Consider the following 144,179-nt stretch of genomic DNA (forward strand, 5'->3'; position numbering starts at 1 on the left):
GAGAAACACATTTTTATTCGCTCTAGGGCCGCGAGCGTAAACGCTGACGTCCAGTAACCAAGGGAAATAGAACAAGCAACGAGAAAGTGATGGACGAATGCCTGATTCGTTACTAGTTACCGGCCTCTTGTGGATTGGTACGCCATGACACTCGAGGCGGAAACCAGCCAACCACCGGTACTGAGCAGATTATGCATGCACCGGTGGAAAACCACGTAATGTCGCGTGAAGGAGTTTACAAGCGTTAACAGCCCCCTGGCCACCGCTGAAATGCCTGCGGCATTTCTAGCAAATGCCTAACAAATTAAGCCTGCAGACTGTCGATAGTCTACGAATGGAGAAAGTCATAATTATATGAAATCCACTTGATTCATTTAAAACGACATGACATTTTTTATTGGTAATTAACTTTAGGGAACCCGTAATTATTGTGTACAAATTTGACAAAAATATTAATTTGTTTCATTTCTGCAAAAACAATTTATTTCTGCTGCTAATGATTTCCAACATAATTAATCACATTATGAACACAATTCTTACAAACTGGGTATCTTGATGCAGAAAATTACGATGAATTCAACACATAACATATTGGTGTTGAGACCAGTATAACGTAAATACTTTATTTACATGTTCTATTTTGTGTAATTCGTAAACAAATTTCATGACGATAAAACAAAAATATCTCAAAACCTATTCTAGAATTCCATGATGTTTTTAGTACATTGACAATTATAATCCTGGATACCAAGCGATTAGAACGATTAACCTAAATATGTAAATTAAGTATGGATCATACAAACTGTGCCAATATTAACATAATTTTGTTTAATTATGGGGACATTACAGGCAACATAAATAGCAAAGTTGTGTATGGTAAACCAATTTTTGAATACGCATGTAAGGCAGAAATTTGCAATCATGCTAATAAATTAGGGATATTGCTCATTGGTGTCAGATTGAATTATACAGATCCTGACTCTGGATAACATGCATATTTTGTATCAACAACAACAAAACATGTATATGTGGCATGCAAGGTGTAGAATAGCAATCTGACAAGACTAGTTCAAATGATGTATACCCCACCTATGCTACACAACAGCCCCATCAGCGACACATTTCTGAATCATTTGTTTTTGTATTGACACACATCCTCAAGTGTAAAGAATTTGACTATACAGTTTGTCACGCTGGCTGGATCACGTGTTTGGAAAATATCATCGACACATTTCAAAAAGGATTGTACCATGATAATATATATCGGCTATATTCGCGTTTCCATGTTCCAAACATTATTTATTTTATTTATTTATATGTAACTTTGTCCAATTTACATAATACATGTGGCTGAACTAGGAATTAAAAAGTAAAAATAATTAAATTTTATTCCAGCTTGCACTGTTCCTTATATTATCGTGTTTTACCATGTCATTCCATAATCTGCGTCAGGCGAAATACAGTCAGTGCTGGTTTACATCCATCAATCATTTATACTCTATCATGGCCATTATAAATAGCAAGTCATTTATGAGTGAGTGAAAAATATAATAAATCGACACAGTGGTGAATGAAATTTAACTCGCAGTATTAACTCATGTGTTCGAAACCAAAACATAGTATCTGAGTACATTGTTGTACGTAAGCATAGTTTCTTTTAACGTTCAACTTAAAGAAATAAAAAAGAGACCTGAACTTAATTATATTATACCAGTAAATTGATGTTGTTAACCCATTGATTTGTCCAAACACAAAATTTGCATATGCAATTAATGGTATATTTGCTGATAATGCACGGCTAAACCAAGTGGCCCGTGAATATGAATTGACTACAGGTTTAATACGGAAATACATAATACCGGTAGTATTTGATTTTTAGGGAAATATAGTGGTTGAATTTTGAAAAAAAATATTGAAAAAAATACCGAATTAAAAACATCTGAAAAATTATATAACCATAATATTGCTTTTTGTTAATGGTGGGATCCAAGTTTTCAGAGTCCGTCGTTGGGTGATTATCGTTCGCTACGCAAACCCAAACCACCGTCGCTCAACATCGTGAGGTGCCTAAACGAACGCCAAAACGCTGTGTTTTCCGTGCTGTGACTTTGAGAAAAAAAAACATAATCTTTATGTACTAGATGAGATTTAGGGATTGAAGGAAAAAAAAATGCAAAAAACTACGAGTCACAGGCAAAAATGTATGCCACCAATAACAACTGGTGTCCCGTAGCGGCGTTCGAATTCAAGCTGACAAAATCGCAGTGAAATTGCACCCGGGTAATTGCCATCCGTTTCAAAGAACATGGGACAACGAAGAATTCGTTGACGATATATGGTATCGTAATTCTTCACTATGGGTAAATAAATTACAGGAGATGATGAAGGTTATTTCGAAAGCTACAGATTTGTGCCGAGTGTACACCAACCACTGCATTAGAGCGACGACGTGCAAAGTCTTTCTTTCGGCCGGAGTTGAGACAAGGCATATAATGTACGTGTCACAAAACGATGCGAGAATCCGATCTTACACCATCAAACTTACCCCTGAACGACAACAAAACTTGTCAGTCAAACTGTCACACAATTTTGGTTATACCAAAGGTATCCAGGTCAGGTGTTGGGACAGAGATCGCCGTGCCGGTCGCCGTACATGATACACCGCGTCCCGCCGCGTCTCAAATTTCGGTCGAACCAAGTACCGCTAAACGTCAAATATCCACAGTTACAAGTAGTATGATGAGTCACCAAACCGGTTTATTTCACTACTTTACTTTCAAGGCTAAAATTACAATTCAAATTGTACAATAAACGGAATGAAAACGTGGAAAATCCGTTGTTTTAATGATCCAAACTGTACACGACCCTGTATTTCAATGGCATTGACGCAGTCAGTAAAAGGTAAAAAAGGTAATCTTTTGTTATGCTAGTTGTTGTGTTCATGCTGCTTTATTCACTGTGGATACGTTTCTTTTTCATACGGAATAAAAATTAGTTTGTATTCAATTTGAACTTTGTTGCCTATGCAATTTGTGCATGCATTCAGCGTACAACCACATACTATTCTTATAAATATTCATCTTCAAGGGCCATAATCACGATCTTATAGTAGATGCAAGTAACTCTTATTTCACTAGTTTTATCAAATTGTTAATATACTGGTATAATATAATAACAATAACCCCCGCCTGCGGCTCTTGAATATATGTCGTGAATTGTGCAATATCTCGTGGTATACCCGACTTTGGCGGGGGATTATTGCTTAAATATGTCAGAAAATATACCACAGCTGTCTCTTGTGATGTAGTTTATCCTTGCTGTATCGTCACTCACTTATTTCGTGAAAACATGGCCGTAAGATGTGCTACATTACTAATAAATATTACCTCTATACCCCATAAACAGCCAGGCAAGAGCAAGGCGCTCTGTCATATTGTGTTATCGATAATAAATATATGAACAAGGGTATTAAAACTGCTTATTTAGGTTAAACTACTTTTTATGACCGTTACACCCTCTGTAATAAAACGATCGCATGAGCTTACACGTTGCTAAAAGGTTACCATAGGTCACCTTCTGGGTGTTCAATGTATTGAAAATGTACTTTTGTGGAGAATGTGCCCATAATCATGAAAATGTGTGTCATCTATTCAATTCTGTTCTATGTATTTAACCCTTTTGTTCGGATTTTAACTTCCGAACGAGAGAAAAACATTCAATGTTAAAAATATATTCGTAAATATGTCAGGAATTTATTGGTCTCTTAATTACACTCACGCCCTCTAATCTACTATGCTGTGTTTACCTACACGGAAGTACGTACACAATACACCTGGTTGCGCATTACTTGTAAATACGTAGTCGGAAGACATCACCGATACATTTGCAAAGGTAAGAATTATAGTAAGTAAGTAAATATATCTTACATACATTCGCTTTCCATCGTATTAAGGTAGAGATGTAGTTTACCTGACAGGTATTTTAATTAGTTAATTAGGAAACCAAGATGACCTCCCTTGTCCACAAAACTATATATTTTCGGAAAGCTTATTGTATGAATTTTAATTTTTTTTTTTTTTGTATTTTTTTATGGACACTGTAGTTTGAAATATGCACAAAAATGTGTTTTTTTGGTCAAAAGTGATTTTAAAAAAATAGCTTCTAAACCATGCTTCTGTTCCTGTTAAAATTCGTTTATGGGTACATCTGTTTACTATGAAGAAAATGCCGTCTTGAAAACTGTCTACCAGTTGTCAATTTTGCAGGGCAGCAGCTCACATTTCACTACTTCAAGTTTATGCATAAATTAACACTCGGGATAGTTGTCTGTTGCTGTGACACTGTTCAACTAAAGACAATGCCCCGACGGCGTTAACACATTGTCAATCAATTGTGAAAATTTCAAAACAAAAGGTCAAAGTGTCTAGGACCTATTTTTTTTAAAGTTCTGGGATGTGCACTGAAAAAAAGCTGAGATAACTGCTAATTTGCATAACAATTCACTCAGTAAGAAGTTTGCTAATGCTCATAATTAAAATGGCTGTAACTGTTCTAAATTTAAATGTATTATCGTTTTGTTAAAAGTTAAATATAGTGCATAATATGGAGACCCCGTCATTTCTTTTTTTTCACAATGTTTCTTTTTTATTATTTATGTACAGCCTTGCTAAATCTTTTTAAGCATTCAAAAGAGTTAATCTTTGCACCTGTTATCTATATTTTTAAATCGCTTTTTGAGTATCTTCCACTATTTATAATTCTACAAAATGTTAACAGTCTATAGCCAAGACTGTTTGGATTATAAAAAGCAAAAACAAAAATGCTCACGAACCTGCATCTCTACCTTAACCTAGATATATTCATATGCTGAAGGTTATCAATACAAACATATAAATATATTCTTATTAAGGAATATCAATTCCATTGATTTATATTTTTGCTCGATTTATTCACATAACATAAGTGAACAAATAAGTGAGTAATATCATAACTATGTAGATATTGGTACTGGGATTGGTATTTATGTCAACTAAAAACTGTTATTAGTTTTGAAATTCTACCTACTGCGTCCTACTTAATGAGAACAATGGTAGCGTACACATTTGTTCGTTGCTAGCTTGTAAAGGTGTAGCAGTCAACTCCTTGGTGTTCAATGTGTGCATGGTTACACATACGATTCACTAATAAGGAACATTTGTGTACATTATTATGTTTAATTATAAGTGCTTGGATTATTTGAATTAATAAAAATTCAGTTTTATCGCATAATTTTGGTTCCTGTTCCTGCCCTCTAGTAATTCTGTCATCATCGCGTTTTAACATGTTATTCCACATATATTTTGCGTGTGACGACGACGGAGTTTGTGTTGGTAGCAATATCTTTACACTGTCATGAAAACTAAAATAATCATTCGTATAATTTTGTAAATGGCTTGGTCATATCCCATTTTGCGTTAAATTGATATGGTCATACGACATATCGGCGGGTCACCTTTTTGTCGTGTGAGGTATTTATTCAAAACATACACATCTCAACCGTTAAAGGATTTGCCATATACAGTATCAATTAGAATTCATGGTCCCTGTGTGGATAAATTACTGAACGTTACCAAACTCCTTTTATCCGTCTGGCAACGGCTATTTATATGACGCACAACAACTTTTGTATTTGTACAACTGTATTTGTACTTTTTTATCGATTGTAGAAATTATATTTTTTCAAACGTGGCTCGTGTTTGCTGTCCCAATTTTTGTTTTCCTCATGTACGTGTCAAAATTATAAACATTATTTTTGAGCATGCGCGATTTCTGTTGGTATTATTTTCCCAACAATCCTATATGTATCACGAGTACGAGTTTTAACCTGGGCGCGGCTTGCACTAAATACCGCCGGTGCCTCTTTCGATACCCTTCGATTAATGAAGACATGCCTCGAGAGGAAAGACATTGAACTCTTCGCTTGCGCATCAAAAACGCTGTAGTTTAGTCACGAGTGTTAACGTTTATACTAAAAATAATTTTAGATGAAAATTTCACAAATGTCTTCAAGTTAAAGTTGTTGGTATCTTGCAAATATTTGAGTTAACCATTGCGTAGATTGACCTCAAGTACTTCACCGGGGCATTTCCTCATGTATGTATATTAACTATAGGAGGTACCATATCTTCTGAGTAAGTGTTTAAGTTTAAACCCAGCCACCATAATTACTCTATCATGGAGATTATAAAAAGCAAGTCATTTGTGAGTTATTTGTTGCACACCCCGTTCTGTGTTTGAACAATATAATAATTCGACAAAGCGGTGAATGATGTTTAACTCGCAGCATTAACTGATGTGTTCGAAACGAAAACATAATATGTTGCTTATTCTGCGTAAATGGCTGTATGTAATAATAGTTTCCTTTAACGTTCGACTTACAGAAATAAAAAAAGAGTCATGAACTTAAATATGTCAGAAAAAATACCACAGCTGTCTCGTGATGCGGTTTATCCTTGCTGTATCGTCCATCACTTCTCTCGTGAAAACATGGCCGCAAGATGTGCCACATCAGTCGTAAAATTATCTCTATACCGTATAAAAACCGGGGCATAGGCAGGGCGATCTGTCATATTGTGTTATCGATAATAAATATATGAACAAGTGTATTAAAACTGCTTATTGAGGTTGAACTACTTTTTATGACCATTAGACTCTATAATAAAACGATCACATGAGCTTACACGTTCCTACGTTGCTAAAAGGTAACCATAGACCAGTCACCATCTGGGTGTGCAATGTATTAAAAATGTACTTTTTTTGAGAATGTGCACATAATCATAAAAATGTTTCTATTCTATTCTATTCTATTCTATTCTATTCTATTCTATTCTATTCTATTCTATTCTATTCTATTCTATTCTATTCTATTCTATTCTATTCTATTCTCATTGTGAGCCTCACGCCCTCTATTCTTAAACTTGTGTGCTGCGTTTACCTACAGGGAAGTACACAATACACTTGGTTGCGCATTACTTGTAAACACGAAGTCGGAAGACATCACCGATACATTTCCAAAGGTAAGAGTTGTAGTTAGTAAATATATCTTACTTAAATTCGCTTTCCATGTCTAAAGATATATATATTTACATGCTGAAGGTTATTAATACAAATATAAATATGTTTCTATTACGGAATATCAATTCCATTGATTTGTATTTTTGCTCGATTTATTTACATAACATATGTGAACAAATAAGTGAGTAATATCATAAATATGTAGATATTGGTACTGGGATTGGTATTTATGTCAACTAAAAACTGTCATTAGCTTTGAAATTCTACCTACTGGTCCTACTTAATGAGAACAATGGTAGCGTACACATTTGTTCGTTGCTAGCTTGTAAAAGTGTAGCAGTCAACTTCTGGGTGTTCAATGTGTGCAAAGTTACACATTCGATTCACTAATAAGGAACATTTGTATAAATTATCATGTCAGTCAAGTGTTTTGATTATTTGAATTAATAAAAAATCAGTTTTATTGAATAAATTTGGTTCCTGTCCTGCTCCCTAGTAATTCTGTCATCATCGCGTTATAACATGCCATTCCACATATATTTTACGTGAGACGACGACGGAGTTTGTGTTGGTAGGAATATCTTTACGCTATCATAAAAACTAAAATTATCACTCGTATAATTTTTTAAATGACTTAGTCATACCCCATTTTACGTTAGAATTGATATGGTCATACGAAATAGTGGATAATCACATTTTTGTCGTGTGAGGTATTTAATCAAAACATACACTGTCTCAACCGTTAAGGTAAAGTTGACAAATTACTCAACGTTATCAATCTCCTTTTATCCGTCTGACAATGTCTTGTATTTGTACTTTTTTATCTATCAGAGGCGGTGGCAGCTTTTTTTTCACTGTGGGCAAAGATTTTATGTGAATGTCAGCAAATCGAGCGCCGAAGGGTCCTGGGCCATGCTCCCCCGAGAAAATTTTGAAGTCTAGACCCTCTGAAACGCTACATTTTGGGGGGCAACAATTCGATGGTACACTTAGGTATATTTCTCTTACGTTGTACCGCACGGTGTGCATTTTTACCGACATTTGCGGTGGATTTTAATGGCAAATATAGATTAAACCTATTAGAGTGTTAAACCTTATTTTATCGTGGGGACGACCGCCCACGAACTATTTTCGTGGGGACCAGCGCCCCACTGTCCCACTGTGCCACCGCCACTGTCTATTGCAGCAGGTATATTTTATTTAAACGTGGCTCGTGTTTGATGTCCTAATTGTTGTTTTTGTTATGTACGTGTCAAAATTATAAAAATTATTTTTGAGCATGCGCGATTTCTGTTGGTAAACATTATTTTCTCCACAATCCAATGAATCCAATAAAATCACGAGTAAGAGTTTTGACCTGGGCGCGGCTTGCACTAAATACCACCGGTGACTCATTCGACACCCTTCAATTAATTAGGACACTACCTCGAGAGTAAAAAAATTGAACACTTCGTTTGCGCGTCAAAATCACTGTAGTTTGGTCATGAGTGTTAACGTTTATACTAAAAATAATTTTAGATGATAATTTCACAAATATCTTAAAGTTAAAGTTGTTGGTTTCTTGCAAAATATTTGAGTTAACCATTGCGAAGATTGACCTCAAGTACTTCGCCGGGACAATTCCTCGTTTATGTATTATTATATATAAACCGACTAGGTGGTACAGATCAACCACTGCGAGCGCACTGTTTTTTTTAGTACATATATCGAATGTGTACTTTTCTGCACACATAATCTCAAACTGAATTTTACTTACTACATTTAAATCGCAAGCAGATAAGTTGTGTATTTGTTTATTTTGTACAACATATATCTTTTTCTATTTCCTCAAAATAGCTTACAGTAGCTGCCCAACTCTCCCGGAAATGGAAATTATCTTACATATTATTGGTAAATACACATTTTATTATTTCTTTATTTTACCGCCGAGATCGTAGTAAATACTTAATGAATAATAGAATACAAGTGATCGTCACCAATCGGCGCCTCAAACCTGTTGTTCAATATTGTATAGTCAGAATTAGAAATTATAAGGTAATTAAATCTATAACAAGAACAAACAACTCATAATATTAATACTACTATTAATAATATTTATAATTTGTCAACAGTGTGTAGTGTCGTTTCTATGACCTACCTCAAAGTATCCGTACTCGGTAGGTTTTATTTATTTATTTATTTATTTATTTATTTATTTATTTATTTATTTATTTATTTATTTATTTATTTATTTATTTATTTATTTATTTATTTATTTATTTATTTATTTATTTATTTTAATTAAATCAGCGATTTTTTTCATTAAACTATGTTATGTTTAATGAAATTGTTATTTATTAATACACGATTAGTGGCATTAGCACCAAACTTTTGATTTAACAATGATTGTTTTCATCGTTTTGTTTAAAAGGTCAAAGCAATCTTCATGCGCCCTATTTCAAGAATGGACCATACGAAGAGAATATACCTGTAAATACGGCGATCGGTTCTCCAGTCGTAAAAGTTACCGCTACTGACGAAGATACTTTGGAAACCTCTGTTAGTATTATTGCGTGATTTTTAAATTGATATTTGGCAATAATATCGACATTACTTACGATGTATCCAAGACGTGTGCATGTAGAGAGCATTTAAATATTAATTATGTTGCATTAATTAATAGATGAAATGATACCATGAATGTTATTTTACTGTTTTTAGGATGTATGCAATTATGAAATTTCCTATAGTTTACAACCACATTTAGAAGATATCGCACTATTGTATTTCGAGACAACGGTGAAATAACAACGAAAAGAAACTTCATTCAAGAACCTGGGAGTTGGTCAAGCGTACGTTACGAGGTAATTCAGAGTCAATTTATATCATTGTTACCCTAATAAACGCTCATTGTGGCACAGAAGGATTGTAGTTTATTGTCCATATTTAGGGAGTTAGGGGGCACCGGTCATTAAGGCTAACCTAGGAGACGTAGGTCGTTCAATTAGGTGGAAACTAACAGTGTATTTCGCTTTGCGTGCGTCATCATTGACATTAACAGTATGTTGGGTGAAAAATACGTAACACTTGCAAAAGAATGTTCTTCTTGGAGACGAGGATGATTCAGTTGTAACATAACCCATAATATTTTACATTTTCAACAGTAGCGGTTCCATGAAAAGTCTATACACGAAAATATATACATACGTAAAGGTGTTTTATATACATTTGAATAACGACTCAGCGTTTTTAAATTCATAGCAATGGCAGTCATTGATATCTATAACCACCAGCCAACATGTATTCATATTGATAATTGACCTCACTAACTGTGGTTTATATGTTCATAGATGTATATGTTTTATACAGCAAGTAAATATCATCACGCTGTTCAAATGGGCTTGTTTATGATGCTGATAGTCGTATATTACACACGAAACGAGATTATTGACATGCACTGATACCGAACCATGTTTATTAGTCGCCTTGAAATAATACGTTCAACTCTCTCGAAGTATATAATTAGGTCAAGTAATTCGGTAGCTGTGTGGTTAAATTTCACTGTCGTTCATGGTAACTCAATGTTTTGACTGTCGTGCTGCCAGCTAAGAAGAGTTTTATCGTTGTTACAGCAAGTCTCAGAAGTATTGAGGCAGCCAATATGCAAACTCGCTAGCGTATTGGCTAACTGCTTTGGTTTATATTAAACGGTTGGCTTTCGAATCTCGCTGGCGCCGTCTTGTGGTCACGCCTACTTAAGGCGAATCTAGTTAACAGTAGGACCGATCCTCATACTTTAGGAGATAATCAGCGACGGTCTTACAGTTTGATGTCGATTTCGCTATCAAATATACCAGGGAAAGTGTTCTATGTTTTTCGTGTCCACACAAAAACGACGAATGATGTCGATTTTTTCAGAGGTTGGCTTAATGTTACCCTAACGGATCATTTGGATGAGAAAGCTTTTTATTTTCTCCTTGATTTGTAGGAAACTGTTTCTCAACTTGTCTATTTAGTTTCAAGCAGTGTTCAAGATGAACACTGTAGAATTGTAAATTACTCCAAATAAATAAATGTCCAATTCGGGAACAGGATAATTGTATATTTGGTTTTGATAAAATAGTAAGTCGCCACCAGCTTAGAAAGTGCGTCGTGTTTCTCTCATGAAGTTTGACGCTGATTCTGCACAAAAGAAGCCGCTCATCCCGTGTATGTGGGGTTTACAAAAGACGTGGAGATGATCCGTTGTACATCGTGACCACTAATAAAATGATTGGTTGTCCAACTGTGGGCGTGTCTTTTATTTCAGTGCTAAATGTGCAACACCAAAGTCCCGCCATTTATTTTTCATGGTTGTCCGACCATAGTCGTCTGCAACAGTATCGTGAGTTCTATATTTGGTTTACTATGTTGGTCGCTCGACACCATATTCACCGCCTCCCTTTCGGTACCAACGCCCAACTCTGCGTCCTGAGGAGGAAATCTACTCACCACGCCACGCCACCCCGATACCTTTCCTTCCCGGAAACCTGCTTCACAATACGAGACTGATTTCTCTATAAGTTCGGCCATTTGAAATCATATTCTGTACAAGAATTTTATCAATTAAATGGTCTGCGTCCATTGCTGCTTCAAATCATTCAGAAAATGGCAGCGCAAAAACCGCGCAAATTCATTTTACCGCCACTTTACAGCGGTTTTCACACAGACACCAGTTAATTCCGTCTCCCAATGGCTGAAGCAATTTCACATCGACCAGACACACCCCAAAACAAATTTGACAGGAACGGCCAATGCGCATGCGTATAAAACCGCTGACCCCAATGTTCTGTACTTGATAAGTCTAATTACTACAGCCGTGTTTGTGTTCGCCTGTACATGGTTCATTACAAAGCATCAACAGTTTGTTCTGGTATTTTTTTTCTACCTACTAAGTATTTTCTATTCGCGTCAAGCCAAATCGATCAAATTAATGTTATAATGCGCTGTATTTCGATACATTATCGTATTAGTATTAATATAGTACAGCGTTGTGTGCTTCATTTATAAAAACAGTTTAGCCACAATCCGTAATTGTGGCATATAGTCACGTATAGTCGATGGTGATATTATGAGAGATAAGCAATCTACACACTTAATTTGTTTGGAATTTCTGTTTAATATATTTAATTAAGTTGGTGAAATACAGTACACTTGTTTTTAAGCTTAATTGGATGTCAAAAGTAAAGTTGATAACACCACGATCATGCGAACTGTTAATACACACAATGAAAGACATATCTTAAAGATACTAATATCAATGAATTGGTCTCTCTAGTTTTTAGTGGTCATATCAGATGATGGTTGCCCAAGCAAACAGAACAGTAGCATTGTTACAGTGAATGTCTGGGACCAGCCTGTATTCAATGTTACAGAATACATGTACGTAATTGTTCATATTGTATTCAAGACAATTAATACATTTCATTATGCAATACGACTTGTGTGCATGCACTATAAATACTTTTAACACGGAACTTGACGATGAATTTATACGTGTCATTCTTGTAAATTTTTTGTATCTTCATGACTAGCATGCCAACCTCTCCGGTCGAAGGAGATCTACCGAAGTCTTGGTGTGAAGGCATTCCCCAGGCTGTATACGGAATGACAAATGAATCAATTGTGTATAGCATCACTAACGGCAATAAAAAAGGTACCAATGTTTAAATAACATATTTATTGTAACTTCAACTAAAATTATCTTAGTGTGATGTGATTTCTACATTAAATCCAACTTGTTATAATTGCAGGACATTTCATAATTGATCCGAAGACTGGGGATATATGCAATAATCACGTACTCGATAGAGAAGATATTGAACAATATAATCTCGTGGTTACTGCATCATTACAAACAGTATTACAAGGACAGTTATATGAATCCGGTTAGTAAAGTATTATGACATTTTCTGTTGTGGAATAATATAATATCAAGTGATATATGTAATGGAATACATTATACTTTTACACAAATATAGATTACCTCTTTTTTTTGCATATTTAGTAAGAGTAAGTCAAATTGTAATATATATGTCAGCCACGTATATTTCTCTATGTCATATGTGTCATGGGTAACACATTAATCATTGTCCTGTTTAATTTCATGTTGAGTTTTATACAAATAACTGTTTCCAAGTAATATGTATTATTTCAGATGCAGAATTTCCATCAAATGAGTTGAATTTTTGATAACTGTAGACGACGTCAATGATAATAATCCATATTTTGAATCATCAATGTACACTATAGCCATGTATCACGCTGTGCCATCTGGGTCGCAAGTGACAAGTGTCAAGGTATGTCACAACTATGAATATCCTCTGATATTGTTGCAAAGCAACTTCAATCAAGTAGACCTATTTCAAGTTATTCAATTAGAGAGCGTTTGTTCCGTTAGGAAGCGATGTTAGCGATCAGATGACCATGTCATGTCTCTGGAAACAAATTATAACAGCGGACGCTATTACCTACAGTCTTAGTTGGATTTGCTCGTTTGAAACCCGTTTTTGAAAAAAACCCCGACAACTTTGATCTACTTTTCTCCATATATACTCAGGCCATCAGTGGCGGAATAAGATTCGTTCAATGTGTCCTAATGAGTTGTTACCATGCATTACAAACATCATATAAGAGAAGCACATATTCATATAAAATTTGTTCTCAAGAATATGAATGGTTATCAATACAAAACACTTAACATATTTCTATAGTTTTTAATTAATTATTTCGCCATTAGATCTTTTCATACCTTTTAGAGACATGTCACGCTTGCTTTCGTCAATAGTCGAAATCATTGTTCGACATTTTGAAATTATGTAAATCCACGTATTATGTGTCCATATCATTACACTTAATTATTCCACAAATTATTTAATGAAATTTAATTTACGCACATTCCACATATAGTTTTCAACATCCAAATTATGTGATTCATTGTAGTAAATGCTAATTCCATTCCATACAGTTCTCGCCACTCCATTAGAGCAATTTTGTTCACAAATCACTAAGTAAATTTACAAAGAAAGTTAAATGTCGGTGAATATATCCCCTCACTACTGCTTGTGTCCAAAGCGGTGTTGGTTGGTTCAGTACTTTATGTTGATGGTTGTTTGGTTATAACTAGCAGAGTGTATACTGCAAAAGGCCTATTCACTTTCAAAACATTCATTGAAACTGAAATTCTGTTCATTCAATTTATCCTTCGATTAGTATGACAGTGGGTCTTCCGTGCTCTATATACACGATAAACAGACAAAGATGACTAAATTCAATTCCAAAATTATTAAGAAAAGCAAACTTCGTAAACGTTCAACTATATAATATGAGGTCAATACGAGGATATCGCAAAGTATGCAGGAAGAACGTACAACGTGACAGACGTGCAGCTGACGTCGATGCATACTTTGCGGTATCCTTGTAATAACCTTATATTATACATTCAAAGATAATTCATGGGAATGTCAAAATCCGAACAAATTTAGAACAGATTTAGCGAACGCCTTTGTGTGGGGTCCGGTCAAACTTTTCGCTGGGAGCTGCCATGTTTGTTGTTGTTGTTGTTGTTTGCTAGAGGACGCTTACGCGCGTAATCGTATCAAATTTGGAATTCGCATTTGCTAGCATGGTTGGACGCAAATACCCAGTGTAATACCGCAACATTACGGCATTGATTTCAATTCTAGAGAGCCTCAATCACAATAGAAAGAAATATTTATAGGGAACAGTATATTAGTGTAAATAATATATCGTCGATAGATTTTGTTGATGCTTGAACTAAAATTAAAATATACTGAAGGACTCGAACTGTGAACTTGTAGGTAAACACAAAAGTTATATATCCCATTGATCTGAATAGACTACGTAATTCAACGTATAATCAGATCATATGGCGAGTTAAATAATTGAAATTTTTAAAAAGATATCAATGCATTATACGACATATACTTTACAGCTCCCATGTCAAATAAAGTAAATACAGTCAAGAGCGACATGTCTCTAACATAATAAAAGGGCCGCATGTCGAATTGAAACTGTGAAATGTTCGAAACGTTGTGCAGTAATATATATTGAAAGTCACTCATATATCTCAGAACAAATATTACCTGAATATATGCTTCTCGGATAGTTACAAGGTTGAGGAAGGAAGGCTGAGTTGTCGCCTTTACGAAAACTGGATTTGAACGAACACGTCTTCTTAGGGCGGTCGGTAAAGCCGCTAAACCTCACGGCGTATGGCGTTATATTTTGTAACCAGTGATGGTCAGGTGATTACACACATACGCTGAGTTGATCACATGACATGGTCACTTGATCGCTAAGACTTCTCTCCTGGAATGTTTCAAGCTAGGATATTCTCACTACAATGGTAAACAAATATGTTTATTTTTAATTCTTCTATCTCACAGGCTTTAGATGCTGATTCTGGGAATAACAGCGCCATACATTATAATTTACAAGACAATTCTGGTTTATAAACAATTGAACAAACTACAGGAAAGATATTCACATCAAAAATATTGCCAGAAAGTACAAGTGAAACCTATATTTGCTACGTCGAGGCTACTGATAACTTTGGTACAGGATTGTCACCAACAAGTGAAGTTAAGGTAGACACATGAAACTATATATTTATGGGAGATTGTAGTTAAATCATGCACATTGCAAAAGAATAACGCCGAAACTGTGTCCAATATTGAAAACGACAAGAGCTTAATCATATAATGATGAAAGTCTACACAAATTACGTTTAATCGAGTGTATATTTGTTCACGTGTATAAAATATTTATAATTTGTTAAAATTGCCAATATGTAAACTACCAGATAAACATAATGTCATATAATAACCAAACATGTTGCTTATTATTTAGATATACCTTACTGGGTTCAACAATATCGTTTTGATGACATCTTCCTTCTCAGTAAGTCACGTTAAATCGAATGACGAGCAGTTATCACAGTGAGTGTAATTACAAATTACTAATTACTACCCTTTTTAACTTATTACTTATTAACCGTTTTGCCAACATGTAGCTATAAGCCTGACAATAATCTTCCTCTCTAAAGTTAAAATATATATTTTTGCATTGCAGGGACATAAGCGATGCAATACTCCTAGAATGTAACGTTTTACGTATTTGGCCAAGCAGTCAAGACGACAGTGGTCGAAATGCAGATATGTATGTTAAATAATATTCAACAAGTCGCAAACAAACAACAATGTATGATTCCTAACTACCTAAAACATGTGATTTGTTTGTAATGATCAATTTTATTTCTCTACAGTACCGAAATTTGGTTCTCATGTGTTTATCCACAAACGAAAGAAATTGTACCCGCAGTCATATTGACAGAGTGAGTATTATTTTGCCAGGCAATAGGGTCGCAACTCAGTAACTTTCCGCCAATGTATATTAAAATAATAAAAGAAAAATAAGCCATCTACTTATTTATTTATTTATTTATTTATTTATTTATTTATTTATTTATTTATTTATTTATTTATTTATTTATTTATTTATTTATTTATTTATTTATTTATTTGTACATAAATTAGTAGATGAAATATAAAGTACAGAATGATTGCTCGTAGAGTATAGCTACTCTGCGTAGTATGAACTGATGTTAAAAAATTGTGATACAAAGAGCGAGAAACTGACACTTTCTTGTAGATTTCTTTATAATGCTGAGATTACCGGTGGTGCTGTAAAATTATGAAATGAAATCTATAAACGTTAAATACATTACGAGAATCCAAATTTTCACAATCGAAATTCTCACTGCACTGATAAATGCTGAGGACTATCAGGTCAACATAAATTTGCGAATAAATTTATCTACATGGTAGAAATCAACAAATTGTTAGTAAGAACAACGAGAACATGAAGTCTTGCCATTCCCGGTGAGAATGATATCATTTGTAATATCATATAAATACCAAATACTAAGTAAAATGTGTGTTTATCTAAATTATCTCAATCTAAATCATTATTATCACATTTTAATCATTCTTACTAGAAAAATGAAAGACAGTGAAGACATGTTGGAATTATGGCGAATTGAGACCGATGATGTGATTGTTGGGACAGAAGATCGGTGGGGCAGTCCATCAATGGTGGATGACAACAATGGTTCGAGTGTTGGTCTAATTGTTACTATTATAATGATAGTGTTACTAATTGCTGGGATACTTGTACTATTATGGTTTTACATAAAAGGAATTCGAAGGTCACGTGGCAAAAAGACAGCCTTTATCGAGTGTTTCAGATGCGAGGACTATTTGGTAATGCCCATTATATATTCTTAGATATACATAGAATATGTCAATCACAATCATATAATTAAAAATTGTGTAAAACACATACATACATTCATCAGTTGTGTAAAGCAATTACATGCATTCATAGATTACAATTAATCACATACATATATTCGTAAAGCACTTACATACTTCCATAGTTTTGGGGGATCCGGAATTGTTATTGCATATTACAGCGCATGGCATGGCGGGAGTGTGTCAAAATCTTTGCAATCTGAGCAGTCGCCGGGTTGGTATTGCTTGTTAGCTGGAATATATATTTTGTAGCGTCACATATGCGTTGCCTTTGACCACTGTAATGACGCATACGTTGTGCAATACGGGAAAGGCGTCCGAAGCATGCACACTACGTACACATTATACTAATAACATTTAGCGAGGTTATGACGTAGACATATCTCATAAATATTATTTTAAAGTGCAATTATTAATAGAACGCATTGATTATGAAACGCCAAAATCACGTATATTCGGTCTTGATCCCTACTCTGTCTATTGTGATAACTTAGATAGAAGTCCAAATCAAAATACTTCATCATGAAGCGAAGAACTACATGTACATAGTAGAAAGTCATGTGACTTTAGAAATTATTTCAAAGCGTGCTCTTTGGTACAACTGATTCTGAGATCGTCTTATCAAATAAAACTAAGAACTATCATGCAATTACTCTGGGATTATTATGTGAACTGAACTTGTCACCATTTTAACTCCATTTTAGAATCTGTGATGAGTGACAAACCCATTTGACTTAGATGTTTTATGACAATAAAGATGATTTTCCATTGGCCAGTCACATTTGTTAAAATCACTTATTTCCAGACACCGAGTATGTTGACCCGTCATACAATGTCAACAAACATTATGAACGTGTATCTGAAATGTTACGTAAATCACACACATATATTCATAGAATATTTCAACTACAACCATATATTTATATATTAAGAAAAACACATACATATATTAACTACTTAGGTAAACCACATATATTCATAAACTATATTTACCACGTACTTAAATAGATACTCCTAAAACGTATGCTATAAATTATGTATATTTTCTTAATGAACCAGTTCCCATACGAGACTTATTCCCAAGAGCCGATGCAATTAGAAGAAAATATATTGAATTGGGTGATAAGCTAGGTGAAGGAAACTTTGGTGTTGTGAGGAAAGCGAAAATTTCAAATATCTTATTCCATGGTGTTCAACATGATCCGATAGTTGCTATCAAGACGGTCATTGCAAGACAACGTTAGAAGTTATAAACATAATAAACGCACTCCAAAATCAATTTAGTATTGCGCAATTTATAGCTGATACAAAGGATACATTCGAGCAAAATATGTCGACACAGCAACGTTTTTTCCGAACATGTAAACCTTTAAATTTAAAAACGCTGTCACTGTACTATACTACAATGTTAGAGATGTTCCCCCATACGATTGGTAATACAATTACATTGGCAAAATGAATCTAATTATTCGATTGTCTGAATTATTAATAAGAGTGAACGATATGACGCGAGACACAGGTTTGAATTTAACAGGCAAACTAGTCCAGCAAGTAATTGTGTATAATTTTGTAAAAATGTTTTTCTTCTCCCCTTTTGGATGTTGAGATTTGCCGCAAAAATAAAGTTGTTAGAATGCTTGAACATGGTCTTGAAAAAACAACGACAATCAAAATATCTGACAACTGTTTTGTACTGTTTGAAAACATAAAACTGTGGTCACCGAATTTGTTCGCATTTTTGTAATGGTAATTATATACAAACTGGCACGTCTTATGTTTTTTTTTTGGTTACTACAGATCGAACGCACGGCCGAGTTCTCCTCAACGACAATTCAATGGTATCACATTGGTATTAGAATTGACATAATGATATTATTAAACATTATCACATGAGTCATTTAATATTTTTTCAATTGTTTATGTTTCTGTTATTAACAGGTTCTGAAGACGAAGAGAGGAATTTTAAGAAAGAACTGGAAGTATTATGCCAAACTGGTCATCATGATAATATAGTTGCATTTCTTGGATACTGTGTGAAGAAAGGTAGAAAATGAGCACATTCTCTTTATAGAATCTTACAATGCTGAAATAGATTAAACAATGCATTCGTCTATCGTAAATATGTCAATAGGTACAGATGATTATCTTAATAAAGGTTTTACAAATATAATTTGATTTCATATTTAGAACCATACTACCTTGTATTTGAATACGCGACCCGTGGTGACCTTCGAAACTTTTGCAAGAATAACACTAATATAACAGAGGAAGATAAACTGAGATTTGCACGTGAAATTGCCACAGGCATGTTATTCTTATGTTCAAAAGGGGTGAGTGATCTTTGCAACTTCTCGAGTATCATTGACATCGCCCACTGAAAAGAACGACCATATATATTTACTGATAATAAATACTATCTAAATTAATCTTCATTGTTTGCTCATGAAATTAATTCTCAAGTTGATTTTAGATTATACATCGTGACCTTGCAGCACGAAACATTCTTCTAGGAGATGATAAGATATGTAAGATAACTGACTTTGGACTGTCTCGCATCGGGGAGACTTATGTAAAGTTATCAGCGGTAAGATAAAACAAGATTAGCATTTTTCGAAAAAGAATAGTTTTGAAAGAGAGAAACGAGCAATATAACAATTTAAGCATGTTTTTTCAGCGATTACATGCTGCGCTTTATATTGATGCAATATTCTTGGAATTGAAATTAATTTTGTGTCTCTGGTATCGTCTGGTCTACCAGATTCGATCAATTGTCATAACACAGTAAGCGTTTGTTTACAGACTAGAGTCCCAATCGCCTGGACAGCCTATGAATGTTTAACATCTAAAAAACCTGTGTATACGACAAAAAGTGACGTATGGTCATATGGTGTTGTTCTGTGGGAAATAATGACAAATGGTAAGATTTTATATAGAGAGTTAGTTTTCCGGTATATATAGGTAGTCGATTATTCCAGGTGAGAGTGCTCGATACTAAACGTTGAGTTTGTAGAGCAGATTTACATACGTGGACAGAGAAATTAAGACACGACTACATGAGTAAAGTTGACTCTACCGTACTGTTTCGTAAGGTACATGGAGTACCTCACTCATCAGGAGTTAAGACTTTATTAAATAAACCACCAAAACATATTATGTTATAAGCGTTACAGATTTGCATAACAATGGAGTGAGGTTACAATATTAAAACTAGTTGTTGCATAGCAACGATTTGGCACTGTGCCTACAGGAAGAAAAAAGCTAATTTCTTTTATTTAAACTACAGTAATATGGTTGGAAAATTATAATATATTTCTATCTAATGCATAAGTTGCAACGTTTGCTTGAAGTATTATATGATGCAGCACGCGATAACACTCTCATTTCATGTTTTAATTGATGTTATTGTCTTTTAATGACCAAGCGTATTTACTGAGGTCGGTTGCGTTTCTTAATGATTGGTAACGTAGCGATGCTGCGTGGTTTCTGTACCGGGTTTTATATTCATTTCCTGTTAGTCCCACATATGTTTCACACTTGTTGTTGTCTTGTCGTCTGATATTAGCTTGGTAAACCAAGGCCGATTGTAAACAATTTCCGTCTAAGGTTTCTTACGGCAGTTACCTAATCTGTTAATCTCGGTACTGGGTGTATTGGTGTTGGCCGCTGTAAGTTGTTTGTTTTGATTGTAGATTATTTGTTTTACGTTATTCATACAGCTGTAGCTCGATTTGATGGTGTTACGGGTGAAATATTTCCTGAGTTTGTTATATATATATTAGTTCTCCTCAAATGCATACGTCATATGTAATTAATAAATATTTATTATTAATTCAGGTAAACAACCTTATAAAGGTCTGAACATTAATAGAATTAAAGTAACTTTAGGGTATGGTCATGTTCTTCAAGAACCTCAAGACTGTCCAGCTGAGGTGTAAGTATTAATTAATGATAACACGTTTTGTTGGAATAAGTACACAGTCATATCCTTCATCATTCGAATCGCAAACTCTATGTAAGCATATACATCCATGCGATGTTAAACCGAGGAGGTCTATTTACATCGATTCAACTGGGAAACATGCGCAATATTAGAGTTGCTCTATAAAAAAAATGGTGGGATGTATAATTTCCAAGGGGTATGCACTCGGGAAAAATAATCGACCAAGGTAATGTTGCCGAATAAATACTTCTTGCGCGTTTCGTATTGAAATTCTAGATTTGCCATTTACAGCGATTATGACCTTTTGAAGGAAAGGACACATTTTGATGTGAATAATGTAAATACCACACAAAACACTTTGGTGTCATTATCTACACCAAATAATGTCTTCACTTGAAAACGAGGCTTATAGAAAGGCTATATTTCGATCACGAATTGTGATGAACTTTTTATTTGATTATTTCAATTGTATGATATATATATTTTAATATATAAATTATAATATGAATAGGTACGACATAATGAAGATGTGCTGGAACCTACAGCCGGATAAAAGACCGAATTTCTGTGACCTCATTGAAGCGTTTGAAAAGTTATTAATGGTAAAGTCCAAAATATTTGATTTGTTAGATGTGCCGTTATTAAGTGTTCTCTATCTTTATTTAATATTTGTGTTGAGAATAAAAAATATGAAAAACTGCGGACTCACATGTCAGCTATTTCAATATGTGAAAAGCCGTTTAATTAGAATGAACCCTGGTAACTCATTAACCTGTATGGTGTGTGAATGAGTAATGGTGAAGGAGGCCTTGGCTCGCCTCACCATATATTGCTACACTAAACTGAAGTAACTCAGCTACGAAATTCTTCTTCCACTCAACGATGTCAATTTATATGACCCTTGAACTTCAAACAGCGTTCAATCATAACCCCGTGTGTCCAAACGACAGTCAAAATTAGTAGACAGGTAAAAGTCATTTATTCTATGCTGTATACTTTGGCACGTGTTTCGATGCAGCCCACAGATTATGCTTGTCAACAAGACGTATTTATCTCTCTATACTGAATTGTCTATTCGCCCAGCATTTTTTCTGTGGCAAATATATCAATCCAAAGGTGAATTATTACGGTAAAATGGCCTTAACACAAAACTGCCTTATAGCGGACTGGCTGAAATCCAGTTTAGCCATATAGCCGTAACGTGTGCAGTGTTGAGGTGCATAATCAAGTGCTTATCATCATTGGGGGTGTTCAATTACAAATAACTCAAGGAATTTTGTTTTTTCTAGGGAATGGTGTATGATGACGTGGAAGTGCAGGTAACAGTTTAATATTTAGTGAACTTCATTTATATTATACCTCATGTTATGACATTCAATCAGATTTGCTCATTATAGGTAGACATAATCGAATGTGTAAGTGGCATTTTCAAATCATGTTTGTTTGTACTTCAACCGAGGTCCGATATGAATAATATAATTATGTAACATGTCTCACAACCCACATCATTATTATTATCAAACCTACCTATCGTAGTAGAATTGTGGATAATTAAGTGAGATTTTCTTTGTGTTGTTGTATAGGAAGCGACAGGCGACGTTCAGTTGTGTATATGATCCAGTCGAATATCGAGTAAGTTATTTTGTTATGTATTTAAAGTAAGAATTATTTTGACAACATTCTAAATCGGTTTTGAGGTGGACTGAATGCATCGTTAACGATGTTGCTCATAAATCTATCATCTAACTTGCTCACAATATTTTAAAGAGAGGTATCATGTTTATTTTCAGAAGTAGCTGGCCACGACTGGTACGATATTTGACAATACGTTAAATAGTAATCATTATGGATGTATATATTCCATTTTATTTTTTTCCAACCACAATAATGGACGATAATACGAACCCACTGATTGTAAGAATCTCCACTTCCGCAACACCGAGTGTAATCTTCAAAATGATATGTCGTGTCATGAAAATTATATCTTATCATGGCTGTGGTAATCTAATTGTTTTAGTATGATCGCTATATTAATATTAACATTACTGGAGTTATAAACAGTGCTTAACAAAATGTGTTAACAAGATGTCAGTGACTTTTTTAAATCAAACATAAAAGTTAGTCTGCATTTCATTTATCCTAAAAATGCTTCGTAAGAATTATTATCATTCATTGTTATTCAAGATGTTCATAATGATGTACATTTCATCTGCTTTTTCTTTGATTCTTGTTCTTACATTACTTTTATTCGTGTAACAATTATAGTTTAATCATTCCAAACGAAAACAACGTGAACTACAACTTGCAAGTAATAATATTGAAACGAAATGTTATCAATGCCCAGGGGGGGGGGGGTTATGCAATAACTTCACGAAGCGTATATAGAACATAAAGCTAAGTTTCGAATACATAGTTAACATTTCAATTAAATATTGAATAATATATAACAAACATTTAATGCAAAAATATGTAACTGTTTTTTTAGTTTGACACGATTATTGTAAATTTTGGATATTTTTTTTGCACTTCGTGTGATTTGTGTATTTCCAATAAAATACACCCACCAGTGATTGGAACGAATCTATAAAGTTAACATGACGTATGTAAGCAATGTCGTTTTACGATGTTAGGTAATCATTTCTCATTTAAAATATACCAAGTTTGTAAAAACAATACATTTTATTTATTGACGGACGGACGAACGAACATATATGACCAAACTATGAGTGATGTGAGCAGCATGTTTTACAACGATCTACGTCACAGACGCAATTCGTCGTTAGAGAACGCTACCTACAGCGTGTTGTGAACGATGTTTTCTGAACTAAAAATAATCTATTTTAACCCTTGTAACAAATTTGTCATAGATATAGTGGTGTAGGTAATTTGAAACGACCAATATCACAGTTGCTCATATGATAAAAATTAATTGTTCAAAGGCATTCCGCATTAAACATAATATTAATATCATTCATCAAGCTATTCTTGTATAATGTTCATGTTATCAAATATTATTATACATCTGTCACTGTGACGCGATAAGTTACACCGTGCCGTAATTTTGCGGTATTGCACTGGGTATTTTCATTCTATCATATTAGGAAACGCAAATTCCAATTAGGGAACGATTACGCGCGTAATAAAAAAAAGCTGTCCCAAGTGCACTACATCTGTTCTAAGCGTTTTGGTTTTCGGCATTCCCTCGATGTATATATTCCTCGGAGGAAAAGATGTATAATAATAAGGTTATTACGAGGATACTGCAAAGTAAGCCCTTAGACAATACGAGGTCGCTGCGCGTCGGTCAATGCTCCCGCTATACTCTCTACGTTCATGTTTTGCAGTATCCTCGTAATAACATCATATAATTATGATTTGAATTAATAATGTTCTGTGTATAGACAGCTATATTATTCCAAATTCTAGTGTGTCTATAGCATACTACTTTATTTAAAATGAGTTCCATAATTTTGGAATGGAAGGACTTCGTTTGCATTTGCACACTTGCTTTACACCGACTAAAAGTACATCAACATGCTACCATTGCCCTTCTGATAAGACACTATGACATGAAATAAGCAGAAAATTCAAACCAATTGCCTTCTAATTTAAATCCAAAATGTGTTCTACTAACTCTCTGCGGATTGGCATCTATACTATACATATATGTGGTGAACACATTTGAATACTGCACATTTGAATACTGCTGCAACATCAGTTTAATCGGCGAAGTTCAAATGTTGGATTCCTAACATACTGAAAAGTTGTACTCGAATTCTCTTGATATATAACACCTACACCATGTCGTATGCCGTTACCCTACACAAGCCCTAAGCGGGGGACTATAAGCACGAGCTATATAAAGACTTCGATGCAGAATAGCATCAATGGGACGAGTTGTTGACGAAGTCAGCCACTGTCGTCTGCTACAACATAGTATTAATATAACATGACTTAAAGCTTGTAATATGTGTATTAAATTGTTGAAACTTACGCAATATGGCATATAGTAGTAATAATATATTAATCTATATATGTATATATGTATTACATTTTTTGAGAGAATATAATTATCTCATGTACTACACGGAGTATAATAGCCTCATGGTTTTACGGACTTTATATTTGAAGATTATAGTTTATGCAGATATAAGAGCTGACAACACAAAAAGTATGGTCCCATTTGGCATAATTATTCATTGGGTAACTGTTCTATAATACAACTTACCAGTCGGATGGCAGAGAATGGGAGCGACCTATGCGCCCATTAAATTCACATTAATGTAGAACAGTTGCTTATGCTATTCTGGCGCGTGTTGGTATGTGTTCGTTCGTGTTACATTAAAAACGTGGGTAATTTTGAACTACTGAAGTGAGTTATGGCAACCAATTTAATAGCAGCGAGAAATAACAAAGAAACACTGCCAACAAAGCCTGACAAAATAACTTCTTGGTGCGTTACGCAATGTTACGCCAAAAAAGACTTCACATTCGCCTTGTCTGTGACAGTGTTTATAGTTACGTTATTTGCTTTAGTTCACCCTAAAAGGTTTTTGTTGATGTCCACTGAATTGAATAATATTTCTAGAAAGTTATTCAAACCTTCTCATTTACTTATTTCAAAAGGGTTCATATGTTAACCGAAAGGAAGTCATACTGTCTTTTAGGTGCCAGTTTATTGTATATTTCTCTGATTCTGATTTAATGTTTACGTATTTGCTTTCATGGATGTAATGTCAAATTGGAAATATTTTGGCAACGTTTTAAGGCTTTAAAATGGAATTAATGTGTTGATTGGACAGAGTCGTAAATATAATTACAACAAAAAAACGATCAAAATCTGTAATAATCTTTGAACAGAAATGTTTTATTTTGTCGATTTACCTTGAACCCTATTGTTAAAATGTTCACGCAATCATGAAATGTCAAGAACATTAAGTTAAAGCAATAAAATAAAAGTAATACAAATTTCCGTAAAATGACTATGGAACTACGCATAGATTAGTACTTGTATCGTATTCTCAGTATAGACGACATTCATTGCAGTATTGTGTCAGTTAAATGAAATAGATATGGGAACTTAGATGCTGAAACGGCGTTGTAAATGCATTAAACTATTCCAATAATAAATAGGTTACCACCTGCTAGTACGTCAACTCAAGTCTACAACAAATCAAAACCGTTTGTTTGTGCCCGATGTATTATACGCAAATCGTCATAATATGCTGGTCATCCGCATACCTGTCAATTGTGCTTGATAAAATCAATTGCAGGCATACTTTTTCTGTAACTGGCAATGCACTGGTGAAATATAGTAGTATATTGCAACGTTTAGAGATTTTTTGGTTCGGAACAGAACTTGAACATTTTATGAAAAGCTCGTCGTTTAAGCGCTGGACAATCTAGTTTCAGAAATCGACAAAATCTATCTGTTGGTCTATCTGTTGGTTTATCGCACTTTTTAGATATATATTCCTGTTTTATACGAAATGTTTGCAAATCATTATCAAAATCACCTTCATACTGTTTAATTCTGAGCCACAGTGTTCGATTGAAGTGCTCGTACAGCTTGAGATCGGCAGAATTCCAATCTGCTATTTGTGTCTTCACATTCTCTGTCATTTGAGATCGCGTTTCACGGGACATAACTTTGTTTGAATAGTATATGATGTCATCAAACTCCCAGCACATCATCTTTTTCAAAAGAACCAAAGATTCATCCATGTATTCCGCTATCATCACCAAGTCAAACTCTTTATCAAGCTCTCGTATCTTTTCATCGATTAAATTCTGATTTTCCGTGTAAGATGAAGCAAAGCCAAACATGTACATCTGACCATTTTTAAGTTGATTATTGGATATGCGGTTATTTGATAATTGTATCTTACTATATTCAGAAATATTCTCCACAAACATATGAAAAGGATTTTTTGTATCGCTTAACTTAAACTTTGCCTCCCAATTGTAGAAATAAAAAGCCGATTCAAATTGACTGTACGGTGAACGAACTGTTGTAAAAAACTTAGCATCCGGTATGAAGTCATTCAACACATGATAATCGTAACTGGGTATGTGACTAACTATGTAGTCATAGCCAATATTTGCCCCAGAACATGTGCTGTTATAGGTTATTACCCGCGAGTTTATTATCCTCAAATGACCTGCTTCGGGATTCTCGGCAAATACTGGCGTCAAGTGATGAGTAAGTCCGTATCGTAAACACACAGATCCGACAGTGCTACTTGCCGCTTTCACGTTTTTAACAAAGATAAACTTTTGATGTGGATTACATGGATGCGAGTCCGAAAGATATCCTGTTATGTGTAAGGTTTCCATTTGCTTATTAATGTCAGTTGTAACTGTCGTATTCCCAGACGTGAACATCCCAGTATGTTGGTAATCCTTGCCATTTGAACGTTTTATGCTGTAAGATATCAAATGCAACAACTTGTATTAGTGATAAAGTTGTTTTACAGTTGCTTGTTCAGAAATATTTTAATTAGCACACTCACAGACGTGAGTATACGTATATATCGTGTGTTTATGTACTTAAACATGTTAACATCTCGTGCTATACTATTTTCTGTGAATGGTCATTTCTGTGAATGGTCATACGAGTTCATTTTAAAGATAATTCTTAAATACAAAAATAACTTCAAAACACTAAAAACTATGTTCAAATGCGATATAGCACACACGTTCTATTTGCTACCGTGGTTAACGCATCCAGCGTTGGGGGTTTATTCGTAGATTATTGTAAGCGGCAACGTAATCTTCGAAAAATACTAGTAATAGAGACGCCGATTAGGACCGTACTTTCGATTGTGGTTCGAAGATTGACAAAACTACCGGGTTCAACGATCCACTGCAGACGACGTCAATTATTTTGTGTTTGCCTCCTTGGCGGAATTCTGAATTAAACTACACTGTGAACACATACATCCGTGAAATATCAGTCTGATATACCAGTCTGATATTTTAAACAGGCTTGCATTAATTAAATCTACCACACATCCAACCACAATTTTGCATTTACACGTGTGACAATCTGAAATATAATATAATATTATATATAATATTCCCATACGTTCTTTTTATTTTCCATTCTTACGTTCAGTCTATTCATAGTTATTTGTCAAAGAGCTGTAACATACATATAATAGTAACACATGTGTCATATGTTGTAAGCAATTGGCCTGACCTGCCGTACTGCGTCATTCATTGTCGCCCGATGGTACAGATTCACCATAGTTACATTAAATATATTCAATTGTATGTCGTATAAACACCAAAATCAGTGTTTAGCCAGTATGCATGAATGGATGCATGTCATTAATGTACGACTAATATTACTTTCAGAAAATATTTACTTTTGTTAAAAAAAATAGCCAATTGTGTACAATTTTAACCTAAGTCGTATATGGTGCAGGTGTTATAATGATACTACACGATAAAAAAGAAGCATCTCAATAATATACCGAAATAACTGACTATGCATACTTACGCAGTAGACGAATCAATTGACAGTATTTGTATTATGACTTTATATGTTGTGGCATATAAAACCCGTCGTTGTAAAAGAAATATAGCAGATAGTGTGGCTACTATGGTCGCACAAATAATCCTTGAACACAGCTTCATTCTTAAATCTGATTCTAGCTACATGTGATGAACACTGTCAAACATGTATGGCAGAGCTCAACAGGATGACATAAAGGTGCACCTGCCTGTATATACGGTTCAGTAGTTATTTCCTATTAAATATGTTTTGAATATAACACATGGTGTAGCTGGATTAACGCTAGTTTATGCAAGCACGGCTGCACTACATTATAATCAGGAATTCTAAATAACGCCATGGTTGTATATTCTTTGTAGATAGTGAATGTTCGCAAAATACAGTGCAATACATTTTAAATTCTAGTTAATTACCATTCATTCATTTCTCGCTAGTTATGAGTGGTGTATTTGTTTTACGATTACTACCGGTGCATTTTTATTCTCAATGAACGAAAAGAGGAATTCGTTTGTGTGTGCATCATTTGCGTACATTTGTATAAATCATTTCAACAACAAACTCAAGAGTGTTTACACGTTAAGCTATGCTAGTCATGTTTATCTTAAAAATAACATATCAGCGTGCTGTCGCATGTCACTCTTTTATGAATGTTTTTATGAATGTTCTGTTATGTAAAATGTAAGCGCCATCATCATGCTGAACTACACACTATAAGCGAAATGTATTTCAGCGCATTATTTCAATTGTTATGATACTACGTATAATGTATTCTAACTATAATTTGGTAGACACTGTATAACTGCACTCAAGTGAAACGACTGCAATAAATGATAGTTAATTCTGAGGCAGTGTATACCATTTACCAGCAGAAATCGGTACCTCCACAAGATGTATATGTTAGATAGATAACCGCACTCAAGTGAAACGTTTGCAATCAATGATAGTTCATAATTCTGAGGCATTGTATACCATTTACCAGCAGAAATCGGTACCTCCACAAGATGTGTATGTTAGATAGATGACCGCAGACATCTTATATTTCTTGTTATAAGTGTGATCAGCAGTTACTTTCTTTTATTTTCCATCAAAACAACTCAACTCCATGCAATTCATGTATTCCATTTCTTTTCTCACACATTTACATTGATATTAATACGAGCATTGGCATTTACTGCTAATATTTGTGAACAGGTTTAATATATTTTCTGCAGATAGAGGATGGTACTGCATATTATACTACATTGATTGGTTCTTACTGTCATATTATTTTAAATGGATTCATGTATGACTGCACTTATTGTTCTGACTTTATTCATTATTACAGACCAAATAATATAATAATCTTATTGTGAATGCACATAATGAATAATGTCAATCAAATCAATGAAAAAGACAAGGGGGATATATCGACGTCATGTGCAACCGCATAAATGCAGTTCAATGTATTTATTGATAGAGTTGAGTAGCTTGTACCCTGCACGCTGCACGTGTGCGGTGGCGTGTTTGGTCACATGGTATAATAACTTGAAATTTGATGTGGTAACCACTATGTTGAATTAACGTTTCATTGCGCCACTTACCGACAAGAGGGTGATGCCAGTGCTGTGTGCCGACTCAGAGGGCACTAGCTACCATAACCCATATACTCGTACAAATATATTTAAGTCCTCGGCCACCCTTGATCTGGTCTATAATAGTTCCCTAAAGCCGGTCGTTTGAAAATGTTCAATTTGAATTGAGAGTATACAACATTACATTGCGCAATCTACCGACTCGAAGATGTTGACAGCATACTTAACCATCGTAGAGGGCACTTATTCATAATTTATTGTCGCGTACTTTCATATCCCTGACTTCGGCTAATTATACCATCTTTGAAACATATGTAACTCGTAGATGCAATTAGTATAAGACATTTATCTTTTATACAATGCCCATTACATTATGACACTGACTGCAGCCCTCTACTGAAACGTTTGTTAACCGGACGAGCCGTCAGTAAAAAAAATCAATTTACGCTTATAATGATGTACATTATGTCACTGAATGTAAAACGCGTTTACAGTTGCGATTAATATCCTGTCATTTCTAGAACAATAATGACACCATTGATAATCTTGATCATATTGTGATTACGATTACAGCTTAAAACAGTGCACAGTGAAACATTACGTTACAATTTATTGTTTACGAGTTTCCATTGACGTTTCAGCTTGCACTTCAAATTGAGTAAATTGTCATTATCATCGCTGTATTTGTCCTCACAGTATTAGATCTGTTATAATATATATCATTTTGGTGGATCATACGCTATCAATGAGAATATTCTGTGTCCATGTAAAGGTACTATCAATGACATAAGTTAACGTAGAAATACAATTTTCCATCGCCATTTTTTTTCTATAAGTAGGCCCTCTAGCGATAAAGCTGTCACGTGTTTGAAGCAATGAATTGATGTTCACAGTACGCATCTGTACGCTTTGTTTCCGACACAGAAACCTTACTTCCTATCAGGTAAAATACAGACAAGTCCTGTCGTTGCAGAAAACATAAGAGGTCATCCCAAGCAAAGTCGTATATTGTTCGCATGCAGAAGAGACGGTAGATCGATCGACTGTATTTTTTGTCACATACAATTATTTGCTTATTCTTTTTACAATGGAAGATCGTGCGGGTAAAGTTCAGACAGATGAGCTTTTAATTTGACAGTTAAACTTTTTGCTGTTGACTCTGCTGATACATAATACAAACTTGTTATTAGATTATGGACAGAATACATGGAGGTGCATGTGACGTTATTTTATGTCTCCGTAATACCGTGCATATAGCCAGCAATATGCAACTAAATGTGCATAATATATATACTCTTGTTTACACACGTTATCAGTCAACAAGGGTCAAATTTAGGTGAAATATCGTATCAGTAAGCGACGGGTCAACAGTAATGGGTTTCGTCGTACTAAATAAATAATATAGTTCATCACATTTACCAAGAGGGCGCGTGCAATGATTGTCAAGCGTTGGGTATGTGTATGTCGTTTTACCCGGGGTGTAATTGACGCCATACTCCTAGTATAGTAAAATTTCCCTAGTATCTCCTTCTGCACCATACCCATGGATGCAGTTATGAGATTACATATTAAATATTTCACACGGCCATAGAATATTATGAGGTTATTACGAGGATACCTCAAAGTATACACGAAGACAGTACGCGCGTAACCATTCCATATTTGGAATTCGCATTTCCTAGTATGATAGGATGAAAATTCACCGTAAAATGCCGCAAAATTACGGCACGCTGTAACTTATGAAGTTAGCTGAGAGATGTATAATACATATTTTTTATTACAACCGTGTTTTTGTTTCAGTTTGTGGTCTCCTGGATCCTAACGATTTAGGCTTTACCTTGACACATGAACATCTAACGTTAGATTATACTCTGGGACATGTAGCACCTGACAGAATTGGTGAATCAAACGGGATGTCTGATGCCCCCATTACTTTACCAAATCTTGGATGGATAAGACAACACCCGTGAGTTTATCATATTATACATGACATAGATATAACACGTAGCTAGTTCCTTGGTTGTTTTGAATCAAATTTTAGTATATTATGTCTTTCTGGGTAATAAGTTTTTTTTAAGTATTACCTTGACAATTGCTGGTGTTTTGAGTGGCATTTGAGACATACAGCATACAAACTGCTTACAGTGGACCATAGAAATCATTGTAATACTAAAATGTTGAATCTGTTACAATGTACACACGTACGGAAAGGCTGTGACGGGTTTACCACACGAACATTGATTTTTAACTTCATCATATTCCCTTTCTTAGAATATATGGCGCTATTAATAACCACATAAACTAGCAAACACCAGCGTCCTATTAATGTATGTAACTAAGCATTCTCGAATGTTGTTCAAGACAAATTAGAGATTACATATCATGCCATCAGAATACTGAAAATAAAAAAATGGGGCACCGGACAATTTTTCGAGATACAAGAGTCCAAAATGTCATGACAAAGGATCATGATACGCCACGATGCAATGCAATAATCCAGTAACATACACTCACCCTCATCTTATTAGGTACAGTAACAAGCAAAACTTGTTGCTACAAAATGAAGATGACGCACTCATTGATGAGTTGGGATACTAAAAAAGAAATGGAGGTTGCAGTATTGTTGATAATACTACAATTGGTCTCCAACGTGATGTAAATAAATTAAAGCAATTTTCCGAGGCTACTGGAGTGAATATAATTTCGGGAACGGGTGAGTAATACACGGATTCAGAACTCTGACTTTTGCCGGCCTTTACGTAGGTCGAAATCGATGTTTTATCTGTATGCACTATTTTTCACAGCCAAAGGCGAAATATTCCTTATTGCGCATGACTCGCAAATCATTCCCAGGCCAGAGTTGGCCACCTCTCTCAAATTGGCATTTCTTGCATAACTTTATTTACTACGATGTATATTGGTAAATTGTAATATATATTTTGAAGAATAAGACTAGATATGCAAATTAGTCACGTGACCCTGTAATCATTTTGACAAACACGTTCTTATCTGACCAGATTTATATGACAAACTGTTTCAATATAGAGTGAATGTACAGAAACTCGTAATATCAGTAAAGTACAGAAAGTAAAGTAAAGAAATTCACATTATCATTGCAATACTTTTGTGTGTAAGACAATCATATTTATTCTTTTTATGCAGATATAATTTGGGATAACAATTATTATAACTACATGATACTACAACACAGAATAATCGGAAACCATAAACAATACATCTTACATTCAGTCATTTCTTAACACTTCTTACATTACATATTTTACAATAATCAAATGTTGTTTTTAATTCGCAGGCTTTTACTTTGGTAAATCTCATTCCCCTGAAATGAATACTATGACCATAGAAGAATTGACTGGACTGATGGAAGCGGAGATCATTAAAGGTGTTGGTGTTACTGGCATTAAATGTGGTGTGATTGGAGAAATAGGTTGTTCCTGGCCATTAGAAAGTATATACAACATATTTCTTATATCCCAATATATGCCAATTCGTTACTTTGATGGCAATATATATATATCAATCGAGTTCTACATATCCGTGTGTTATTTGATACACCTGTTTAATACAATGAGATATGTATTTGCTTTCAGCGAATGAGATAAAAGTGCTTCAAGCTACAGCTGCGGCGCAAATAGCAACCGGCGCCCCAGTAATCATTCATCCAGGTCGTAATACTGATGCACCAGCAGAAATAGTGAGAGTCCTCCAGGAAGCAGGTGGTGACGTCAGTAGAACTGTAATGTCACATTTCGACAGTGAGTATATTATATATCTGTCAACACTTTTCAAATACTGCAAAGTATTTGTAATGAAATGACTGTAACTGTATTCTTATATTTTCCGAGGAACGTTCGTTGACAACGAGTCTTTACTGGAGTATGCTAAACTGGGGAGCTACTGTGAATACGATTTCTTTGGTATCGAAACATCGCACTTTCAGTATAGGGATATAGATATGCCTAGTGATGCACAGAGAATTGCATATATTAAACTATTGATAGACGAAGGTTATGAAAATAAAGTTGTTATTGCCCATGACGTACACACCAAACATAGATTGGTAAGTTTATACTTTTATCTTGTATCGTAATACTTCTACGTTTTTCACAGCTATCATTCACATAACTATACGCTATTTTCAGCCCTATATGTGTGCTTGTGATTTCATGGGCCCCAAGAAGGCTACATGTGACGAGCGATACTGACCACTGTATTTTTTTGGAAACCGAGCGGGATGTGACTGTGATTGCTATTACTAGTATTGAATTAGGTTTACCGTACTAATTAAGTGTGTATTTTATTTAGCCCACAATTAATTTTGTCACGTAAATCGCGATACTACTGTTTTCAGTTTCCATTCACAGATTTTGTGAACACCAACATTTGTATTTGTTTGGACGATTTGCGATTCTTGTGCTTGACATTATCAACGAAAGGGTATGGTTATTTAGCAGTGCAGTACATACGTAAAACTGAGCAGTAATCCCATACAAATTATGTTCAGCGTTTGTGTAGCTAGCAACGTTATAAACATAAACCTGTGAGAAACAACCACCTATACACTGACAGAGGCGTACCATGATTCACATATGGGATACACTATATGCATAGCTCATTATTGCTATGTGGTATTTTTACATTAACAGATGAAATATGGTGGACATGGTTTCTCACATATACTCTTGAATATCATTCCTAAGATGCTGAAGAGAGGCATATCCCAAGAAGTGATTGACAAAATTACCATACACAATCCAAGAAATTGGTTAACGTTCCTGAAGTGAAAGACAGTAACATGAAATTAAAAAATAATACACAATTGGAGAAGATAGCATTGCAGATATAGATAGAGCAACGAGGAAATAAAACTATTGTGATGTTTACCTCAAGAAATTGAACAATATCCGATAATTATCATAAATTTATTGTAATTAAATTCACATTATGTGTCAATGTAATTTTCAAAATAATCGCATTACAATTTTTACGCAAATAGGAAAGGATTGTTATACTAATGTGACAGATTTGTTACTGATATATATGTTAATCGGCTGATAACTTACATAATTGTGGTATATCCAGTATAGGTGAAGCACAACTCCAATATATTTAAGTATATAGTTATAATAAACATTGTTTGGCTGCATTGTAATTAAGGTATTCAAGGTATGCAATCATCATTACATCATCACACTGGAGAATTATGCGTGTGAAGTTACTTCTAATTACACAGATCTCTAAAATTTTATCCAGAAATCACAGTTTCTATTTTTTAAAACTGTTACAATGTTTTCCTAAGCCATAGTGTATTACGTAACTTCAATGGGTTACCTGATCACTTGAATACTGCGATTAACATAGATGACAAATGAAATCTGTAAAGCACATTAAAATTTCAGAAGTTAATTACCATACGTTAATTCGTATATTTCATTGATTGTACGACGGACTACTTTCTGTAACACGGAGACAGACTACGGATTCGTAGATAAGCTAAATTTCCCCTTGTATTTTATTATATATTATACTGTTTGGACATTGATAATGAATACAGTCAGAACAATGTATTGATTAAAAAGCGCAGCCAAACATGAACCCATTTAAAAAAAATCAATCAAAATGACAGTAGCAACCACTCAATGAGATCCATTTAAATGTAGTACCAATCTGTATCAGCAGAAAATGCATGTAAAAATAACGATAGCAGTATAGGGCTCTGCTCATATAAATATCGTAGTAAATATGTATGACGTTGTTGAAAAGATTTGTACAAATGTGAGAAAACGTTTGATATTGATGATTCACCGCGTATCGTGCTGTAACTAGTAACTATCGACAAATAAGAAAGTACCAGGAATAATCGGCAACCAAATACACCACTCAGAACATTTAAAATGCATTCCACAGTATTTTGAAAACATTCACTATCTACAGATAATATAAAAGTTATACTTGTGGCGTTATTAATGTTTTCTGTCATACACTGATGTGATGTGGTGGAATAGGTTTACTCCAGATGCAGCATGTGTTCTATTCAAAACATATTTAATCTAATAGGGTATAACAACTGAACCGTATATTCAAGCAGTGCATTTTTATGTCATCCTGCTGAACTCTGCCATGCATGTTTGACCTAGTTGGTCGCACGTAGCTCGTATTGACCACAGTAGCCACACTATCTGCAATATTGTTTCTATAACGACAGGTTTTATATGCCACATCATATGAAGTCATGATATTACATATATTTTCAGTTGATTCGTCTAAGGCATATGTACGACTGGTTTGTATGTTATTCAGGTATATTATCTCGATGTATCTTTTTTATCACATACCATGGAAATAGTTAAATTAGTAATAATTTAAACATTTTCTGAATTATATCAGTAATATATAAATATATCAGAAATATATCAGTCATGACTCATCATTAAATTAATGACATGCATGCATTCATGAATATTGGCTTACCACTGATTGTGAGGTTTATACGACATGCATTTTAATACATGTAATCTACATTATGGTAAACTATGACACAGGTCACGTCGATAAAACTATATGTGTCGCTGTTATGCATTCTGCGGGTCCAGAATAAATTATTCTGAAAATATATTGATAGATAAATTGAACTCAGAACAATGAATACGTACAGTCAGACAGTACGCCGTCACATCGACCTCCGATGCGCGTCGGTCAATGTACTGTCTTCGTTCATACTTTTCGGCGTCCTCGTAGTAACCTCGTAGTGTTCATTATATAGATTTTTTTTCCTTCTTCTATTCAGAATCAGAGAGATATACAATACACGGACACGGAAAACACAATATGCGTCACTTTCGAAATAAGTAAACGAAATAACAGAAGTGTTATGCAATTACGTGGAAATCTACAGAAAGGTGTTTGGGTAAAGAACAACAATTTACGTAACTATAAACGATGCCACAGAGAACGCACGAAAGGAACGAACGTGAACTCGTATTTTCTACCCACGTAACAAGCCAAAATGTTGTTTTGTCAGGCTTTGGCAGGGTGTCTTCATTATTTAACGCTGTCATAGCTCGATTAAGTAGTTCACAGTTAGCTTCTTTGTTAACCTAACACAATTAAGCGACTAAACAAACAGCAACACGTGCCGGAATAGCGTAGACCACAGATCTAACCCAATTTATATTTAGTGCGGTGTCAGAGGTCATCCTCATATATGTTGGTCCATTTTATAATGTTTCCATACAACACATTTTGTACTGTTATTACGTATACTATGTTGTAGCAAACAGCAGCAATTGAACTCGCCATGAATTGATGGTATTCAGCCTCATATCATGCTTTGGCATTGCATTCTAACTTGAGTTCGTGAAATAGTGGGTATCGCTAGAGTAACTGTAACGGTTCATTGTAATTAGAAAACTCAACATTGTATCTTTGTGTGTCTTTCTATACAACATTCAGCGGTAATTGCATAATGCTGTATTGCTGTATTGCAGGATAAATGGCTTTGAAACATGGAATAAGTACATACACACACACACACACACACACATATATATATATATATATATATATCAGTTCTTTTTATTTAGATCATGGCAATTTTTTGGTCAGAGCGCCCTCTAGTATTGTGGAGAATCATGTTCATTTGGAATGCTCTGATTGGATGGAAGTTCAAGCCTAGCAAGGTGTGATAGAATTGGCCTGTTATGTTCAGATTCAAATAAGCATGAACCACTAATTTGACAGGGAAGTGATACTTATAATGCAGCAAGCTGTTCTAATTGCTGTTGTGGTAGAGTTTTTCTATTTTCCTGTCAAATGCATTTATTGGTCCACTGAAAAAAGAAAATAATGTTCCCTGTAACTTAGACTCTTATTGATCAAGGCATTTTAAAAATCATGGGTGTTAACTCCCCTCAAGTTATGACCCGTTGACCCCTACAGAATAATGGTTGCATCTAATATTAAAATAAAGATGGCGGAGTATAGCATTGATTCATCTCGTTCTACTCTGGATTACTTGGAGTCAATAAAGATCCTAGAAAGTTAGTATTTATATGCCTGTGTGTTTTTTTGTTTGTTTTTTCACTGTCTTTGACTTTCCCAGTATGTTTGTTGCTGTTGACAACAATTCAGTCCTCTGCCAGGCTTCAGTCAATGTTTTTCTTCACTACCTACCCAACTCCTCGTCGGGCACTATGTAGCTGGTGTGGTATATTTATCACAGACAGTAGGGCAATTGTCACATTTAGTGCTCCAAGAAAATATTCTCTGTCCATGTGTATTTATATAAATAGATGCAGTTTCTTTGGCTTGAATAACATTCACTGGCTTCGTACATACAGGTATACTGGTTTACCTGTTTCTAGTTGAAATATAGCCAATCTTATTAACCAAGACAGTTGGACATTTGCCACATGTCAAAACACTCATTTCCAAGTGCCATAGCTTGAAACAAGTAGTCAAATCTGATATTGGCTGGAGCTTTAGTTTATATGGACATGGTAAATGGCAAACTAGATGGTCAGAAAGTAATAAAAATAATCACAGCTTTACTCCACCCACCCCACTATGAAGTAAAAGGCTGTTTATAAGGCCATGTATGATGGTTTCATTTTTCTTATATATATATATATATATATATGTGTGGCATAACACAATTGCGCAAGTGCAAACGAGGTCCTTCCATTTCATAATTCATTTTATATAAAATTGCATGCTGTACTATAGAAACATAAGAATTTGGAATTATATCAATCAAATCATTAATTGTTGATATCATTAGACCAGAATATCTCGATGACAGAATCAAACTTAGATAAATGACATTGCTTAAGCTACATACGTTTCGTTTCGTCACTACTACTGGATGGATTTTGTTGGAAATATACAAATCACATAAATATGTATTGCTAAACAAATCTCCGGAATTGTGTCAAACTAAGGAAACCGTTACACATGTTTACTTTTACATATATTTCATCTTTGTTACATATAATTCCATATTTTGTTGAAATATTAACTATGTTTTTGAAACCTAGCTTTATGTTTCATATACGATTCGTTAAATAAAAACATGGTTCCCTCTGCATTCATACAATTTATTTTAAATATTATTACTTGCATTCAACGCATGTATTATCAAGTTGTAGTTCACGTTATTTTTATTTGGAATGATAAGATTAGTTGTTACATGAATAAAAGTAATATAAGTACAAGGACCAAAAAGAGACAAAATAATTTTACATCACTTAGATGACCATCAAAAAAATTGATACTTTCTAGAAGACTAACAAAAATGTCAATAATTCCAACTATGCGTTTTTGTAAAGACAATTTTGCATTTCAATGTATTTTAATTAAAAATATGGTAAACACTGTTTATAACTGCAATAATATTTATATATCGTTCGTTCGCTGAGGCAATTTTTCTAGCACAATCATGATATGATAGAATTTTTAGGACATGACGTATCATTTGTAAGATTACATTTGCTGTTGGGGAAGTTGAGATGCTGTCAATCATTGCAGATCCAATAATACGGTTGGCAAATCAGAATAAAATACATACACCCATAGCGATTACCATTTAACGTTATACCAAAATTACGAGTCATGGCCAGCTAATTCTGAGAATAAACATGATATTGCTCCTTAGATTGTTAGCATGTTAGATGATACACTTATGTGCCACATCATCAATGATGCATTCAGTCAAAATACTTTAAAATGTTGTCAAAGTTCTTCATACTTTAACTACATAACGTACTAACTTACTGGATATTCGACTATATCATATGCACCATTGATCGCTCCCTATACAACAACACAAAGAAAATCGCAGTTAATTAGCCACAATTCTACTACAATATGTCGGTTTGATAATAATAAAGATGTCAAGAAATTGAGGCAATGAATACACGCCTCATTAAATGATGTGGATTGTGTGGCATGCCGTATAATTCCATTATTGAGTGTGATCCTTGGATGAAGGTAGATATTGCAAAATGTCACTTACAGCGAATCTTATCGGAGGTATGAAATAGTTAATAAATTATCCAAGTTAATTAAACTGTTCAACACAAGGCGTAATAGTTTACCTGCACTTCCACGTCATCGTACATTTCAGTTGGCGCCGATGCAGCTTCTGATCCCTAGCAAAAAAAGTTATTATTCTTTGATAAGCCCAAATGTTGCTTACAGTATCAGGATTAATAATGCTTAATGGGTCATATATGTTCCACATTAAACTATTTAACACAATGCTAAGTAGCATACCTGCACTTCTACGTCATCATATAATTCAGTAGGTGCTGAGGCCGTTCGTGATCCCTAGACGGTCAAAAACAAACACAAAATTTTGCTTAGTTTATCAGTCCATGACCAGCTCCAAATCTATTTACGATCGCTGTATACAACTGACATGACAAGCAAAAACAATGATAGCCTACACGATTGTGCATATGGCTATATTGATTACAACCAGTCTGCTATACGACAGTCCTGTGTTGAGGCAAATTTAATACTGTAATAAAATTATAATTCGGGACCTCATTCTATCCCTTGGATTGACAAATTCGCCACATAAAAATTCTGTCAGAATATTTACTTCAGCATAAATCGATACAATTGTCTTGTTTAAACGCATTCTGTTTAGGGCCAAAAACAATCAAAGCAGAAACAAGTTCCTGAGTATTCTGCATAGGAAGGAAATTCGATCTGTCTACAAATTTCCATACCAATTTCTACCACACAATTATTGAATCACAAACCATACTGGGTAATGAGTTTTCGTGGTTCCTTCTAACTAAACGGTTTTATCACATAGCTGTCCTGCACTTCCACAGTATTTCGAATTTCTTTCACTAATCACAAGCATTCATTACTGATGAAGAACATCCACTGTCGACAAATCTAACAAATACAATATTTTAGAACTTACCATTGACAATTTTTCAAGCGTTGACACAAGGTCACTGAAATTCGGTCTTTCAACCGGCTTTAGATTCCAGCACATCGTCATTATGTCGTACCTATTCATATTATGATTTATATATTAAAATATGTGCCTATATCATACAACTCAAATAATAAAATAAAAAGTTCATCGCAATTTGTGATCCAATTATAACCTTTCTATAAGCTTCATTTTCTTAAACAATATAACAAACAACTCATTACAATCATTGTGATCGAAATACAACCTTTCCATTAATCGTGTTCTCTAGTGAAGACGCTCTGTGGTGAAGCTAATGACACGAGGGGCGCCATAAAAGCAAGCATGGAGTTTTGCGGTATTCAAAGCAGCCACATAAAAATGTGACTTTTCGCAATTTAGAATTACAATACGAAAATTTGTCAGACAAGGTGTATTTAATCGGCCACTATTCTTTGGCCGATTATATTTAACGTGTGAGCCCTCTTTGGCAATTCAACATCCCGCCATTTTACATTCATTGCATATGCGGAAGCAACTATAATAGTGCACATGTTTTATAATTGTATCAATGTAAATACCAGACCCCTCGGTTTAATATCTCACGAAGGTATATGCTTACATAGAGTTTGTGAACTGTGCGATTCGAATGATGAAAGATATGACTGTATGCTTATTTTAAAAACGGGTTATCATTAACCCGATACTTACACCTCTGCTGGACAGTTTTGGGGTTCTTGCAGGACATGGCCAAGTTGTAAATTGTGTTTAATTCGTTCAGTTCCTCCCTGAGCTTCATAAGGTGTATCACCTGTAATTGTAATAAATATTCATGCTTTACATATGATGTATTAATTTGCGGGGAACTAATCACATAATTATGTGATATACATTCAGTCATCAACAAATATCATCAATCATACCGGGAAACATCTTACCATTTGTCATTATTTCCCACAGAACAACACCATATGACCATACGTCACTTTTTGTAGTATACACAGGTTTGTTAGATGTTAAACATTCATAGGCTGTCCAGGCGATTGGGACTTTAGTCTGTAAACAAATGTTTACCCTATTATGTCAATTGTATATTCAATTGATACAAATTCCAGGAAGAAATCATCGATGTAAACCGCAGATATTCTAATTTGCCGTACATAATAAATAAATATTACTGATATAATATAGCAGCATGTAGTTAAATAAATAAAAGATACGATTCAGTTATATTGCTTGTGTTTTTCTTTCAAAGCTACTTACTTTAAAAAATACTAATCTTTTGTCTCACCTCTGATAACTTTACATAAATCTGCCCGATCCGAGACAGTCCAAAGTCTGTTATCTTGCACGTCTTATCATCTCCTAGAAGAATGTTTCGTGCTGCAAGGTCACGATGTATAATCTAAAAGCAACTTAAGAATTAACTTCATGAACAAACAATAAAGATTGATTTATTATAAGTAAATATATATGGTCGTTCTTTTCAGTGGGTGAGTTCAATGATACGCGAGAAGTTTGCGAAGCTGACTCACCTCTTTTGAAGACAAGAATGACATGCCACTGGCAATTTCGCGTGCAAATCTTAATTTTTCTTGCTCTGTTATACCCTCGGTCGCTCGAAGGTATTTATGAAGGTCTCCACGCGGTGCGTATTCAAATAAAAGGTAGTAGGGATCTAAATATGATTTGAAAATATATTTAATAAAAGCCTTTATTGAGAGAATCATCAGTACTTATTGACAGATCAAATCAATTAGGATAAACAAATGCATTTAATGTTATTGCAGTATTGTAAGCATATGTAAAGTAAATATGATTATTTACCTTCCTCCAAGCAGTATCCAAGAAATGCAACTATATTGTCATGGTGACCAGTTTTGCGCAATACGTCCAGTTCCTTTTTGAAATTCAGTTTTTCTTCTCGAGAACCTGTTAATAACAGAAATTGAAAAGTTGACAGTTGATATTATTTGGTAATACATGAAATATGAAAAAAGTTGTTTCGATTGTGTCACTGTTGAGCACTGGACTGTGCTTTGGATGAATAGTTCTGTAGCGAACAAAAAAAGAACGTACTAAAACGTATCAAGGTGTGTATATTTTACTATCGTCTCATTGCAGATATTCAGTCATTAACTACTCAACAATGAAAGGACTTGTAATTGTAATTATCCCACACAAATAAGTTTAATGTAGATGTCTTATGATTTGCAAAAAAATGTTGCGTTTGGTTCTTATGGAATCATTATTGTACAATTTACTGTTCTCCAACTCATTCGCCTTCCTCAAATAGCAGATGTACATTTGTATGATTTTGTACTACGATTAGAAGGCAATCACAGTTCTCCGGACGAACGTATTAAACATATGTGAATAAATTAGGTGACCTCATTTTAGGTTTTGATATATCCCACTAGTTGTCAGATATTTTAATTATCATTGTTCTTGAAAACCGACCTCCGCATTCAGACAATTTTTATTTTTATGACAAACCTACCCTCTAAATGAAAAGCAAGGGTACATGATTACGGTAACACTCCTTGCTGGATCAGTTCATCTGTTAAATTAAGTTCTATCTCGCGTGATATCGTTCACTCTCTTTCATTTCAAACGATCGCTTACTAAAAATTCAACCAATCGAACATCTAGGTTAATTTTGTTAATGCAATTGCAAGGCCAATTACGTAACTGAAGTTCTGAGGTACTATTTACATATTCTGTATACATTTGCTGTGTCAAAATATCTTATTCGAGTGGATCCTTTGAATTGAATTTAGAGTGTGTTCACTGTGATTATAATCTCTAAGCCCAGACTTGTATTCCCTTGTTTCGCGAACCCGCCGAATGAACAGGAGCGCTAGCCAAAAATGAAATAAAAATTAAATTTTATTTCAGCGTAATTTCTCGCGCCCGCCGACTTGTTAGCGCAAAAAAGTGCTTAAAAAATATAAATTTTTTCATCGTCCGCCGCATACCAAAACCAAGTTGCATTTTCGTGGGAGTATCATGATCAAAGTACCGAAGTCTCGCGCAGATGAGAAACAAGGTTATACATGGAATAAAATGTTATTTCATTTCTTCTCTCCGATCAATGATCTCACTTACAATTTTTTGAGAATCACACAAATCTATTGGAAAAAAAGAATATATTTTTTTTCCGCCCTCCTCAAAAAATTTGCCTTATAAAAACTCGAGAAACAAGGAATAAAAAATCTCTGGCCTAACCGTATTGTGCCTTGATCGACTTGATTGCAACTATCGCATCATGTTGATCACCATGGAATGAGATATTGGATATCTTCGCCTTCTTCACAACACCAAAGTGTCCTTCACCTAGCTCATTAAGCAGTTTAATATCTTCTCTCCTAATCTCGGCGGCTTCTGGGAATAACTCTTGTACGGTAACAGGTTCCTTTGAAAAAAATAATCATAATATATGACGTCAGGTTCAGGAGTATGTATTTGTTCTACATAATCTGAGAATGTATGTATTCCGTAAACATAATCTATGAATATATCTATTTGATTTACCTAATTCATAAATATGTAGATGGTTTATAATTATATAGATGTATTTTACATAAGTTGTGAATGTATGCATGATATTTACATAATCGTAATCTATGAATACATATACTTGGTTTACATAATCTCTAAATTTATATATATATATGGGATTATGTAATCTCTAAATCTTTGTATATGGTTTATGTAATCTCTAAATATATGTATATGGTTTATGTAATTTCTAAATCTATGTAAATGGCGTATGTAATCTCTAAATCTATATATATGGGATTACGTAATCTCTAAATTTTTGTATTTGGTTTATGTAATCTCTAAATCTATGTATATGGCGTATGTAATCTCTAAATCTATATATATGGGATTACGTATTCTCTAAATCTATGTATATGGGATTACGTATTCTCTAAATCTATATATATGGGATTACGTATTCTCTAAATCTATGTATATGGTTTATGTAATCTCTAAATCTATGTATATGGTTTATGTAATCTTTAAATCCATGTATATGGTTTATGTAATCTCTAAATCTATATATATGGTTTATGTAATCTCTAAATCTATATATATGGTTTATGTAATCTCTAAATCTATATATATGGGATTACGTAATCTCTAAATCTTTGTATTTGGTTTATGTAATTTCTAAATCCATGTATATGGCGTATGTAATCTCTAAATCTATATATATGGGATTACGTAATCTCTAAATCTATGTATTTGGTTTATGTAATCTCTAAATCTACGTATATGGTTTATGTAATCTCTAAATCTATATATATGCTTTATGTAATTTCTAAATCTATGATATAGATTACATGTATCAATATATAATGTGCATTACCAAATAGTCCTGGTTTGTGAAATACGCATTAGGGACTGACGGAGAACGCCTATTCATTTTATCAGGTGATCTTCTAGTTTCTTTTATGTACAGCCATAATAGTACCAGTATCCCCGCGATTAGTAACACTATCATTATAATAGTAACGATTAGACCAATGATCAAACCACTGTTGTCGTCTCTCATTGATGGACTGCCCCACCGATCTTCCGTCCCAACAATCACATCATCGGTCTCAATTCGCCATGATTCCAACATGTCTTCACTGTCTTTCATTTTCCTAGTAATAATGAAATAAGGATTTACATTGAGATAATGGATAAACAGACTATATTATTATTTAAAATACATTTATTTAAATGATATCCCTTATGTTATTCTTTCTTTACTTCTTTTTCTTATATTTTGTTGAATTACTTTTATATTGGCTATCTATATCATAAACATTTTAGTAGCTACGTGATTTTCTTGTACATTTACAATATTGATTTGAAATTTGGTATTTAGCATTTATGTATAAAAAGTATTAGTTTGCAAAAAACTTTATGATTGGTCTCGGGTTAGATTTATATAAACAAGTAATAGTTACGTTAGTAATAGCTACTAGTCACGTGATTTGGCCGCCATTTTTGAATTTCATAACAAATGGCAAAGCAATAGTTCTTCATGAGTGCTTTAACCGAATCGATTTGAAATTAAGCACATTGTAATAGTATTGCAAAAGCATATTACGTAACGCTCCCGTGTACAGAATATATGCAATCATTGTTGTTGTTTTTTTAAAAAAAATCCAACAGTCATTAAAAAAGCAGATGTTCAGAACCACTATATAGCAAATGAGATCAAAACCCGTTCAGAAGATTTTGAAATTTTGCTCACACAGGCTGAAATTATACAATATCCAAAACTAATCATGTGCACATAACCCCAATGAACCTATTTACTAAATTTGATCAAAATCCGCTAATAAGTTTTAAAGGATTTGCTTATACAACCTGGAATCAGATAATATGCAAATTAGCTATTTAATATGCAAGGACAAGTATCCAAAGTAACTTTGTCTGCGCATTATCTCAAAGTACATATGTATAAAATGTTCTGAATCTGCGGTTTTGCCTACAGAAACGGGCACACGTGACACACTGACACATGGGAGCCAATGAAATAATTTTGAACAGTGAAGTGGTTTGGCCACCATCTTAAATTCTCAGCAAACAATACAAATTGCTTTAACCAATCGATGCATAATTGCTCGTGTAATTTTTATGATCAAAGATTCTTACCAGAAATATATTACATTCGAGTGGTTTGATCGCTATCTTAGTTTAAGCATAAAAAATACTTCTCATTGCCCCTTTTTTCTTTCGGCAGTTCGTGACCACTGGTGAATGTCATATCGTAGACCTTGTTGTGCTTATTGACCCTGATTTGACATGATCCACCAAACTTTCAAAATTGTGATTGGTAATCTGTTTCGGCAGCCATATTGGATTGAGGTTAAATCGGAATTTATGAACCCTTCCTACGGAATAGGCATTCTGATATTTTTGTCGCTATTTCACAAATAATATTATTAATATATTGAACATAAAACTGTTGATTATCCACCTGACTTGATGTTATCCGATATGAATTAAGGCTTCATTGGATCAGCGATTTGACATATCTTGACATAAATAAATATTTTGTTTATATCTGGATTGTAAATTTGTTGCTGTAAATTGTTTTATTTCATTTTGATATTCTCTTTCAAGTACGTGTGAGATTTCCTTTAAATACTTTTTTTTCAATATCTTTCTCTGTAAATGTAACTAACAAAACAAAGTTATACTTATAGCTACCGTATTTTGTGTTTTTCAATGTTATCAGAAACATAATTTGATAATAGAAGTTACTGTGTTGCGACCCTATTTCCTGCCGCAAGAACTACTCACGCTGTCAATGTGCTTGCGGGTACAATTTCCTTCGTTTGTGGATAAACGCATGAGAACCAAATGTCGGTACTGTAGAAAAATAAAAATAATAATTACAAACAAATCACATTTTGTATGCAGAGTTAAGAAACAAACATTTATAAAATTACATATTTTCGACTTAGATATTATTTAACCTACACATCTGCATTTCGACCACTGTCGTCTTGACTGCTTGGCCAAATACGTAAAACGTTACATTCTAGGAGTAATGCATCGCTGATGTCCCTGCAATGTAAAATATAGTTTAGAGAAGATGATTATTAATTTTGCATGAGTGTATTGAGTTAATTTGAGTAATATCAAGCTTCACTTCGCGTTATATAATATTGGAGACGTTCCTTAACAGTCATCAAATGATTTGCAACTTCTTTTATATATAACAATATATCACATCCCACGAAATCAATTTACATAAATGCGATATTGAGAAGTTTTCACACATTTTCAATTATAGTAGTATAAAAGTATATATCACCATTTTTTTGATCAGGTGCATTCAAGAAATCTAATCTAACAAATAAGGAATAAGCAAGTTTATGTATACATGTAGTTATTTGTAATTACACTTACTGTGATAACTGCTCGGCATTTGATTGAACGTAACTTACTGATAAGGAAGATGTCATCAAAACAATATTGTCGAACCCAGTAAGGTATATCTAATTTCAGAGAAACATACGAGTAAACAGTTTTATAATAAGTAATATGTTAGGTATTAAATGACATTGCGTTGTTTGTGTGTTTTTACATTGTTGCTAATTTCATTAACAAATCATAAATATTAGCTTATGCCATTCATAAACATATACACTTGATTAAAAGTAATTTGTGACTTCTTTCATCATTTGTAATATTAAGCTCTTGACTTTTTTTCAATGTAGGACACTTTCAGGAAAATATGTGTTTGCAATGTGTATTCTCTAATTACGATTTTGATAAGACATTTATAGTTCCATGTTTCTACCTTAACTTCACTTGTTGATGACAATCCTGTACCAAAGTTATCAGTAGCCTTGACGTAGCAATTATACGTTTCACTTGTACTTTCTGGCAATATATTTGATGTGAATATCTTTCCTGTAGTTTGTTCAATTGTATATAAACCAGAATTGTCTTCTAAATCATAATGTATGGCGCTGTTATTCCCAGAATCAGCATCTGAAGCCTGAGTGATAAAATATAATCCGGTATTCATAGGAATCGATTTGTCCATTATTATAGAAATATTGACCCAGGCCAAGGTTGAAAGACTTGTTGACCCGAAGAGAGCATAATTGATCGAGGCGAAGCCTTCTCTTTCAACATTTATACCGAATAAAACAAACATTTTGTAAAAAGTTGTATCGCAACATTTCTCCTGTACACATCTCAATTAAAACATCCTGAATGTTCTCCATTCACAAGTAGCTGTTTCATCACACTTCCAATGGTTCGTACGCATTCATCTTCTATAATCGTATCCCTTCCTAAATTACTGTCACATTTATGTTTTTGGAAGTATCAACTTGAAGTATCGACTGTCTCACATTTCAGAAGACAGAATTTGTTACACATGACGCGCGCGCACACAAACAGCACACTTTACTAGGGAGTCAATCGAACCCTGTTCAGACCTAATGTAACAACTCTTTTCCGGTTGAGTGAACAATTCAATGAAACACACATGTATATACGTTGCACAACAAGTAAAACAATTACTTGGTGAAATAAATTGAAGCACTAAACTCAGGTATACGGCGTCAGAAATCCCGGAAAGCTGTGCGAAATTCAAATATACGGTGAGGCGACTACGGTCGAACGACCAATATAGTTGTTTTGATCGATGATTATCGCCTGGTTGTTTAAATCGACATAACTTGGCCCAAGTAATACAAGATTGCTTGGTGGGACGAACACTTAAAGTTGTTCAACCTGTTCATAAATTACACATGATTCCTCTAAAAAACGTTGCCGAACCTCAACGACGAATCATCGTTACGTCTGTGCAAGAGCAGAAGGCGAATATATTATACGTCTTTGACCGCTGTGTCAATATATTGGCCGCCAAATGCGCGAATCTGATTGACTGTTAGAACTATGAGGTATGATAATAAAAAATAATCATAGTTGTGACAAACCTTGACACTTATCACTCGCGACCCAGATGGCACAGCATGATACATGGCTATAGTGTACATTGATGATTCAAAATATGGATTATTATCATTGACGTCGCCTACAGTTATCAAAACATTCAACTCATTTGATGGAAATTCTGAATCTGCAATGATACATATTACTTGAAAACAGTTATTTGTATAAAACTCAACATGAAATCAAACAGATCAATGATTTATGTGTTACCCAGGACACAGATGTCATAGAGAAATATACGTGGCTTACATATATATTACTATTTGACTTACTCTTACTAAATATGCAAAAAAAGGGGTAATCTATATTTGTGTAAAAATATAATGTATTCCATTATATATATCACTTGTTATTATATTATTTCACAACAGAAAATATCACAATAATTTACTAACCCGATTCATATAACTGTCCTTGTGATACTGTTTGTAAGGATGCAGTAACCACGAGATTATATTGTTCAATATCTTCTCTATCGAGTACGTGATTATTGCATATAACCCCAGTCTTCGGATCAATTATGAAATGTCCTGCAATTATAACAAGTTGGATTTAAAGTGTTCTCTGTACTAATTTGAAATACAATATGTTATTCCACACTGATATAATAGAGATGTAAAAATCACATCACAACAAGTTAATTTTAGTTGAGGTTACAGTAAATATTTCATTTTAAACATTGGTACCTTTTTCATTGCCGTCAGTTATGCTATACACAATTGATTCATTTTCCATTCCGTATACAGCCTGGGGAATGCCTTCACACCAAGACTTCGGTGGATCTCCTTCGACCGGAGAGGTTGGCATGCTAGTCATGAAGATACATATAATTTACAAGAATGACACGTATAAATTTATCGTCAAAGCTAAAATTTCGTGTTTAAAGTATGCGTTGTAGTTCATGTGTACAGGGCGTATTGCACAATATGTGGAATTAATTGTCTTGAATACAATATGAATAATTACGTACATGTATTCTGTAACATTGAATACAGGCTGGTCCCAGACATTCACTGTAACAATGCTACTGTTCTGTTTGCTTGGGCAACAATCATCGGAAATGACCACTAAAAACTAGAGATAACAATTCTTTGATATTAGTGTCTTTAAGAATTGTCTACCATTGCGTGTATTAACAGCATAATCTAGGTGTTGACTTTAATTTGGGCATTCAATTAATATGGTCTAGCTTTTAGCATTTGTCATGTATGTTCTAAGTTAGAATGGCGAAATGTACGGCTGGACGAGTTGGTGAAGTCCCCACTAAAACGGGGATAACCAACCAATTTTGTCACCGATCAGATCAATCATGCCATGGCTATACCTAGGAATTAATTAATACGTTCAAAACAAACTAAGACGCGCATTCCATTTGTCACTACATTCAATCCTAGGAACTCTAATGATAAAAGGCACATAAATAACTCATATTTTAATATTCCCCCTAAATCATCAACTAGTGCCATTGTCGAACCGCCATCTTCGTTTTGACTCTGGTACATTCTCTTATCACCACTTGTCGTATGTGATTTCAGTCTGAAGTGTTTTCAAGGACGATTGGTGGCGCTCGACATACATAGCGCCCCGCAATATGTATGTAACTCACAGCAACACATTTATTCCCACACTCCATAAAGGACCATTTATTAGGCGTGTCATATATCACCAGGTTAGCTCATTTTTTTCCTGCCTTTCTGTAAATGCATTTTCTTCAGCGTCATTTTTTATCTTATTTTTTTAATTTCCATTCACATTACGAACCTACACAGGTATTGAGTATTTAACCGTACTTTATTGTATTGCGTTTTGTTTACAGTTCCTGGGGGAGCTTTACTATTTTGCATAATTTCAGGTATTAATAGCTGAGAATAAGCAATCTTATCTTTAGATTGTGTGATAATGAGCTTTGAGTCACACTAACATCTACCGCCCTTGACCTATGTTTGTAGGCGGGATTTTTTTACTGACATATTATGTGAGTAATATAAGAGAATATATTGCACCGCAATAGCAATATAACAGACAACGTATAGGCATGGTTCGGTTATAAGTGAATGTCAATAATCTTGTTTTGTGTGTAATATCTGTATCATAAACACGTCCCGCATTGAACAGTGTGATTTCATCTACTTGTTGTATATACGAGTCACATTTATGAATATGTAAATCACAGTCAGCGAATCAAATATCAACATGTATAAGTGTTTCGTTGGTGGCTACAGAGGTCAATACCTTCTACTACTATTCGAGTGTTGATTGGTTATAACATATTATAAACAAACCTCTACACATGTATACATTTGTTGTTATCGCTACTGTTGAAAAGTTATAAGTTATTACAACTAACTCCTCCTCGTCCCCGACACGCGAAAGTTATATCCGGCCTGTGAAAATGTATGTACATGTCTGTGTTTTTTTTTTCTCCTGTTATGTATACACAATTTGTGGCAATTCTTTTCCTGATGGGTGCAAACATTGATTTGGACCAACGAAACCACAGTTATTTCCATATAAATGCCATCGAAAAAATATTCTGTCCAAAGTTCAGTTTGTCCGGCGATTCAAATAGTGCGAGTCATATAATGAAAATAAGTATTTAAATTTATCAACAACCATACTTCTAATGTCGACGTCATGGTTGTATTAGTATTCGTTTCACCAATTAGAACTACATATGTTTCCTGTACGTAAACCCCCAAAATTTGTAAATATGGGCACTGAACTATAAATACAATCCTTCTGTACCACAATGGGCGTTTATTAGGGTAACAATGATATAAATTAACTCTGAATTACCTCGTAACGTACGCTTGACCAACGGCGAGGTTCTTGAATGAAGTTTCTTTTCGTTGTTATTTCACCGTTGGTGTTATCAATCTCGAAATACAATAGTGCGATATCCTCTAAATATGGTTGTAAACTATAGGAAATTTCATAATTGCATACACCCTAAAACAGTAAAATAACATTCATGGTATCATTTCATCTATAAAATAATTTTACAATTTATATGTAAACGGCCGGGATATATCAATTCATCGCAGGTTATATGTCGATATTATTTCCAAATTTCACAGTCAAACAATAATATTAACAGAGGTTACCGAAGTATCTTCGTCCGTGGCGGCAACTTTTACGACTGGAGAACCGATCGCCGTATATACAGGTATATTCTCTTCGTATGGTCCATTCGTGAAATAGGGCGTATGAAGATTGCTTTGACCTTTTAAACAAAACGATGAAATAATCTTTGTTAAATCAAAATATTTTTGTGCCAATGCCATAAAACGAATACGAAATATATTTCTGCCGATCATACTAAATCGGCAAGCACCATTAATCCTCAATATTAAAAATAAATTATGAAAAACAATACACCAATTACATGTCATATTAAAACATGGAATGCAACAATGAGTAAGAATAGATGTTATTCAAATTCCGTGAAGATATACATTAAAGATGTCTCTCAATTTAATGAAAAGACAGGTCAGTAGATACATTAGAAACTAATGAAACCAATATCAATAAACATCTTTTTGTCAATGTAATCATTCTCAGTGGGAAATTAGCCGATGACGTCTGAAAGGACAGCGCCCCCTTTTCTCATTGTTAATAAATAAATAAATAAATAAATAAATAAATAAATAAATAAATAAATAAATAAATAAATAAATAAATAAATAAATAAATAAATAAATAAATAAATAAATAAATAAATAAATAAATAAATAAATAAATAAATAAATAAATAAATAAATAAATAAATAAATAAATAAATAAATAAATAACACCTACCAAGTACAGACACTGGGAGGTAGGTCATCGAAATGACACTCCAGGCTGTGGAAACATTATTATCACACGATTTTATTAGTTGTACATTCAAGGTACGATTAAATTATCTTACAGATTTGTTTTCAAATTTTTACATTTTCTTCACAGTTCCAAAATTGCAATATTGAAGAATAAAATTGAAAACGGCGATCGATGACGATCACTTGTATTCATTATTAATTATTCATTAGTATTTACATGAGAGGTAGTATGGCTACGATAACAGCCTTGAGACCGAGAGATAACAGAAAGTGTATTTACCAAGAATATGTAAGATAGTTTCCATTAGTGGGAGAGTTGAACAGCTACTGTGAGCTATTTTACGGAAATAGAAAGTAAAAATAAAAATGAATAAATAAATAAACAACTTGCTTGCTTGCTTGCTTGCTTGCTTGCTTGTGATTTAAATCTAGTAAGTGAAAATTCATATTGTAATCAAGCGTGCATAGAAGTACACATTCAATGTTACATAAATATTCGCTGAAAACATGTGTATTGAAAAACAGTGCGCTCTCAGTGGTCGATCAGTGCCACCTAGTTATAACACAATGACGAGGAAGTATCCAGGCGAAGTGCTTGAAGTAAATGTACACAATAGCGAACACAATTGATTGCAAGAGAGAAACAAATCACCATTATCATCTAAAACCTTTTCAAGGATCGTGTTTACTTGAAAACGTCGACATGCATAACTAAACAGTGTTTTGACAATTCAAAGGATTCCAGTTCGAAAAAAAGAATATGCCCATGACTGTACCAGACTGTTTCGTCCAGTATTGTATCGTCCACATTACCGTCCTTTCCCTGCTATCAACCATTAATGGTCTGTGTGTCGTTCTATATTCCCTAAATCAAATTACGACAGTTTTTTTACAATATTGGAACGTACATAGTAAAAACAAACGACTGAGTCACCAGACAAACAAAACGAAATCACAGTTGAAATAGCAGCCATATTTGAGTGGAATATATACCTGCTGAAGTCGATAAATAAGTACTTTGGCACGGTCGTTGTCAGACGGATAAATGGAATTCGATAACATTGTGTAATTTGCCCACACCCACATAAGAGGGGGGGGCATGCATTCCAGTGGTTACTGTAATGGCTAATCCGTTAACGGTTGGTACGTGTATATTTATGGGTAAATACTTCAGATCACACACAAATAAAGTTACCCGCCGTGTAGTATGAGCACAAAACGACGTATAACCAAATCATTTACAAAATACGTATAATTATTTTAGTGACCATGATAGCATAAAGATATTGCTACCGACACAGAGAATATATGGAATAACATGTTAAAACGCGACGATGATGATGCTAATAATAATTGTTGAACGCTAGAACTGAAACCAATTTTAATAAATCGATTGTGTAGGCATGCAAGCATTGAAAACCCAGAAGGTGACTACACTTTTAACAGCTAGCAACGAAAGAATGTAAGCGTTACCATTTTTCTCATACGGCGGGTAGCACTAGGTGGAATTTCAAAGCTAATAATCAGTTTTTAGTTTGTATAAATACCGATTTCAGTACCCATATCGATTACGCAATCACGTGTTATGGCACATGTGTTATGAAAATAAATCGAGCAAAAATACAAATAAATGTAATTGATATTCTGTAATAGGAACATATTTGCATTCATTGCAAACGTCCGGCATATAATTAAGTCTTGCTTAAGACCATGGAAAGCGAATGTAGGTGAGATATATTCAACTCTTACCTTTGGAAATGCATCGGTGATATCTTTCGGCAACCTATTTAAGAACGCAGTGCACAACCAAGTGTGTTGTGTACTTCCTTGTAGGTAAATGCAGCATAGTAGATTAGAGGGCGTGAGCGTAACTAAGGAAGCAATGTTTGAAATTACCGGCCGCACGTGACCATCAAGTGAGCACTCTATGATATAGAAATGTTTTGAAGTGTGGGTGTGTGTTACCGATTATCCAATGACGTCCTGCAACTTAACTATGCGAATCTGACAACTAAAATAATTATGCGTGGATGGCGACGGTGGCACGGTGAGGTTTACTGTAGTTTCACGTTCTTTGTTAAATAAAGCATTGTATTTAGGGTAATATAACCACCAAGTAAGAAGACATAAGTTGACTTAAATATCGCCTGACAGATAGGAATACAAAAATAAGCTATCTAATAGGATATCTATGCATTTGAAATCGATCTCTAGTCGAAAGTAATTTACAAGTTATAGTAGCAAGGCAAGTTTGTTAGTGCCAGTACCAATCTCAAGTGCAGAAGGATCGAAAAGTTCACCGATTATCAAAATGTCCAGAAAACAAAAAAAACAAATACAAAACAAAAGACGTAAAACTCATCCAGAGAAAATGAGTCAGTAAGTCAATACACCGAGACATTTGAAACTCATTCCGAATTTCGAGATGAAATGATGAATGATGCTGATGATTATTATAACTGAAATTATCATTATAAAAGTATCAGCAATAAAGTTTCCTATCATAGATACGTGTTGAAATTAAATACATATACTGTAGTTGTTCCATGATTATAAATATAGCGTAATTTGGACCCAGTAATCGATCGTTATATTTGTGTACTGTATTTAATTTGAATAATCGGAGATTGAATGTGTGTATATTTCTTGACAAACATGTTACCTTGAGTGAATAAATAAATGAAATGAGTTTTCTTTAATAAAATAATCGTATATTTCGTATCTTTATTTATAATGATAAATATTAGTAATACATATAGTTATATCTCACAAAAATATCATAATCAATGATATAGGATGATTTTTATCTGATTTCGAGTCTGCTTGGAAAGCGTAGTGCTTTCAATATTACCACTAAACGGTCCAGATCCAAAAAAAACACAACAACGATGTACTGGTGAATGGCCGGACACTCGTATACATCGATTATATAAGTACTTTTTCAGAAGTCTGTGTGATGATATGCTGCGCATTATAAATTGGAATATTTTATCCTATCGGCATCTCCGAGTCACATATGTATCGATAGAAGGCGCAATTGACCGGGGTCACGGATTTTAAAGTATGAGTTCGTCAGTCAATCTACAAACTTGTACTAGAAAATAAATTATGAATAAGTGCCCTTCACGTTGGACCGACATACCGACAGCATATTCGAGTCCGTAGACTGTCTTCTTGAACAGTGTTGTCAATGTAGTGCTCTCAATTCAAGTTAAACATGTTTAACCAATCGGCTTTAGAAAACATTATATAATTGTATTATAAGTAGAGATCAGATTATTATAAGTAGAGATCAAGGATGGCCGTAGACTTAATTTGTTACACGGTGAAGCTTGAAAAGACACCATCGAACGTATTTTGTTTGTTAATCTGAACATCTAACATTCAAACGCAAGAATATCACTTTGTATATTTTGCGATTTCATTGTATTCAAGGTGTTATCATATGTCGGGTGTTGGTGTGAATGAACATAGCAAACTAAGTGATTGAGTTGCCGCCATAGCGACAATAAGAGGTGACAGGAATTGAAAACATGGTTATAGAGCAATTGGTCGGGGTCAGGGATTTGAAAGTATGCGTTCGCCAGTAAATATACACCCTCGTACATGCAACTCCGGGATTAGCAGATATGTGTTGTTGGTGCAAGTTGTCACGGTGATGTATTGGGTGTTGTTGTGCACGAGCTGAGAAAAGTTATTGAAGTGCCGCCGAAATAGGTTATAATTGACATCGTAGTGTTGCCATAAATACAGCGTTGAAAACAGCTGTATGCCATTCAGTCTACAATTAACCGTTTCAATATAAGTCAACAGTATGTGAACTTTTGTTCGTTAATTATTAATCCGATTTTTTTAGAAAAATGGCCCGGGTAAAATAACATGCATGAAATGTTGTTTCAGCAGCGATTGCCTTAGACACAATGAAAACACATTTCCTCGATAAAACTCCACTAAAAATATTCTGATTTTTTAAATACTTTTAGACATCAGAAAGTACCTTGTAATACATTATATATCTGTTTTTACCATATGTTTCCGAGCATGAACATTTCGAGATATTGAGATATATCTTTGCTACAGCAAGCATTATTAAAATGTCATAAAACAGACATATTTTCATTTCATTTGGTACATCGAGTACGACAATCCCATATTTATTCTTTCTTCATCCTTGCCACATATGATATATCCAATATGCAGAAATGAAGAAAATATGTTTGCTTTTGTCATTTGTTCAGAGTTCTATCCTGAAACAGACAATATGAAATGTTTGCCAACATTCGGTCACGTGATGACAACCTCTAATTATTTGTCAAAATATTCCTAATATTTCAATCGAGCGTTATGAATGATTTCATGATGCAATTTTAATTGTTTAATTAAGAGCTTTCTCGAGGAAACGATAGCAGAAACTCGTTGCCAAAAATAATCCAGAGAACTCCCCGGTATTGATACTTTTGATTTTCTTTCATGTTTCAATTAAAATATTAAAAGTTTTTAGTATAAGCACCGTAGTATAAGAAATCAACGTACGAAGTACAGATTGAAAATATAGGCCGAGGTCAGCCTGTGACCTGACATTGTCACGTGATAAGCCAGTCAGCTGACTTTCGACGCCATATTGAAAACAGGTGAGATTCGTGTTTGTTTTCTTCATTCCCTTGAATATTGCGATGCTCATTGTTTTGACAGCACATGCATCTTGTGATAAGTCTGTTCATGTTTCATATGCAATGTGCCAAGCAGAGTAAACAGACAGTATTTTACCGCGGACTTCACATACACAACATCGAGCTTGATGTCCAGTTTATATTTAATCGTACTTTTTAGTGGTCCCTTCGAGTAGCGTGCGTGTGTCTTAATCTAATAATCATGTGTTGAGTGCATGCCAGTACATGACGTATGAATATCGGTATTCCGTGCTGCACTGGCTGCTTACCAATTTCTTACGACACGTCATCAATCGAAAGACAACACATCAGTATTATTGTATAACGTCATCATAACCCAGACAGTGTAATACCATAACTAATCCCAGTATTACGGTATGGTACACACACAGCAATGAGACTCTACGCCGGCAAATCTCGGCAGTACTACCACCAATTATCTCAGTTCATTAGCGATTTAATTTTTTTATCTGTTTCGAAATTAGGTTAAAAACATGAATAAATATCTGTTTGTGAATGCAAAACAATTATTGGTGAACTTGCTTAAAATACCGAAAACATGAACGTCTAAATTGTTAGTCTATGCATGGAGCTAAGACCTGTCAAAATTAATATTTTTTTCTGTTACAGAATTCTGCTAAACTTCCTATTTGGATCCATACACCATTTGGATAAGAAATGCGCCATTTGCTTTTGTTAAAATTCATTTACCATATTTACTCTAGAAGCACATCTCTAATAGAAGTGCTCATAAACCAATTAGGGACAACATCAAAAGTTCAATGTAGGATAAAAAACTTAATTCCTTTAGTCCCCCCCCCTCCATACTAAAACTTAATTGATAAATATTGATCACCACTAAATACAAATTGATAATCGGACAGTAGTATGGCATAGCAGTTGGTTGTCGAGTGGGTGTAAAAAGACTTTACAAATATATACACATATTTACACTCAGACCAAACCATTTTCTCATCTTGGATGTTTTTTTTTTCATTTTCTGTTATTTTTGTCCATGATTGGATAGAAAAAAAACGAACTACAAATACTCAAAGATTTTTTTTACTTCATTCAAAAATTAAAACGTTTTTGTGGGATGGAAACTTGTTTAGGTCACCCCCCCCCAAAAAAAAAAAAAACTAAAGCAAATATCTGACATCGATCTTTTGCATGTAGAATATGACCAATCTTTAAAATATTACTTATTTTGACCCAGGCCCTGGACTGTGTTTTGATCATCTTTCAGACAAAGGTGTCTGTTCGCATTTATTTGGCACAGCAATTTTGTGGTCCGAAAATTAGTGGAATGGTTGCAAAAAGCAAAAAAATACCTTGAGGTAGAAATTTACTTAAATTATAAACCAGAAAAAATAAATATAATATGGTGTCAATGTACTCAAAATTGGTGAAAAAATAGGACGAAAATAACATGCTTTTTCTCAAATCTTTCTGCACTCTTATATTTTTCAATATTTCTCGAAATGAACCCTAATTTTGGCTATTAATTTTTGTCTCAATCTTGTGAAGGAAAATGCGGTCTATAAATGAGATTATTTTGTGAATTTGTGATGAAAAGGGGGAAATGGTGGTGAGAATGTTAAGACATGTCACCTTTGTTTTCTTATGGCAAGGATAAATCTTACTGCCTTGTAATCTTGTTTGGTGACAAGACATGTCTATCAAAATACTTCATGTATACAATTTTTTATTGGAAAAATGTGTTTTTGCTGTTATTTATAGAAACTGACACTAAAATTGTCATTGTATTATTTTAAAGTAAACAATTAACAATAGATATATTTTCACAGTGAGTTCTCCCTACCAGGGTGTGGAGGTTTTGATAATTCTATGTTAAAATAGAGCATTCTATGGCTTCCTTGGGGCCAAAATTACTATCAGACAGGTCACAGTTGAAGACTGTGGCCACATGTCATCCCTGGCCAATCAGAATTTTATGGTTGCCAGAGGATCTGATCCCCAGAGGTGCCATATGAGGGCGCTGCGCCCCTGTTCCCGTGTTTAAAAAAAATACCTGAAAATTAATAAAAATTGTCCTGGTTTTGGTAGTCTAATCTCACAGCAGCTACTGTGAACCACTTTAAATTCAAAGAGACAAATTTTCATCCATTTCAGGAATTTTTTGAAAATAGTGAAATTTTGTAGCAGTGTCAGTTTCACAAAACAATGTCTTCACAAACAATAAAATTGTGAAAAATCTTAGCTATAAAAATAAAGTATCAGTATTCTTAGTGCATGCATTTAAATTATAAACATGTGGTAGAATAATATTGTAAAGAACATAAAAAGTGCTATGTCATGATTCTCTGATATAATATCTAGGAATTATAATTTCCTCTTAAACACTAAATTTTCTCTAACCAATTTGCCAGGTAATTTAACTCTTCTAGTTATGAAACCTGTTTATTTCACTTTATCTATTTCATGTTATTTTCTTCTTGTATTCTCATCTTACAGACCGAGAGGAATGAATGAATGATGTTTGAAATACAGAATTTAAGTTTGATGATTAGCGTCTGAGAATCATTATGGCTAAGGCAAAGGAACCTAAGATCATACAAGATTTGAAAGGTAAGTACTGGTAGATTCAATGGTGAATTGATAAATCATTGACAGGCAATGTGTACCACATTATTATACATCTAGCATAAAAAAAAACAATAGAATCTGCTGTTTATATATGCACACATTCAAAAACCTATCAGTACAATCAGCACTCATTTGTTTAACTTTTTCACCACCAGATATTCTCGTCCACATTTTTCTGCACTCTTTTTTTTTTTTATATTTCAAGAAGTGAACCCTAATATTTTAGCCAGCATGGTTTTAGAAATTTTGAGTCAATTTTCAGTTTTTACTAAAAACATATTGCTATTTTTGTCCCATTCTCCTAAAGATGAGTGCAGATTATAAACGGGACTATTTTGTGAATTTGTGATGAAAAGAGGGAACTGGTGGTGCAAAAAAAAATTTTTTTATGTGGGTAAACTACACTATCCACATTGATATGTTACAGGTTATAGACATCATATTTTCATTTGTTTACATTGGATGCTATAGCATGCAATGGAAATCTTGTAACTTATGCGAATGTTTGCAAAACAAAAACAATTTTCGTTGACATATTGGCCTGCAATCTTTTAATAAATCATTACTACAAGCAGAAAAAAGAAGATGAAGACAGTACAGCGAGAGTATCTAGCGATGTGCAGTGGAGGTCGATACAACCACGTACTGTCTGAGTGCATACTTTGCAGTATCCTCGTAATAACCTTATTATTATACATCTTTTCCTCCCCAGGAATGCCAAAATCTAAAACATTTAGAACAGATTTAGTAAAATTTTTTGTGTGGTGTCCGGTCAAACCCTGGGGGCAGCCATGTATGTATAATAATAATATGTTATTATGAGAATACTGCAAAGTATGCACTCTGGATTATTATCTCGTATATGCTGACTGAAAACTTGTTTTGATGAACTTTGTTTTGAGTCAGAGTGTTTTTATTTAAATGTATATACATAATATTTTTAATGTGATGAAACTTGATTGACTGGTACAGTTCGTGTCCCACAAGACCTATCACAAACTTTCAACATGGTTATTTATTTAATATTTATTTTAGAGTGTGTCAGGGACTTGAAACAAGATTATAAAGATAATCAGTATCCAGTCACTGATGATAATACAGCACTGCACAAATTCTGTGCTAAATTGGAATATTTGCTTCAAGTGGAAAGAAAAGGTATGTATACATTACATGATGTACTGTACCATGAAGTGAAATACACCTGTCTTGTATTACCAGGGGTAACTCAATTTGCATAATAGAGTTACAATTAATGTCAGTCAATGAATGTTCTGGAATAAAATAAATCGAATCGATGCACCTTAAGCAGATGTTTGTGATTCCCATTTGCAAAGCACAAACAGGATATCTTTCCATTTTTCTGGTTTATACCATCTGTGTATTTGTGTCATAACAGGTTATCATGTCTGTAGTTAAAAAACAAGAGGTGCAATTCACAGATGATTTGCATGACGGAAAGTGATAATAAAATGTTTTCAATAGTCAAAAAAGTACAATAGACAAATTTACCATCAAGTGTTTTCTTTGGTATGGCATATGCGCTATTTATTCGCCCATATCTCAGCTTTCAGATAATATATAGATTGTTATAGTAGCATGCTTAGTAACATTTAAAGGATGTTCATATCATACTGTAAAAGGGTTAACTATTTTACACATTTTTGTTTGAACCCAATGAACAAAATATTCTGTTGCCTATAGGTATGGGATCTTTATTTTCGATTATAACAAGAGAAAAAACCTAAAGACCCTTCATGTCATGAAATCTTACAAAATTTGATTTTCTGATATAAATGCATGCAATCAATCAGACATGAACTGAAAATGTCTTCAAATTGGTTAGTTAAAAGACGGTGGTCATCGTGCTGCACATGTGCCACATTTGTGTTGATAAACATTGATTTACCCACAATCCAATGCGCTCTTCTAATGAAATCACAAGTACATGTATGAGGCTTGACCTGGGTTTTAATTGTGCTTATTTCGCTGACTGGAAAATATGCTAAATTAAAATTGAGCATAGAACTCATTATCTAAATGATAATCTGTGAATTTAAAACCCACTGAATATCCCTGAAATGCTAAATCAGCAAATTTTAAACCCAATTATTCATTTTACAGTAGATCAATTTTTAATTTGTTTGACCCCTGTTGCTACCTTAAAGGGTGGTAGTCGTCGCGCCACGCATGAGCGAGATATATGGGGGTCATATAAACAATGATGGCGACTTTGACTGTTGCGCAGATCAACAAGTGCAAACTGAGATGTTACCAAGCTTTACTTAGGTATTTTTTAGGTGAAGGAGTCACCGGCGATAATTAGTGCAAGTCGCCCTTTAACTAACACATTTGGAGACATTTTCAGTTCATGTCTGATTTATATCAGAAAATAAAATTTTGTAAGATTTCATGAAATGAAGGTGTTTAGGTTTTTTTCTTATTACTGTGGAATACTTTATTTTTGCTGGAATTAATTTTCGCTGAAAAGGCTTTTTGGGCGTTTTGTATGGAACTTATTTTCACTGATTTTTGATGAGTTTAATGTGAAATATAGGAAAAAAAGTATATTTGCTGGATTTTATTTTCACGGAATTATCCTTTCAGCGAAAATAAATTCCAAGCGAAAATAAAGTATTCTACAGTATAATCAAAAGTAAAGATTTCATACCTAAAGTCAACAGAATATTTTGTTCATTGGGTCCAAACAAAAATGTGTAAAATTAATTATTTTTTATTTTTTCACTGAAGAGAGAACACATTAAAAATAAAATCCAGTGAAAATAACTTTTTTCCTATATTTTATACTCAACTCATCAAAAGTCAGTGAAAATACACAAATCAGCTAAATCATCTGCCTTTGCTTTCATGGGTATGATATACATACTCATTACCAATCTGAAAATAAACTTTGCTAATGTTTCTTGTACTTTTGTACAGAAAAAAGTAGTCTGCTTGGAGGAAGAAAGGAGCATTGGAACTATTTCTATGAGTGTCTGTATAAGGTTAAAGGCTTGAATGATGGGATTAGATTTGTCAAGTCACTGAATGAGGTAAGTGTATGTACAAAGTGAAAGGCATGAATGATGGAACTAGATTTGTCAAGTTACTGAATGAGGTAAGTGTATGTTCAAGGTGAAAGGCTTGAATAATTGGACTAGATTTTACAACTCACTGAATGAGGTAAAGTTATGTTCAAGGTGAAAGGCATGAATGATGGGATTAGATTTGTCAAGTCACTGAATGAGGTAAGTGTATGTACAAAGTGAAAGGCATGAATGATGGAACTAGGTTTGTCAAGTTACTGAATGAGGTAAGTGTATGTTCAAGGTGAAAGGCTTGAATAATTGGACTAGATTTTATAACTCACTGAATGAGGTAAAGTTATGTACAAGGTGAAAGGCATGAATGATGGAACTAGATTTGTCAAGTTACTGAATGAGGTAAGTGTATGTTCAAGGTGAAAGGCTTGAATAATTGGACTAGATTTTACAACTCACTGAATGAGGTAAAGTTATGTTCAAGGTGAAAGGCATGAATGATGGGATTAGATTTGTCAAGTCACTGAATGAGGTAAGTGTATGTACAAAGTAAAAGGCATGAATGATGGAACTAGATTTGTCAAGTCACTGAATGAGGTAAGTGTATGTTCAAGGTGAAAGGCTTGAATAATTGGACTAGATTTTACAACTCACTGAATGAGGTAAAGTTATGTTCAAGGTGAAAGGCATGAATGATGGGATTAGATTTGTCAAGTCACTGAATGAGGTACAAAATGTAAGTGTATGTACAATGTGAGAGGCTTGAATGTCAAGTGGAAGAAAAGAAAAATTTTCCAACCAAAATAAAAGTGCAATTTCAATGACTATTTAAAAAAAATGAGTTGGGTGAGGAGGAGGAGGTGGGGGCTAAGGTTTCAGTAACCATCAACCTCAGGCCATAATAGGAGCCTCGTTCATAGTGCCTAACTAGCAATAACTAGCAATATTAACAAAAATATTTTTCTTTACACAAATTACAGGTAAGGTTGCCGTTAGGCAAAGGACGTGCATTTATTCGGTACAGTTTGGTCCATCAGAGGTTAGCAGATACTCTACAACAATGTGTTATGAATCAAAAAGTTACCAGGTGAGACATACATATCTGATATATGGATTCATTTATGATATGTGTATATTATTTTATCCATACAATGTACATAGATTGGCATCTATTATAATATTATACCAGTGTATCACACCTATAAAGGCGTGATTGTGATTGGATGAGATGTATTTTTAATTAATTAATTTTTGCAAGTCGATCTGTCATACCAACAAATTTTTTTTCCCAAAGCCTGAAACAGAAATTCAACCCAACAAGTTAATTTTAGTGACTTCCTGTAAATTAAGGTGCATGATGTTGACGTGCACATGTCTGAGGCTGCACATCACTTTGTTGGGTGTCATCGTGCTATGCACTAGATTCATCAGTAATCCAACTTAGCCTTTCATGAAAAATAATACTATCATTTGGGGATAGTTCTCCCTTAATTTTAATTGGTCTGTCAAGTACGCTACTGTAATATTATTTATTTTTGTCTACTTGCTCTTTTTCTTGTTAGTGATTGGTATAAACCCAAGTCAGTGCTACTAAACTCAAACTATTGCATGCTGATTATCAATGACCTGTATGACCTCAATGATATTCAGTTTGACCTTTCACCTACTGGCTATGACCTGGACAATGCATGGCCCACATTTGCAAGGTAAGAAACAGTCAGTTGTGTGAAGAATAAGCTGCTTTCTTTATATTAAGACCAGAATTTGTGGGGAATCATGAATTAAAAATGTGCACCTGTTTATTTTCTTTTGAAATGATAAACCTTTCCATATTTTAATACACCTAAAAATAAAAATGATTAGTTTTTACCTTGCCCATACCATCAAAGATGGAAGGGAAAGGTATATTAAGGGAAAAATTTTGTCCGGCGTTGTCGTTGTTGTCGTCGTTGCTGTCCATTCCAAACTTTATCAAAATTGGTCACCTTATTCATCAGTATAAAGTCTTCCCTGAGTTTGAACAACAGATGTCCTGTATGAAAATATCATGCAAAAATTGAGAAAATCTGATAAAATATTTTGACTGTTTCTACTTGACTGATCACTGGTGATACACATCAAAGGTCACTGATCTCAGTGGAAATATGCATTGTTGTATGTGTTCAATGAAGCAAATGATTTATCTTGTAATAATATCCTTGGTAATGTATCTCAGAATCCCATACTGGGTTTCAAAACCAACTCATGGAGAGATTACACAGTCTGATACACATTTGCAAACCTACCAATAAAATCTTTACAGAAAACAAGATGTCAGAAAATCAATATAAGCACTCCTATGAACTGGGTGCCTAACTTTGATCAAGATCTGAAGCTAATAGAAAATCTGTTTAGTTCAAAGTTATCAAATCAAAAACAATACATAAAAAATACATTAAAAGCAAAACATTTCATCCACATTTTAAAAAGAAAATTATTCTAAAATATATGTATTCTGTATTTGACAAACAGTTCATTCGACAAATGAAAACTCACAGGAATATGTTTCAGCTATTAGAACAGAATGATAGAGTTTTTATAATACTAGTTTAAAAACGCACTTCAGAGATTGCAGTGTTTGAAGATGTAGTTTCTCAGAAGGCAACAGTACTGTTGACTTCTCCCTCCACTGGACACCAACTATTTAAGTTGATTTGCATACAAAGCAGAGCTTGCAACATGATAGCTATTCATAAAGGGTGGTTTTTTTACTTTTCATATAATACAGTAGTCACACAATGAGGCAGTTCATATTTGTCTCAGTGAATCATTCATTTTTGACAGACACCTGTACAAAATACTTGGACTAAAGCCAGCTAAATTTTTCTGTTATCTTGCATGTTTTATGAATCTATTCACATCTAAATGCAGCACTTTTTTTTTGCAATGAGACATTTGTTTTTATTCTAAAATATCTCAATTACTTTCAATAAAGCTGGAAATTATGTTCCTTAAAATAATTAAACAAATAAGGCACCAATGTTTTTGTAAGATACTTACATCTTTTAAGGACATTCGGTAGACTGATTCCCCACTGTTGGTTCAACCCCAAAACTTGTTTGTATTCAAAATTAATTATGACAATGCATTTTTATATTGAAACAAACTATGATAAAGGGAATTATATTATATAACAAAGGGCAAGGTCACCAGAGTTCAACTATGTTTTTATTATTGTTCTACAAGTCAATAGAGGCCTAAACTGTATAGCGCCCTCAATTGCCACATAATTGTTTCTATTGTTTACTTTCTGTTATTTATTCTGTAACACATACTTTATTTATTGGATTATGTCAGGAAATCTTTTGGAATTCCAGCGTACGGATTATGGCAGCCACCAAGTAGATCATCTAGTGTGAGCAGTCTAACTAGTCTAACATCCCAGGTAAAGTAAACAACTATTTGATTCAATTTTGATATTGCAATTAATTTGCTGCTGCGGTAGAATGAGTTGTTGACATGTGTGCATATTTTAGCAGTGACAATATTTGTGTCATAATTTTTCTATAATTAATTGTTTTAGTATAAGTATTCAAACTTCTGTGGTTCACTGTCAATTTGTTTTTTGAGAAAAAAACAGGAAAATAGTATGAATAAAATGCCATTTTAGTAGCAGTTTCCATAAATCAAAATGAAAATGAATTTCCTCATTAAAAACCCACTGAAAATATTGTTAATACTCTTACTCCAAAAATATACTTGTGACCCCCCCCCCCCCCCCCCAAGTCAATTTATTGTGAAATGGAAAAATTCAGGATATTTTCATTTATTATTAGACTTCTACCTTCTATCTGTAATAGCACCTGAATTAGTGACGAATTAGCATTATATTTATCATAACTGTCCTGTAATTGAGGATACAATGTTACTGAGTTTCCTTAGTGAGGTGTTCTAATGCTATATAACTAATTAAAGCGTCACATTTGTTGGATAGCACTCACTTGACTTTCATGTAAACAAACAATGTATTTTATACACATTCTATACTTTTATGCAAACATGGCACTATGTGATAAACTGTGGCAATCCATGATCTATTTAAAGCGTGCAATACATCACCCACTGACCCACTTTTCCTTTCATTTCGACTGTCCATGGCAGATTTAGCAGGCGATTTATTAACAAACTCATGCGTAATACTCTAATGAAATTCTATTTTTTCTCTGGTTAATAACACTTTTAAATTCATTTGTCCTTTCATGTTTCACTGACAAATTTTTCATATTGTTCTTTGTTTATTTTAATTTCAGCCGAATGATTCTTTCGCGCCTGGCAGCCCGCGGATCACAACAAAATTGAGTGTGTCAGAAGAAAAGTACACAGAGCTACAGATTGAGGTGGATCAGCAACAGATCACTATTGAACAGCTGAGACAGGAAATTGATCAGCTTCAAATAGATAAGGACGAGATGAAAAAACTTGCTCTGGATACTGAGACGCGTTTATCTGATGTGACGAACCAGCTGCAGAGAAAAATACAGGATTTGGAGTATAAGGCTTCCATAGTGACAACTGAACTTGAAACAAAAGGTAAGACATGGGACGAAGAAGAAAAGAAGCTGATAAGTCGTCTGGAGGATGCAGAGAAAACTAACAATGAACTGTATGTGAGAATTGATTGCTTGAATAAGCAGCACGAGAGTAGAGAGAAAGTCTTTTCTGCCGGGGAACATGATTTAAGGCAGCAATTGAAAAGTTCAGAGGCTTGTTCTGCTGAGCTTAGAATTGAGCTGAAATCACTGCAGCAGGAACTGTTGTCAAAACAAACTGCCGATATGCAGAAAAAGGAACATATTCAGGATTTGGAAGGAAAGCTACAGATCATGGAATCAAAATGTGTTGAGCTGATTGATAAAATGGAAGGTTATGTTGATGATAAAGATAGCAAAGCTTCTGATCATTTTGATAGTTCAAATAAAGTACATGAACTGCTCAATAAAATGACAGAAACCGAAACATTAAATATCTCACTGAAAGGTGAAAATGATGAACTTCATAGGAAAGTTCAAAGCCTTAAATTGAAACTTGAAGAAAATGAGAAAACATATAGCAATAATTGTGAACATTTACAATGCGAATTGGAAGAACTTCAGAAAGCATCGTCCACAACAGAAGAAATTTGTAAATCAAAACTTGCAAAGTTTGAGAAAACAAAACTTGCTTTGTCGCAGGAAAATGAACTCTTGAAGGAACAGGTAGAAAAACAGCAAAGCGATTTACATATGCACTCGAGTGAGGTAGACTCTCTACGAGTAAATGTGAGTAAACTTAATGAGGAGTTATTATCGAGGCAAAATGACAATCAGAAAAAAACAATGGATGCAAAAAAAGTTCAAGAAGATTTGAACATCAGAGTTTCCAAATTGACAAATAAATTGGAACTGATAGAAAGTGAAAGGGCCTCAGAAAAAGACAAACTTGTAGTAAAGATACAAGAATTGGAGGAAAGAAAATGTGAACTAATAAACACATGTGAAAATTTAAGGGATGAGCTGCGGACACTGAAAATTGAGAACTCAACATTGCAAACACGATTTGATGAAACAGACAGTGGTATTGTGCTTATGAAAAGTGTTGCAGAGAAAACACAAGTGCAGTTAGTTAAGAAAAATGAAAAACTTGAACATGTGAAAACTGAACTTTCTGAACTGAGAGAGCTTGTTGATTGTGTGGATGGGACCTATGAACAAATGCAAAATTTGACAAGAAATGTGTCGGACAACAATAAAATATTTGGTGAGAAGATTTTGGGGTTTGTTGAAGGAAGGCGGAAAATGGAGGATAGACTGAAACATCTAGATAATAGAAGTACTGAACAAGAGACTCTGGTTTCTGAACTTCAACAGAAAACTGTAAAACACGAAATGGAAGTCAGAGGATTACAACTGCAGCTCGCAGATTTGAAAACCTACATTAGTAAGTTAGAAAATGAACAAGTGACATTGCAGTCTGCTTTTGAGAATAAGACACAAGAGCTAGAAGATGCAAAGGTCAAGTTTGTAAAAAAGGACGATGATCATCAAAAGCTGATGATAGACGTAGAGGAGCTAAGGAAAGTTATGTCGCAGAGAGAGATTGATTTTGAAAAGTTACTGACTGAGAAAGAAGAAGTTGAGAGACATTTATCTGAGACTAGAGAAGAGGTGGATCATATACAGAAAGAGAACCGTCAGCTTCAGGATATGCTGAGAGAAATTGAGCACCATGTTGCAGAGAAGATAACTGTTAAAGATGCAGAAACTGTGGAGTTAATGCTGAAGGAGGAAAGTCTAGAAAAAGGGATGAATGACCTCAGAGATAACAATATCATGATGGTGAATGATAATGATGATTTGAAAGACAAACTAAAAAACATGGAAATTGAGCTTGAAAACTCTAAAACTGAGATCGAGAGAATATCAAGGGATAAACTCTGCTCTGATGAGAAGGTGCGAGAATTTGAGTCCGCACTTGAAAGAGACCGAGAAAGTTTGAGACAAACGCAAAGTACATTAGATGATTTGAGAAAAATCCATAAAGATGACTCATCACAGGAACAAGTTTTTGAGGAACGAAAACAGCAGATGATGAAAGAGCACGAAGATAAAGAAGAGTTCCTGAAAGAGCAGTTCAAATCGATACAGGATGATCTGAAAAATGAAGTGAAAATCAAATCGAAGGAGCTCAAAGACCTGAAAGATCAGTATGATTTGTTGCTGAAGGAGAAAAATGAAATTAATGATAAAAATAAGCACTTGAATATGGAAATCTCACGCATCAATGAAGCATATGATTTGCTGGTTACAGAAAGGGAAGAGGTGCAAGAAAAGTTGGAGCAAAGTAGTGTGGAGGCTGCGGATAAAATCTCAAGTCTTACAAAAGAGATGGATGAACTTATTTGCAATGTGAATGCAATAACTCTGGAGAGGGACAATGTTCAGATTACAAAGAATTACTTGCAGAAACAGCTGGATGAAAGGGATGAGATTATGATGGTAAAAGAGGAGAAGGTTGTGGAACTGCAAGCAGAGATCACTAACTTAAAGGCTATGATGGAGAGTGAAGTATCAGCACTGAGTTTTCAACTGAGTACTGAAACTATGCAGTACCAACAACAGCTGAAGGTGAGTTTCTGAGACTACTGCATGGTACACTTGTATTGCTCACTGTGATGTACTTTTAATATTTTAATTTACTAAGCCAACATAACCTTATGTAACTAATTTCATACTCGCAAAGGACATACAGTAAGTAAGTTTGAAGATGACCTGTGTGTACAAGAGTGTCACATGTGGATTGAACATTTCGGTAATACATTTGGGGGACTGGCCGTTGAGGGCTTTGTATACTAACAGCATTCATTTATATACAATACGATCTTTTACTGAAAGCCAGTGAAGAGAAATTAAAGTATTGTCAACTTTGAGGGAAATCAAATTTAATTTCTTAATTTGCTGAAGGATGCCAAAAACTAAAATATATATTTTTTCAGGATTTAGTTTTAGCTTATTGCAGTACATCACATCTTTTAATTCACTGACACAATTCTTAAGATTAGTGAAGTATCAGCACTGAGTTTTCAACTGAGTACTGAAACTATGCAGTACCAACAACAGCTGAAGGTGAGTTTCTGAGACTACTGCATGGTACACTTGTATTGCTCACTGTGATGTACTTTTAATATTTTAATTTACTAAGCCAACATAACCTTATGTAACTAATTTCATACTCGCAAAGGACATACAGTAAGTAAGTTTGAAGATGACCTGTGTGTACAAGAGTGTCACATGTGGATTGAACATTTCGGTAATACATTTGGGGGACTGGCCGTTGAGGGCTTTGTATACTAACAGCATTCATTTATATACAATACGATCTTTTACTGAAAGCCAGTGAAGAGAAATTAAAGTATTGTCAACTTTGAGGGAAATCAAATTTAATTTCTTAATTTGCTGAAGGATGCCAAAAACTAAAATATATATTTTTTCAGGATTTAGTTTTAGCTTATTGCAGTACATCACATCTTTTAATTCACTGACACAATTCTTAAGATTAGTCATAGCATTCTTTTCAGGATTTTGGATGCCAAAAAAAGATTTGCATCATTAATTTGTATCCATTCATTCATTGACCCATCTATTTAAATTGGAAGGGTCTTTTGCTGCACCTGAGTGGGAATTTAGTCCTAAGCAATGATAACAATTAAAATGCAAAGACTCATGGGTAAACACTTGTATATAATCAACAACACGCTATGATTATCTGCCGCATGTGCATGTCATGACTCCCCTCACTTTAGTCTAGATTTCCAATAGGTCAGGTTGTAACAGTTATGCTATATTGACAAAAACTTGAAAAAAGAAGTCATATCAAACCCTTTTGAACTTATGCCAGGGATTTCGCCACACTGGTCGGCGAGGGCCGGCCCCAACCGACACTCAAAATTAGCGAAGGTCAGCATATGCATATGCTGACTATTGATATTTTTTTTATTTTTGTTGGTCTTGTGCAGATCTTAATTTTTCATGTTCGGCCTAATTGAGTGCAAAACATGAAGAGTGATCTTCAGCTACTAAATGTGTTTACTTTCTGCATTTTATTAAGACTTATGCAGATCAAGCAATTGAGATGATGAACCTGAGGGATAAGAATAGTGAGAATGAACAACTGACAGCACAACTAGAAAGGCAACTCAGTCAAACAATAAAGGAATCTGATCAAGAAATCGAAAAACTCAGAATGGAGGTATGTTATGATATAATTTATGCATTACTGTATGCACGTCCACTCATGACAATAGATGCTCTCCTGAGATGATACCTCCAGTATTTGTTGTTTTGTGACAAATTTTGCAATGTTTTCCCTAAAATTGGTTGACAGTTATGAGCTCTGAAGATCGCTAAAACTGTTTATGACATGTATTTGCACCCAGTTTGCGATTGTGATGCCACCGACTTGTCATCTACTGAAATGCCAACACATGGCATGATTGTTTTTTTTTTAAGTTCATGAATTTGTCAGGAGACCATTGAGTACTAACTGTAGTTCTCATGTAGGTTTGAGTTATCGGGTTATACTTATCAGCAAAATTATACCAGTACTTTCATACATTTACAAACACACATTTTTATTTTAAAGTCACATTTAACGATTTGAGTCCAGTTTACAAATGAATAGGACCTGCTAAGAATCATTGATTCATTGAATGAAGACAAATTTGTAAAGTCTGGCCAAATATCTCTAAAGCACAGCAAGCATGACCAAAAATCAAATTGCTACAATTGTTTTTGTTTTTTTAGATGGTGAATCATTGCAAACATGCATTAATTTTGAAAGAAATTGACCAGAAACCTTTTTTTCACAACCTTAAGTTTTAAAATTGAACTAAAACAAACATATACATGTAAGGGAGTTGGCAAATTTGGATATGCTGAAATTTGATTTTTTTATCTGGAACTGAAAGCTTACATGTATATTTGTACATATCACTTTTTAGCTCTGCTGTCGACTTTGTCGAGCGGAGCTTATCATATGAGTGATTGTCCGTCGTCGTCCGTGTCAATGTTTTACTTTTTCGACTTCTTCTTAAAAACTACAAGCCTGAATGCTTTGATACTTGGTGTATATGTACCTTGGGTAGACCTCTCTTTGGTTTGTTCATTTCATGTTGATATCTTCAATTCAATTTTGGTGAATATTTTTGTCATTTTTGGTAAAAAGTGATATTTTCGACTTCTTGTTAAAAACCGCAAGTCCGATTGCTTTGATATTACATATATGGGTACTACATGTTGACCTCTCTCAGATTTGTTCATTTTGTGATGATGTCTTCAATTCTCTAATTTTGGTGAATATTTTTGTCATTTTTGGTAAAAAGTGATATTTTTGACTCCTTGTTAAAAACCAATAGTTCAATTGCTTTGATATTACATATATAGATACTACATGTAGACCTTTCTCAGATGTGTTCATTTCGTGATGCTATCTTCGATTCTTTAATTTTGGTGAATATTTTTGTCATATTTGGTAAAAAGTGATATTTTTGACTTCTTGTTAAAAACTGTAAGTCCGATTGCTTTGATATTACATATATAGGTACTACATGTGGACCTCTCTCAGATTTGTTCATTTCGTGATGATATCTTCAATTCTCTAAATTTGGTGAATATTTTTGTAATTTTCGGTAAAAAGTGATATTTTCGACTTTTTGTTAAAAACTGTAAGTTTGATTGCTTTGATACTATACATATTGTTCATTTTCTAATGATGTCTTCAGTTCTTTAATTGAAATGTGCATTGCTAACAGCGGAGCTACATGTATCTCAGCCAATAGGCTGCTTGTTTTGTGAAAATAATATGACTGAATATCATCCTTATCCATGATGTATTTGTTCATTCATGTAGCTCCAAGAAGTTTCAGCTGCTATGGCTGCAAAGAAGGAGGAATGTCAGTCTCTTCATCTCAGTGTTGATAAGGTAGGGTCGCTCGCAAACATTGTCTGATGAGGGAGGTACTCGCACTATACGCTTATATCAACACATGTCACGGATGAGAACATATTAACTTCATAACTTTACATTAATGACATGGCGCTTACACATTATAACATGGAAGCTAGACCCTTTCATGTGACATCTTATGACAATGGAAGCTTTAAATCCTATGATATGGCATCTTGACATCCCATGACATGGCATCTTGACATCCTATGACATGACATGGTATCTTGACATCCTATGACATGACATGGTATCTTGGCATCCTATGACATGACATGGCATCTTGGCATCCTATGACATGACATGGCATCTTGACATCCTATGACATGGCATCTTGACATCCCATGACATGGCATCTTGACATCCTATGATGGCATCTTGACATCCCATGACATGGCATCTTGACATCCTATGACATGACATGGTATCTTGACATCCCATGACATGGCATCTTGACATCCTATGACATGGCATCTCAACATCCCAGGACATGGCAGCATGATATCCAATGGCATGTCATCTGGACATTTTGTGACAACATAGCTTGACATCTGACTATGAATTCTCTCTCTATTGCAGCTCAGTGACGTAGTACAAGAAGAAAGAGAGGGTAACAAGAAAGCAAAGGTTAGTGCAATATTTTATTCTTTGGTTTACGGACATTTGTAAACCAACAATGATGGCACGAGATTCTCAGATCCCTAAGTGACTAAAATAGTTTTGAAAAATCTATAAACAATTTTTTGACTTTATCTTAAAAACTGCAAACCTGGTTGCTTTAAACAGCGTCCGGATAACTTTCGGAAATTCCGTCGCGTTTCGGAAAAATTTAATTTTCACAACTTTTGAATATTTATTCATACTTTTAGGCTAGTGAGGAGGTTATAATAATTTTTCATTTCACTTTAACTCTGTTTTTTTCACCCCTTAGACCCCTTTGAAAAGTCACTTCTGGCCATTGTAATGGCCACTATTTTTTTAATGGCCAGAATACCAACCAGAAATTTTTTTAATGGTCAAAATATTGGCCAGTATTTTCAAACTGGTAGTTATAATGACCACTATTTTTACACTGGTCAGAATAATAGTAATTTTTTATTTAATGATGGAGTGGTTGACAATCTATTTTTTTAATGGGTATTATAATGATCATTTTATTTTTCATTACATGAATAAAATGGTCATTTTTTTTTTTCATGTCACAGATATACCCGGTAATGGCACATGGGGATTGACAGCTCTCCTCTTTTTCCTCACTCGCTTCAGTTTGCTTCAATTTTAAGCCAGTACAATTGTAGGTAAACGTAAAATACAAGATTTTGAAAAATTTGAAATATGGAATTATATATCTTGAAAAAATATAACGTTTTGGGTTAATTTGTTTTTAAAATCACAACAAATCATGCACTTGATACTGTTGACTTAATAATATATAGTACCGGGTATAATGCAATAGGTTATTGAACATAGAAGATGACCCGTTTTCAAAATTCAGTCTAGACCCTTACCACAGGTGCTAATGAAGTGTGTGCAAACATTGAGCCCAGGCTAATCACCCAAAATACCATTGTACTTGATGTCCATTTGAAAATTTAACTATTATATTCATAACTATTCTTATTCATAACTATACTAAACTTGACAATCATTACAAGCACATTCTGTGACATTATTCTTGAGATAAAAATGGACTGACAATGAGACTCTGTACTACTTCCTGTTCTTATAAAGGCAATGTCCAGCATTTTAATAATGACAAAAAACTAAAGTTTAGTCTTCAAATACACCCAAACTATAACATTTTAAATTGAAATACTTAACCAGTAACTTTTCATAACATGTGTTATAAACTGTAGAAGTTTATGTTGAAGGGTTGATGGAAGGTGATTTTAAAGTGGCTAAGACACATTCAACTAAAAAATACCCATGATGCTCTGCTTTATTTTTATATTTTGCTATTTTCTCTATTATGAATGGTTTAATGTGATATGAAAATTATCTGTGAAAATATTCCATGACTACTGCATGTGTACAAAACGGTGTTGGGTGGTTCAGTAAGTTTATATGGGGGGGGGGGGGGTCTAGCATAGAGCTCCATGTGTGTAGCTAGCTGACTTAGCAGTGAATGGCATGTTTGTTTGTTCACGGTATTATAATGCTGTACAATAATAGTGTTCATGCTACATGAAGTACTGGCTAAGATTTTAGCTGATGTTTGCATTTTGACTAGACCCAATTGCATCCATGCATTGGGAGGGCCAGTCCTTAGCACGGGCTAAGGGGCACTGTTTACAAACGCAAAATTTCTGCTGCTGACATGTTTCATTCTAATTTATGAAGCGAAGTGCACTGGAACATGAGCGTAGACAGACCGATTTATTTGGATGCACAGGAACAGTATATAACGGCGTTACAGAATGCAGAGTTTTATTAGTGCATGTCGTAGACAGCGAACCAAATTGGCGTTGTTGTATGCTCTACTACAGCGACCCAATCAGTGTGGAAGCGTGTACGGAGTAATTAATGACTGGTGGGATACTAGTAGACGACTTCCCCAGAAGTTGAAGATATGGTGTTTCGCATGCGCACACATGCCGTTTTGGAGTGTAACGTAAATTGCACACGTGATATTGCTTTTGAGTACCAATCAACATCACAAAAATTCCCTTCTAACAACTATCAGCAAACTAGTATCGGAAGCACCACAATGGTTTAAAAAAAAAACAATTGAAAAAACTGGTGATGATATTAATGAAAAAAAATAAGCATTATAAATCAATAAAACATGGAAAAGGAATGAAAAAAAAAAAATATTAAGGGAGAAAAATATATGGTGGTTGTTTCGATAATTTGTGGTTGGTTTATTTCGGTTAACAGTGTAGTTATAGAACTGTACCATTGCTGTTTAATTGTTTGTTCATAATTGCTGCCTCCCTTGGGAAACAAGTTTGGGTGTTCTTAGCCAGTGCATAGACCCTCAACACTGTGGCCTGTGCTATAACTGTTGGGTCCTCCTGTGAGTGAACACAATTGCGTATAGCTGATAAGCAAACATTTGGGATAAGCTTATATCTTAGCCTGTACTTGGTCAAAGTCCCTCTTATGACTATGACTTGGTGTAGCCTGAAACCAGACTACTGTGGATTAGTGATGTTTTGTAATGGATTTACCTCCCTGATGAGTACATTTAAATAACAATGGAAACTAGCATATCACTGGCAACACATATCAGGATTTTGGCAAATTTTCACCGTTTTTAATGTTTTACAATAAATTATATCAAACATATGTATAATTTAGTAGTATTAAAACTTTTTAAGTTTTTTTGAATTAAGAATGCACCAATCTTACTAGGAATCGGCGGCAAAAGAAAATAAAAAGTTAGTTTAATTCTGTTGAATCTAAAATTACATTTCTGGCATACAGTGAAATACAGCATTAAAAGGCCAAAACAGAACTGTGACAAAACGATAAAAAGCACTCAAAAACAAGAACGAAACAAAACAAAGCGTGATACTAATACAAAATGATAGAAAAGCGAGCTGGCATGACTGCGAGAAAAAATGGGTGGGTGGGTGATAGAAAATAACCCGAACAGAAATGACTGGGCACGAACAGCGTGCGATGTAAACAGTGCATGTAAACAGAACGAAGAGAATTGGCTACAAGAATCATGCGCATTGGAGGAATTAAACAAACAAACGAAGTTATGCAAATGAAAAGTATGCAAATGAATAATTAACAATTTTGAACTGCCTACAAAATACAACAATTAAGAATGCACCAATCTTACTAGGAATCTATTCAAATCTAACCTAATGTGTGCTATTAATAATGGCTCATCAAAGGTATTGAATTACTGAACACACATCTTTGCATAGTTTCCAAAACTAAAATATTATTTCATGCTCTGCCCCCTCTCATGTAACAGTTTGTTAAGAATACGTACATTATTTAAAATCATTTTAAAAATGCGACTGGAATGTCCAGGCCCAAACTTCTGCTGCAACATCAGAACATTCCTGCATGTACATGCAATTGTTTCTCTGAGATTCTGCATGCAACCAGTTTATTTTTTGAACTGAATAACAGATTCCTAGAAGTTTACTTTGACATTTCCAAATAACACTATATATAATTTAACAATTTCAGGAATAGATTAGATTGCTTGCTATTCTATTAGAAACTCTTACTTCCAAGTGTGATTTTCAACAAGCGTTCATATGTTTAGCCATGGTTTAGCTAACCAAAGGGAAACAAAAGCATAGTGACAGGAAGTCAACACAGCAGAAAGTATGACAAAGATTTACACTTCAAAAATGACTGGAAAGTAAATAATTTATAACCAAAGACCATCTATGCATAAACAACTAAAGATCTGGGAGGTACAGCTTTGCAAAAGTAAAAATGTCATATGGGGGGAGGGGGGGTTAAAACATTGCTTCAAACACTGGTAAATATTTTGGCCACTTAAAAAATTCTGGTCAATACTCTGGCCATTAAGAAAATAGTGGCCATTATAATGGCCAGAAGTGACTTTTTAAAGGGGTCTGAGGGGTGTAAAAACAGTGTTAAAGTGAAATGAAGAATTATTATAACCTTCTCACTAACCTAAAAGCACAAATAAATATTCAAAAGTTTTGAAAATTAAAACTTTCCGAAACGCGACGGAATTTCCGAAAGTAATCCGGACGCTGTTTTTAATATTTTATATGTACCGTTAAAGTCCTAATATAAACCGCATACGTAATAGTAACCGCACCCCCAATTCCGGCTTCGGGGTTAAAGAGTTCTTAACAAAAATTGAAAACTTGAAAAGTACCTATTACTAACCGCACCCCCAATTCAACAAGACCGTGACTGACTTCATTGTTTCAACCAGCTGTTCCAAAACGGCATTGTTCCTAATCCTATTCATTTGTTTCGGCAACATGCCTAAAAATATTCACACCTATTTATTGTTCAGCGGTGATAAGATGTCAGACAGGCAATGAAACTGCTTTTGTTCTGGCGGCGACCTCTGTCAATACTCTTTCTGAATACGTCTGTGTTTCGTAAGTTTTAGACAATAAGCTTTTATCACCGTAAAAGTGTTGAATTATTCTTTAATGCTCAGTTTATCTTTCGAAAACAAATAATTTCTTGATTTAAAAAAAAAATCATGCCGCTTTCCCATGGAAATCAAAGGCAAAAGATCGCACTACATTATCGGTAAATCTCTTCCGTGTTGCGTTCACCATGAGGTCGCTGAACTGTCATTAACATATTTAAATGAGCTATGTAATTTAGACACGTGGGCACCATCCAGCATTTTGATTGGTTAATTAGCGACTTGACCTATCCGGTCAATAATACATCACGTGAGCATTCAAAAACATGGCGGATATCGTATCGGCTGTTTATATGCGACTGAAATCATTCGCTTACGGGGAAACTAAGTTGAATTTTACTTGCATTTTATAACAATTCAACGAATTTATTTTTTGTGCGTTATTGTAATCACTACTAAATAATAATCACCAATATCAACACTTTGAAAACAAGTAAGTTATTCACTTGTGACCCACAGCATGGCCAGATTGAGCTACCGTTATGTGATCATTTGCTACTAAGCAGTGCATTCGTGTTTTTATTTGAAACTTCTGTTAGAATATACTTTTCGTTATTAAGAAAATTAAAAAAATAAATGCATATTACATTAAAAATACTGAGTATTTTTTGTATCATGTGGAATTTTTTTTTTGAATGACTGTCATTTTTCAACATTTCGTAATGCCTATTTTAGAACCAAAATAAGGCCTTTCACTCTTCCCCGACGCCTATTCAAGAGATTGTACGGTGTATTGTTTGTTTTGTGCATGTGTTGTGGACAATAAATGACCACGCCCATTTAGTAATTGCAATATGTACGTAATAGAAACCGCACCCCGAACTTTTGATCCCAATTTTTAAATTGATACATTGTAATATAAACCGCGGTTTATAATGGGACTTTAACGGTAGGTACGTTGGGTGGACTTCTTTCAGTTTTGCTCATTTTATAATTCAACTCTAGAAGACTTATTTTGCCTTAGGTGGCTGTTAACTTGCCTTGGTTGTTTTAAAGATGATTACTTTGCGGGACCATATGATATATTACCAGAGGTACATTACTTGGGGTTTGCAACTACGGTGACATGATACCAAGATCTCGTTTCAATCTCGCTCTCGCATAAGCGTTCCAACTCAGAAAAATGCGAATGTGCATGCCCGAGGTAACTAGGATACTGGGATGTCCAGGTGGGTCAAAATAGCTGCTCACTATATGACGGATTACGATAACTATATTTTCTGTACATTTTCGATCTATTACATTTGTTCACTATGAATGTGGTAATACATGTTTTATTGTTTTATTACAAACCACCAATGTCATGTCAGAAGGTCGTAGCATCAGTCTCGCTATCTACGAGATGAGACTTGAATGGAATCTTGGCATGATGTCACCATACAGTACTATGCGTGTTGCAAACCCAAAGTAATGTACCTCTGATATTACCTATATAAACTAAGTGCATATATTCCTCATCAATATAATGAAAGCTATCTTTGATCACTCTAGCCAAACATTTCATTTTTCTGGCAAGCTTGAAACTCATAACATTCAATGTGACAAATTCCTTATTGTTTTTTTTGTTTGTTTCAGTGTGAAATTTCCAGATTGCAAAATCAGCTTGATAATTTTGAGAAAAACAAGGAGACAGAAATGGCACAACTAGATAGTGACAATGCAGAATTGAAGAAGAGACTAATAAAACTCATCAGGTAATAGCAGTTTACATTCCTACCCACATTAAATCTACGTAAACATGAAACAATAACAATAGAAGTGATTGTTTCTTTGACAAATTTGTAAAATTAAAACCCAGTGAATATGCTCAAAACATCAAAATAGTGAAATTAAATGTCAGTGAAAATAAATGGTTTTACAGTATCTCCCTCTCGACAATTTGAAAGTAGGTGTATCACATTGGTGATCTAGTTGCTGCACATTATGCTGTGTTCCTGGTAGATTGCTTTTTTATATATCTCAGTCTCTTTAATTTTGTATTGCCAGAGATAAGGACAATCTATGGCAGAAGACTGACTGGTTAGCTCATCAGCAGAAGCTGCAAGCTGCCGAAAGATGGTTAGATGACAAAGAGGTAGGATATAATGACATTGGGAAAACCTTTACTAAATTTTGAATTTGATCTTCCGCTCTCACCAAGTTACAGTGTGTCTTTCCCCCAATGCATTGAGCAATCATGCATTTATTGTCAGTATTAGCATCACTAAACTATCATATTTGTATTGCTAATTTATTGCGTTTGCTTTTTATTCTTTCATTGCACATTTTACCACGTCAAACCGGGAATCGAAAGGTCATTTTAGGATTCGCCACAAAATATAAAGGACGTCATGAGCTGCAGCGAATACATAATATGGAGTGAATTGTTAAATATTAAGTTTTATTATACATCTGTCATTGTAACGCCACAAGTTACAGCATGCTGTAATTATGCAGTATTTTATGGGGATTTTTCATCCTACCATATTAGGAATGCGATTCAAAATATGGAATGATTACACGCATAAGCATCTTCTAATAATTAAAACAAACATGACTGCCACCGGGGTTTGACCGGACTCCACACATACTCTACACACTCCACTCCAAACTTCACACATGCATCATGCATGACATTATACATATGCACATCCATTTGTTTCACGATCTGAATGGCAGCCATTTTTGTACTGACAAATCATCAAAATTAAGCATTTCTCGGCTGTTTACAGATGGATTTTGTTCAAACTTGGTATATACATTCGACATTGTAGGACATTGATGCTTGATGTTTATCAAATGAGATTCAAAATGGACGACTTGTTTTAATGAATGTGGTTCTAGTGCCATATCTCTGAATTGCTTTGACTGATTATATTCAAATTTTAAATATTCATTATGCATCATGTCATAGATATACAGATATATTGCTTTGACGATCCTATTCAAAGTGGCCAAATGGTGGCTATTTTTGTGCTAAAAAATCAAATATCAAGCATTTCTGGCATTTATGAATGGATTTTGTTCAAACTTATAACATACATTAGACATTGTGAGTTCCTGATGCACGTCATTTTATTTTTCAGATCGGATTCAAAATTGCTGACTGGTGGCCATTTTGTTTTAATGAATAGGCTTCTAGAGCCATACCTCTGACATGCTTTGACTGATTATGTTCAAATTTTGATTCCATTTTACAGTATATCATATATCGATCTATAATGCATTTAACTAGTTTATCTTGGCATGGCTTACCCAACCATTGCATTTGAATTATTCCCAATGCAAATGTATTTCATTTACTTTCTTTTTTCTAGGTTTCTCATTGTATGCTGTGTAACACTGAGTTTTCTATAATAACTCGTCGTCATCATTGTCGTCTCTGTGGTAGAATATTCTGTCATAATTGCTCCAATAATTGGATCATGACAAAACACAGCAGGTATTGTACACTTTGTATCTGTCTCACAGAGTACATTGATTTTGTGATGAATTGTCAATACAATGTATATGGAACACAGTATTGTTTCCGGACAACATTTATTAAAAAGCCTGTTTTAAAGTTTTTATGTATAGTCAAATTTTCACTGCTATGTATTTATTATCCCTGACTTAAACACAAAAAACCCACTTCCTATGAATATTTATATAACCAGTATAGTGAAATCTGACTAAACTGAACACCAAAGTGATTTTTAAGGTGTTTGGATCTGATGTATTTTGTGTAGACAAAAAACTGAGATGTTTGGCTTAAGCAATTTTCTCATTCAATATGAACGTTTGGTCAGAGCAGATTTTGAAAGGGACAAATTCTGGGGATCAAGGAAAATCATGAAATGTTGTAGCAAAAGGTATTTCCTGTGATTGTGAATTTTACATTCTTCTGTTCATCACTATTGCACTTATAGCATAACTCTTGCACAATAAAGATGTAACTGGTGAATAATATTGTGAACAGCTATTGTTTTCATGACGATTGGTTATTAGCACCCAGTAATTGTAATAAATGCTTCTACAAAATCAACATTCTGGAGTAAATCTATTTCATAAGCTACATTTCATAAATGTTCTTATTTCAGTAAAAAAGCCAGGGCCTGTCAAGGTTGTCATGCTAAACTACAACACCAACAAGATGGTGGTCTACTTGATGCATCATTGGTGGAAATGAGTGATGATGAAATAGACCCAGCCTTATTGAAAAGCCAAATTTCCAGACTGAGTATGGAGTCTGGAAATGATGACATGTCGTCAACGACAACTACTCCAGATGATGACGAGAGGAGTAATAGTCGATCATCTTTTGTAACTGCATCAAGTGGTGTCATGTCCCCTTCTTCTGAAGATGGAAACGAGTTCCCACCTCGTACTAATGACAGTAATGTAGGAACAGGAAATACTAACGAATCAGTGAAACCCTTATCTCTGTTAGAAGAACCTAAGAAAGTTGATCCATCAGCATCTGTTGTCATGACAACAGGAGATGTTGGGGCTGCCTCGGAGACAACGATGGATGATATTGACTCCAGCAGAGATGAGTTGTTTGATTTGATCAGTGATGAAGAGATTGCTAAAACCAAAGAAGATGAGAAATCAAATACGCTAGGCAGTAGTATGGAAATCAGTGACGACAGGTAAATAATTAATTAATTAAAGTATGATCACATCATATATAATATTATACATATACACAATTTGTTTCAGTCTGATTCAAGATGGGCGAATGATGGTCATTTTTGTACTGAAAAATCATCAACATCAAGCATTTCTCGACTGTTTAAAGATGGATTTTGTTCGAACATGGTACACACATTGGATATTATATGACCTTGATGCTCGTCATTTTATTTTTTCAGATAAGATTCAAAATGGCCGACTGGTGGCCATTTTGTTTTAATGAATGTGGTTCTAGTGCCATATCTCGGTCATGCTTTGACTGATTATGTTAAAATTTTAAATATTCATTAAAGATCATGTCATAGATATACAGATATATTGGTTTGACGATCCTATTAAAAATGGCCGAATGGTGGCCATTTTTGTGCAAAACCATAAAAAGTCAAGCAATTCTGGCTTTCCGGAGCCAGATCTTGGTCGTTTACGGATGGTTTTTGTTCAAACTTGGTACATACATTGAACATTAAATGACCTTGATGCATGTTTTTTAGATAAGATTAAAAATGGTTGACTGTTGTCCTTTTTGTTTTAATGAAAGCGATTCTAGAGCTGTATCTCTGATGTGCTTTGACTGATGTTCAAATTTTATACATTCATTATACGTCATGTCATAGATATACAGATGTATTGGTTTAAGGATTCCATTAAAAATGGACTATGCCATGCATGTTTAATATTAATACAGTACTTTATTTGTATCTCGCTACAAGGAGGAACCTAGTAAAATATTAAAAACAGATAAAGTTTGAATTTGTGGAGAGACTGTGATTGTGAACATATTGGATTTTTTATAAATGATTAAAAAAAGAAAGTACTGGCAGGGGAAAAAAAGAATGATATGAACAGTTAGAACTTTCATGTACCTAGCATACAAAGGGACATTGCATAAACTCTCATTGTATTTTCTACTGTCTTTGGGACTCACAGATTGACCTCTTTGCTTGTGTCTGTGTGTCTTTCTGTGCAATCGGACCTACTGTATATCTTAGACATGCCTGGACCGATTACATTAAAACTTAACACATACATTCACTATGTTCAATTACCCACCATAGACTCCGGTCAGTCAAAATGACTATTTTGAACTGTAGGCATTAATCAGCGATTCTGCCGGTGACGGAGAGATAGAATCCAGGTCAGGGGAAGCCCCATGACCTCAAGATTCTTTTACCCCTTACGTCACGAACCCACGTGACCGAGGCCACCTGGCAGCGCCACAGGTAGCCGTCCTTCACTCTTAATTTCTCTCCGCCTCGAGTGGAGATGAAATCTAGCGAGCTCTGCTGGATCGCCTGCTTTTTTTCCTGTCTGGATTTATAGCTTGGGTTGTTGCCGCTGCTCGGCATCTGACATGGTAGCTGGTAGGATAAGTTTTCCTTGTCTTTTTTTTACCCTCGTGTCGTTTTCCCCTTTGTGTGTAGTATTTTTCACAGCAAAGAAATCAAAATCCGGCGCCACTACGTAGTCACATGTTGATTTCATGGCGGCACCTTTTACAACTGTAATTCGTTTCCCTCATGCATGTCGTCTTTTATTTTTAATGTATTTAGCAATATATAGGTGTAATGACAGCACCAGGGCTCGCTGCCGTTTTTCTTTCCGGTCTCCTCGTGTTTCGAGTCGACCTGGCAGTGGTTATATTCAGAATTTACCAGCATAGAAACCGCATCCGAGATACTTTGTAGTAGCTACGTGCGGGTTTCGGGGTTTTTGCGTGAAGGCGTGTTTTTTTCACTGGAGTTCTGAGGCCTGAGATTTTCATTCAGAGCCATCAAGATCGCTGAGACTGACCGCGTCACAGCAAGGTCGCGCGTCCAGTAAACAAATCGGTTAAAGTGAGTTGCGTGTTTTGCATGAGTGGAAAGTCCTCACACTCGGCTACCGGTACTTCATGTACCGGGACGTCGAGTAAGAGGCCCGACGGTGGAGGTACCGATATTTTTCTCGGTCTCCCCTGCTGATCGGAGGGCATCCTCACAGTCTGTTTTTTCAGGCGGTGGTTTACCCGATTTTACCGGCTGCAGCGAGACTGTGCCCCTGGAGGCTTTCCTCCTATGGGGCCCGTTGCGGGTCTCTTTGTGGACCCTTCCTCGCACGGCACCGGGTTTGCCTCCGAGTTGAGGGCTTTGGTCGAAGGACTGTCGGGGCAATTGCGTCCCTGGCAGGCCGGGTAGATCAGACGCAGTCGGAGCGAGCTGTCTCCACTGTGTCCCCTCGGTGGGCAAACAGGAAGAGACACGAAAGCATATTTGCATTCAAACACGTCTCTTCCGGGGAACCCCCGTTCCCAGTCACGGCTCTCCCACTATTTTGGGGGGTGGCCGAGGCTCAGGCTAATTGCACCGGTCCTTCTCTGGATCCGCGGGCACTGAATGCCAACGGGGTGCTGGCAGCCAAGTCTCCGATCTCGGGGCAGGGCTTTCAGGGCAGGGCACGTGTTGACCCCCCCCCACTTTCAGCCAGCTAGGGTTCGTCACGCGGTAACGGTACAACGGTAACGAATTTATCCTTGTGTCTGGTCCCCGCTGTGGGTTTTGACTCCTTTCTTACTGACCCACGGGCGTCCCCAGAGGGAACCGACCCTGTCATGAGACGCACAGTCGAACACGCTCCCTCTCACATATTTTAAGTTAAAGGAGACGCAGTTCACTCGCGTTGGATACAGCCGGTACTCCGGGCGGTCCCTCAGAGTCTTCCATCTATATGACTCGGTGAGCCACGCTTTTGGGGTGAGGCGGAGTATCATCGATCCCAGTGATACGATGTATATACCTCCACCCTTGATCCTAAAGCGACCACCTAAGGTTGCTTCAAAGCTTATGGGATCACGGGCGTCGGGATCCAAAGCAACCCCATCGGCACATCTCTCCCCTGTCCGTCTGAGTGCGGAGTGGGGCGCAGAGCACGCAAACGGTGTTGATGGGCAGCGTTGGTCAGCCGCGGAGGATGTAATGCTTAAGGCCCACGGGTGGAGATAACGTTAGGCAACATTTCCCACTGGACCAAACGCTACCCGGTCGGTGTGTTTCGGGATCAGACCCCATAGCGTGGGATGAGACCAAAACACCCCCAATCGGATTCCAAGGCTCCTTCCCCAGACCCCGGTACCATGAATTTGGCAAACCGGGCAAAGGGGGATAGCCGCGTTCCATGGGTGTCTTTGCCAATTGAGGACGACCCATCTAGCCCTGAGGGCAGAGTTGCTTGAGCACATTATTATGCATGCCCAGCACTCTGGTGACCTTGGAGGCAGAACGCACCAGCCTCCTAGACCAGGCGACATTTTTACTGGTGGGCCACTGCACATCTACGTGCGACACCCCCTAGTGTTGCCTGGCTCGCTTGGCCAGGGCCACTACTGTGCTACAAGACGCGGCCTTAGACGCACGTGTTTTCGCCGACAAACTGAGCCGGGGTACGTCCCCACCTCAGTGATGCAGACTGGACACCCTCCACCTTCTTTGTTCAGGGAATGGTGGGTACAGTCCCGGAGCTTCGGAGTGCAATGAATCACAGGGTTCAGATCGAATCCGCTAGCCAGTTGGTTCTGCCATAGGCAAGCGGAGGGCACCCCAAGCACAGAAAACACAACGCCCTAGGGCGTTGTCCGCTAGCCAGAGTCAGCCAGGAGGCAAGCGACTATACCCTTCCATGGGAGGGAAGGGTAGTGGTGCGTCCCCAGGGAGGTAAGAGCCAGGTGGTGGCCCCTCACCCTCTCTGGGCGGACGTCTACCCGGCAGCAGGGGAAAGCATGCTTGACGCTCACCTCTGCAACCGGGGGGGGGGGGGGGCAGGCACGTGTTCGGTGAGTGGCCAGGTCACAACTTAGTGACTACTTCAGGCTTTGGGGAACTCACCTCATGGGGGAAGGGAGCACCCCCCCCCCTCGCAACTGCCGAACACATGGCCACACATCCCTGTCGTACACGGATTGCGCCGGTGTAGTCCGGTTTGGAGACGGCGGGTGACCGATACCTGGACCTTTCCAGGTGGTGACATCCGTTTACGGCATACCGCTGAAATCTCCATTTCCCCCCGTCAGTGTCTCCCCTGTTGGGCACTGCCAGGGGACTCCCGCAAGGCGGAAGCAATCAGACAGGAAGTAGCAGTTTGCTGGGGAAAGACGCCATACACAAGGTACATCAGCCGGAACTAAGTCCAGGCTTCTACCCAAATGTGTTCGTAGTACCAAATCTACAAGTGGCAGGCGTCCAGTTTTGGACCTAGACAGACTGAATCAGTAGGTGCCCCTCGATCGGTTCCACATGGAGACACCATTCAGGGTTCTTCTCTCCATCCACCATTTTGACTGGCTAGCCCCGCTAGACTTAAGCAGGGCCTACCTGCATGTACTGATGCACCTAGCGAGTTGCCATCTTCTTCGAATCGCCCAGCTGGGCCAAGTATTCGAACTTCGGTGCCCCCCCCCTGTTCGGGTTAGGCACAGCGCCCTACGTGTTCACCAGAGGGATGAAACAGGTAGTGCTGCTGCTTCACCAGATGTTGGTACACCTCAATCCGTACCCAGACTACTGGTTACCAACAACCCGGGCAAGGGGTAATAGCCAAACGCATCAGGCTAACACAGGATTTACTTCACCAGTTGGGCTCGTTAGTAAATCGACAAGTCCCACCTCGAGCCAACGCGCAGTTGGTGTCCCTGGGCATGGAGTTTTGACACAGAGGTAAGCTTGGCTTAGCTATTTCAAGCATATTGCTTAGCGCTAAGCAGCCTAGCCGAATGCCTAGTCAACGTTCCCTCGGTGTCCCTCCGTGAACTAATGCGGATCATTGGAATGATGACCTCGGTTCGAAGGGTCATTCCCCAGGCCGCACTACGCAGCCGCCCGGTATAACGCTTGTTATAACGCCGAGCTCTCCGATGGGAACTAGATAGGCAGGTTTCGATCTCGGACCAAGTGAAGGAAGCCCTGCCCTGGTGGTCGTCACTGACCAACCTCAGGCAGAGGGGCCCCCTTGGACCCGCTCGCCGCAGGTATGACTCTGGTAACAAATGCCTCCCCCCAGGGTTGGGGAGCGCATCTATTGGACGAATAAGCCCAAGGATATGGCTCCCGCATAGTTTTGGGACCACCATATCAACCGGCTCGAACTGTGAGCAGTGTACTTAGCACTACCACGCTTTCTACCCGTAGTTCGAGACCACAGAGTCCTGCTCCGCACAGACAACGCAGCAGTGGTCTCCTTCAAGAAGGGGGGGGGACGCATTCCCCATCGTTGTCAGTCCTAGTGGAGCAAAATCCTCCTTTGGTGCCTGGAATACAATGTGGAGCTAACCGCACACCACCTTCCAGGGGTGAGGAACAGTCTGGCGACGCCCTTTCAGGGCGACTCCGTCTCCAGAACACAGAGTGGCTGATACCCCAGTGGGTAGCCTCCAGGCTGTTTCGGCTGTGGACGGTCCAAGGTTAGACCGTTTGCCGCACCCCGGAACACCAAGCTCCCGACGTACGTAACACTCCTGCTGACTCCAGGAGCCTGGGCCAGGGTCGCTTTGCTACCCCACGGATCCACTTAGTTGTGTACGCTTTTCCTCCCTTCCCGCTAGTCCACCGGGCACCGGAGAAGACTTCGACAGGTGCACACCTGCATATTATCATTGGTCGCACCCAATTGGCCAAACAGGGCCTAGTTTCCACTTCTGTCGGAAACGATAGTCGAAACACCAGCAGTGCTTCCGGACTTACCGGACATGCCGTCCCAACCAGACAGCGCACTACCACGAGCCCAGCGGGTATCACTTACCCGCATAGAGGCTCTCATTAGACCCGCACATACGAAAGCTTTATCTGAGCGGGCTGCCAACGTCCTGGCCAGGGCGAACTGGGATTCCACCAATGCAGCCTACATTTCTAGGCTGCGAGCATACACTGGTTAGTGTAGCGGAAGGGAGATTGATCGATACCATCCCTCTATTGGCCAGGTAGCAGGCTCCTTCGTCCACCTGTTTGACGAAGTGGGTTTGTCCTACGCAGCGATCGTTGGCTACAGGTCGGCCTTGTGCCCCACCATTCAAACGTACGGGAACAAGACTAACCGATTGTCCTACTATTAGGAGACTATTTACTGCTTTCCAGACGCTGAGACCCCATGCAAGGGAACTGCCCAACTGGGACTTGTCGGCTGTGTTGTCCGCTCTAAGCAGACCGCCTTTTGAGCCTCTCCAATCAGCACCACTCAATTTTTTGATGTGGAAAATAGTCTTCCTACTGGCCCTCGCCTAGGGTAGGCGCCGGTCAAAGCTAGGCGCGCACTATCCTTTGCGGACGGTTGTGCCGCTTTTATGGGCGATCAAGTTGTACTAAGACACGAATCGGGTTCTCGCCAAGAACCAAATCCCAGGACACGATCCTCAACCGATCGTCATCCCCCGGCTGGCAAATATTGTCAGTCCGGAAGATCAGGAGGAATTGCTTCTCTGCCCGGTCCGAGCGCTGAGTTGCTACGAGAACCGTACCAGGTTTTCTAGACGGGGAACCAAACACATGTTTTTGTGTTACGGCCCTGACAAGCGGGATAAGCCGGTTTCCCCGACTTCCATCCCCAGGTGGATTACTGCGACTGTACTGGAGGTCTATAATACACTATCCTCCTCAACACAGACCTTGCAGAGACACCAAGTACAAGAACATGAGGTCCGTGCGATTGCTAACTCACTAGCGCTAGCGTCAGGTGCCCCCCTCAAACACATTCTGAGGGCAGGCTTCTGGAGAACGCAGAACGTCTTCATCAACTACTACCTAGGAGACACCCAATCTATTGAACAGGGTCTCTTCAGGTTAGGCCCCGTCGTAGCGGGTCAGGCCTTGTTTGCTGACCCAGCCCGAACGACTGCAGGGGCCTCTGCGCATAGGCGATAAGTCAGTCTCTGCAATTTTGCGGGCAGATTGTCTGTTCCACTAGCACTTCCTGGAAGCTCCCAGGTTTCGCTTCTGTCGACCTACGCCCTCATGCGAACTGTTTTGGTCCTACTTCAAGCTTATCACCCCCGAGTTCGGTTTGGGTCTAGCTTTCTCGGGCACACCGAACCCTGTCACCACAGCAGCATTGGCTTCTTGCTTCTGGGACAGCACAGGCAAGGTAAGACACCACCCTTCTTGGGTCTTAACTTAGGTTTTTGGGTTTGTTTTTCATCCCGGACTGGGGGAAAGTCTTTCATCATTCTCCTTTTTTTTCTGTTTGCTCGGAAAAACCCGCCACCTATCGGTGTCTGACTCTGCCTACAGTTCAAAATAGTCATTTTGACTGACCGGAGTCTATGGTGTGTAATTGAACGTAGTGAATTTAGGCGAGGGTTCTCCGAACCCACCTATTCACATAGTTCATACCCACCATAGACTCCGGGTCCCCCCAACCTCCCCACTCTTTCCGTCGCGTTGGTCTAAGTCCCCTAGGCGGAGAGAAAGGAAACAGAGTGAAGGACGGCTACCTGTGGCGCTGCCAGGTGGCCTCGGTCACGTGGGTTCGTGACGTAAGGGGTAAAAGAATCTTGAGGTCATGGGGCTTCCCCTGACCTGGATTCTATCTCTCCGTCACCGGCAGAATCGCTGATTAATGCCTACAGTTCAAAATAGTCATTTTGACTGACCGGAGTCTATGGTGGGTATGAACTATGTGAATAGGCGGGTTCGGAGAACCCTCGCCTAAATCATACATAACATTATACATTGCACATCAATTTGTTTCACAATCTGATTCAAAATGGCTGACAGGCCATTCAGTGCAGTTCTATGCCATATGTTTGACATGCTTTGATTGATTATGTTAAAATTAGATATACAGTGTACAGATGTACAAACTAGCCGACTGGTAGCAATTTTGTTAGTCCCCATTCGGACATAGTCCGAAAACGGGAACTTATGTTTTGACCTCCGTGTGTCCGTGCATGTGTACATCTGGACCTGAATCTTAGAAATGCCTGGACCAATCACAATCAGACTTCACACATACATCATATATGATATTATACATATGCACGTCAATTTGTTTCACAATCTGATCTAAGATGGTGGCCATTTTTGTGCTAAAAATCATCAAAATCAAGCATTTTTCGGCTGTTTACAGATGGATTTTGTTCAAAATTGACATATACGTTACACATTATAGGACCTTAATGCACATCATTTTGTTTTTCAGATAAGATTCAAAATGGCCGACTGGCAGCCATTTTGTTTTAATGAATGTGGTTCTAGTGCCATATCTCTGACTTGCTTTGACTGATTATGTTCAAATTTTAAATATTCATTAAATATCATGTCATAGATATACAGATATATTGGTTTGACGATCCTATTAAAAATGGCCGAATGGTGGCCATTTTTGTGCTAAAAAGTCATCAAAATCAAACATTTCCCGGCTGTTTACAGATGGATTTTGTTCAAACTCATAACATACAATGTACATTAGACATTACAGATTCCTGATGCACGTCATTTTATTTTTCAGATTGGATTCAAAATGGCTGACTGGCAGCCATTTTGTTTTAATGATTAGGCTTCTAGAGCCATATCTCTTAAATGCTTTGACTGATTATATTCAAATTTTATATATTCGTTATACATCATGTTGTATATATATACATGTATTCAAAATGGCTGATTTTGAAGCTATTCCAGAGCAATATCTCTCAATATTGACAAGTACTTGTTTGACGATCAGATACAAATGTCAATCATTTTAATGTTAAAAAAATTATATTCCTGACATGGTTATATTCCAGCTATATTACTATAAACAAAACTATATATCTTAAATTTGATAACTAGCGGGAACTGTGCCATGCATGGCTTGTTTTAATTAATTCTGTTCCAGAGCAATATCTCACAATATGGATAAGTACTAATTTGATGGCCAGATACTAGATGACTGAATGAACCATTCAAATGTTAAAAAATCATTGTAATCAAGCATCAGCTTCTGGATCCATATCTCTGATATGTTTATGTTCAAACTATACTACTATATATTACTGTAAAGAAAACTAATATCTTAAATTTGATAACTAACAGGGACTGTGCCATGCATGGCTTCTTATAATTGATTATTCTTTGTATCGTGCAGTTTGACTAGTAGCTTAACCATGTCAGTGGAACAACTGGAGAATCCATCCAACGAAAGCAAAGAGATCTGGATAAAACCAGGTAAAAGTTACGTTGTACCTGTATTAGTTGAAAAACCTGGAATAACGCTTTGCTGGGAGTTCACCACCGAGCCAAAGGTAATGTTTACCTCTTTCTTTTGGTCTATATCTTTTCATTATTCCTGGTAGTGGGTGTGGTTTCCCTGAATTAAATAAATTTGTGTAATCATATAAAATAACAACAGAACTGATTGTTGCAATGTTTATGAATATGCATGAAATTAAATGCTTTTGAAATTGCTTTTAATGTAACAAGCTGATTAGTCTAGTTACAAGCATGTGGCATAAGATTCATCACATTTATATGGTAACGTATAACAACTAATAATCACTAATTGCACAAAGTCATGCAAATACACTGTTTTTGAGCACTTCATTATATAATAAATACAGCACATAGGAGGGTGGAAAGATAAAACTTCTCCACATAACTTTGAATACTGGAAACAATTCCACTCTCAAATTTACTATCTAAATATTTTTTCTCAAAAATAATGTTGTAATTTATGCAAATAATTATTGTCTTGCTAACATCAAATTTAAAGCACAAAAGTTGTCATGCCAATCAAATTTTGTGCAAACCAACAATATATTTTATGTAATAAGGTTCATGCATCCAAAATACATTAATTTTGACAAAAAATATGTTTTGACAAATGCGATGCTTTATAATCATTTTTGACACAGCAATTTGTGACTACATATGAAATTAGTTTTTTGTAAAAGTTTGAAAGTCCACAGAAACAAATTTAAAGTACCCAAACTAGTTTTTCAAATTATGAACTCCAATTGTACGTGTTTGTTTAACTCAAAAACACTATGTGGAGATCACATAATCAAAATTTGGGCTTGGGTTTTTGTCATTTATTTGATGGAACTTATTACTATTTTAATTTTATCTGAATATTGATATAATTAGTAACTTGCTGTTTTGCCTTGTCAGAATATATCATTCAGTGTTACATACAGAGAGACTGAAGAAACCAAACTAGAAGATAGTCAAGTTTTAATACCACTTTGTAGATGTAATTCTCATCGACAAGCTGTACAAGGTGAATTGATGGCAAGACAGTGTGGTCTCTACACATTGCTCTTTGATAATTCATTCTCCAGGTAAGTGTTGCTGTATTTGCGCATTTTTATCTAATTTTTGAAAAACTTCTTTCTCGCTTTTGATCAAGTGACATTATATAGCCCATTTATTGATTAAAATTGCTGGGAAAATATTTAACTTTGATGTTTAAGGTAGAGATGCAGGTTTGTGGGCACTTGGAAGTGAAATTTTTTTTTTTTGCTTTTTATTACCCAAACAGTCTTGGCTAAAGACTGTTAAAATTTTGTAGAATTGTGAATAGTGGAACATACTCAAAAACCGATTTTAAAATATAGATAACAGGTGCAAACATTCTCTCTTTTGAATGCTTAGCAAGATTTAGCAATGCTGTACATAAATAATAAAAAAGAAACATGGTAACAAAAAGAAATGACGGTACCTCCAAAATATACACTGTATTTAACTTTAAACAAAACGATAATACATTTAAATTTGGAACTGTTACAGCCATTTTAATTTTGAGCGTTATCAAACTTCTTACTGAGTGAATTGTTATGCAAATTAGCAATTATCTCAGTTTCTTTTTAGTGCACATCCCAGAACTTTAAAAGAAAATAGCTCCTAGACGCTTTGACCTTTTGTTTTGAAATTTTCACAAATGATTGATAATGTGTTTATCTTCAAAACGCCGTCGGGAAATTGTTTTTGGTTGAACAGTATTACAACAATCGCACAGACAACTAGCCTGGGTGTTAATTTATGCATAAACTTGAAGTAGTGAAATTTGAGCTGCTGCCCTGCAAAATTGACAACCGGTAGACAGTTTTCAAGATGGCGCTTTCTTCATAGTAAGCAGATGTACCCATAAACCAATTTTGACAGAAAACAGAACCATGGTTTAGAAGCAAATTTTGTTTAAATTACTTTTGACCAAAAAAGCACATTTTTTTGCATATTTCAAACTACAGTGCCCATAAAAATAAATATTAACAACATTTTAAAATTCATACAATAAGTTTTCCGAAAATATATAGTTTTGTGGACAAGAGAGGTCAACTTGGTTTCCTAAACTGCATCTCTACCTTAAAGACTTTTTTGAGCACTCTGTTAAACACATCATGCAAACAATGTTTTATTTAGAAAATGTTTAAATAAAATTACATGGCAACAGATACAGTGTGAGTGGGTGTGGGGCATTTTTAATCCAACCAAAAGGTTACAAACCGCTGTGAGGAATTAGTGCTACTGCATGACATTGTGTTGGAAAATTTTGACATGATATTTTAGGATAGATATGATATTACTCCTTAGTATTACGGCTGTTGTCAACACTTTCGAAAGCAAATTATCACCAATATGAGGTTATTACGAGAATATCACTATGTATGCTCCTGTACTGACTGAGTACATGTATGTATAATTTAGCGAGATATATAAATCCCAAGTGCCAGTAGAAACTGCATTCAGGGACCTGATTCTATTTTAAGTCATTTTCTGCATTTGATGTAAATGAAAGAAGCATACTTTGTGATTTCATTTTTAGCTTCGCTGTCGACTTTGTCGAGCGGAGCTTATCATATGAGTGATTGTCCATCGGCGTCCGGCGTCCGTCGTCGTTCGTGTCAATGTTTTGCTTTTTCGACTTCTTCTTGAAAACTACAAGCCTGAATGCTTCGATACTTGGTGTATACGTACCTTGAGTAGACCTCTCTTAGATTTGTTCATTTCATGATGATATCTTCAATTCTCTAATTTTGGTGAATATTTCTGTCATTTTTGGTAAAAAGTGATATTTACGAATTATTGTTGAAAACCGCAAGTCCAATTGCTTTTATATTACACGTAAAGGTACTACATGTGGACCTCTCTCAGATTTGTTCATTTTGTAATGATATCTTTAATTCTCTAGTTTTGGTGAATATTTTTGTCATTTTTGGTAAAAAGTTATATTTTCAACTTCTTGTTGAAAACCGCAAGTCCAATTGCTTTGATATTACATATATAGGTGTACAACGTGTGGACCTTTCTCAGATTTGTTCATTTTGTAATGATATCTTTAATTCTCTAATTTTGGTGAATATTTTTGTCATTTTTGGTAAAAAGTTATATTTTCAACTTCTTGTTGAAAACCGCAAGTCCAATTGCTTTGATATTACATATATAGGTACTGCGTGTGGTTCTAACTCAGATTTGTTCATTTCATGATGATATCTTCAATTCTCTAATTTTGATGAATATTTTTTTTAATTTTTGGTAAAAAGTGATATTTTCCACTTCAAGTCTGATTGTTTTGATACTATACATATTGTTCATTTTCTAATGATAGCTTCTGTTCTTTAATTGAAATGTGCATTGCTAACAGCGGAGCTATCTCATCCGATAGGCTGCTTGTTTTCAGAATACGGCACACATTGAACTAGCAGTCCATAAAACGTTTGTACAGCATTTTTCAGCTGGAATATTTTTTTTGTTTTTGCAGCCAGATGTATAATAATAGTTTTTATTTCTAGGTTCACCTCCAAAAAGGCTAAATATAAATTACAAGTGAAGCAACCAGGAGCTGCCAATTTAAGCAATTGAGTGGAAGACCTACACCGAAAATCAGCATTTTGAATCTGATTTGTATGGTAATCTTTCTTAGTGAATAATGTAATAATGTATTTAAGTTACAAACTGTAATTTTTATAAACAGTATTATAACATTTTGGTGAGACAGCTCTTCAAAATCGGAATTTATTTTTATCTTCTGTTCAGTTAATCATGATACCATATTTGCTCCATTAGAATTGCACCTGTAAAACAAGTAATACAAAAATTGTATTTATTGTAAACTGGGTCAATAAGGTGACTTATTTTAACCATAGTTACACCTCTTCAATTTAAGTATAAGCGATTCTAATTGAGCAAATAGGATATATGTTAAATATTCCTACTATGAATTCAAATTCGAGGTTAATAATGTGTAGCATAGTGGGTTGTGGTTAATTAAACATGGACATGACTAGCACAGTGTTTTTGTTAGCAGAGGAAGGAAATCAAAATAGATTTCAATTACTGTGTGCAAAAACTGTGTTCATTTTGTACACCATTCATATGTGTTTTCGTGGTAAGTAGAACATGAAATAACATTTGTGAAACCAAGTGTGAAGCAATTGAGCTATGACATGGTATAAGACAACAACATCTATTGGTTTAAATATAAAATTGATTGAGTTGTTACATGAATGCTGATTGGTGAATCTAGCTTCTTGGTGTGCCCAATCAAATCATTCATTTCATCTTCAACTGTTTGTACAGGTTTGTATGCATGTTTTTGGAGATGTGAATAGTTATTTATTTCAGTAAGGACAATTTCAACAATTAAACATTCTGAGGCAAATCTACTGGCTACATGTGTATGTCATTCAAATATAAATATGACATTAATGGAATTTTATTTAAAGTCTGGTTCACAATTGTTCGGTATTGGACGACGTGGTTGTCGTCCTGATAACACATCAAATGAAAGTTCATAAATCATTGTCACATCAAGTTTCAAACTTGGAATATTTATGAAAGTTCAAATCTTCATTGAGACTTAGAGAATTTTTATTTGAATGATGTTTTTAATTAATATTGCCTAATCTTAAAACATCACTGAATGCACGTACTGCCAATTTACAACAAGCTGAATAAATCAAAATAGTCATTCAATGAAACTAAAATTGCTCATTAAAACAAACTATGTTTGTTATGAAAATGTATATTTTGGTTAGTTTCTTGTAGATTCAGATTGTTGGAATAAACGTTTACTACTTGTAGGTGATAATTATCAGGTATATTTTTGTATTTTACATAACAAACTTGACACTTTACATCTATTATAGGGAAAATTTTCATACATTTATCTTTTAAAATTGTAGGAGTGACATTAAGGAGTAAAGCAATAATTTGCCGCAAAATTTGTACATATAAATTGGATTTGATATTAGCAATCTTTATTGAAATGAAATGCTGTAGTTACTGCACTGCTACCTATTAGCTTGTGAGCCACAGCTTAAAAACTAATCCACAATTCTTTGGCTAGAATGAACTGAACGGATCCAATATTTGTAAGACTATGTCTTACAATTAAATTTTGCTAAACATTAACCACACACAAATTTGTGATTATAATAGGCATACCATTGTAATTTAAGTTGTGGCTCATGCTCTGTTCTCACATTTGTGCTCTTAGCTCTAGGAATATATACAGACCGTGTGTTTCATTTTTGTCATTGGTAAATACGTTAAGATGGTCATTTGATCTGTTTGTGTGCATGTACTTTTGTACATATAGGCAATGAAGATGATACTGTGCATGTCTAATTAGTCTTTAAAAGTTTTCTTAATTGTTCATTAGCTGCCTTTGTTTTTTTTCTAAATTCTGTGTGTAAAAGATTTCTTGATTGAGCCTTGAGTGAAATCCTTGTTCAAGATTTTAAAAGCTATAGATTGGTACTGCTAAACTAGTTATGAAACATTATGCAAAAGATTTTGGTATAATTACAGGTATAGGTATTGCTAATGAATTCATGTAATTTAGAGTGTACTTTTCATCATATAGTCGGTACTTGCTAATACATGGTTGATTTACATAATAATTTCTGTTGCTTCTTGGATTCATCTTTGTGGCTTATGTGTGACTATAGCTAATTTACATAATCAGATTGTAGCTTGTGCGCCACTTTGCTAATTCTCATAAAAAATAACTAAGGAGTGGTACATGAACCAAAACTCTGGCGTCAGCAACAACATGCAGCGAGGGAAGGAATATGAATTGAAAATGCAACTGAGTAATGCCAGCTGTTTCAGACAGTCACTTATATATTTATCATTATATGTTTCTATAGGATTTCAGTTAATCAACTTACATGATTTTTAGTTATGATACATTTGACTTTTTATTTATGATTCATGTTGACCGGGAGTATGCGATTTAAGTATGAATTATGAACATATAAATATGCACACTAGATATTATTATATCTCTGGCCTGATAGATTTTGTACAATGATGCAAGTACCCATAATAGAGTGCCTGTGATAAATCCATCCAAGTATCAGTATTATATCATGTGGACTACCTGCAACGTTGTAATCAGGGTCTGGACTGGGTCTTAATTTTTCGATTTTAATTATATCGAATGTAACTGTGTTGATACCTATTTTTTCATCAGATTTAATTTGATTCACACCATGTTGTTGGTCAATTTGGAGGGCAAACAATGTTCAGGAATGTGTTATGGTTACCACAATTGTAATGTGTTGATTTTTTTATGTATAATTATAATTTACGTTTTAAAACCAGTCTCAAATTTTGTGATTATGGATCATTGTACTCTGCATGTTCATAAGAATAATTGTAACAGAAACTCATTTCACTGAGTTGAATGATTTATAAAATAAAGTCGGTTTCACTTCAACTTGTTGTTGTTGTTGGAAATATATGCAACTAATAATTAAAATATATAGTTTATGGTGTCACACCAATTACTACCAGTATTTGTTTAAATTAGATAGTTAAGTTATACAAAGTAGGGTTTACTACTGCCAGCCAGTTGACCCCAGAATTAATAAGTTATCACCCAACAGGTGTGTGGCACCTCCAGAATTTTGAGTAATACTTGTAAAATCTTCAGGTTCTCAGGCTTAAAATTTGGGAGTTACCATTCCCATAAGTGTGCCATTAATTAGTCAGCCAAATACAAATTTGAGCAGTGGAAAATCCCAACCTGTATACTATGCGCAACATCACACCTTAGAGTGAATACACATCAGTAGGGATTCACAAAACTTTACTTGAATCAATAACTTTGGATGCATAGTGGCAGATGTCCTATCTGTTTGCCACGCACTGTTCATCAATCTCTTTCCTCACCGCTGAACATCCAAGACATGAATTTGTGACAGACCCCTTCCATATCATATCATATTGTATATCAGCTTGGACAAGTGCATCACCAGAGCTGTTTCACATACATGCTATCATTCTTAGATAAGCACTAGGTTTTTCAGAGGTACGGCTGGTAAACACTGCCCCAGTTCTGAGAGCACTTCCTGGTTATGCCACAGCCACTGGTGGCTCTACTCTTCTTGGTGTTTACAATGCTATACACATACTTTGAAAATCCCCCTATGCCCAAGCTGACAAATAGGAATAAGAAGGATCCATCTACAGTGGGAAAAATCAATATGTGTTTAACACTGTTCAAGGGGCTGTCTCACACAAGTGCCGTGATACTCTGAAACTGGCTACACCATTAGTCTTTTCAGTCGGCATCTTATGCTGTGTAATATCTTGCATCCCATGCCCATTGTTAAGAAATGCACTATCTCTGGTCGCCTTGGCTTCAGTTCTTTCATTCACTGATAATTTAGCGGTCTTTCAGGGTGACCCAGGGTACCCTTATGGACTAACCAAATCCTTATGGCTAAGAACCAAGACCTGACAAACCATCCTCCTAGATATGTTGCCCACGGCTGAACTCTGGTACTTGTACAATAGGGGGCAGTGAACCCTGTATCCATTGTGTTTGTGACCTGCTGGAAACTAGGTCAGAATGAGGGATGGCTTACTAAAATTAAAAAAATTGATTTTATATTTGTGCTGACAAGGGTAATATTTGACCCAATGTGATAGCTAATTATCAACTGTAGTTAGGGCAGGCTCTCTTTGCACCAGCCTCAAATCCCGACTCCAATAAAGGATGATTGACTGAGGGGTGTGTTACTTGTCTACCGACCTAAAAAAGCCAATACCAAAGTATCTGCATTGAATATTTTAAGGGACACACCCCGTAGAAAAGTGGAATGAACCAGCCTCTTTTAATATACATACATTCCTAGTCTATAAATGGTTACTTACACATTGGAATGCATCAGTTTACTTTGGACTGGTATACATAAGGGAGGTATCATGCTAGAACACTCATAGTGCTTAGCCTTTGAGTGGCAGTAGTGTTACACCACATTAATGATAGACATCTTTACAACTAGAAGGAAGCGCCTAGGCTTCTCTCATGACAAGGTTTCTGAATTACACGCTATGCATGATGAGCTAAATGCAAATGCATATTGGACTTCCTAGATCCGTTTTAGTATGGAGGTTAAATATCACAACAGCTGATCTTATTTAAGCTAATATTTATATCACAGACTGTCCGTTTCCACCTGGGCAAACATGATCAATAAGCTGTAATTACTCTGATAAGATAATCACTGGGAAGAAGATTGTAAATCTAAGTGATTAGGAAGGGACCAACATTGTTCTTACTAACTGACCAATTTGAGAACTAATTTCGAAGCTGCAATTACAGGAAACACGACGAATCAATAGATATGCTAATAACAGCATAGATATCCAAATAATAATCCTTATCATTCAGGCAGGGCTACAAGATCCAGTTTGCCAGCAAAACATGGTTGATAACAATATGTCTGCCAGCAGCATTTAATTTGCTGGAACAAAGCGTGACACTACATGAAGTAAGATACTTACTGGTTAAAAGGAATATCTTCTGCAGGATTTATACTTGTATACTCTGACTTAATTAGTACTTCTAACCATTTCAGAAGAAAACATTCAGATTTTACGTGATGCAAGAAAGTTATATTAGTTTTTGTTAACATTAATTTTGAATCTAATAGCTTTTTCATTCTATGTAGTCAGCTGAGTTAGGAATAAAAAATATACAACAGTGAGTAATATGTCCTCTAGCTTCTATTAATAGTTGTGTTGCAAAAATCTGTACATCATTTAAATGTTTAGATACAGCGAGGTGCTTGTGGCAAACCATGCGTGTCTGAATGAACATATGATGATTAGTTTCGCCATTATGCTTTTTCACTATTCGATTATTAAAAACAATGTTTTTGAAACTTTCATTCATGCGTATGTCCCTATCTTCGGAGCTTCTTGTTTCGCAATACTGACAATATGAGTACAGTATCCATCGACGTTCGTCACTGGCATCAGGATACAAATATGTGCAACATTGAAGAGGTGATGTGATCAGCTAAATTTTAGTACATATATTTAGTTTGCATTGTCATTTTTATTTCCCATTTGAATCACAAAAACAAACGTGTGTATGATTATGAATTATTCCCAGTTTAAATGTTCCTTTTCATTCAATAATGTTATATTCAAATCGTTGTCTCAACAGTTGTCTCTCCGTTGTATTTTATATGTCACCAATATATTCCTCTTCTTCGTATAAACGAACACATCAATATATGCTTATTCAATTGCACGTATATCACTAGCTTGTTGGACAGGAAATTGGTTCTTGTCAACACTGTTATATAATACACAACGAATATAATACCATGCCAACTTTAATCATTTGTAACACAATTTTTTCTCTGGGCAGAGCAGATCAACTAATTAAATATATTAAACTACTAAAAAGTATTCCCACTTAATTAAATTATACATATTTCATATACTTCCGTGACTAAGTGTATATAATCGCTTTGTCATGTAGAACTAATATATGCCAATTTTTATCTTGTCACTTGTAAAAATCTAAGAATGAAATGAAGAATCAGATTAATTAAAGTAAAGCACTCCATCAATTCAAAATTGTTAAGTTATTCAAGCATTGAATATTTAGACAGCGGACCTGACTGCATTCCCGTTATGCATGTACTGCATCTCAGAGTTTTATCAGAAGCAAACTGTTGAACTTCATGATTACTTTTGTATTCGACTGCAAAAAGAAAATAAAGGAATCAGTTGAACAGCGCAACACATAGTTAAGCATCACGTTGTATCATTCAAATCAATCAGACAATACAAATCAAAACAGACAATTTCAATTATATAACGTACACAGTATATATCATTTAAATTGAACCAGTTCTCCAGATTGTACACATTAATTGAGTCGCCTTAATACTTTATAAAGACTTAATTGTACATGTTCCCACATCTACTTACTCATATGGGTATTCCACGTCTTCAATTGTTTCAGGTGCTGTCTTGTCTAATGTATCTGGGAGGAGAACCAATAATATACCAGAAACTATTGATGGAATACCAATGAGTAGAAACGGTGCCAAGTACCAAACAGTATCCGAAATCATGATATATTGTGCAACAATAGCTCCGATGAAGGAAGAGCAGCGTGCAAAGGCAATTACTTGGGCTCTGAAAAAATGTATTGTAACATGTAAGAGCTATGAATATGAAATATGTTTATATGCTTGATTACGTATTTGAATGATTGATTTATCCATATTATTAATCTCATATACAATAACATTTCAGATGCAATGTTGCAAATGAACACAGTTTGCGAATGATGGCATACCAATGTCATTCACAAATTTTGTATATATTACTTATTCAAAAGACATATTCGTTCACTACAACACATACAATTACATATAAGAAATACACACATAATTACGGATCACATAACCAACATTAATTTACACAACAATGCATGTAAAATATGAGTCTTGTAAACTGTAGTTTTTACAAAATCTATAATTGAAGAATAAATCATAGTGTAAATTTATTGTGTGTACTTTTTTTTCTATGTACATGTATTAACTATTAATTAGGTTACTATACTAATTAATGCTCAGTTTTGTGATATTGGCATTTGATGAAGAGATTGACTAGAGCATGTCTTACCTGACTGATGTAGGAACAAGTTCTGATATATATACAGGAAATCCAGAAATACACATTTTGGCAATAAATTTAGCTACAACTGTTGATGTGAAGAGAACAGCAGCTACGCCTAGGAAGACAATGTAATGACATAAAGTCAAATACAGTGCCAATTGCAACAAACTAAATTACAATGCTAACACAAGGCAACACAATCATCATGTTTAGAGTGGCACGTGTTTCTTGGTGTCTTAGTGTCAATTTAGATTTTTTTAAACATATTTGTTCTATTTTTGATGTATTTTCTGTGTGCATGACTAGATTATCGCCACACATACACGACAAGTTAATGCATCAGTGTTACATGGATTGAACACTTAAAATCATTGTTGGAACTAATCAGTGATATTCAGTTAATATGGAAGCATTTTAGCGGCGCTCATTACTGAAATCGAAATTTCAGGCACATATATATAAATTCAAGCTCGGCAAATGTAACTCGCCACTCCAAGCAGACACTGTCTCAACAACGACTGTTTTAAATAGCTTGTCGAATCTCCGACATCACAATGAACGTGAACATAATAATTACTACACGTTTGAATCTAGTATAATATTGGTCTGAAAATTTTAACCTACTCAATTACGATTGCTTTCGGAATAATTCTTTCCAGCAGCAGGGACACATACCTGAATTAATCGAAATTACAGGCACACATACAAACATAAAACACCGGGTAGTAAAAGTGAAAGTAATAGGCGATATTAATTTAGTCACGGCTTTTTATATCAACCCGGCAGTCATAAGTTGTATTAGCTCGCACTAGAACGTGCGCTACTGTTTTTATGGCTTAAGAAACGGTAAGTAAAATTTAACGGAGTTAAATCTGACAAGTTGAAGACCCAGAGTGCACAAACGGTTATCTCATACTAATGCTTTCAAAACACCCAGGGACATTTTTCATGAGAAAAAGCTAGAATGACAATGAAACTGCGTACTGCTTCTTTTATTCAGCAATCTGATTTTCTTGAAATTGCATTGACACCTTTCTGGTTATCACAGTTAAAACAACTGAAGATTTGTATGTTCCTAGTTTGGGTGTTCCATATATCATGCTAACTACCGTCCCACCCAAGGGGGACCGATATGCAATTACATTTGATGTAGCCTGATTGATAATAGCTTTATAGTACTAATATAATTTAAATTAGTTGTTAATAGCATATATATATATTTACATAATTATCAAAACAAACATGATTACAGTTACTAATGATAGTGACCCCTCGATAGGCAGGTTATCCCATCATAAACACATCTTTTCTCAATCATAATTTCTGTTTTGCAAGCATATAATATACAAAAGCCTAGGTTAGTTATATCTTCTATGCATACTGATTAATGTGTTGTTGTTTTTTTGAAAGATGTCATATTGAAATGGTATGTATTGATTTTTATAGTTCTCAATATTACGGATCGTTAATGTATGTTCATGTTATCTAGTTTATTAATAATCATATTTACATTCGGTTTGTGAAGAGTGCTTGTTAAAAGCATCATTGCATTCATTTTAAATAGTTTTCAGTGCTTTGTTACATTGTATCAGCTCATGTTCTTGTGTATGGAATTTACTCAAAAAATTATTTGCAGCATGGCAACATAACGCAACAAGGTCCTCAAATTTATATTTTTTTAAAGAGTCTATATTAATTGTGTAAGAATATTAAACATAATTCATATAATTATTCATACCAGATAAAACTCCTCCAATAAGAAAAGTGATACCAGAAACAATCATTGCTACACTAATCGTTGCACGTCTTCCATATCGAGCAAGTAACCAGCCAGAAAAGAAACCAGCAGGTATCTCGACAAAACCTGTAAACACAAATATCATGTATGGGTCTCTGGCGAATAAGTCGATGTTCAGAGATATCCCATAATACATCAATCCAAACGCGAACCTGAAAATCAGATCAATACAAATGTATAAATAAAATTAACAACATAAATCAAATAGGAGTACGAAAGTTGAATAAAGTAAATTGTAAAGCAAGACTAATTGTCAAATAGAAAAGTAAACGTTTTAGGCCAAGTACAATAGAACAGTACAATCACAATCGATTCACGCCCATTAAAAAAATACAGAATACTAATGGACAAAGTAATGACAACTTTACTAACCAATTAATAATGATAATTACACTTCTTTTTCGTAGAATGGGAGTTTTGAAAAGAGCAAATACTGAGGCGTGTCCGACAGGTTCAGTGTTCTGTAGACACAAACCACACTGCACATAATACATCATTACATAACAAATTATAAAAAAGAGGGTAGTTAAAATACAAAAATGCAATTGCAGGAACACTTTTCTAGGTCGTGGTTCATTTGTACGGCAAGAACAAATTGAATTAGAAGATCTGAATAATAATAATAATATACGTGATTATAACATAGAGAAAAGGAATGTTAATACCTTTCTGCTGATGCAAGCCTAATATTAATTAATCTGGATGAATTTGTGTATGTAGGAATTGGTAAATACTCTGCATGCTGCAATGCATTTACAATATGTGAGAAGTTCAATTCAAAACATAACAATGATCACATCTTATAACCTACCTCAAAATCCGAGCACATTTCATGTAAATTAATCATGTGTTCTTCCATGGTAGATTTGTTTAATGTGTCCGCTCTTATTAACATATGTTCAAGTTTTTCTGCCTCACCATGTTGCACAAGCCATCGGACAGATTCTTCTAAAAAGCTAACCACCGTGCAAAGACATAGATATAACATACAAACAAACCGAACAAAATAGCTACGACAGATGAATATTATATATAAATGGTTATCAAGTACTTGGTAATTATTCAATAGAACCAACCTTTTGTGTAATTGTCCTTCTTATATAATATAACATGTATGTAACAATTACAATAACTTCTTCAACAACTTCTACAACTTCTAAGGTTAATTTAAAAGTGTATTCATGCAACCATAAGGCTGAGAAAAAAAAATGTGTCTGTTTCTCGTTTCCGCGCGCATCAGTTGGAACCATGCGCCTCGGACATTTTTTTTCTTCCGTCTAAAGCATTCTAAAATGCGCTTGTACTAGCAGTTTTCTCAACTTCCCCCATTTTAGCTCAGTATTAAAAAAATCGCCTCCGCGCCTCATTTTAAAATTTCCATGAAACAGAGATTTTTTCCTGGCCTAATGTAAGAATGAATGAAACCAAATTTACCAATTACTGCTCGACTTCAGGTAGATATATTTAGTATTTTTTCCTCCGTAAATTGAACATATTGTCCACAAATGTACAAGATTGACTGTCTGTTTTAGTGAATATAACCTTTCTATACTGTCACTCTCATTTATTACGTTTGTGTAAGACCACCAGTTTCAACAATGTAAAAAAGATCACAACTATTTACAATGAGGCATAAGTCTCGTGACTCATAAAAACACGTTTTGGTTATAACTATCATGGAACACCAACAGAAGATCGTTGATTTGTATGACAAATAAACAATTCGCATTACTCACCAAATGTAAGGAAGATAAAAAAGACAGATTGCGCCAGTGATGAATTGTAGTGTTCTCCAGTCACCCTGAACAAAATATGCTGTCATTCCAAGCAATATGTATCCTATTGCATAACTAAAAGTACATGCAGTGCCAATCAATGGTCTACGTGATGATGGTGATGCTTCCATTCCTATACAATAGTGAATATAAGCAGAATATTCAACCACATCTGAATTTAGTTCAACCAAATTCATTGGATACATTATTTGGTTTGTTTGACCATATTATAGCAGTTCTCTTGGATAGACGAGTAAAATACAAAGCTCATGTAAAACAAATAGGAAATTAAACATACTGATATAACATACCAAGTACAATTGATGTCTGATAAATAGAAGATGATGAAAACGCTAATAAAAACTGTCCTACGATGAAAAAGGTGAAAGTCGGAGTAAATGATACAGCAATGGCGAATATCATAGTCAGAGTTGTAGCTATGTGAAATGTTTTTTTTCGTCCACATCTAATAATACAAGACAAAAAATACAGTACATATTGTTAAAACAATCAATTGTCTAAACTTTCTCCTCAGCGTTACATTATGATAATCTACCTATTATTGGTAGCGATATCTGGCCTCACTGTGTCTATTGTAGCTTGTGTTCTATAACACAATGATGGGTGCAACAATGTGTAGGCTACTTACATTTCTGCAAGCTGTCCGAACACAATGGCGCCGATTAGTAGACCAAGAGATGATAATGATTTTGATAACTGTTTTAAAGCATCTTTATCGCATACCAAATCAAACTGTACAGTAATAGAGTAATATAGAACTGTATGATGATACTATATAAATATAGATCGGTATACAGTGAAAGGAAGTAAAGGAAGAAGGAAGGAAGGAAGGAATCTATTGTTCAGGAATGTTTTTAAGAGTCATGCTCCTCTCTGAAAGATTATTATTCAATAACTAACCTCAGTGACAACAGTGTTGTGTAAGTATCTTTTGTCATACACCCATCCCTGGTCGCAGTGGATCGATGAATTTGTTGTTTGGCATGTAAATGACTCGTTTCCTTTTTCATCGCTCACATTAGTGTCATATCTCAGACACGAATCCCATTTCAATTGGCCACGTGTATAGCGATATGGTATGGAGCAGTTTTTCAATCGTGAGTTATCGGTATAGGTTTGGTTTGCACTTACTCGGCAGTAATGATCAACCGAAGCACTATAAAAAACATTTCCAAATACGAACCATGGTAATGGAAGAATGGCGAGAAAAATCAAAAGAAATTGAATCTTCTGAAATCGGCCAAAATCCTTAATTATATTCAGGGACTCAGCGTCCTTCATCTCTGTGAAATACGATACAAATATATTAGTTATTCAAATAATGACATTTAAGCCCAATTTGCTATACATAGAGCAACAACAAGCTACATACACAATCTACTATTGAACTATGGACACTAGGGCGTGTTTCATTTGTTGGTTTACATTTTGTTACTGCAAAAATATGTGTTGTTGAAGCGGCCACCACGAACATACCGCGATATATCAGTCGATTTGAAGTTAGATACGTTCACTCTGCTGTTTCAGGTGTTAGTTAGCTATAACTATGATTATTTGTATATATGCATTTTAAATTATATATTCAGTCAGTTATGTGTAGTATTTGAGAAAAAGAAAGCGAATACAAGTCGAGTGTATTTTATACGATTCTTTACAGTTCTGTGTATACCATTATAAAAGTGAGGCAAGACATTCAGCTTGATTATTGAACGGTTTTATCAATAACACATGGAAATATTGATACACTTTATCAACGTAATTCCCACGCAACTTTGAACTTTGAATGAACTGTAAATTCTGCCTTCAATATAGAAAATACTACCGAAAAACGGTTCAAAATAATAAATTTAACAGCAGAATACATCCTAGTAATAAAATAAAAATAAAGTGACTTCTAAAAACTGAATGTTTTTTTGCGAACTTCGTATACGGCGCCCAGATTTTGTTATAAACCGACATTTGCTTCACGTTCATATCCTACCATGGCAGCAGCCGAAAACATGTTGCTTGTTTGTTCTTTCGAGCGGAACTGATCGCCAACCAGCCTACAGGCTTGTATGGTTATAAATAACTCAGTGATATGTGTTCAGCTTTGCGTGCACTCAATACAACACAATATATTACCGGAATTATTGTACAATGTTAACTTACCTGTATAATTCGAGAGGATATTACACAATTAAACAGCATTCCACATACTTCACGTCTAAAGAATAAATAAAAAGCTAGTTAGGTATACATATGAAACTGTATACACCTTTCTTTGTACTCCAGCAAATGTAACCCCCATAGCGGGTTATTTTTTCTACGAACATAAATTAGCATATCATTAAGCTAGTAAATATATTCACGGCTATTTACAGATGAAAATGCAGACTGAATGATTACGCGGGCAAGCGTCCTTTAATAATAATAAAAAAAGCATGGCTGCCACAAGGGTTTGACCAGACTCCACACAAAGAAGTTCGTTGATTCATTTGTCGAAATTTTGGATTTTGGCACTCCAATGATATTTCCTTGGACGAAAAAGATTTATAATAATAAGGTTATTACGATGATACTTAAAAGTATACACTCAGACACTACACCATCGCATCGACCTCTGCTGTGCACCGGTTGATACTTCCGGTTGATACTTCGTGCATACTTTGAGGTATCCTCGTAATAACCTCATAGTATACTTAATATTTCAATCCAATCAGATTTTGAAACAGTGAAACATGTATATTGAAGAAAATCATGATGTGTATATTTTGTATATTTTTATTATGTTTTGTGTCATTGGAGATGATATAATATAAGCAATCAATTTGCTAATAAGGAGACGTGATATGAATTATATATCTTGGCCTAGTCATATTGAATTTGCCTGATACTTGTAATAAATGTATGACATGATGCATATTATTCACAGTCGCACCAATATATTCGAATGACACATAATTTGTATGTTTGAACTGCAATCAAATTTGATATGTAAATTTCAGACTGCCAAACAACAATTACTCGAATGTTACAGGAACAATAATTAATATCCCCCAACAATTTTTTGCTGAATAATGTTAACACGTATGACAGCTGTGACAAAAATTGTTCAACCACTGACACGATTAGACGTTTTCCTAGTTAACAATTTAATATACGAAGTTCTCATTTGGTTAGTAGCAAACGTTCTGTAAACTTGCAACTTCTTTGGGGTTTGACGCATGTTAAAACAGATATTACGTGATGTAACGTCTCATAGGGGTACACATGTAATTGATACTTGCTGACTGTCTTCATGCTGACTGTATTATCTATTTGCTATTTTGAATAGTTGATTATGACAATGATGACCAAATATTGCCTACAATACTGTAAAATACTTTTTTATATTTGACACTCAACTCGTCAGAAATCAGTGAAAATAAATTCCATTCATAACACCCAAAACATTTGTTCAGCAAAAACTAATTCCAGCTATGATTTACATATAGTTTACAGTATATCGTATATCGATCCAAGCAGTAACAAATTCATTCAATATCAAATACTATCATAATGCATGTAACTAGTTCTAGTTGCATTTCAATTATTCACAATACAATTTTTTTTCATTTACTTTCTTTTTTCCAGGTTTCTCATTGTATGCCGTGTAACACTAAGTTTTCTGTAATAACTCGTCGTCACCATTGTCGTCTCTGTGGTAGAATATTCTGTCATAATTGCTCCAATAATTGGATCATGACAATACACAGCAGGTATTGTACAGTTCGTATCTGTCTCACAGAGTACATTGATTCTGTGATGAATTGTCAATATATGGAACACCGCTTTTGTTTCCGGACAACATTTATTAAAAAGTCGTTATGACTCTATGTTTTAAGCTTTCTATATATAGTCAAATTTTCACAGCTATGTTTTTATTTCTCTGACTTAAATAAACAACAACTACACTTCCTATGAATATTTCTTGGTTTTGTAATAGTAATAGTCGATCGTCGTTTTTAACTGTATCAAGTGGTGTCATGTCGCCTTTTTCTGAAGATAGAAATGAGATCCCACCTCGTACTAATCACAGTAATGTAGGAAAAGAAAATAGTACAGAGTCGGTGAAACCCTTTTCTCTGTTAGAAGAAGCTAAGAAAGTTGATCCGTCAGTATATGTTGTCATGACAACATGGGATGTTGGGGTTGCTTTGGAGACAATGGATGACACTGACTCCAGCAGAGATGAGTTGTTTGATTTGGTCAGTGATGAAGAGACTTCTAAAACTAAAGAAGATGAGAAATCAAATACGCTGGGCAGTAGTATGGTAATCAGTGATGATATGTAAATACGGTAATTTTTTAAAATGTGATTGATATGGGACCCATAGTGACCAATATACAATGCCTACACAATTTGAGCATACACTGCGCGACGAATGTAGCACTATATTGAGTCGAGCTTCTCAATTACAAGAAAGTGTATTAGTATTCGGTAGTCAGAATATAACACATTTTTAACCAATATTTGTTTTTTCATTTTTGAACCCATGTGATACAATGAGTGTCTACTAATAATACTGCTCCTATCCCTTAACAAATCATCAAATACAAATTTGTATTTCATAGAAAATATGTCCTTATACAATGTCATACATGTACACTAAACTAATAGCTATAACCAAAGGCAATCAAACTATAGATGGACAATCAACTCTTTGAATTCAAATCGTTTGATGATCAGATACAAGATGACTGAGTGTCAGTCATTTTAACGTTAAAAACAATCACTATGTTCACTTACCCATCATAAACCGGTGGTCAGTCAAAATGACTATTTTAAACTGTAGGCATTAATCTACGATTCAGACAATGACGGAGAGAGAAATCTAGATCAGGGGAAGCCCATGACCTCAAGATTTCCCTTCACGTCATGAACCACGTGGCCTAGGCAAGGAGGCGACGCCTTATTGCCTTACTGATCACTCCGTTTTTTCTTTGCCCTCTGTGGTCGCTCGATGAAAGCTAGACATTGGCAGCACCAACTGGGCTCTATGGGATCGCCAGGAATTAGAAATGTATGCACATGGCACTAAACCATGATTGCCATGGTTCAAATACAATATTTATTATTGGATATGTAAGTGTGATGGCATGTCATAACACATTTAGTGGCTTTTAATGGCAGTAGAGTGTTACACCACATTAACGAAAGGCGTCTTAACAACTAAAAGGACATCTCTTAAGACACTATATAACTTGATTGATATCGCTTCTGAATTACACTGAAAAAAGATTGTAAATATCAGTGATTAGAAGGCGCCAACATTGTCCTTTCTAACTGACCAATTTGAGAACTAATTTCGAAGCTGCCATTACAGGAATACACGACAAATCAACGTATATCCTTAATAACAGCACATATATCCAAATAATACTCTTTATCAGTCAGGCAGGGCTACAAGATCCGGTGTGTCATCAAAACATGGTTGATAACAGAACTGTCCTCAATATGCCTTTCAGCAGCATTTAATTTGCTGGAACAATGCATGACACATGACACTACATTAGATACTTACTGGTTAAAAAGGAATATCTTCTGCTGGATTTTTACTTACATATTCTGACTGGAGTAGTAATTCAAACAATTTCAGAAAAAAACACACATTCAGATTTTACGTGAAAGTAATACTAGTTTTCGTTAAGAAGATTCATTTTGAACCTAATAGCTTTTTTCTTTCTATGTAGTCAGCTGGGTCAAGAATAACAATTATACAGTGAGTTATATCTCTTCTAGCTTCTATTATTAATTGTATTGGATTTAAGGGGATTTAGAATTGTCTTAATTTGGGTGCTGAGATCTTTACAGATTTCCTGTTACCAGAGAGTACTTTTGTAGTCTTCCCAAGAGTTATAATTGATATCTGTCGATTTGATTTAAGGTAAGAATTCGACGAATGTAAAGGTGGCATTTTTTAAACGGGGTTATAATCGCGTAAAAAGCAATAAAAGCGGATGGGGACAAAGCTGGAACGCACAAACAGGAGTTTGAATGGTTCGTTTAAGCAACAAATTAATTATGGTTAATTATCCTGGTCAATTTCATTTGTCAGTTTACGTATTGTCGATCCGAGTGCTTGCAATGCAATCGACTGTTTTGTTTTTGTCAAGTGCACCATACCAAAATATACCAAATATTTTCTATGTTTTGTCAACATGGTATACTGTAATTCACTGCCCATGATTACATTATTACATTGTATAGGGTAAGGATTAAGATGTTCGTTAAGGGGGTAACATGGGTTATTGCTGTTGAGCAGTGATTCAGCCATTCTCTGACAACAACTGGCAATGATACTATAACAACCTGCACATCATTTGCATGTTTAGATATAGCGAGGTGGTTATGGCAAACCATGCTTTGTCTGAAGAATTATATAATGATTAGTATCACCATTATGCTTTTTGACTATTTTTTTGAAACTTTCATTCATGCACATGCCCTGTAACTCTATTGCTTTCTTCATCGTCGGAGCTTCATATTTCGCAATACTGAAATATCCATCGGCACTCGTCACTGGCATGAGGATATAAATATGTGCAACATTGAAGATATGACGTGTTCAGCTAATGATTTATTTAAATACTTATATTTAGTTTGCATTGTCATTTTTATAACAAAAACACTATGATTTATTCCCAGGTTTTATTAATGTTTTTATTTATTCAATTATAATGCTATATTCAAATCGTTGTTTGAATAGTAGGTTTATATATTATATTTTACATGTCAATGTTAGCAATATACTTCTCTTCTCCGTATACACGAACACATTATTCTATGTTTGCAAAATTGCGCATATGTATATATATATATGTATATAAATATAAAATATATGTGAAACAATAATTCCCTGAGCGGAGCAGATTAACTACTTAATAATTAAATAATTATATTGCTTACAATAGATTTACTCCACGTCACTAAACTACTCAAAAATGTTCCCACTTTAATTTATACATATTTCACATATTTCTATGACTAAGTGAACATAGTCGTTTTTGTCATATAGAACTAATATATACCAATTCTGATTCTAATAACTTGTGTAGATCTAAGAATGAAATGTAGAAGCACATTAACTAAAGAAAAGCACTTAATCAATTTACAATTGTTACGTTATTCAAGCAGTAAATATTTAGAACGACAGCGGACCTGACTGAATCCTTGTACTGCATCTCAGAGCTTTATCAGAAGTAAACTGTTCATGATTACTTTTGTATTTGACTGCAAAAAGCAAATAAAGAAATCAGTTGAACAGCACAACACATAGTTAAGCATCACGTGTATCATACAAATTATTCACACAATTTAAATCAAAACATACAATTTCAATTATATAACGCACATCATTTAAATCGAACCGGTTCTCCAGATTGTAAACAATAATTGAGTCGCCTTAATACTTTATAAAGACTTCATTGTACATGTTCCCACAGCTACTTACTCATATGGGTATTCCACGTCTTCAATTGTTTCAGGTGCTGTCTTGTCTAATGTATCTGGGAGGAGAAGCAATAATATACCAGATACTATTGATGGAATACCAATGAGTAGAAACGGTGCCAAGTACCAAACAGTATCTAAAATCATGATGTATGGTGCAACAATAGCTCCGATGAAGGAAGAGCAGCGTGCAATGGCATTTGCTTGGGCTCTGGAAAAAATGTATTGTAACATGTAAGAGCTATGAATATGATATATGTTTATATGCTTGATTACTTATTTCACTGATTGATTTATCCTTATTGATCACAGTCGATCACGTTTCAGATGCAATGTTGCACATAACCAGAGTTTGAAAACGATGGCATACGAATGTCATTCACACATTATGTATATATTACTTATTCAAAGGACAAGTTCGTTCACTACAAGACATACAATTACATATAACAAATATACATATAATTAAGGATCACAGAACCACCATTAATTTACGCAACAATGCCTGTAAAATATGTGTCTTGTAAAATATAGTTTTAAAAATCTATAATTGAAGAATAAATAAATAGTGCCAATTTATTGTAGTGTAGATTTCATATGTTTACTTTTTTCCATGTACATTTATTAATTATTAATGAATTCACTAGGCCACTGCACTAATTAATGTTTAGTTTTGTAATATTGGCATTTGATAAAGAGATTGACTAGAACATGTCTTACCTGATTGATGTAGGGACAAGTTCTGATGTATATACAGTTAATCCAGTAATACACATTTTGGCAATAAATTTAGCCACAATTGCTGATGTGAACAGAACTGAAGCTACGCCTAGGAAAACAATGTGGTGACATAACGTCAAATACAATGCCAAATGCAACAAAATAAATTACAATACAAACATAGGGCAGCATAATGCATCATTTTGTGGCACGTGTTTCCTGGTGTTAGTGTCAATTTAGTATTGTGGTTTGAAATTGTTGCTTGTTCTGTTGTCAGTACTACAGTCCAGCATTTTGTAATTTGTATTTTTTTGACATCGTTAATGTATTTTCTGTGTGCATGACTAGATTGTCGCCACATATACAAGGCAAGCTCGAGTATCAGTGTTATATGGATTGAACACATTTTAGTGAAGATATTCTAGTACAAGCTTATGTAAAATTATTGCTGAAACTAATCGGTGACAGTCAGTTAATATGAAAGTATTTTAGCGGCGCTCACTATTATATATATATATATATATAAATGATATATAGAATTCAAACTCGTCACTCGGCAAATGTACCTCGCCACTCCAAGCAGACATTTTTTGCAGTGTAACTCAAAAAACTGCTTGAAATGGCATGAACGTGAACATAACAATGACTACTCATTTAAATCTATTAAAATAATGGTCAGAAAATCCTAACCAATTCATTTACAATTGCTTTCGGGATAATGCTTTCCACTAACTGGGACACACACCTGAATTAATCGAAATTACAGGCACACATACAAACAAACCTAAAAACATAAAACACGGGATAGTAAAAGTGAAAGTAATATGCAATATTATCATAGTCACAGCTTTTTATATTGATCCGGCAGTCATATGTTGTACTCGCGCAGATGCGTATGTCTAAAACGTTAGCCTGCACTAGCAAAACATGCGCTAACGTTTTTATGGGCTAAGAAACGGCAAGTAAAATTTAACGGAGTTAAATCCGACCCGTTGAAGACCCTGAGTGCACAAATCTCTTACTAAACTTTCAAAACACCATTCTATTCAATATCCACTTGAAAGATTTACGATTATATTTTGGTATGCCATTTCCAACATAAAAATCAACACGGGACACCCAGGGATAGCTTTATTGTACTAATATATTTTGAATTAGTTGTTAATATAAATATAACTTCACATAATTATCAAAACAAACATGATTACAGTTACTAATGATAATGATCCCTTGATAGGCAGGTTATCCCATCATAAAGACATCATTTTTCAATCATAATTCTGTTTTGCAAGCATATATTTTACAAAAGCTTAGTTATCTCTTCTGTGCATACTGATTAATGTGTTTTTGCAATATGTCGTATTGAAATGGTGTGTATTATTTGTATAGTTCGCATTATGACAGATTGTTAATGTATGTTCATGTTATTTAATTTAATTTTTAACAATATTCTCATTCGGTTGTGTGTAGAGTGTTTGTTAAAAGCATCAATGCATTCACTTTAAATAGTCCCCAATGTTTTGTTACATTGTATCAGCCCGTGCTCATTTGCATGACATTTTCTCAAATTTATAATTTGTTTTAAAAGAGTCTGTAATCATTTATGCATTGGTAAATTATTCATACCAGATAAAACTCCCCCAATAAGAAAAGTGATACCAGAAACAATCATGGCTACACTAATTGTTGCACGTCGTCCATATCGAGCAAGTAACCAGCCCGTAAAGAAACCAGCAGGTATCTCAACAAAACCTGTAAACACAAATATCGTGTATGGGTCTTTAGCAAAGAAGTCGATGTTCATAGATATCCCATAATACATCAATCCAAACGCGAACCTGAAAATCAGATCAATAGTATTTATGAATAAAATCAACAACATAAATCAAATAGGAATACGAAAGTTTTATAAAGTTGTAAAACAAGAATTATTGTTAAATAGAAATGTGATCGTTTTAGGCCAAGTACAATAGAACAGAACAGAACGAATACAATCGATTGATGTCCACTAAAAATAAAATACTAATGGGCAAAGTAGTGACAACTTTTTTTTATTTATTTAAAACATTTTTTATTGAGTCAACTGACATAAACATAAACCTCCTGGCAACCAAAAGCAAAAAGTTTAACAGGAGGGGGAGAAGACTATCACCAAATAAAAGCATTCTGGGTCGTTTACCCGAGGGAAACTCAGTTTTGTCCCCCATATCTCAAAGAAGGTATCCCAAAATAATTTTACTACTGGACATTCATAGAAAACATGAAACAGATTTTTGTTAAGCCCCTTACAGAACGTAAGGCTCCTGGTTCAATTTTTGGTGGGGTCATCTTACAAAGAACAGAGTTGGTTACCAGGATATTGTGGCTGATTTTTCATTGAAATTCCATGAGCTTTGACTATATTGTGAGTCTAAATGGTGCTAAGTAGATACTTTCCCATTCAATAATATTGGAGTTCAATGTTTTAACATGATAAATTTCAGATCAAGTAGTGGCAACTTTACTAACCAATTAATAATGATAATTAAACTTCGTTTTCGTAGAATGGGAGTTTTGAAAAGAGCAAATACTGAAGCGTGCCCGGCTGGATCATGGTCCTGTAGACACAAACAACACGACACATAATACAAGATTACACAACAAATTATAGAAATAAAGGCAGTTAAAAGACAGAAATGCAAGTGTAGGAACACTTTTCTAGGTCGTGGTTCATGTGTACACATATTCCCGTTGTTACAGCAAGAACATAGCGAATTAGATCTGAACAATAATATACGTGATTATAACCTTTCTGCTGATGCAAGCCTAATATTAATTAATCTGAATGAATTAGTGGATGTAGGAATTGGTAAATACGATGCATGCTGCAATGAATTTAAAAAATGTGCAAGGCACAATGCATCACATCTTATAACCTACCTCAAAATCCGAGCACATTTCATTTAAATTAGTCATGTGTTCTTTCATGGTAGATTTGTTCAATGTGTTCGCTCTTATTGACATATGTTCAAGTTTTTCTGTCTTCCCATGCTGCACAAGCCATCGGACAGATTCTTCTAAAAAGCTAACCATCGTGCGAATACATAGTTACAACATACAAACAAATCGGACAAAATAGTGACAGATGAATATTATATATAAAAATTGTTATCAAGTACTTGGTAATTAACGCAACTTTTGAGTAATTGTTCTTCTTTAATGTAACATGTATGTAACAGTTACAACAACTTCTTCTACAACTTCCAAGGTTAATTTAAAAAGTGTATTCATACAACCATAATGTAAGAATGAATGAAACCAAATTTACCAACTATTGTGCGACTTCAGGTAGATATATCTAGTATTTTCTCTCGTAAATTGAACATAATGTAAGTGTTTGTCTGCTGCGGAATGATTTAGTGAACAATTGTAATTTAACATTTCTATATTGTCGCACTAATTTATTACGTTTTTGTAGGACCACCAGTTTCAACAATGTAAAAAAATCACAACAATTTACCATGAGGCATAAGTCTAGTGTACGGCAACCGAGGTGGCTCACAACATGGCATCTTATAAAACCATTTTTACAATTCATTTACATTTTGAAAACTCATTTTTATTTTATAGTCCTTTTTTAAAAAAAAAACTTTTTCGGTTCTGGAATCGATTTTTCAAACCCACTTTCGTTTCTGGTTCTGTTCTTATTTTAATAACCAATTGTTTAAATCCATTTTAAATCTTTTTTTTAAATCCATTTTCAGTTTCAAAATCAATTTTTGTATTCAAACTCCATTTTCGTTTTCAAAATTCGTTTTCATTTTTGAAATCCGTTTTCATTTTTAAAATTTATTTTCGTTTTCAAAATCCGTTTTCATTTTTAAAATCCGTTTTCATTTTTAAAATTCATTTTTGTTTTTAAAATCCAGTGACGTTTTCCATGATATGGCTTCTTTACGTAAGTTCTTCTTCAGACTATAAGCTATTTGGCCGTGGTTCCATGGCGTTTTTGGATCCAAAGAGAGTTTTGGGCTTCATCTGTCGGCTTACGCTTGAGCTCATTAGCAGCCTAACGGCTGATAAAATAAGAGCTCCAAGGTAGATTAGAATAAGTTATAGCCGCGGTTTTGCTGCGTTTTGGTACCGGGTAGGGTATTATCGGTAAACAAGGCAGTGTCTTCAGTGAAGCTGACCACAAATGCATTTGTGTAAGCCGACCGATGAAGCCAAGAACCTTTATGAACCAAAACCACGGCTAAATATGTTATAGCCTGAAGAATAACTTACACAAAGAAGCATCAACATGGAAACAACACTGGTGTAAATAAAAAAAATCTATTGGGTCAAGTTGAAATGATATACAATACACAAATCGAATAACGAATCCAAATTAGTAAAACAATTAAAAACAGTTAAAGTTAATGCAATAGGCGGGAAACAAAAATGTTTTTTTAAAAAAGAAAATAAATTTTAAAAACAAAAATGGATTTTGAAAACGACAATGCATTTTGAAATCAAAAATGGATTTTAAAAACAAAAATGGATATTAAAAATGAAATCAGATTTTAAAAACAAATAGATTTTAAAAATGAAAACGAATTTCAAAAAAAATGGATTTTAAAAATGAAAATGAATTTGTAAAACGGAAACGGATTTTAAAAACAATTGTTAAAAATAAACGGGTAGATTAAAACAATTGTTTTTTAAAATGAAAAAAGATATCAGAAACAAAAGTGGGTTTTAAAAATCAATTTCAGAAATGAAATTGGTTATAGAAAAGGAATTATAAAATAAAAATAAATTGTAAAAATGGTTTTATAAAATGCCATGTTGTGATCCACCTCGATTGTCGTACTCGTGACTCATAAAAACATATTTTGGTTATAACTGTCAAGAAATACGAACAGAAGACCGTCGATTTGCATGACAAATAAACAATTCGCACTACTCACCAAACGTAAGGAAGATAAAGAAGACAGATTGCGCCAGTGATGAATTGCAGTGTTCTCCAGTTACCCTGAACAAAATAAGCTGTCATTCCAAGCAATGTGTACCCAATTGCATAACTTAGTGAACATGCAGTGCCAATCAATGGTCTGCGCGATGATGGTGATACTTCCATTCCTATACAATGGTAACATAAGCAGCATATACAAACACATCTGAATTTAGTTCAACCAAAATCATTGGATGCGTTATTTGTTTTGTTTTACCATATTATAGCAGTTCTCTTGGATAGGCAAGTAAAATACAAAGCTCATGTAAAACAAATGAAACATACTGATATAACATACCAAGAACAATTGATGTCTGATAAATAGAAGATGACGAAAATGCTAATAGAAACTGTCCTACGATGAAAAAGGTGAACGTCGGAGCAAATGATGCAGCAATGGCGAATATCATAGTCAGAGTTGTAGCTATGTGAAATGTTTTTTTTCGTCCACATCTAATAATAATACAAGACAAAAACATAGTACATACTGTTAAAACGATCGATTGTCTAAACTTTCTCTTCAGCGTTACATTATGATAATCTACCTTATAATGGTAGCGATATATGGCCTCACTGTGTATATTGTCAGTCATGTTCTTTAACACGTTGATGGATCAACAATATGTAGGCTACGTACATTTCTGCAAGCTGTCCGAACACAATGGCGCCGATCAGGAGACCAAGAGATGATAATGATTTTGATAACTGTTTTAAAGCATCTTTATCGCATACCAAATCAAACTGTACAGTAATAGAGTAATATAGAAATATATTATGGTACTTTATAAATACAGTTGTGTGGCCAGTGAAAGGAATTAAAGGAAGGAATCTATGATTAAGCAATGTTTTTAATGCACCTGTCATGCACCTGTCTTAAAGATAAATATTCAATAACTAACCTCAGTGACAACAGTGTTGTGTAGATATCTTTTGTCATACACCCATCCCTGGTCGCAGTGGATTGATGAATTTGTTGTTTGGCATGTAAATGACTCGTTTCCCTTTTCATCGCTCACATTAGTGTCATATCTCAGACACGAATCCCATTTCAATTGGCCACGTGTATAGCGATATGGTATGGAGCAGTTTTTCAATCGTGAGTTATCAGTATAGGTTTGGTTTGCACTTACTCGGCAGTAATGATCAACCGAAGCACTATAAAAAGCATTTCCAAACACGAACCATGGAACTGGAAGAATGGCGAGACAAATCAAAAGAAATTGAATCTTCTGAAATCGGCCAAAATCCGTAATTATATTCAGGGACTCAGCGTCCTTCATCTCTGTGAAATACGATACAAATATATGAGTGATTCAAATAATGACATTTCTGCCCACTATACTATACATAGAGCAACATTAAACTACATGCACAATCTACTATTGAACTATGGACACTAGGGCGTGTTTCATTTGTTGGTTTACATTTTGTTACTGCAAAATATGTGTTGTTGAAGCGGCCACCACGAGCATACCGCGATACATCTGTCGATTTGAAGTTAGATACGTTCACTCTGCTGCTTCAGGTGTATTTTGATTATTGAACGGTTTTATCAATAGCAAACGAAAATATAAATAGGATATGTATGCACATGAGAGTATAGCTGAAATATACCGTGTAGCTTAGAGTAACGCATATTGACTGGTTCATTTAACAGTTTTCATAAAGGTACTGTTTCTGCGTACGATCTATGTTAGACCTTGTATGATGATAAACAAGTCAGTGATATGTTTTCAGCGTTGCGTACACACAATGCATTATATTGCAGGAATTATTGTACAATGTAAACTTACCTGTATAATTCGGGAGGGCATTACAAAATTAAACAGCATTCCACATACATCATGTCTAAAGAATGAATAAAAAGCCAGTTAGGCATACATATGAAACTGTATACGCCTTCCTTTGTACTCCCTGTTATCCAGCAAATGTAACCCCCATAGCGGCTTAATTTTTCCACGAACACAAATTAGCATATCAAAAGCTAGTAAATCTATTCATGGCTATTTATAGATGAAAATAATCAACAGAACTGAATACTGAACATTTGAATATTGCATGTATACGCCACTATTCAAAACAGCATTGTCTGTGGCGATTGGTGGATATGTTGAAAATAAAAACTCATTATATACTAAGGTATTTTTGTAGTTTACCACGAATAACCGTCCACGAATCACGTTGTAACCTGAATAATACATACAGATGTTCATTTCGATAATTATTATTATACATCTGTCACCGTATCGCCATAAGTTACAGCGTGCTGTACTTGTGCGGTATTTTACGGGGTAATTTCATCCTACCATATAAGGAAATGCGAATTCAAAATAAGGAATGATTACGTCCTCTAATAATAAAAACGAACATTTGACCGGACTTCAAACAAAGAAGTTCGTTGATTCTGTTCTAAACTTTTTGAATTTTGGCATCCCAATGATGTATCCTTGGAAGGAAAAGATGTATAACAAATAAGGTTATTACGAGAATACCTCTAAGTATGCACACACTCACGTCGGTCGATACTTCCGCTATACTGTTTTCGTACATCCTCGTAATAACCTCATATTAATATATGTCTACAGAAACAAATACATTCGAATATAATAATAACGGATTATTTGTTTCAAATGGGTTCCTAATAGTTACAAGGATGCATATATGCATATATTCAGTTTAAATAGTATTTTTGATCAAAATCCGTAAGGGGTGGTTGCTGGGAAACCTTCCTGAAAAATTAATGTCTATTTAAATGCGTGTTCTCCTGCAAAAATATTTTCAAGGGCGGCTTTTGTAGCAAAATATTTTTTACAGGTTATAAGATCGAATTGCACGTTACATGCTATTCCAGAGGCAGGTTAGCTTGCTATTATTTTTTTTATTATGTTTTAGGTTCAGGCGGATTCTCATATTTAATCTGTGGACATGTTATACAAAACTGAAGGAAGTAAAACCAACACAATACTAGTCACGTACATTGAAGACTGGCGTTTTAATAAATTGTAGCAAGCAATTAGTTAATTAGCTTCTATTTGCCTCAAGTCAGAAATTGTATTTGTAGTTGTTTTTTAAAAAAAGTATTTAATACACGATTATTGTATTTATATTCTAGCGCCGTATATAATGCAGCATTTTTTCTTGAATATTATCGCTCCATTTGAAACTGTGCATTGTGGTATGTGGGTCCAAAATGTAGGTTTACATCTTCACACAGCACTACATGTGACCTCTATGTTCCCGTTTATAATTCGCTATCTGGATAATACCCACACTACATTCAAACGCAACACTCTCATCAGTTTTAAAAGATCAGTTGTCGGCTTTCAAACGTTGTCACTTTCAAAATGTATAAACAAAACAAAACAAAAATGCACTCAAGCCAAAGTTCAAGAGTATCTAAAACCTTGTGCGATATTTTTAATTGTGTGTTTATGAATGTTTAACTTCTGTCTTGAACAGCGTTCCCTGTGATGAACTTTTTTCAACTTTAATAATATTGGATGTTCATTGTATGATACCTAAGAGAGTGGTACTATAGTGTTCTGTTTCACACGGATTATTTACATGTGGTTCAAGTGCTTTTTATCGCTTCCCATTGTACATAGCATATGATATAATAAATATGAAGAAAATAATGCACTCCAGATATCTTTTGTAACTATAGCGCATCGTAATTCTAATTCATCTCTATTCAAGTCTCGAGTCTCAAAGAATGCCGCCCCCCTTCCCAATGCAACTGAATGTATCGTGCCTGTATTTAAACCAAAATATATAGAATCGTGGTTATCAAGGGATAAATTGATGTACATTTATCACAATGCAGCAGCTACAAACGCTCATCGTCTGACTGAAAAACTCAACTACGAGGAATTTAAGGGGAGACACTTGCGAGGTATTATTGTTTTTATTAAAACCATCTTCTCGCAATTTGTTGAGAGAATGAGATGCTCAAAAAATTCTATTCTTTGGCTAAAGTTAGAAGTGCCAAATAAAAACGTCCTCCTCCTTGGTGTTGTGTACACACCACCTGTTGGGTCTCACTATGCTAACGACACTATTTTTGCAGAAATTGAATCTGATATAGTAAATCTATCCAGTCGTTATTATGGCGCAAATGTGTTATGGGAGACTTTAATGCACGGACAGGGGGTACTAAATGACTTTATCGAAGATGAAATTTCTACTCATGTGCCTATTGGTGACACACACAGTGCTAATATTGATATTGGCGTGTGTAGTAACTGTGATGTAGAAAACATTAATTATGGAGTGTATGCAAAACCATTGATTTTAGGATCATAAATGGACATAGACCTTCTGAAACCACAGGGCACTTTACATGCATAACTTACAAACTGGGGCTAGTACGGTCGATTATGTAATAGCGTCACAAAATATTTTTAGCACTATATCTGATTTGCATGTTGGATGTAGAACTGAATCGGACCACATGCCATTAGAATGCACCATAGATGGGGTTTTTATTGGTAATCGTCAAACTGTAGCTGTTAATAATAAAAGCATTACACAATTTAGGAAATATTATGTGAATCGGTAATCATGTAAAATATTCCAAGCGAAATGGATAGAAGGTAACTTTGATCACGTGATCCAAACCATTCAGTTCGACACTGATAATGGTGTTATAAATGGTGCTCTCTAAACTTTCAGATTTATTCATGAATACTCGACCACGCATGCGTCAGAATAACAAGGGAGTAAGCATTCACTGTGCCAGGTGGTTTGACACTGAATGTAATAACCCTAAGTTAGATTTACAAAGAAAACTACGACAATTTCGTCGTACAAGAACACTTGATTCTTTAACTGATTATTTTACTAGCAAAAAAAAATACAGTGATATGCTTATAAAAAAGAAAAAGGTCTATCAAAATAATCAAATATCCGAGTTGGAAAAATCCGATCGTGACAATGATAGCAAAAAGTTTTGGGGATTTCTTCCGAAATGCAGACCAGCCCACACCACCCTCAATTAGGCCAACTGAATGGTTAAATTATTTAAATTCTTTATTTAATCCAGTTATTAATGTGGAAAAAAACACTGAGCACGACAATTTGTGGATCAGTATTGAATCTGCTGTCCAGGATGATAATTTCAACTACTCACAGGAGGACCAAATCACTGATTTTATTAATTGTCAAATTTCCCAACTTGAAATTGAGATTAGTATCAAACATTTGAAATTTGGTAAATCACCAGGCAGCGATGGCATGCCGCCTGAATTTTACAACTGTTGCTCTCCTCAATTAATTCAATTATTACATGGCATCTTTAACAGTATTTTCGACACAATTATTTTCCCCAAGCAATGGTGTGAGGGTATTATATTCCCGATACATAAAAATGGATCCAGGAATAAGGCTTGTAATTATCGGGGTATCACATTACTACCAATATTAAGTAAAATTTTCAATATAATTGTATACAATAGGCTACATAAATGGAATGAAATTATTGAATTTACTAGAGAAGAACAAGCGGGTTTCAGGGCAGGCTAAAACACCATAGATAACGTATTTATTATTCACACATTGGTACAAAAATATCTTGCAACTAAACGAGGACGTTTCTGTTGTACTTTTATTGACTTCGAAAAAGCTTTCGACCGAGTCAATTAGGTAGCTTTATTTTTCAAACTTGGTGAAGCAGGTATTAGAGGTAAAATGTATTCCATTCTTAACTCTATGTATTTACAAGTAAAATCATATGTCTTGACAAGTGATGGTCTGACAGGCTTCTTTAACTGTCCTGTTGGATTGCGTCAAGGTTGTATTTTGTCACCTTTTCTGTTCACTTTTATTATAAACGACCTTCACGTAGAACTTCAGTCAGACAAGCTTTTAGGTGATAGTGTTGGTTGTTCTGTGGGTTTAATTAAGTTATTTTATCTTCTTTTTGCGGATGATTTAGTTTTGATGTCTTACAATGCAATTGGATTGCAAAGATTACCTAAAATGTTGAAATCATATTATCATTTGAGAGTTAATTTAACCAAAACCAATGTAAAAGTTTTTAGAAATGATGGACCGTTACGAAGATACGAGCAGTGGCGATACGATGGGAAAATAATTGAAGTAGTGCCGTATTACGTTTATTTTGGGTATAAAACTCTCACTACGTAGTTCTTGGTCATTATACCAACAACATCTAGCAGACCAGGCAACAAAAGCGCTCAATGCACTAATGGTTATTATATGTAAAATTGGACCAGTGCCTATTTCTCTATGTTTTAAAATATTTGATACAAAAATTGTTCCAATAATGCAATATGGTAGCGAGATTTGGGGTCATTTTGAGTCTTCAGCTGTTGAAAATGTACACATCAAATTTTGTAAATTTTTGCTTCACATTCGTAATACACCATTAAATCACGCAAACAAAACATGCTGGGTTAAGTCATTAAAAGAAATACTATTTAGTTACGGATTTGGGGAGTTGTGGTACAACCAGGGTGCGGGCGATGAAAATGCGTTTCTTAGCTTGTTTCGTCAGCGGTGTTTTGACATTGATCTCCAAAAATGGTGTGGTGTTGTAGACTCATTTGCAAGATTGACTTCATATAAACTATATAAACGTAACCTGGAACTAGGGTTTCAACAGCCTCTGTTGTTATTACACTCCCATGCTGCTTGAGACGATACGCGTTAATTCATGCACTGCTATCAACCTGTTCATAAACATTGATGCTTTTATTTTATTCATTTATCTTGCCGATGTGAGATCTGTCATATAAAACTAAGTTTACAAGGCGAATTAAAACTTAGGTAATAAAAACAGTAATTATAACATGTTTTACCTAAAATAAATAAATCGATGATATGATGTACAAAAAAATAAACCAAGAAACTAAAACATATTTTGTAAAATATTATATTAACATAAACAGCAAGGGTCATTCATCTTTAATATATATATATATATGCTATATAGAGAAGGAGAATGGTAAAACTCATGCTCATCCTACTAAATTTTGATCGAATGACAAATGCAGTTTTGTAATTCAAGCTAGCTTAACAATCGAAAATAATTTTCTAGATCTTAGGTGTATGACTTTATTTTGTCAAAATCATTACCCACGCAAAAACGGAATTATGAAAAATATGTACCTCAACACAACAAAGAAAAACCTACATGGCAATGTTCACAAACAACAACTCGTACCCATTGCGGCTTGATAGATTTTCGACAAACAATAAATGTAGTTTTGAAATTATACGTTGCTTAACAAGCGAAAATTCTCTCCTTGGTGTAAAATCAGATGTCAAAGTCATAATTTCCAAAAAACAAATATAATGAACTGTATCGCACGCCTGTATGTAATGGCTGTTATACTAGAAAAAAACTCATTAATTTAAAATTAACAATTCATGTGCGATTAGTCATTTCTAAATGAGTTTATGGCTATTTATATTTCTAATTTAACTGACAGACAGTTACAATTATCAATCATTGTAAATGGCATAGTGCGCGTTCTATTATTATCTCTCTCTTAATCACAAAAGGGCTGATCATCGATCATAAAACCTGTATGACCTTTATACTTAAAAATTATTTGTGTGACCCACACTTTAATAAAACCTTAAAACATGTATATGTATGGCAATAAATCATATCTGGAATGATATTTTGAGATAAAACACATATCTCTGACAACAAACCAAGCACAGTTGTGAACAGTCTCCACGACTATATACTGTACACATGTATCTAAAGTCACTACTAATAAAGCTATAGGTAACGTTTGTATCTCAGAAATTCAAGTTTGTCACCTGGAAAAAAGAAACATATTTAAAGGCGCTTCGGACATTTGAACAAAAAAGTACTTATCGTTACAGGTAAGCTCGAATTTGAATGTGTCAGTTATAATGAATTACATCTATTGTTGACGGTTATATAATTTTCAAAGTGTGTTGGTGGGGCCAAAGTCTGTATGTAATTCAGATATGTGTTTTTATTAACGGGGCTAACCATTTATAAAAATAGTAACAAAATACTATCATGAAGATACCATTATTTGTGGATATAGACAGAAACAATGCTATGAAAGGAAATTTGTACGCAATTTGTCTAACAACTGTTATGCTTTTCTTCAATTAAAAAGTGTCATCGGACTTCATACATTTTCGGTTATTTTTTTTTTATCAATGTGTGTTTGTGACTTTTTTTCATAACAGCAATGACCGACGTTGAATCGCTGAGTGTTATTAACGACTTTGGACGATTTCAGAAAAGCCAGTTTCTATTATTCTGTCTTGGATTGTTTCCGACTATGTGGTTTACTATGGGAAATACATTTTATAGTGCATCAGTCGAACACTATTGCAGAGTGGCTTATAATCAAACATTCGTTGAAAACTCACAGCTGAAGAACTGTACCATACCTTATAATTATGTGAATGGTGGTTTGAAATGGGATTCGTGTAGAATGTATGACATTAATATTATTAATTCAAACGTATCAAGCTATGATAATGTTGGAGATGTTTCCCAGACATGTCAATCATCCACCATTACACGTACATGTAATCGTGGCTGGGTTTATGATAGAAGATTCTTAAACAACACCGTTGTCATAGAGGTAAGGACATGGTAATATAATATGAGGTTATTACGAGGATAACTCAAAGTATGTACGAAGACGGCGCAGCAAAGGTCGATGCGACGGTGTGCTGTGTGAGTTCGCAGAATACATAATTGAAATGCCGAAATCCAAAATGTGTAAAACAGAATCAGGAGTCCGGTCAAACCCTGGTGGCAGGCATGTTTGTTTTTATTATTAGAGGACGCTCACGCGCGTAATCATTCCATGTTTCGAATTTCCATCTCCTAATATGGTAGGATAAAAATATGCCGTAAAATACCGCAAAATTACGGCACGCTGTAACTTATGGCGTTACGATGACAGATGTATAATAATATAAGTTATTGTCTAATAACATGACAGATAGAAGTTATAGCAATTATCTAAGAGCTCAATCTGCAGTTACGTTTGCAGCATGTTAATAGGGTTGACGAGAGTGGTTGTAGTGTTAGTGTGTTCCGTGCTGAAGTTCATGTTGCGGATCCAATGGGTCGATTAACCGAATTTTATAGTTTTTTTTTTAAATTAAACTGTGTTATCACATGAATTGCAAATCCTAAAAGTGCAGTAGACTCGATCTCATTGCTAAAAGTCGTCATAGAACAGTACTTCTGTTCTGCTAATATGTCATCTCACAACAGAGGGTTTTCGCTCTAACACATCTAAAGCATGTTTAATATGATAATTGTGTTCGTTTTATTACGAAGTCATACAATTGAATGAGTCGGAAATACACACGCTTACTTTACATTCAATCTACTGTGACTATATAAACACAGTTTAAATGCATTCGCGCTGCCAAAGTTTCTCTCAGTTGGCCCCTTTTTTACTGCCTATTTCATTGATTGCCAATTTCTGTGCAGAACTCTCCCAAAAATTTAAGAAAGATTCGTTCGCATTTTCTAAAATTCATTGTAAAGAGAAAGAGTCATTCCAGTTCCACCGCAAGCGATGGAGCCACTCTCCGGGGGACGGACATCCGGACATTTGCACCGCATGGCAACCATCAGAAAACAAAGGCCGAAAACTCTCAGAAAACGGATGGTTGTTGAGACTCCCCTGAACAGTGTAACAAGATTACCCTGCGTGTGCACCGCATATAAATTTGATTGTTCAGGATTACTTCGATGTTGAGTTCCTGTTGTTTTCTCGAATTTTCAGCGGCTCTTCGCTCGGCGTTCCGAGTTCCTCGGCAGCGCGCACAGAGCCCATAGAAATGGTACAGTGGTGCGCGTCTTAGCAACGTGGAACGTCTTGTAACGTAGCTCCGCCCCTTACTTATGTTGATCAAAACCATTACTCACTTCATGTTCTTACCTAAATACTTTACATACTTTTTTATTTTGTTTAATTTATCCAAATATTTTTTATATACTCACGTGTCAATTCAGTTTTATGTAGCTCACAAACAATAACCTGCATTATTACAGCCCGGCATCACTGTGACATTTCTTGTGATATTGTTTTCCTATTGCGTTCAGAAGTTGGGATTACTTTTTCTAGTGACACAACTGTTTACTTGTTTTTATATATTTATTGTTGTATACGAATTCATATAAAAATATATAGTAACAATTGTATGTTTTAATATAAGACAGTTACTTTGCTACATTTTCGTAATTTGAAATCCTACTGGAATATTATCTGTTAACACTTCTTCATTAGATAGTAAATAATTGTACGTCATTTTATACTTACTCCTCATTTTCTGCGATATTTTAATTTTTTTCGCATAATGCGATAGTAATTTATTTGCCCTGTGCACATTTCTTGTATTCAGTTTTATTGAGACATATTGAGGATATTTCACATAAATCAATGTAGCTGCCATTTAATTTACTTATATTTAACAGTTTGATTTGGTGTGCAAGAGAGATTCCATGAAACAACTATCGAAGTCCGTAAGCGGCTTAGGGGAAGTTATTGGTAGCTTATTTTTTGGACAATTTGCTGACATGTAAGTATACATTAAATGGCGGTGGTCGTCGCGTTGTATACGTCGATATGGGTCGTTATTACGACCACCGTCCGATAGGTGATGATAGATCATTCAAAATATAATACATTTGTTTAATACACGTACGAGCGTGTATGCACCTATATTCACGCTCATAATATCACATTCATCGCTTGTACATATCTAATTTTATGTGAGTGTATGTCTTTCAAGTTGCAAGATATTTCTGATATGTTTATTTGTTATTTATTACATCCAGGTATGGTAGAAAGCCAGTATTATATATCACTTCAATACTTTCGCTTATATTCAGTATTGCTACAGCGTTTGCCCCATCATTTGTTATCTTTATAATAGGAACGTTTTTGTCAACAGCGTCAGCGTCAGCCGTTTTTCTGGTCATTTTTGTACTTGGTAAGTATATATCTCTTTCAATTCAACTAACGTAAAATTAATGCTCATTACCCGATAACGCAAACATTGATATTTCACTATTATAGTACATCATTAAAAAAACAATTACACATGGATTGGGCCTTATTACGACAAAACCTCTAATGCTGTAATTACAGACCATTTTTCCATGTTCAGTGACCGTGTTTTTAAGTGCATTATTTTCACTTTAAGTTTCACGACAATCGTTAAGTTCACGAATTGATTCACCTTACAAGTGCCATAAAATATATATATCTATGAACCTTTTATTGCAATTTTATTGCTGATATTGTGATGGTGACGTCACATAATGAAATTCTCGTACTCCCCCTCATTTTCCAAAAGAATTTGCTATATTGGGCCTTAACATTCCTGATTCTGCATAATGATCGATTCATGTATACTCATCTTCTAAATCGAAATATTATATATCCCGAAATCCAGTGACCAACATTGCGTCCCATTAAACTCAATGGGCAGATTGTCTTTGATACATCGCCCTCTGTGAGCTATTTTTTTGTTTGCCACTTAGCACAAATAATTATGTTAAGGGATTTATATCCTCGGGGGCGGACATCCGGGCATTTTCACCGCCTGACAACCCGCCGCGGTGAAAACAAAGGCCAAAAACTCGCAGAAAACGGTACTTTGGGATGATTGTTGAGCCTCCTCTGAACAGTGTAACAAGATTAGCCCTGCGTGTGTAACATATATAAATTTGGTTGTTCGGTATTACTTCAAAGTTGAGTTTGTGTTGTTTTCTCGAATTTTCACCGGCTCGACCGGCGTTCCACAGCAGCGCGCACAGAGCCCATAGAAATGCATGTACAGTGGTGCGCGTCGTAGCAATGTGGAACGTCTTGTGACGTAGCTCCGCCCGCTATACAAAACAATTATGAAAACAAAAATATTTGACTTAAGATAACAAATCAGACGAGAAGAAGAAGACTTAATTCATATAAATTCAAGCACTAGAGCATTGTGATTGGTTGAGAAGCATTAGCTGGGTTTTACCATATGTTGCAGTCGCCCCAGACTTTTTACGTAAATTACCATTCCAATAATATATTATTCAGTCAGACGAATGGTCTGTAACGACTGTTGTCTTGTTTAAAATTTATAGCAATGGAAGCAACTCCTTCATCACGTAGACCTTTCATAGCCCTTGGGTGTTCATTGTCCCTTGGAATAGCACAAAACTCCATAGGATTAACTGCTTACATGGTTAATGGTAATTGGAGAGTTCTTCAATTTATAAGTGGCGCATTATGCCTACTATACATACCGCATTTTTGGTAAGTTAAAAATAAATGTTAATAATTACCTAATTAATTAATTGTTTTAGGGAAACGTCCAAGTTATGATTCACTATATTAGTTTTGTAGAATAAGTCATTGCAAATTAAAACTTCGAAATTTAACCTCTGTATTCAGATGTGGCAAATGAATTATTTAAACTCGCGTTTCCGCATTTTAAAACACGCTGATTTGTATTAAGTTCATTCAGGATGTTTGTACGGGTTCGCTCAAAGGTCAAAGGCAGTGTTTTATATATTTTTTTTCAGTGATTATTTATTCGATTGACTATTATATGCAAACGTGCGCTGTATGCGGTTTCCGAAGTGTTAGCGACCGGTAGATGTTTTATTAAATACAAATTCATTATATATATTTTTACATAATGTTAACATCAATACCAAAAAGTAAATGTGATTTTTAATACTCAAAATACGCGACCCGAGACTCATCATTGAGAAAGTGTCATTGCCGTGATGACCTATTCGTGTAGGTCGGGTTTTCAGGTTGTTGATGCATTTAAAATCATTTTCTGTTTCGTATACATTCCAGGAACCACAACAAATCATAATTTTAATTTGTAAACTTTTGTAGGTTTTTAGAAGAGTCTGTTCGTTGGCTTTTACAGGGCTATGAAATTAGCAAAGTGAAAGACATTTTAAATAAAGCTGACGCAATTAATGGAAAGATATTGACCGAAGAAATGAATGATGCTAGTTGCATTTCGTTGGTAGTTGAGGTATGTTGGAACGTCTGGAAAGTACATGTTTATACTCACTGCACCCTTCGCGCATTATGAAGCGTTTATGTTAACACACAAGTGTCGGTTGGGACGATGTTTGTTCTTATACTATTGGCTGTATCGATGAATTCAGTAGTGAATATTTAAACATGAAACTAGTCGCTTAATTTATAAATAATATTTGCCATTGTTATTGATTTGTATAAATTACAACATATATATATATACACTATCAGGTGGAACGACAATCGGTATTAACACTGTTCAAGACACCTGTTATCCGACAACGGATTATAATTATATCATTATGTTGGTGAGTATAATAAGAAAAACAAGAATATATCTATATAGTAATTTTATGTGATCTGAATAATTAAAATAGTAATGAAAAGTTAGTAATTACGTAATGTTTAAGACGTACATCGACGCTTGGTTTTGCCTCCGCTGACAGGATCGTGCTACACAGTGGTTATGCAAATCAGGAATGAACAAGCTGCACAAACGTTCCATTTACATACAAGACAAAATAATTATGACATTATTCTGTTTTAACCCTACAAGTAATGTATCGCTTTACAAAATGCGAATACCAACAACCAGAAAACTATTAAGGAAAGAGTTGTCAATTTATGGGTACGATAAGAAACTTAATTTTTTGTGTATGTTTTCATAACCTTTTATACAAATGTGTGCTTATAGTGCACGTTGGTGCGTTCTACGTTTCATATATATATTATGCCAATGTCGAACAATGTATTATGAATAAAATTACGTTTACCGGCCCGACATACCAACTTGTGTACATACTGATCAAACAATAGTCAGAAAATCGTAAAGGTAATTTACAAATGGGTATGTACAATTTCATATTGAACAGAAATAAATTGGAAAATAGACGCACATTAACTCATTGTTGACCATGACCATGGTAATATAATATAAATGTGTGTACGGATGTTGTACATTTCAGGTTCGCAGTGGGATTGGCGTACTATGGTATATCTCTGAACTCCAACTTTTTTGCTAAGAATCCTTACATCATTTTCATGTTTACTGCTGCAGTTGAATTACCTGCTGCGTTACTGAACTGGTGGTTACTGCAACATTACCCGCGTCGGTTGACACAAAGTATATCACTGGCGCTTTCCGGAGCAGTTCTACTGATTGGTGGCATCTCTGGTAAATATAATTAAACAAATACAGTAAAATGTACACATGAGTAGCAGTGAATATACCATACAGCATTCAGTGAAATTTACGTCTCGCATTTAATGTCTATTTCTAATTACTTACAATGATTTACTTATACTATAATAATAACCTTATATAATTTACTTATATATTAAATTAATACTTATCATTTATTAATATAGTATTGTATTGTATGTTATACTATACAAAAGCTGTTTATTAGGAAATGTTAAAAAATGAGGAGAAATTGTTTTAATTGATGACAATACCATCATTTATATATCATATTATAGTGTCTTGGTTTTGTTTGTATGCCCATTATTTCTCACGCTGTTTGTCTAGACAGGTCACTGTGTTGAACACAGTGAATTCAGGCTTCACTATGCTTAGTAAAGATTTATTCCTTCTCGATTAAACTTAGACGTTGTGCACCATACCTACATTCCTAAAGACCTGTGACATAATCAGGCAAGGTGAAAATCAAATACACACTATTGTGGTTTACAGTGTCGCGGTAATTTGGCTTTGAAGAACAATACATTATACGACCCAGTAATATGAATATATTGATCAATTTTGTTGCGATTAAAATTTTGTTACATTTTTCAATTTACATTACCATTTTGTTTGCAGGTATCGATTGGTTACGTATCTGTTCAGTAGTGCTTTCAAAGTTTTTCGCTAAACTCAGCATTGGTACAGTTTATATTTATACCGCCGAACTGTTTCCTACACCAGTCAGGTATGCATCACACAATTTTATAATTGCAATTTCATATGCAATAATACTAGATCCAATTATTTTCTTTTATGATCAAATAACGAATAACTAATTTAAAATGGTATGTGGTGATAATGTTTTTGTTATTAGTTGTATTTTAATATTTATCAAAATAAAATAAAAAGCAATATCTTTCGATAAATGTCTGAGTGAAAAAGGAAACACTATTAAAACGGTCCAAATTGTATGCCCTAGCTAGTTCTTTATGTGTATCTTCGTTCTTTGCATGGTATTTCTAACGTATGATGTTGTTTTCTGACCTATGCATGCTGATTTTGTTTCTAGGAGTGCCGCTGTTGGGATTGGTCAAGTATTCAGTTTAATTGGTGCGATTATCGTACCTTTTATTATGCTTTTAGATTATGCATGGTACCTCGCACCAATCGCAATCATGGGCGTTCCATGTATTATATCAGGGCTGCTAATTCGTTTGTATCTTCCCGATACAAAGAACAAACCCTCACCTGATACAGTTGAAGAAATAGAGCACCCATACAAGTATGTTAATAAATTACATTATAAATTAGCTGTTTTCGTCATTTAATCACAAGGGCATATTTAAAATCGCATATAGGCTGTATTTTGCATTATCCCTTTGTACAGTTGCAATACCACAGTGGTGGCGATGGCACCAAATAAGTTGTTATTATTATTATATGAACAACTCAATTTTATGGCATTCTATATGTAATACATTATATACGATCGTGTGCTACCTTTTCCGCAACACTAAATCCAAACAATATCAGTTTGCAGCAATCTTTACTACTTTTAGTAATACACTTTACAGTTCAATGAAATAATCATCAAATAATCAACGCTAAATGTATAGTTACCAAAATTACGTCTTTTTTATTCCATCCACTACACATTTAGACTAATTAAACATTTGTTGCACCCGCTTACAACGTTGTAAACTTATTTATTTAACATTAACTACTTTAAACTGTAATCGTGTGTCAAAGTGAAGTGTATATTCGGCTCCAATCCTCGCCTAAGATACTAAAATAATCAACAACGAGTGCGTTTTCTGAAGGAAACGAACCGTGATTTTCAGCATTGCTTCATATTATTATTATATTTCATTCAAGCTTGACCACTATGGTTTCTTGTTGATATAGTTGCAAAGGTGGTGACAAGACGTGTCATACATAATAATTCAAAGACGAGTTTGCTAAAATCAATTTTACTCGGACACTACCACAAATAGTTGTATTAGCTGTGAATTACTTATAATTATTTCATATGCTAAAGTTGTTGACATACATTTGTTGAGTTTATAGTTATCTTCCAATCCCACACATACATACACTCGAATCTTGAATCAGTTGCCCAACGATAAATTTCAATTGAATTGTGAGCATTTTAATTAGACAACTCATATTACTGTCAGATAAGTTGGGCATTCTATCGTATTCTATTACCTAAATATTCATTCAGACGATTCAACTGATATTTGAAATATGTTTGTTAATTCCACCATAGGGAATTTAAATCCTCAAAATGTGATGAAGAGGACTTGTATCTCATGAAGGATGTGAAACAAGAATATAACAATTAATGATGTATGGTGGAATGCATGTGCAAATGTGTTGTGAAAATGTGTTTTCTAAAGTCATCAATGTAATTGTTTAAAGGTATTCAGGGGTAGTTACAGAGTAGTTTTTCTGAGAAAATATCAATGTTGGAAATAAATCAAAAGTAAGTATATTTACATGATAAACACATGATACATATGAACTAGGTATTAGTAATTTCCACTCTTGAAATTATTTGGACTAAACCTGTCGAAAACATTATTTTGCGTGGACTGTCATTGTTTCAAGTTAACATGTTAAATGATCTGATAAATAAGTAACGCTAATAGCATATCTACTGGTATTCTCGCACTATCAAAAATACTATAAATATAAAATATTGTAAAGAATAAGTTATGAAGTATGTCAGCATCCTTTATTCTGTGTTTTTGTCATATTACCTCAAACACTGAAAAGTGTGCATGGAATCATAAAAAATCAAAAAAAAAATAGTGTGAATTGCCGTGTGATAACTGTCATAAAGGTGATTGACAGGTCATTCTTTTTTTTCAACTCTCGGGGGACAGTTAGAATCTACCAGGTATATACTTGCGATTTACATGACAACGAGTGTTAAAACTCTTACAACTATGCTCTGCTGACTTGCCTACGTAAGACAGCTCATGTACAAACCTAATTGGTGTCTCTGAATTTGGGCCATTTATACCTATAAATAAGCTAGACTGAGGACAGAATACCAGCGTTCCTCTGCAAGCAAGAATCCTACATTTCTTCATTGTTGTGTTGTAAAAGCCATTGACTGTCATCCATTTCCATACACCCTGGAACTGCCAGTTATCACCAATGCACACTTCCCTAGGAAATCCCCTATTATAGAAAAATTAATTTATTGTATTTTTTCGGTGCTTTGTTTCTTTGAATTTGTAATTTTGAGAGGTATTAAAGCCAGGAGCTTTAACTTGATGTTTTGGTGTATGTGTATTTCATTTTTAGTACTATTGCCCCATTCTAGCAGTGATATAGCCCCATGTTCAGAGTGAGTTCTGTGGGTGCCCTTCTCAATGGCACAAAACAGGCCTTACACTATGACAAAGTATTATAAGTATTCGACAGACATTGCAGTGTTATTCACAGAGTCGATATTGGATTTAAGCAAACCAGAGTTGCTTAGAATCGAAAATAGAAAAGACAGCAGTTCTGTCAATTGGATTATTTTGTATTAACAATCAGTCTGTTAGAATACCAATACATATTTAAATCGTATCATTTTGATAAAATTAAGATGCACATTTCTGTTGATATTTTAGTGTTTTGCTGGCTGATTTCAGAAAACATTTTCTTCTATTGGAAATAGCTATTGTTTATATCTTATGATACATGTTTAATCCTCATTCACATCAACTTTACCTTGTTGTAGTTATGTTTGAAAAACTTTAATAGCAATTAAGTGGTACATTATACAATGTGTAAATAAAAACGTGTTCACTTCGGTATAAGAGGTGAGAAAATGCGATTTATTTGATAGAAAAGAACAAATACATGACAGTACAAGAACAAATGACGATTAATAAAAGTAAATAAAACACAAACAAGACCCGCAAAAAAATATGTTGCCTCCGTAAGTTGCTTTGTTTGTGTGTGTTATAATTTACATTATTTTTGTAATGATCGCACCACTTCCATACGTCATACTAAAGCTGTTTGCTTAGAAGTTCTACTCAACAGGCAACCCCACCAGAGGAATGTTAACCGGATCCTATGCTAGCACTGGAACCTCGAATAGATAGTCAGACCAATAAACATGACTTATTGTTAAATTTAGTAAAACATGGCATATCCCACAGGAAATCCAGTCAGTTGACCACACCCTCAGAGTTACTAACTCAACACCTGATTCAATGTTGCTAAAACGACATGTGCCAAGTTCGCCCGATAACACCAGCATTAATGGAAAATAACCATGAGAAAACTTCAATAGCACACAACCCAGCCAAACCATCTCACCCACACTCATCTAGTGTATCACTGGACCCATACCACCAGCTTCTTGTGGATATTAAGGGCAAATTTGTAGATTTGCACTTACAATATGATGAAGTATTCAACCCTGTGATATCTAAGTATAACGGGCTAGTGGAAAGATTGAAGCAGTGGTAAATAGGGGCCCAGTCCTACCCCCACAAAGAAAGGGCAAACTTCTTCATTATAATCGTTCTACAATGATTGAATTACAAAGTAAATTTGATAAGCTTGAATCTGCAGGCGTATTCGTTAAACCAGAACAAGTGAATGCTACAGTAGAATACCTCAACCTGTCATTCTTAGTAAAAAAAACGAATGGTGGAAGCCGATTAGTAACATCAATCAGTGAAGTTGCCCAATACAGTAAGCCTCAACCATCTTTAATGCCAAGTGTGGATAATGTATTACGTGACATTGCCGGATGGAAGTACATTATTAAAACAGATTTGAATCAGGCCTATTATCAAATCCCGCGAGCATCAAAGTCCATGAAATATTGTGGAGTGGCGACTCCATTTAAAGGAGTCAGGGTATATACACGCTGTGCTATGGGTATGCCAGGATCCGAAAACGAAGAAGTTATGTGCAGAGTTGTAGGCGATCTTCTCCAAGAAGGCTGTGCTTCAAAAATAGTCGCACACTTGAAGCATTGCACAATAATAATCTACACCTATCAGCTAGAAAGACCACAGAGTGTCCCAAATCTACAAATATTTTGGGTTGAATTTGGTCAAATGGCACAATCAAAGCTAGCCCACACAAAATTGCTACCCTCTCGTCAATTGAACCACCTAACAATGTCTCAGATCTGAGATCATTTATTGAAGCATACAAAGTCCTCAGCCGTGTCCTTAAAGGTTATGCTGATCTCATTGATCCTTTGTCCAACAGCTGGACAACAATCAGCTAGCAAACTCAACTGGTCTGAGAACCTAATATACTCATTTAAAACTGCTCAACATGCGCTACAAAATTGTCGAGAGATTACAGTACCTGAGCCTAATGACCAATTGTGGATAATCACAGATGCATCCGGGAAAAACAAAGGAATTGCTTCTACATTGTACTCCTCTCAACAAAATGGCAAAATACATCCATCAGGTTTTTAATGCAAAATTGAAGAAGCATCAAATTGCATGGTTGCCCTGTGAAGTAGAAGCTTTGTTTATATGGGCAGCAGTAAAGCACTTTGCTCCTTATATAATACAATCAAAACATAAAACACAGCTTTTGACCGATAGTCGACTTTGTGTCCAGGCTTACGAGAAATTGAGACGGAGTGAGTTCTCGGCTAGTTCCAGAGTTACTACATTCTTGTCCACATTGTGCCGCTATATGATAGATGTTCAGCACATAGCAGGAGTCTCAAATGTACCTACTGACTTTGCAAGTTGACATCCCTCAGAATGTTTGGACCAATATTGCCAAATTTGTAAGTTTGTTGAAGAGTTGTGCAGTTAGTAATCTGACTGTAAGTGGCGTTATTGAAGGATCGGTAAAGATGCCTTTCACAAGTCGTGCGGCCTGGCTGGCCACTCAGCAAGAGTGTTCCAGCCATAGACGTACTCATTCACATCTTATCCAAAGCACTAGACCCTCAAACAAATTGGTTAAAATTAAAGACATATTGGTAAAACGACATGATCATTTGTGCCAAGTTCGCCCGATAACACCAGCATTAATGTAAAATACCCATGAGACAACTTCAATAGCACACAGCCCAGCCAAACCATCTTACCCACACTCATCTAGTGTTTCACGGGACCCAGACCACCAGCTTCCTGTGGATATTAAGGGCAAAAAGTGTTCTAGCCTTAGACGTACTCATTCACATCTTATCCAAAGCACTAGACCCTCAAACAAATTGGTTAAAATTAAAGACGTAAAACGCTACCTGGCAGATGTCACTGACCAATGATGGGCTTCTTTTAGAGAGAGATACACAAACTTTCCAGCGAGATCGAGAAGCATGATGATGTTTGAAATGTCATAGTGGCTTTCAGTGCTGAGGTTAAATCTTTGGGTGCTGCGGATATCCTCATCCGTATAGACTCTGGCCCGGGTTTGATTAATTAAGAATAAATTACATTTTCATGTTATTATTCTAATTACAGCCAGGTGATGCGATATACATTATAAATCTGTGATGTCTTCAATATCTGCTCACTCTTCAATAAAAATTACAACTTTGCGATTTTCTGTCTTTATGCTACATATGAAATAAATACTGTGACATAAATTGTAAGTGAAAAGTAGAAAAGTGTGTGAATGAAAAGCAAAATGTTTGGATACATTACAACAACCCATTGTACATGTTTATTTTTAGACTGCTGTTACAGTCACTGGATTGTATTGTCATCAGAATTTGAGATACATACACCCTGTCTCTTCCTGTGGCTTAATGATATGTCTCAGACAGTCCATGGTAATTGTGAATTACCTTGGATTATGCTGAGCCTAGCGTTGTTGGCAATGAAAATACATATGACATCATTGATCCGAGTTTCCTACTTTAAATTGGTAGAGCCTCGATAAAAAGTGGTTTATTACACTACCGAAATTGGCATCCACTATACACTGATTTGTCCGCTATTTCGAGATAACTAGTCATTGGATACATTTTATTATTTGCATGGCCATAATTACTTGTTACCTAGTATTCAGATTAAGACAAGTGTGAAACTCTTTAGTCAGGAAGGTGACCTGACTTGATCCTGTAACATCCTATAATGCTGATTCCTTATACAGGGGTACATATGCAGACGTTCTTTGTAGTAATCCCTACTGATCAAAAAGGACCACTGACGCTCACTGCCCGAATGGCTCCCGTTGTACCGGTGCTACTAGTAGCAGCAGATAGCAGTGCAGTTGCCGATACTTCCTGGACACAGAGCATGAGTTTAAATTGTAGTGCAGCTGCTTCGACAGTGTACCAGACACGAAGGAATGCAACACTGTACATTTCTGCTCACCGGAGATTGGAATGTTCCCTGCATCATCGATCAAGTGTTATATGTTTATTGCATATACCCATGCCTTGCTAGTTCCAGTGACTAGCACCCCGTATATTTGTATATTAAAGTGAAGGAAACATTATACATTGTGTCGTTTTGATTTATTGTATTCGTTACCGGTATATTTCTTCCATTGAACTGCCTCAATTGTGATGATATACTTTCACCAAACGATCCCCACCCCGTGACAGCGAACGAGCTGAATGTATACGACTTATAAGAGAAACAAGCTACCAGAGATGTCTAATATTATACCAGTATTGAAGATGAGCTCCCTGCTCCTAAATAGGAGTATCCCCACAAAGGCTCCTCCCCATAATTTACGTCACAATACATATATTCATGTTTTTGATTTTCCCGCACCACATGCTATATACATTGGATTTTTGTGATGTTTTCAATATTTCTTTACTTTGTGAGTATTTGATACAGATTACAACTTTGTGATTTCTTTGCAATATCTATATATCTTGTCCACATCACATATAATATACACTAAATCCATGTTGTCTTTAAATATCTTCACACTATGAAATACATATTACAACACTGTGATGGTATACATGCTATATATATGTGATATGTTCGATATATCGTTACTCTACATGTATGCAATGCTACTGTGTGACAGTATTCACTGCCCGATATTACAATCATGTAACGCATGACGAAAGGAAATACCTTCCATACCAAATTATGTTTTGGCCGGGCCATGTAGTTCTGTTATTATTACATATCTTCTTAGTCTTCAGGAATATCATCAGAAAAGCCGGCGTAAGCACGCCATTCATGATGTTCATGCGTAACATCGCATGACCGGCTTTAAATACCGGTCGACAAGAGGTATTAAAACAAAAACAAAAATACGAACCACACCAGTTTCTTGTTTAACAGAATAAATGTGACTGTCGATCATGCCTTGTCGCGATGATGCTTGCCATCTGTTTCAAAAAACACGGGACAATGCAGGATTCGACGACGATATATGGTATTGTAATTTTCCACTATGGGTAAATAAATTACAGGAGATGATGAAGGTAATTTCGAAAGCTACAGATTTGTGCCGAGTGTACATCAACCACTGTATTAGAGCGACGGCGTGCAAAGTCTTTCGGCCGGAGTTGGGACAAGGAATATCATGTACGTGTCACAAAAACGATGCGAAAATCCGATCTTACACCATCAAACTTACCCCAGAACAACAACAAAACTTGTCAGTCATACTGTCACAAAACTTTGGTTTTTACCTCCATGGTTATACCAAAGGTATCCAGGTCAGATGTTGGAACTCAGGTCGCTGTGCCGGTCGCCGTACATGATACGCCGCGTCTCAAATTTCGGTCGAACCAAGTACCGCTGAACGTCAAATATCCACAGTTACAAGTAGTATGATGAGTCACAAAACCGGTTTATTTTACAACTGTACTTTCAATGGGCAAATTACAGTCGAAATTGTACAAAAACCGGAATGAAAACGTGGAAAATCCGTTGTTTAAATGATCCAAACTCTACACGAGTCTGTATTTCAAATCGCGTTGTGCGTCAGTAAAAGGTCAGAAAAGGTCATCCTTTGTTATGCTAATTTGTGTGTTAACGCTGCTCTATTCAACGTGGATATGTTTCTTTTTCATGTGGAATAAAAATTAGTTTGTATTCAATTTGAACTGTGTTGCGCATGTAATT

The 144,179-nt window shown here is 35.1% G+C and overlaps 7 protein-coding genes across 10 annotated transcripts; 3 read left to right on the forward strand and 4 right to left on the reverse strand.

Annotated features, from left to right (window-relative positions):
- Positions 1-26,676: 26,676 nt before the first annotated feature.
- LOC102807253 (galactose-3-O-sulfotransferase 2-like) lies at positions 26,677-27,729 on the reverse strand. Its single transcript, XM_006825492.2, has one exon. It carries the CDS (start codon positions 27,727-27,729, stop codon positions 26,677-26,679), a length of 1,053 nt encoding a protein of 350 aa, XP_006825555.2.
- Positions 27,730-31,380: 3,651 nt separating this feature from the next.
- LOC100372448 (N-acetyltaurine hydrolase-like) lies at positions 31,381-35,240 on the forward strand. The gene is made up of 7 exons (XM_078006142.2): positions 31,381-31,393; positions 32,236-32,401; positions 32,964-33,148; positions 33,749-33,904; positions 34,047-34,211; positions 34,302-34,516; positions 35,103-35,240. The coding sequence occupies exons 4-7, from the start codon at positions 33,781-33,783 to the stop codon at positions 35,238-35,240; spliced, it is 642 nt and encodes a 213-aa protein (XP_077862268.2). The 5' UTR covers positions 31,381-31,393; positions 32,236-32,401; positions 32,964-33,148; positions 33,749-33,780.
- Positions 35,241-40,218: 4,978 nt separating this feature from the next.
- LOC144343721 (uncharacterized) lies at positions 40,219-50,677 on the reverse strand. The gene is made up of 18 exons (XM_085495106.1): positions 50,557-50,677; positions 50,266-50,400; positions 49,855-49,997; positions 48,702-48,902; positions 48,308-48,396; positions 47,876-47,962; positions 47,696-47,764; positions 45,762-46,041; positions 44,615-44,801; positions 43,214-43,318; positions 42,922-43,064; positions 42,678-42,791; positions 42,325-42,442; positions 42,098-42,197; positions 41,393-41,483; positions 40,729-40,782; positions 40,551-40,604; positions 40,219-40,266 (listed from the first exon to the last, which is right to left on the reverse strand). The coding sequence occupies exons 1-18, from the start codon at positions 50,675-50,677 to the stop codon at positions 40,219-40,221; spliced, it is 2,139 nt and encodes a 712-aa protein (XP_085351232.1).
- A 7,605-nt stretch (positions 50,678-58,282) lies between these two features.
- LOC100372298 (FYVE and coiled-coil domain-containing protein 1-like) lies at positions 58,283-99,941 on the forward strand. 2 transcript variants are annotated; one of them, XM_085495230.1, is made up of 18 exons: positions 58,283-58,319; positions 60,834-60,947; positions 62,001-62,120; positions 63,903-64,015; positions 64,984-65,090; positions 65,566-65,709; positions 67,340-67,427; positions 68,293-71,145; positions 72,626-72,766; positions 74,426-74,497; positions 75,101-75,148; positions 81,207-81,325; positions 81,618-81,705; positions 82,928-83,052; positions 83,690-84,241; positions 93,366-93,522; positions 94,388-94,557; positions 97,009-99,941. In XM_085495230.1, exons 2-18 carry the CDS (start codon positions 60,905-60,907, stop codon positions 97,076-97,078), a joined length of 5,010 nt encoding a protein of 1,669 aa, XP_085351356.1. In that variant the 5' UTR covers positions 58,283-58,319; positions 60,834-60,904; the 3' UTR covers positions 97,079-99,941. The 2 variants fall into 2 exon arrangements, with proteins under 2 accessions (XP_085351356.1, XP_085351357.1); XM_085495231.1 differs by lacking the exons at positions 58,283-58,319; positions 60,834-60,947; positions 62,001-62,120; positions 63,903-64,015 and adding an exon at positions 64,552-64,730.
- Positions 99,942-102,552: 2,611 nt separating this feature from the next.
- On the reverse strand, positions 102,553-110,046 carry LOC102806892 (organic cation transporter protein-like). Of its 3 annotated transcripts, XM_085494900.1 has the most exons (11): positions 109,901-110,028; positions 108,650-109,032; positions 108,378-108,481; positions 108,040-108,194; positions 107,690-107,861; positions 106,765-106,909; positions 106,326-106,414; positions 105,894-106,105; positions 104,162-104,270; positions 103,460-103,669; positions 102,553-103,229 (listed from the first exon to the last, which is right to left on the reverse strand). In XM_085494900.1, exons 2-11 carry the CDS (start codon positions 109,028-109,030, stop codon positions 103,214-103,216), a joined length of 1,593 nt encoding a protein of 530 aa, XP_085351026.1. In that variant the 5' UTR covers positions 109,031-109,032; positions 109,901-110,028; the 3' UTR covers positions 102,553-103,213. The 3 variants fall into 3 exon arrangements, with proteins under 3 accessions (XP_085351026.1, XP_085351027.1, XP_085351028.1); XM_085494901.1 differs by lacking the exon at positions 108,650-109,032 and having other exon boundaries at positions 109,901-110,046; XM_085494902.1 differs by lacking the exons at positions 108,378-108,481; positions 109,901-110,028 and having other exon boundaries at positions 108,650-108,890.
- A 4,374-nt stretch (positions 110,047-114,420) lies between these two features.
- LOC102806772 (organic cation transporter protein-like) lies at positions 114,421-122,848 on the reverse strand. The gene is made up of 11 exons (XM_006825490.3): positions 122,712-122,848; positions 121,818-122,200; positions 121,556-121,659; positions 121,217-121,371; positions 120,875-121,046; positions 118,863-119,007; positions 118,452-118,540; positions 117,570-117,781; positions 115,944-116,052; positions 115,225-115,434; positions 114,421-115,004 (listed from the first exon to the last, which is right to left on the reverse strand). Exons 2-11 carry the CDS (start codon positions 122,196-122,198, stop codon positions 114,989-114,991), a joined length of 1,593 nt encoding a protein of 530 aa, XP_006825553.3. The 5' UTR covers positions 122,199-122,200; positions 122,712-122,848; the 3' UTR covers positions 114,421-114,988.
- A 10,190-nt stretch (positions 122,849-133,038) lies between these two features.
- On the forward strand, positions 133,039-137,483 carry LOC102806659 (solute carrier family 22 member 6-B-like). Its single transcript, XM_006825489.3, has 7 exons — positions 133,039-133,208; positions 133,803-133,947; positions 134,187-134,263; positions 134,921-135,129; positions 135,775-135,883; positions 136,208-136,420; positions 137,408-137,483. Exons 1-7 carry the CDS (start codon positions 133,039-133,041, stop codon positions 137,481-137,483), a joined length of 999 nt encoding a protein of 332 aa, XP_006825552.3.
- Positions 137,484-144,179: the final 6,696 nt, after the last annotated feature.

Source organism: Saccoglossus kowalevskii, chromosome 21, assembly GCF_978046115.1.
Source record: "Saccoglossus kowalevskii chromosome 21, keSacKowa6.1, whole genome shotgun sequence".
Taxonomy (NCBI): Eukaryota; Metazoa; Hemichordata; class Enteropneusta; family Harrimaniidae; genus Saccoglossus; species Saccoglossus kowalevskii.

Bases quoted from the DNA above. Each gene is read 5' to 3' on its own strand.
- LOC100372448 (XM_078006142.2), top strand. From the start codon at position 33,781: ATGAATACTATGACCATAGAAGAATTGACTGGACTGATGGAAGCGGAG. The intron at 34,212-34,301 runs GTGAGTATATTA...ATATTTTCCGAG, and splicing joins TGTAATGTCACATTTCGACA to GAACGTTCGTTGACAACGAG. The intron at 34,517-35,102 runs GTAAGTTTATAC...TTACATTAACAG, and splicing joins TACACACCAAACATAGATTG to ATGAAATATGGTGGACATGG.
- LOC102806892 (XM_085494900.1), bottom strand. From the start codon at position 109,030: ATGAAGGACGCTGAGTCCCTGAATATAATTAAGGATTTTGGCCGATTT. The intron at 108,482-108,649 runs GTTAGTTATTGA...ATTACTGTACAG, and splicing joins ACAACACTGTTGTCACTGAG to TTTGATTTGGTATGCGATAA. The intron at 107,862-108,039 runs GTATGTTATATC...ACTATTGTATAG, and splicing joins TCAGACATCAATTGTACTTG to GAATGGAAGCATCACCATCA.
- LOC100372298 (XM_085495230.1), top strand. From the start codon at position 60,905: ATGGCTAAGGCAAAGGAACCTAAGATCATACAAGATTTGAAAG. The intron at 65,710-67,339 runs GTAAGAAACAGT...GGATTATGTCAG, and splicing joins GCATGGCCCACATTTGCAAG to GAAATCTTTTGGAATTCCAG. The intron at 81,706-82,927 runs GTAGGATATAAT...TCTTTTTTCTAG, and splicing joins GATGGTTAGATGACAAAGAG to GTTTCTCATTGTATGCTGTG.
- LOC102806772 (XM_006825490.3), bottom strand. From the start codon at position 122,198: ATGAAGGACGCTGAGTCCCTGAATATAATTACGGATTTTGGCCGATTT. The intron at 119,008-120,874 runs GTGAGTAGTGCG...CACGATGGTTAG, and splicing joins CTTTATCTTCCTTACGTTTG to CTTTTTAGAAGAATCTGTCC. The intron at 117,782-118,451 runs GTTAGTAAAGTT...TCTGATTTTCAG, and splicing joins TTAATTATCATTATTAATTG to GTTCGCGTTTGGATTGATGT.
- LOC102806659 (XM_006825489.3), top strand. From the start codon at position 133,039: ATGGAAGCAACTCCTTCATCACGTAGACCTTTCATAGCCCTTGGGTGT. The intron at 133,948-134,186 runs GTATGTTGGAAC...ATACACTATCAG, and splicing joins GCATTTCGTTGGTAGTTGAG to GTGGAACGACAATCGGTATT. The intron at 134,264-134,920 runs GTGAGTATAATA...TGTACATTTCAG, and splicing joins ATAATTATATCATTATGTTG to GTTCGCAGTGGGATTGGCGT.
- LOC102807253 (XM_006825492.2), bottom strand. From the start codon at position 27,729: ATGTTCACGTCTGGGAATACGACAGTTACAACTGACATTAATAAGCAA.
- LOC144343721 (XM_085495106.1), bottom strand. From the start codon at position 50,677: ATGCCAACCTCTCCGGTCGAAGGAGATCCACCGAAGTCTTGGTGTGAA. The intron at 48,397-48,701 runs GTAGAAACATGG...CTCTGAAATTAG, and splicing joins CATCAACAAGTGAAGTTAAG to ATATACCTTACTGGGTTCGA. The intron at 42,198-42,324 runs GTAAGATGTTTC...TTACAATTACAG, and splicing joins GTGGGAAATAATGACAAATG to GTGATACACCTTATGAAGCT.